The 144,179-nt window shown below is 44.6% G+C and overlaps 1 protein-coding gene across 3 annotated transcripts; it reads right to left on the reverse strand.

Moving 5' to 3' along the window:
* Positions 1-10,773: 10,773 nt before the first annotated feature.
* On the reverse strand, positions 10,774-115,167 carry cobll1 (cordon-bleu WH2 repeat protein like 1). Of its 3 annotated transcripts, none has more exons than XM_033024178.1 (13): positions 114,593-115,167; positions 40,404-40,592; positions 39,520-39,724; positions 38,621-38,849; positions 36,008-36,049; positions 34,998-35,089; positions 33,641-33,883; positions 29,762-29,900; positions 24,470-24,547; positions 23,247-23,475; positions 21,723-21,802; positions 19,714-21,278; positions 10,774-12,206 (listed from the first exon to the last, which is right to left on the reverse strand). In XM_033024178.1, exons 1-13 carry the CDS (start codon positions 114,637-114,639, stop codon positions 11,979-11,981), a joined length of 3,366 nt encoding a protein of 1,121 aa, XP_032880069.1. In that variant the 5' UTR covers positions 114,640-115,167; the 3' UTR covers positions 10,774-11,978. The 3 variants fall into 3 exon arrangements, with proteins under 3 accessions (XP_032880069.1, XP_032880070.1, XP_032880068.1); XM_033024179.1 differs by lacking the exon at positions 114,593-115,167 and adding an exon at positions 59,269-59,332; XM_033024177.1 differs by lacking the exon at positions 114,593-115,167 and adding an exon at positions 45,679-45,800 and having other exon boundaries at positions 29,762-29,905; positions 33,646-33,883.
* Between the last annotated feature and the right edge of the window lie 29,012 nt (positions 115,168-144,179).

Consider the following 144,179-nt stretch of genomic DNA (forward strand, 5'->3'; position numbering starts at 1 on the left):
GCGGACTTGGTGGGCCGAAGGGCCTGTATCCTCACTGTCCCTCTAAATTCTAAAATAAAGTAAAACTGTGTTTCAAGCTAAATGTCCTTTAATGCAGCAAAGCACTTCTTTATGTGACACCAATCAACATTTGCACATCAACTTACTTGTTAAATGTCACTTCTGACATCATGCAGGAATCCGAGACCTTAGCATAAACTAGGTTAGGGCAGCATAGGGGTGTAATGGTAGAGTTGCTGCCTTAACATGCCAGAAACCCGGGTTCGATCCTGACCTTGTGTGCCATCTGTATGGGTCTCCCTGTGACTGCGTGGGTTTTCTCAAAGGTGAACGGGCGAGGAGAAAGACGTCGGTTCGTTGAACCATCTAGACGTCCAAGGTGGGCAACAGCTGGAGGCCCTGCAGCAGCCTGGGGTTCGCCTGCAGAAATAAAGAAAATAGGTGGAGTAGGCCATTCAATATGATCATGGTTGATCATTCAAAATCAGTACCTCCTTCTTGCTATTTCCCCCATCCCTTGATTCCGGTAGCACTAAGAGCTAAATCTAACTCTCTCTTGAAATCTAACTCTCCTAGAGCACGGACTGGACTTTGAAAATGGCGCCAAAAACTGTCTCCTCTTGCATGCGGTCTCAGCGGCCACTCTGTACACTTTGCTAATCGGGGATTGTGCTTCAGTATGGCAATACTTTACTGAACTGTATGCAAATAAAGAATTTCACTGTGAGTTTGCACATGTGGCAATATAGCACCATTAACCATTCTAGCTGTCTTCCCCGCTACTACAATCAGAAGGACCGCGACACGGAACGTCACCTGTCCATGTTCTCCAGTGATGCAGCCTGGCTCGCTGAGTTACTCCAGCACTTTGAGTATTGCTCAAGTTTCCAGCATCTGCAGTTCCTTGTGTATTTAGTTCTTTTCTATTCTTCCACACAAGGTAATGCTCCATCTAGTGGCTCAGTTTGAGAAGCGGCAACATTCTCACATTAAAATTCATCATCTCAAATAGGTTCAGCTCCCTATGTGGGGAATAAAGCTGATCTCCAAAACCAATTTCCATGTGACTCCATTACACATTTATAAGTTGAATATTACACATTTTGACACTGCAGCTAACTATAGAGGTTGACAAAACATTTTGAAAGTTAAATAATTAACTTTTTAAACCATGTTGGCAGGATCTGCAGATGCTAGTTTAAACCAATGATAGACACAAAATGCTGGAGTAACTCAGCGGGACTGGCAGCATCTCTGGAGAGAAGGAATGAATGACGTTTTGGGTTGAGACCCTTCTTCAGTCTGAAGAAGGGTCTCGTCCCGAAACGTCACCCATTCCTTCTCTCCAGAGATGCTGCCTGTCCCGCTGAGTTACTCCAGCATTTTGTGTCTAACATTGTCAAACTAATTGCTCAAGGGCAGCACAGTGACACAGCAGTAGAGTTGCTGACTTACAGCACCAGAGACCGGGGTTCGATCCTGACTATGGGCGCTGTCTGAATGGAATTTGTACGTTCTCCCTGTGACCGCATGGGTTTTCTCTGGGTCCTCCCACACTCCAACGATGTGCAGGTTTGTAGGTTAATTGGCTTCTGTAAATTGTAAATTGTCCCCAATGTGTAGCATAGAGCTAGGTGATCACTGGTCGGCATGCAATTTGTGGGCTGAAGGGCCTGTTCCCATGCTGTAATTCTAAAATAAAGTTCAAGAATCAAGAGTGTTTAATTGTCATATGGCCTGGCAACAGAACAATGAAGTTCTTACTTGCAGCAGCTTAACAGGCCCATTAGCACTAACACATAGATAAATGTACAATAATCAATGATATAATAAATTAATAAATAGTAATACCAGGTAATCAGACCATAATAGTGCAAAACCGAAGTCCTTAGTGCAACCAAAACAAAGCCCGGCGTAGGGTTGCTAAGGTAGGGCTCGTTATAAGGCCATAAGACATAGGAGCAGAATTAGGCCATTCGGTTCATCGAGTCGACTCCGCCATTCGATCATGGCTGATCTATATTTCCCTCTCAACCCATTCTCCTCCTATTCCACCCATAACCTTTGATGCCCTTACTAATCAAAAACCTATCAATCTCCGCTTTAAAAATACCAATTGACTTGGACTCCACTGCCGTCTGTGACAATGAAGTCTACAGATTCATCGCCCTCTGGCTAAAGAAATTCCTCCATGTATGACACATATCAACTGCTTTAGCAAGGATCTGCGCTCACTACAATTATACGGATCAATAGGGGATAAACACAAAGTGCTAGAGTAACTCAGCGGCTCAGGCAGCATCTCTGGAGAAAAGGAATAGACGACATTTCGGGTTAAAACCCTTCTTCAAACTCAGAGTTGGGGAAGGAAAACTAGAGGTATAGAAACATAGAAAATAGGTGCAGGAGTAGGCCATTTGGCCCTTCGAGCCAGCACCGCCATTCAATATGATCATGGCTGGTCATCCAAAATTAGTACCCCGTTCCTGCTTTCTTCCCATATCGCTTGATTCTGTTAGCCCTAAGAGATAAATCTAACTCTCTCTTGAATATATCACCGCATGAATACATCACCACATGGGAAAAGGTTCAGAACAAATCAGAGCCAGCACCAATGACCAAGGAAAGGTGGAGCCCACAATGGTCCATTGTTGGCTGTGGAAGAGATGATAATGAAAGGATATATGGATGCTGACTACAAAGGGATATATGGATATATATAACAACAGGTGATGTGATCTCTGTGTCCCTACTCTGTGCTTGATTCTTGGGCAATAAGAATTATGAGAGTTTTAGATAGGGTAGACAATTAAAATTGGATTATAATTTTTCCGAGAACATTTTAAAACACAAATAAGGGGCAAAATATTGAACATGGTCATAGAGTCACACAGCATGGAAACAGGCCCTTCGGCCCTACTTGTCCATACAAGATGCCCCATCTACACTAGTCCTACTTGTCTGCGTTTGCTACCTTTCTCTCTATCCTACCCATGTACCTGTCCAAATGTATTGTAAATGCTGTAATTGTACCTGCGTCAACTACTTCCTCTGGCAGCTCGTTCCATATAACTACCATTCTCATTGTAAAAAAGTTGCTCCTATCTCTCCTTATAGCTCAGGCCCAGGCAACATCCTTGTAAATATTCTGTGCTCTGCTTCCTAAAGCAGGGTGACCAAAACCAATCACAATACTCCAAATGCGGCTTCACCAACATCTTGTACAACAGTCACCAATACATAGACCGGCTGTTATACCCACAACTTCTTCTAAATACTTTCATATATTTACATGATTTCATTTATAATCACATGCCAAGCCTTAAGTAGTTTCACAAGAACATCCTACCCCAAGGCAAAACAACGACAATTTTCTTAAAACTTGAAAACCTGACAAAATACAGCTGTCTGTACAGTATGAGGGGCTTGAACAGAATTGTCCTCCATTCATCTACCCATTTGCCTCACAAAAATGCCGAGTTAATTTTTTCCATATCTCAAATTTCTGGGTAATAACTTGTGAATTCATTGGAGATCCTCAGTCTTCATTGGAGACCTTCGAACTTTTCTTTAATTGAATTCACTGGACTTTAACTTGCACTAAAGGTACTCCCTTTAACCTGTATCTGTACGCTGTGGACTGCTTAATTTTAATCATGTATAGTCTTTTCACTGATTGAATAGTACATGACAAAAAAGCTTTTCACTGTACCTTGGTACAAGTGACAATAATAAATCATGCAAGGGTGAATTTCAGTGAATTTCAAGTCGGAATGTGGTCCTGATCTTCCCACCTACCTCATGTGGACATTTTACTTTTTCTCTGGAACTGTTATGCTAAAATGCTAAAAAAAACAACTATATTCTGCACTTTGGTATCTTTCTCTTCACTCTACTTGTTGTACATGAGTTTGGCTTGGTTGTACTCAAGTATAGTTATATCGGATTTGATCAGATAGCATGCAAACAAAAGCTTTTCACTGTACCTCAGCACACGTGGCAATAATAACCCAAACCCCAAAGCAGGGAAGGCTGCCTCTATTTACCTGTTTATGAATTTAGTTCAGATACAAAATATAAAAGGCCACGTGCAAACTTTAAAAGCGTTATTGTACTCATCATAGTTCTGGACAAAAAACACTTTTCAAGCATTCAGGGGCAACTAGATAGCTCAAGGAAAGGATTTGAATGGATAGAGCCACGGTTTCTGCTTCTTCTTGTTAGCCCCTACATTGACAATGAAAATCGCAATGTTATACAAATAGTGTCAACAAGTAGTGTCAACAAATAGATACAGAAATGGTCAAGCAGACCCGAAAGTCATTATCCTCAAAAATTCCTACTTTAATATTCTGAAGAAGGATCCTGACCCAGAACATTGCCTGTCCATTCCCTCCGGAGATGCTGTAGACTCGTTGAGTTCCACCGGCACTTTGTGTTTGCTCAAGATGCCAGCACCTCCAGTTCCTTGTGACTCTACTTTGTTAAGCTTTTCCTTGGTGGTCCTTTAATGTTGGAGACTTCACTTCAACCTGATTTTCTGAGAACATTTCTTACACTGGACTTTATCTTGCACCAAGCGTTAATCCCCTTATCCTGTATCTGTAAACTGTGAATGGCCCGACAGTATTCATGTTGTATTTTCTCTGATTGGATAGCACGTAATAAAAAGCTTTCCACTGTACCTCAGTACACGTGACAATAATAAACTAAACGTGGAGTAGGGCTGGTAGGAGAATTAACAGGGGTCTGGGCTTCCACGCCCTCCTCGCCCGGGGCACAAAGGTGGGCGGGCGAGGAGAGGGACGTCGGTTCGCTGGACGATCCACGCTTCCAAGGAAGGTGACGGCTGGAGGCCCTAGAGCAGCCTGGGGCTCGCCTGGATCGGGAGCTGCTCATAAGACCTAGAGTGCGGACTAGACTTTTGAAAATTGTGCCAAAACCTGGCGCCTCAGCATTCAGTCTCAGTGGACTATTTCTGTACTTTTGCTAATCGGGGATGTGCTTAGGTTTGACAATACTGTACTAGACTGTGTGTAAGAAAATAATTTTATTGTGCATTTGCGCTTGTGCAAATAAAAGGACATTGAACCATTAATCTCAGTACAATCCTGGTGAAAAATGCAACAGTTCCAAGCTTTGGACACTAGAGGGCTCTGGAGGTCATGTCTGACAATTAGACCAGACTTTTTTAGGCTTTAGAGACACAGCATGGATACAGGCCCTTCGGACCACCCAGTCCGCATAGTCCAACAATCACCCCAATATTAGCCCTATCCTACACGTTGGGGACAATTTACAATTTCTAGAAGCCAATTAACCTACAAGCCTGTACAATAGACAATAGGTGCAGGAATAGGCCATTCGGCCCTTCGAGTCAGCACCGCCATTCACTGTGATTATGGCTGATCATCCCTAATCAGTTCCCCGTTCCTGCCTTCTCCCCAATATCCCCTGACTCTACTATCTTTTAGAGCCCTATCTAGGTCTCTCTTGAAAGTATCCAAAGAACCGCCTTCTACAACCCTCTGAGACAGAGAATTCCACACTCACAATTCTCTGTGTGAAGAAGTGTTTCTTCGTCTCCGTTCTAAATGGCTTACTCCTTATTCTTAAACTGTGGCCCCTGGTTCTGGACTCCCCCAACATCGGGAACATGTTTCCTGCCTCTAGCATGTCCAAACCCTTAATAATCTTATATGTTTCAATATGATAGCCTCTCATCCTTCAAAACTCCAGAATACAAGCCCAGCTGCTCCATTCTCTCAGCATATGACAGTCCCGCCATCCCGGGAATTTACCTTGTAAACCTACGCTGCACTCCCTCAATAGCAAGAATGTCCTTCCTCAAATTAGGGGACCAAAACTGCACTCAATACTCCAGGTGTGGTCTCACTAGGGCTCTATACAACTGTAGAAGGACCTCTTTGCTCCTATACTCAACTCCTCTTGGTATGAAGGCCAACATGCCATTCGCTTTCTTCACTGCCTGCTGTACCTGCATGCTTACTTTCATTGAATTATGAACAAGGATCTCCAGATCCCGTTGTACTTCCCCTTTTGCCAACTTGACACCATTTAGATAATAATCTGCCTTCCTGTTTTTGCTACCAAAGTGGATAACCTCACATTTATCCACATTAAACTGCATCTGCCATGCATCTGCCCACTCACCCAACCTGTCCAAGTCACCCTGCATTCTCATAGCATCCTCCTCAGTTCGCACCGCCACCCAGTATTGTGTCATCTGCAAATTTGCTAATGTTACTTTGAATCCCTTCATTTTTTCAATTCAATTCAATTCATCTTTAATGTCATTGCACAAATACAAGTATGGGACAACGAAATGCAGTTTAGCGTCAGTCCGTAGTAATAGTGCAATATAGAAATAAAAATACAGAATAAGCAAACAATGTGGACGGAGAGACTGGAGAAATCTATCGGCGGGACTCCGAGTTCAGCAATGTGATAGTGTTGTTGTAGAAGCTGTTCCTCATCCTACTCGTACGAGACCTGAGGCTCCTGTACCGCCTCCCTGATGGGAGGAGGGCAAACAGTCCATGGTTGGGGTGGGAGGGGTCTTTGATGATCTTCCCGGCCCGTCTCAGACACCGTTTTCGGTGGAGGGCATCCATGGCAGGGAGCGGGGCACCGATGATGTACTGAGCGGTTTTCACCACCCGTTGTAGTGTCTTCCTGTCCGCTATGGTGCAACTGCTGTACCATACCGTGAAGCAGGTGATCAGGATGCTTTCGGTGGTACAGCGGTAAAAGTTGGTCAGGATCTGGGGGGACAGGTGAGCTTTCTTGAGCCTCCTCAGGAAGTAGAGGCGCTGCTGCGCCTTTTTGAACAGCTTGGAGGTGTTGAGGGACCAGGACAGATCCTCCGAGATGTGTACCCCGAGGAATTTGTAGTTGGAGACGCGCTCCACCTCAGTCCCGTTTATATGGATGGGGGTATGTCTGCCCCCTCTGATCTTCCTGAAGTCAACAATAATTTCCTTCGTCTTCTTGGAGTTGAGGACGAGGTTATTGTTGGCACACCAGGTTGTCAGGTGCTGGACCTCCTCTCTGTAGGCTGACTCATCGTTGTCACTGATCAGTCCTACCACCGTGGTGTCGTCGGCAAAATTAATGATGGCGTTGGAGCCATTCTTAGGGATGCAGTCATGGGTGAAGAGGGAGTAGAGGAGAGGGCTGAGCACACAGCCCTGTGGCACGCCGGTGTTCAGTGTTATAGTGGAGGAGGTGAGGTTGTTGACCCTAACAGACTGTGGTCTGTTGGTGAGGAAATCCAGTGTCCAATTGCAGAGGGAGGTGGAGATGCCAAGTCCGCTGAGTTTGGTGATCAAGCTGGCGGGGATGAGTGTTAAAGGCGGAGCTGAAATCAATGAACAGCATCCTGATGTAGGTGTTATTGCTGTCCAGGTGGGTCAGGGCAGAGTGTAGGGCCACCGATATGGCGTCCTCTGTAGACCTGTTGGTCCGGTAGGCAAACTGATGGGGGTCCAGTGTGGGGGGGAGGCTGGCTTTGAGGTGAGCCAAGATCAGCCGCTCAAAGCACTTTGCAATGACAGGGGTGAGTGCCACTGGGCGGAAATCGTTGAGACTCCCTGTAGCTGATTGTTTGGGCACTGGCACAATGGTTGATGTCTTGAGGCAAGTGGGGACAACACCCTGGGCCAGTGACAGATTGAAAATGTCAGTGAAGACCAGGGATAGTTGTCCAGCACGTGCCCTGAGCACCCGCCCGGGGATGCCAACGGGGCCGGCAGCTTTGTGCTCATTCACCTTGCTCAGTGCATCTTGTACAGCAGAGGTGGAGAGACTGAGGGGTTGTTCATTCGGGAAGATGTGGCCTCATCTATATTCCCCTCCGCCACCATAGATGAGGCTCGCACCAGGGTCTCATCCATACCCCGCAACACTGCTCTCTCTCCCCATCCCCGCACTCGTAACATGGGCAGAGTCCCCCTAGTCCTCACCTTTCACCCCACCAGCCGGCAAATACAACAAATAATCCTCCGCCATTTCCGCCACCTCCAACGTGACCCCACCACTCGCCACATCTTCCCATCTCCCCCTATGTCTGCCTTCCGCAAAGACCGCTCCCTCCGCAACTCCCTTGTCAATTCTTCCCTTCCCTCTCGTACCACCCCCTCCCCGGGCACTTTCTGTTGCAACCGCAAGAAATGCAACACCTGTCCCTTCACCTCCCCCCTCGACTCCATTCAAGGATCCAAGCAGTCGTTCCAGGTGCGAAAAAGTTTCACCTGTATCTCCTCCAACCTCATCTACTGCATCCACTGCTCTAGATGTCAGCTGATTTACATCGGGGAGACTATGCGGAGGTTGGGCGATCGTTTCGCCGAACACCTCCGCTCAGTCCGCAATAACCTACCTGAACTCCCAGTGGCTCAGCACTTCAACTCCCCCTCCCATTCCCAATCCGACCTCTCTGTCCTGGGTCTCCTCCAGAGTGAGCAACACCGGAAATTGGAGGAACAGCACCTCATATTCCGCCTGGCTTGCTTGCGTCCGGATGGCATGAACGTTGAATTCTCCCAGTTTTGCTAGCCCTTGCTGTCTCCTCCCCTTCCTTAACCCTCGAGCTGTCTCCTCCCATCCCCCCGCCCTCGGGCTCCTCCTCCTCCCTTTTTCCTTCCTTCTCCCCCCCACCCCCCATCAGTCTGAAGAAGGGTTTCGGCCCGAAACGTCGCCTATTTCCTTCGCTCCATAGATGCTGCTGCACTCGCTGAGTTTCTCCAGCATTTTTGTGTACTTTCTGAGGTGTATGAGTTGATGTCCACTTGGGAGTTAAAGGTGGCCTGGGTGGCAAACAGACTCCAGTCTGTTTGCTGAAACAGTTCCTGTAAAACAGAGACAGCCCCCTCAGGCCAAACCTTCACTGTCCTCACGGTAGGTTTCACACGTTTGATCAGAGGTGTGTATTTGGGGAGCAGGAACAGAGAGAGGTGGTCAGACTGTCCAAGGTGGGGGAGGGGGAGGGCTTTGTAGGCTTCAGTAATATTAGTATATACTAAGTCCAGAATATTGTTTCCTCTGGTTGGGCAGGAAACATGCTGATGGAACCTGGGGAGTAGTTTTAAGGTTGGAGTGGTTGAAATCACTCGCAACAATAAATGCCCCCTCTGGGTGATTTCATCTAAATCATTGTATATTGTAAATGGCTGTGGTCCCAGCACCGAGACTTGTGGTACCCCACTAGTCACTGCCTGCCATTCTGAAAGGGACCTGTTAATCCCTACTCTTTGTTTCCTCTCTGCCAACCAATTTTCTATCCATGTCAGCACTGTACCCCCAATACCATGTGCCCTAATTTTGCCCACTAATCCGGTGGGAAGGCGGCCGTTCCTGGCACCCCAAGCCGCTGGGGGTTCTCCCGACGCCGGAGTACCATCACCCGGTGAGAACATCGGGCGCCGTGGCGGCAACTGTGGAGGCCTCAATAGGCCCGACTATGGGTGGACAAGAGGATGGGGACTGGACTTTGTGCCTTCCCCCACAGTGGGAATCACTGTGGGGGGATGTTTTGATGTTGAATTTCTTTATGAATACTGTGTTGTATTTTTATTAGTGTGCTGCAAGGACATCAGAATTTCCCCTGAATAAGGGGATTAATAAAGTAATCAATCAATAATCTCCTATGTGTGACCTTATCAAATGCTTTCTGAAAGTCCAGGTGCACTACATCCACTGGCTCTCCCTTGCCCAGTTTCCTAGTTACATCCTCAAAAGATTCCAGAAGATTAGTCAAGCATGATTTCCCCTTCGTAAATCCCCTAGAAATTTTTAAAAAATTAAATGATTGATCACATATGTGGTATAGAATAATGGAGTTTGAAACACAGTAACTTTTAGGAGATATTGTTAACATAAATTTATTGTTGACTAGTATTTAAGTATAAACTGGAAGTCATGTTGCAGCTCTACGGGACTGGCAAGGCTGCATTTGGAGTATTGTGTGCAGTTCTGGTCGCCCCATTATAGGAAGGATGTGGTGGCTTTGGAGAGGGTGCAGAGGTTTACCTGAATACTGCCAGGATTAGAGGGTTTCGGCTACAGGGAGAGGTTGGACAAACTTGGATAGTTTTCCTCCGTTGTAGACAAAAATGCTGGAGAAACTCAGCGGGTGCAGCAGCATCTATGGAGCGAAGGAAATAGGCAACGTTTAGGGCTGAAACCCTTCTTCAGACTCGCCTGAGGTTGAGGGGAGACCTGACTGAAGTATATAAAATAATGACAGTCATAGATAGAGTCGACAGTCAGAATCTTTTTTCCCCGAGGGTGGGACTACCAACGAATAGAGGGTAAGGCTTTAAGGTGAGTTTAAAGGAGATGTACAGGGCAACTTTGTTACACAGAGAGTGGTGGGAGACTGGAACGCACTGCTGTGGTGGTGGTGGGGTGGAGACAGATTCAATAGATGCATTTTGGATGCTTTTAAATAGGCACATGGACATGCATGAAATGGAGGGATCTAGATCACATGCAGGCAGAGGAGATGAGCTTATCTTGGCATTATGTTTGGCTCGGATATCGCGTGCCTTTCCTGTGCGGACCATTCTATAATGTAAAATAAATACAGGCCCGCCAACGATTTTCCCGGCACCATTGGTTCTAGAGCCTTGCTAGATTATCCGCAGATTTCAAGTGTGATCTAGTAATTTTGTCCGGATTAAAGGAGGTGCCAGATCACTGGTTGTCGGAAAAATCGCTGGTGGATCTGTATGTAAAAAAATAGAATTCAAATTTTTAAAGTTTCAAATATGTTTTATATATTCTTAGTGTACAGAAAATGGAAACATTGTAAATATCAGGACTTTATGGAGTTGTTAATTTTAAATACAAAGGTAAATCAGAGCATTTATACATATAAAAATTGGAAATCTGCAAGTGGATATCGACAGTGTTTTTACTCTTAACATAAATATTCTGCAACTTTTGAAAATCAGCAAAATTAAACTACACCATACATTAGAATTCCTTTCTCCCCCAAAATAATTGCTTGACAAAGTTTGAATGAAACTTTGAATACATATACAACAAACCATTCCAACAAGTGATTAAGAGACGATTTTGAGCTATTTCATAAGCCTTCATATTAGAAGCTAAACAAGAAGTATTTACCTGAACCAATATTCCTTTAACCAATTCATCAACTTTTGGTCATTAAAGATGGAAAAAAAGTATCATCCTTGGCATTACATACAAAATGGAGATAACAGCTGAGTTAAAGAAAAAGTTGTTTTTATCCAGACAAAATTTTCACCATTTATATATTTTCTGTGTAACACATTTCTTGATTTGGCTTTGAGATTCCAGTGAAACACATCAATGCTTTACCTCGACAGAGACAGAGACAGAAAAATTAATTGGCTTCCAATTTAGAGGCAACAGTTTTGGGAACCAAGGCTGGCCTGAAAATATACATTGTGCAAACGCAACATTGCTGAATGTTCATCAGAGAAATCAAAATATTTCATGGCTTTTATTTTACAGTACATATGAGAAAAAGTTGGAAATCACATTCTAAACTAGCTAAGCTTGAAGATAATTCTGATTTAAAAAACATGGCAGTTATATCTTCAATTGAATTTAAAACATTATCGTCCTTGTTACAATAACGCGTTCACGATTACTGCAGCTGTGCATGCACAGCATAAAGATTTTGCGCAGAAGTGTAAATTCTCATCTGAAAGTGTGAACGAGAGTTTTAAGTGCGTACAACTTTCACACAGGGCGTACAATATTTGTATCCTCATAATTACTTGATGCACCACATCCATTCAATACCGAGACACAACCTCACCTAATCCAGTGAAATGCCTTTTGTAGTGCAAGAGAGAAGATACTGGTGACCTGTGAGCTTAACGATCACTCCTCAAATTTCAAAGTTGAATTTGGATATGTATCGAAATGCCAAGTCAAATTTAGTAAAGGGTTAGTGCACGTGATTAGATGGTGGTGAATGTTTGCGCTTTTCGAAGTCCAGCAGCCCCGTCTCCCGAGAGAATCGCATCCAGTACTGCTTGATGAACCTCTCCCGGGTTGCTGATCGGAGAAGGTAAAGGAGGCTTTGGGATTCCCGATGGAGATGGCACCTGTGGACGGAATGGTTTTGGAAGCGTTGCTGGCACTGGGCGGTGACAATCCCCTTTTATGTCCTTTTCAGCAAGGCTTACCTGTAAAAGATTACAAGACAATAGCAATTGATGAAAAAAAACTCCTCTTTTCTTAAAGTATGGGAAGTGACTTCAGATTTTACTTTTTCCCATCCTCTCCCCTCTCCCATCAGGTAAGAGGTACAGAAGTGTGAAAACGCACACCTCAAGATTCAGCAGCAGTTTCTTCCCAGCTGATATTGGGCAACTGAACCATCCTCTCACCAACTAGAGAGCTGTCCTGAGCTCGCATATACCTCATTGGAAACATTTGAACTATCTTTAATATTATATCTTGCACTTAATGTTATACCTCTCAACCTTTAGCTGACCACGGCGCATGGTTTGATTGTATTCATATATTGCTTTTTCTTTGTCAAGGTAGCACGCACCAAAATCTTTTCACCGAACCTCCCCAAGACCGCTCCCTGTGACCCTATGGGTTTTCTCTGGGTGCTCCGGTTTCCCCCACATCCCCAAAACATGGCTTTGTAGGTTAATTGGCTTCTGTGAACTGTAAATTAGCTCTAGTGTGTATGGTAGTGTTAGTGTACGGGGTGATCATTGGTCGGCATGGACTCGGTGGGCCGAAGGGCCTGTATCGCTAAAGTAAAGTCCAAATAAAAGAGTTATTTAAGAAAGAGTTGTTTAAGAAAGGATCTCGACCCGAAACGTCGCCCGTTCCTTCTCTCCATAGATGCTGCCTCACCCGCTGAGTTTCTCCAGCATTTTATGTCTACCTCCAAATAAAAGAGTTGTTGCCTTTACTATCTGCAATGGCTCTCAATGAGGCAAGTATATATTTTTGTTTATTTCTGAGTTCTGTTGGTGTTCAAAAAAAATATCTACACTTTTTTTTCCAAGCTGTCAAAGAAGCTCCAAGACTCCAAAACAAAGATTTTGACACCATGGCCTTTTCTGACAAAATTATTGAATTAAAAATATATATATTACTTTGTACATTTGACAGCTCTGGGCCTGTACAACTCGGAGGGTAGAAGGACGAGGGGGATCTCATTGAAACTCACAGAATAATGAATGGCCTGGATAGAGTGGATGCGAAGAAGATGTTTCCACTAGTGGGAGAGTCCAGGACCAGAGGGCACAGCCTCAGAATAAAAGGACGTAGAAGGATTAAAAGGAGATGGGGAGGAATTTATTTAGCCAGAAATTGGTGAATCTGTAGAATTTATTGCCACAGAGGACAGTGGAGGCCAAGTTATTGCGTAGTTTTAACGCGGAGATTGATAAATTCTTGATTAATATGGGTGTCAAAGGTGTGGGGGGAAGGCAGGAGAATGGAGTTGAGAGGAATAGAAAGATCAGCCACGATTGAATGACAGAACAGTCTTGTGGACTGAATGACCTAATTCTGCTCCAATACCTTATGGTCAATTAAATAATAAACCTAAACTTGCAGGACATTTGCCATAACATCACCCTATTACTAATGTCCTATTATCTTTATGCTTGATAACATCTCTCGACCACACTTCTTAGTTTAATCCAAGCCTTTAATCTTTTTCTGCTTCTGAACCTTTCCCAACCCTTCTCATTCCACCACCATATTTAAAAGGTCCAATAATTACCCTATTTAGTTTGATTTGCCAGAACACTACTACTTCATACAGAGTCAGTCCCATTGCAACTTGCTCCTGTCTCCAGATATCATGCCATAGTCTCAAGCATCAAAATACCATCTTCTAACATTTCTCTTCCACACATGCATTCAACTTTCCAGGTTGGCCATCTGGACAACAATTAGTGCTCAGATTAAGATTATTCCCTTTGATGTTTGGCATGTTGAATTTGCAGTCCAGCTCTTCCCACTCTCTCAGCAGAACCAATGTCACTGGTGCTCACATGGACTATGATGCAGGTTTAGGCTTATTATTGTCACGTACCACAGGACAATGAAAAGCTTTGTTTTGCATACTATCCAATCCGATCAGATAGCACCATACATAAATACAATCGACTCAATCTCAAGTACAATAGATAGGATGCACCTTTAGAAAGGAGGAATTTCTTTAGCCAGAGGGTGGTGAATCTGTGGAATTAATTGTTCCCAGATGGTGGTGGAGGCCAAGGCATTGACTATTTTTAAGGCAGATATTGACAGATACTTGATTAGTAAAGAGCCTGTCCCATGTCGATTTTTTTCAGCGACTGCCGGCATCATGAGGGAAAGATAGATCAGCATTGATTGAATGGAGGAATGGATTTGATGGGCCGAATGGCCTACTTCCGTTCCCATGACTTATGATTTAGAGAGCAAAGGGGAAGATACAGAGTGCAGAATATAGTTCTCAGCATTGTAGCGCATCAGTTCCATAGACAAAGTCTACTGTCCGCAATGGGGTAGAGGTGAATCGGACAGTACCCTAGTTTATGGAAGGACCGTTCAGAAACCTGATAACAGAGGGGAAGAAGCTGTTACTGAGATGGCTTGATGAGTCTTCACATTTAAATCCTTCTGCGACTGTGAGACGATTTCCCTCGGCAGGGGATTTGGTAGACAACCAATTCATTGAAAATCATGGTCGCAATATTGGGGTGGCACAGTGGCGCAGCAGTAGAGTTGCTGCCTTACAGCGCCAGAGACCCAGGTTTGATCCTGACCATGGGTGCTGTCTGTACACTCTCCCTGTGACAGCGTGGGTTTTCTCCGGGTGCTCCAGTTTCCTCCCACACTCCAGAGATGAACAGATTTGTAGTTAATTGTACACTGTCCCGAGTGTATAAGATAGAGTTAGTATACAGGGTGACCACTTGTCGGCCGGGACTCGGTGGGCCAAAGGGCCTGTTACCGCACAGTACCTCTAAAGTCTGAAGTCCAAACGGCACAGAACTTTATCTAAGCCTCTGACTGCACTGTTCCTTATTACTAACTCTTATATTTTTGCATCTTCCAGAAGAATGGCAAGGCCACATTTATAGTATTGTGCTCAGTTTTGGCCACCATGATATAGGAAAAACGTTGTCAAGCTGGAAAGGGTGCAGAGAAGATATACAACGATATTGCCAGGATTCAAGAGCCTGAGCTATAGGGAGAGGTTGAGCAGGCTAGGACTCTATTCCTTGGAGCGCAGGAGGATGAAGGGTGATCTGAAAGAGGTGTACAAAATCATGAGAGGAATAAATCCAGTCTTTTGCCCTGGGTAGGGGAATCAAGATCCAGAGGACATGGGTTTACAGTGAGAGGGGAAGAATGTAATAGGAACCTGAGGGGTAACTTTTTTTACACAATGAGTGGTTGATGTATGGAATGAGCTGCCAGAGGAGGTGGTTGAGGCAGGTACGATCACAACGTTTAAAATACATATGGACAGGTACATGGATCGGATAAGTTTAGAGTGATATGGGCCAAACGCAGGTAGTTGGGACCCGTGCAGATGGGGCATGTTGGTCCGCTCTACAACTCTCTGTGAGAATGAACACCCTTAAATTGTATCATTTTGTTCCTCCTTATCGTTATCTCATCCATACATTTGGCAAAAAAATCTCAAGAGCTTTAAACAAATGCAATAGCCAAATTTATTCTTGGGGTCCCTTGTCCTGTTTACCGAAGCCCTGCAAAGCTGCATCAAGACTTCCTGACTCTTATAATCAATGCGTCGACCTATGAGGGCAAGCATACCATATGCTTTTATACCACTCTATCTACTTGTGTTGCTATCTAGCTGGATGTACCTCAAGATCCCTCTGTTCATCAGGTCACAGATATAAATTAGATATTTAGATTAGTTTAGAGATACAGAGTGGAACCAGGCCCATATCCATCATTTTGTTCCTCCATATCTTTACCTCATCCATACATGTGGCAAAAAATCTCATGTGAGCTTTAAACAAATGCAATGGCGAAAGTTCTTCTTGAAACCTCACCCACACACTAGTTCATTCCTACACTCTAGGGACAATTTACAGAAGCCAATTAACCTCAAAACCTGCACGTCTTTGGGATGTTTGAGGAAACCAGAGAAAACCCACGCGGTCACGGGGAGAACGTACAAACTCCGTACAGAGAGCATCCCAGGTCAGGATCGAACCCAGGTTTATGGTGTTGTAAGGCAGCAACTCTATCGCTGCGCCACCGTGCTGCCTCGTACATGGGCCATATGTGAACTGATGGCCAGAGGGATTATACAGGGCATCCAGGTTCCTTTCCAAAACTGGCAGCAACATGCTGCAGCCCACTGATCAATGCCAGAGCAGCAAAGAAAGTGATTCTTGGTGTTGTGAGTTTGGAGCCAAGAGGAACTCTCTCTGCCAAACCCTTCCCCTCTAGGGGTCAACATCGATGTGCTGAGAGCTTCTTATGGGGAGGGGGGGGGGGGGCAGATGCTCCATGATATACAGCTTCCTCCGGGGCTGGCAAACTCATATCTCATGGGTCTGCCATCAACGTCGCTAGGCATGGGAGTCACTTGGATAATGGTCAAATTTAATCAAGATCCTGATTAGAGAACCAAGCATTTTAGGTCAGTTATGCTTTGAAACGTTCAAGTAAAAACTGGCAGACCGTGGAGAAAAAATCTCTGGGAAATGGACCAAGAAAGTTACTAGCAATTTCACATCTGTTAAATTCTGCCAGGGGAAGGAATTAGCACATGGTTCGGTTCAGAATACTTTTGCGTATATTCTTACGGCAGGATTAGTACAGGGCCCTAGTGAGACCACACCTGGAGTATTGTGTGCAGTTTTGGTCTCCAAATTTCAGGAAGGACATTCTTGCTATTGAGGGAGTGCAGCATAGGTTTGGAAGGTTAATTCCCAGGATGGCGGGACTGTCAGATGTTGATAGAATGGAGCAGCTGGGCTTGTACACTCTGGAATTTAGAAGGATGAGAGGGTATCTTATTGAAACATATTAGATTACTAAGGGTTTGGACACTCTAGAGGCAGGAAACGTATTCCCGATGTTGGGGGAGTCCAGAACCAGGAGCCACAGTTTAAGAATAAGGGGTAAGCCATTTGGACCGGAGATTAAGAAACACTTTTTCTCACAGAGGGTTGTGAGTCTGTGGAATTCTCTGCCTCAGAGGGCGGTGGAGGTCAATTCTCTGGATACTTTCACGAGAGAGCCAGATAGGGCTCTTAAAAATAGCGGAATCAGGGGATATGGGGAGAAGGCAGGGGATGATCAGCCATGATCACATTGAATGGCAGTGCTGGCTCGAAGGGCCGAATGACATACTCCTGTACCTTTTGTCTTTTGTCTCTGGTCTATCTGATTTAGTACAGCTGCTACCTGGGAAATAATGGTTTGTATACAACCTGACTAAATATTTCAGCAAAACACAAAGTGCTGGAGGAACTCAGCGGGTCAGGCAACATCTGTGGAGGGAATGGACAGGTGACGTTTCAAATCTGCACCCTTTAGTTTAGTTTAGAGATACAGCAGGTAAACAGCCCTCTGACCATCGATCACCGATTCACACTATTTCTATGTTATCCCACTTTCACATCCACTCCCTACACATTACGGGCAATTTACAGATGGCCAATTAACCTACAAACCATCACATATCTTTGGGTTGTGTGAGGAAACCGGAGCACCCAGAGGAAATCCACGTGGTCGCGGGGAGAACGTAAAAACTCCACACAGAGAGCAGCCGAGGTCAGAATCGAACCCGGGTCTCTGGCGCTGCGAGGCATCAGCTCTACCAGTTGTACCACTGTGTTGTCCATTCTTCAGGCTGATGTGATGGAGTTGGAAAAGTGAGGTGGGGGTGGGACAAAGCCTGGCGAGTGGTAGGTGGATACAGGTGAGGGGGGTAATTCGGAGATGGGTGGAGTAAGTGACAGAAGTTGGCGGTGAAAAGGAGACAAAGAAGTGTCAGATAAGGAGAGAAGAGGAGGAGTGAAATATAAAACCAGAGGGAGGGATATGGGCGGAAGGGGTCAGGCGGAGGAGAAAGAGGGGAAATGGGGGACTCAGGAATGGGAGTCGAGTGTACAATGGAGAGGAAAGAAGGGTCCCGACCTGAAACATCACCTTTCCATTCCCTCCACAGATCCTTCCACTGAGTTCCTCCAGCACTTTGAGTTTTGCACTTTGAGATCCCAGTATCTGCAGTTCCTTGTGTCTCCGAGTAAATATTTCCCTTCCTTCATATGATATATCAGTGTATATAGTATAACACGAGAAATGTCACGGAGGGATTTTTTTTTTTGTTTTAAGTCGTGTTACATGTTTACCCAAATTTCTGATAAGGTCAAAATATCGGATTCAAATTAAATTCTCCAGACAGACGAACAACAATTATACTTGAAAATAACGAATTAAGTACAACACAATGACTAGGACTTGCATTTGGAATTTTAATTGTATGTCTCACAAGGAACTGCAGATGTTGGTTTACACGAAGATAGACTCAAAATCCTAGAGTAACTCAGCGGGTCAGGCAGCATCTCTGGAGAGAAGGAATAGTTGACGTTTCGGCTCGAGACCCTTCATCAGACTCAAATTATGTGTGTTAATTTGCAAGGAAAAAATAGAAACTCCTGAAATGACATTTGTGTATCAAGTTTACTACTCTGAAACAACCACTATTAAGTAATCCTGTGCAAAACACAAAGTGCTGGAGGAACTCAACGTCAGGCAGCATGGAAACAGGCCCCTCTACCAACTTGCCAATGCCAACCAAGGTGCCCCATCTACACTAGTCCCACCTGCCTGCATTTGGTCCATATCCCTTGAAACATTTCCTATCCATGTACCTGTTTAAATGTCTTTACAATGCTGTTACAGTACCTGCATCAATTACTTCCTCTGGCAGCTCGTTCCATACACCCACCAGCCTCAGTGTGAAAAAATTGTCCTTCGGGGCCCTATTAAATCCCCCTCCCTTACCTTAAACCTATTCCCTCTGTTTTTTTGATTCCCTTACTCTGGGCAAAAGACTGCGTTCACCCTAACTATCCCCTCGTGATTTTATACATCTCCATAAGATCACTTCATAAAGTCCTAACTCTCCCTTTAGCTCAGGCCCTCAAATCCACGCAACATCTTCATGAACCTTCCCTTCCTCTCCAGCTTACAGTCATCCTTCCTATAGCCGGCTGACCAAAACTGAACATAATACTCCAACATCACTAACATCTTGTCCAACTGCAACACAACATCCCAACTTCTATACTCAATATTCTGATTGATGAAGGCTGATGTAACAAAAGCATTCATGTCCATCCTATCTACTTGTGGCACCACTTTCAGGAACTATGTGCTTGCACTCCTAGAGCCCTATGTTCCACAACACTCCTTAGGATCCTTCATTCACTGTCCAAGTCCTGCCCTGGTTTGACTTCGATGGAAGGAATAGACAGACAATGGAACCTTTCTTCAGTGTCTTCCGACCCGAAACATTATTGTCAGCCTTAAGAAGGGTTCCACCCAAAACATGGTCTGTCCATTCAGTCCACAGATGCTGCCTGACCCACTGACGTCCTCCAGCTTTGCGCTTTGCTCAAGATTCCAGCATCTGCAGTTCCTTGTGTCTTCAACTAGTGATCCTTGCTGAGTTACCTGATTTGGTATGTTGCTGTTGTTGGACTCCTGAGGAACTGTAGAAGCTTGATGCAATTCTTTGTTTCCAAAGTCTGTGGGAGAAGACTGGCTTGACGAGTTGGCTTCAAGGTGCTTCGGTTTAATCGAACACGGTGCATTTGCTTGAGTTTTCCTGACCGCCGAGGACACGGCTCGAGCAAAGGGCGACGGGGAGGTAGGAGTGTACGTTTTGGAAGCAGCAGTAGTTCGAAGAGTTGCTGGGTTGAGTCGTATGGATGGCTTCTTTGCTACTTTGGGAGGCTGGGGAGGTCGGGATGCTGAAGTCCCACCAGCTTTGGACAACTCTCTTTGGACCTTCTCTTCAGTTGCACCAGCGAATTCCGGTGGTGGAGGGATTATGATCTCCCCATCGATGGTTTTTGTCAGGCTAAAATCCTGAGAGGACACTCCATTTTCTTCCTGTGCTCCATCCAAGCTGGACTGAGAAGGTAAACTGGAACTTCTGGCGAGCGCAGATGTAACGTACTGACCCGGGGTTCTCTTATGGAGCTGGAGGAAGACAGATCCAGGCCTCATTTTCTTCTCTGAAGTACTCTGTGATCTTTTGGTAACTGTTTCCCTGAGAGGTTCAGACTCATTGTCAACAACCGACTTAGAAACCGTTGATTCAGTGCCAGGGGAAGGGGTTGCAGAGTCGATGGGGACGGTTCTCAACACGTTACCCTGAGCTTCTTGTCGAATGTCCGTCACCTCCTGTGCAAGAGGCGCCAGCGATCCAGAGTGGTTTGACGACTGTTTTGTAATATCAGACTCTGGGACATTATCGTGGGCAGGAGTTTGTTGATCCACTCTTTCAACTTCTGGCATGGGTCCGAATGAACTATTTTCCAATGATTTTGGAGGGACAATTTTATAGGTGGTCATTCCAATCTTTGGTATATAGTCTCTTGTAATTTCATTAGATGGCTTGGGTTTGGGCTCAGATTCAGACCTGTAGATCATTGGAGTCTTTGTTGGACTTTTTGGCATTACAACTGTATCATCAGTCAACTGCGCCTCAGAGCGAGGTAACGTTGAAGGCTCGGTAACTCGCTCGTTAGCAACGTGCAAGTTTTCCTTGTCAGAGAGGTTGTGTGCGGTTGGCTCTGTAGACGTGGCGGTTGAGACAGACACACGGTTGTGCTGCTGAGAAGACCGAGGCACTCTGAAATTATTGCTTCCTGAGTCGCCCGTGTTTTCAGCAACGTTTTTCACACTTTGCCCATGTGACGGGCTAACAGTATTATTTACGGTCTTGGTACCAGGAGCAGGCTGGAAGTCCAGTGTTTTGTTAACTTCTTCGGATCTAACCTCTGCAACCTTCACCTCATTTACCTCCGTTGTCTCAGACCTCACTTGCTGGTCTTGGAAGGCTACATTGGTCGACTGAAAACCTTCAAATCTTTCCGTAGAATCTTTCGGCAGAAGACTTGTTGCTGCGTCTCCTGTTCCGCCATTACCCGATGGAATCAACCCTGATGTTTCTTCGGAACTTCTCCGATGTACTTCCTCACTTACATTTTCTGCAATTGGTTGCTCATCGACTGAAACGGAAACAATAAAATCTATTTACTTGCACAATAAAATACTTCCAGAAATATTAACGATTCATGTGCAACGTACAAGGTGATGAGTGATGAGTACTATCTGCACACTGCAGGCATGTATTGTCTTTCCGCTGACTGGTTAGCACGCAACTAAAGCTTTTCACTGTACCTACTAAACTAAACTTAAAATAAAGTTGTGTAGAAAGGAACTGCAGATGCTGATTTATACTGTAGATAGACACAAAGTGCAGGTGTAACTCAGCAGGTCAGGCAGCATCTCTGGAGAAAAAGGATGGATGACATTTCGGGTTAGGATCCTTCTTCAGACTGAAAGTAGAGGGGAGAGAAATGGTCCTAGCCTGCCCAACCTCGTGCTAATTCTACACAAGTAGGAATTTGAAAGTGTACAGTTCCAGATTCCCTGGTTTACGAGGCACTTACCAGAGCTGTTACCCAGTGAAAGATCTTTATCCTCATGCTCCACAGCGATTTGACTGGAGTTTTGTTCAGCTCCACCTCCCCTGAAGATACACAAACAAATTGGGAACATAAAGTATAAATATAGGCTTATCCCGGTTGCTTGAGATCTGTTAATATACCAATTATTTTGCTGAATACTTGAACAATTTCAAACAAAACAATAGTGAGAGGGACAAGGTCAAAAAGCAAAACACCATGGTGATCTGAGTGTACAGCGCAGAAACAGGCCCTTCGGCCCACCTTGCCCATGCTGACCAAGTTAGCTGGTCCCATATTCCTACAATTGTCGTAATTGTATCCGCGTAATCCAGGCAAGTCTCATCCCGGTCACTCCCTCTTCTCCCCTCTCCTATCAGGCAAGAGGTACAGAAGTGTGAACACACACACCTCCAGATTCAGGGACAGTTTCTTCCCAGCTGTTATCAGGCAAGTGAACCATCCATCAACAACCAGATAGCGGTCCTAACCTCCCATCCACCTCGTTGGAGACCTAACTATCATTAATTGAACTTTATTTTGCACTAAATGTTGGACCCTACCTGTGCACTGTGGATGGCTTGACTGTAATCATGTATAGTCTTTGCTTTGACTGGATAGCATGCAAACAAAGTATTTCACCTACCTCGGTACACGTGACATTAATGAACTAAACTTCTAGAGCTTCCTCTGACAGCTCGTTTCAGATATGGACTACCCTCTGATTTTGGCTTGATTGTATTTATGTACAGTATTATTCGATTTGATTCGACACCATGTAAAAGTAAGCTTTCCATTCTACGCCGATAGTAAAACTGAACCTAAGCCTAAAGGGCCTGTCCCACCAGCATGCGATTGCATGCGTCTAGCGCGAGCAAATGGAAGCGGTGCTCGCACTGAGTATGCGCTAAGTACGCGGTAAGTACGCGCAAAGTTCGCACGTGACATAATTTACGTCAAACTGATCAATCAACTGGGCAGGAGCCGGGCCGACTGAATTTGGACGTCGCACGGCGTCGGGCGGTGACGTCATCGCGCAACGCCACGCGCTAGGTGTACGCCGTCAAGACGCTGCGTATGACGTCAAGACGCTGCGTACGACGTCGAGATGCTGCATACGCCCGTCGAGACGTTGCGTTCAGCCTCAATGCGGCTGCGGGCCGACAGGCCGTTGACACGCGGGATTTTCAAACAGTGCAAGATTTTTGGAGCCCCGCACAACTCCATACGCCTCCGTCGATCGAAGTGGGACTGGCCCCGCGCGGCCGTATGCCTCAAGCGACCACGTTTGGTCGCGCTAGAGGCATGCAATCGCATGCCGGTGGGACAGGCCCTTAAAGACCTTGTACAGGTGTGGAAGTGGGGGAAATATTGAGCATAATGACTGGAGGTTGACTGTGGAGCTGCACACAAGTGGACAGAGCACTGTGGCCTTCGGAGAGAGTAGATGGTTAAACAGATTTGCAGGAATCAACGAGGCCACATAAACCTGTCTCCATTAGTTCTCACCTGCTGTCCAATTTAATCTCAGTGTCTATATTGGCTATTGTAGATACATCAGAAAGATTCACGTGGTCAGATGCTGATATCCGTGCACGTTTTGATGGTTGACCTTCGGTTCGATGAGGGTTTGGTGTCTCCTCCTTCTGAACATGGCCATCTCCTGCACCAACGTCTGGAGCCCTCGACTCTTCCATTTCCACAATCTCCTCAAGGTTACTTTCAGATCCAATGCCAGCTGGACACAGAGAAACCAGGGCCATGTATCAGCATCAACACTAATGAACCAAATGTCCCAACAGTCATTTCTCAAAGTGGAAACAACCGAACGTGCACCTTTCTGATTTGAATTTTGGAATTTGTTCTCCCCGTTCTTGTACGTTCTCCCCGTGACCACATGGGTTTTCTCCGGGTGCTCCTGTTTACTCCCACACTCCAAAGAGGTACAGGTTTGTAGGTTAATTGACTTTGGTAAAAATCGTAAATTGTCCCTAGTGTGTAGGGTAGTGCTGGATCACTGATCGACGAGGATCGGTGGGCCGAAGGGCCAGTTTCCGCACTGTGTCTCTAAACCACACTAAACTAAATGACATTTGGAAAAATGAATGCGCAAGGTCTTTTTGACCACGGGAGGGGAATCAAGAACCAGAGGACAAAGGTTGGAGGTGAGAGGGGAAAGCTTTAATAGGAACCTGAGGGGCAACATTTTCACACACAAGGTACGAGGTGTATACCACTAGTTTTGTTTGGGCCTGCTAGAAGATGTGAACTAACTCTGAAATTAATTTTGTTGGCATGTGAAATGTATCCATGGTCAGAAAGTCTATAGCTCACTAAAAGTGACGGCATGAGTTGACAGGGTGGTTTGTATGTTCTCCCTGCAGCTTCCTGGGTTTTCTCTGGGTGCTCCGGTTTCCTCCCACATTTTAAAGACGTACAGGTTTGTAGGTTAATTGGCTTCTATTTGCTTCTAAATTACCCCTAGTGTGCAGGATGCGAAACTGGAATAACATGGAACTATTGTACGGGGTGACCGCTGGTCAGCGTGGACCCTGTTTCCACATTGCATCTCTAAAAAAAGGATTGATTGAACTTGAAATTGATTTAAATGATTAAAACCTAACTAAAACTACATTTTGAAAATGGGTACGTTGCTCAGAATCCCAAGGAACCCGAACACGGCTAGTTCTTGGTGAAGAGTGTACGTTGCCAATAAATTAGAAGCCTTTTACCTTGATCGCTGGATGAAATTTTAGCAGCAAAAGCCTTATCTTCAGTGTCAGGCGTTGGACAGGATCCCAGATCAGAATCTGTCAAAGAAATAAGTGACATTTTGGTTCAGACTGGAATTTAATTTATTTAATCACGTAATTACTTAATTTAATTATTTAATTGCTTAATTAATTAAGGAACAATACCATAATTGAAATCTTAACACAAATCATTCAACCAGAACAGTGTACAGTTTACGTCAGTTAACTAGATTCAGGAAAGCAGCCAACATAATCTTTTTCACTCTGTTTGTTCTCTCTTCTCCCCACTCCCATTCGTAGAACATACAGAAGCGCGCACCACCAGACTCAGGAACAGCTTCTGCCCCTCTGTTATCAGACGACTGAACGGCCCACCCATAAGCTATGGCTTAGTCCCAATTTGCCAACCGACCTCATTGCAACTCTTGCACTTTTTCCTCTGTAACTGCAACATATAATGCTGCAACACTATCCTGCACTCTCTATACCTTGTTGCAAATTCCTAATCAAAACTAGCCCTTCCTCACTGATTGAGGAGGGGGAGAAAGCGAAACTATGTTCTCCAGAGATGCTGCCTGACCCGCTGAGCTACACCAGCACTTTGTGTCTTTTTTTGTAAACCAGCACCTGCAGTTCCTTGTTGCTGTGGTATATTCTCTGAGTTCACCTGGTGGGCCCCGATGTGTAGGGAAAAGCTGATAATCCGGACCCAGCTCGTCCCCCGAAGTCCGGAGACTGGAGAGGAGGGAGCCGGCACCGGCGGACGCGAGGAGCGAGGCCGGTAGGAGAGGAGAGGGAACCGGGGTGTGGCCTGACCCCATCATGGTCAGCTGTGGGAGGCGACCCTGGGGACAAAGGTGGACGGGTGAGGAGAGGGACAGACGTTGGTTCGCTGAACAATCCAGATGTGCAAGGAAGGCGACGACTGGAGGCCCTACGGCAGCCTAGGGCTTGCCTGGATTGGGCACGCTGATCGGGACTGGTCTGTGAAAATTGCACAAAAACCTGGCACCTCTTGCATGCGGGCTCAGTGGACTGTTTCTGTACACATTGCTAATCGGGGATTGTACTTGGGTATAGCAATACTTCACTGAACTGGAGGCAAAAAAGGAATAAGAACTGGAGACAATAAAGCACCATTTACCAAAATGACGATATCGTTTTTATGTCACGCTGGAAATTCAAATCACAATTTAGACTTCAGAGATACAAGGCGGAAACTGGCCCTTTGGCCCACCGGGTCCACGCTGCCCAGCGATCACCCCATACACTAGCACTATCCTACGCACTAGGGACAATTAACAATTTTACCAAGGCCAAATAACCTACAAACTCGGATGTCTTTGGAGTGTGGGAAGAAACCGAAGCACCGGGAGAAAACCCACGCAGTCACAGGGAAAACGTATAAACTCCATACAGACAGCACCCGTAGTCAGGATCGAGCCCGGGTCTCTGACGCTGTGAGGCACTGCACAGAATGGTTCGACTTAACAAATCACCTGCTCTTCTCTCTCTGTCCCCTTTCATTTGTCCTGTGTATTTTGAACCAGTACAGTGGACTGAGGCAGGAGATTTCTGCCAAGTCCTTGCAGGTATCCTAACTGCCAGCAGGTGGCGCAATCTTGGAATTACAACACAAGGAAATCTGTATACAGGTTCACCACTGATTTCTAGCAACTGATGTTTAAGAAGGAACTGCAGATGCTGGAAAAATCGAAGGTAGATAAATTGAGAGCCATTGCAGATAGTAAAGGCAACAACTCTTCTATTTGGAGGTAAACATAAAATGCTGGAGAAACTCAGCGGGTGAGGCAGCATCCATGGAGCGAAGGAATAGGTGACTTTTGGCTCGACTAGATGCTGCCTCACCCGCTGAGTTTCTTCAGCATTTTTATCTACCTTCAAGCAACTGATGGTCTGGCACCTCCTTTAATCTGGTCAAAATTACAAGAGTGCACTTGAAATCATCCCCCCCCCCCCACCCCCCACGTAAATCCCCCAAAAATGTGGCGCCTAGTCCAGTTGAGGTGGCCGTTCTGCGACCAATCGGTGGGTCAAATTTTCCCCCTGCAGCCGGGGCTTTGGAACTCTGGCCCGGCCGGAGCTGGCAGATCTGTTCCCAAAGCCGACTTCGGAGGCCGACTTTGCGTGCCGGTATCTCGGCCCCTCGGCGGCCTAGGCAGACCGTTCCGGTATCATTGGACTCCTCTTGGAGACCGTGACCTGGTCCGGCAAAACAGATCATCCAGAAAGGCTCGGGAACCAAGGGTGCCGGAAAATCGGTGGTGGACTTTATTACAAAGCGGGATTTAAGGCAAGTCTTTTCACGGGACTACTAGCATTTATTAACTGTGTGCCTTTCGCACCTTTAGAAACCGAGACATTCACGTCACAGGTAGCGGCTATTTAAAGAACAGGGACTATCATTAAAGAAAGGACACAAAGTGCTGCAGTAACTCAGCAGGTCAGGCAGCATCTCTGGAGAATATGGATCAGTGATGTTTTGGATCGGAAGCCTGAAACCTGAGAGAGCGGAGGGGTAGGGTATCTCCTCAGGGACTAATGTTTGGGGGGGGGGGGGGGTAGAGAGAGCTGGAAGATATGCGGGGCAGAATATCTATTATATTTGAGTTTGACGATTCTATTTATGTATGGTATTATCTGATCTGTTTGGATTGCATGCAAAGCTAAGCTTTTCACTGTATCTCTGTACATGTGACTGTGGCGGCACCTAGTGGTGGCTTGGGGAAGTGCGAACCCTCGTTATTGGCCTGCGCCATCACGTGATCACGGGTGTGTTTTCGCTGTCTTTTCTCTTCAGTCGACAGCGCTCCACTCGAGTAGCAGGAGCTATTATACAGTTGGCTGACCCAGCACGTGATTCTCGAGTACTCGAACTTGTTTGTTGTTTCACAATAAAAATCATTTTACTCAACCTGCCTGTCTGGCCAAATGACCATAATAAATCTAAACAGGGCAAAAATAAAACAGGGCAGCATAATGGCACAGCTGGTAGAGCAGCTGCCTCACAGTGCCAGAGACCTGGTTTCAATCCTGCCTACGGGTGCAGTATGTGTGTGGAGTTTTCACATTCTCCCTGTGACCAAGTGGGTTTCCTCTGGGTGCTCTGGTTTCCTCCCCATTCCAAAGATATGCAAGTTTGTAGTTTAATTGGCCTCTGTAAATTGCCCTTTGTGTGTAGGGAGTGGATGAGAAAGTCAGGTAACATAGAATGGGAGAAAGGGTGATCGATGATCAGTGTGGACTTGGTGGCCGAAGGGCCTGTTTCAATGCTGTATCTCTAAACTAAAGCAGTACTTTTTTTAGTACTTATATACAACCTCTGTACTCTCATGTGTTATTCTCAACTAATCCAGTGTCTCATACATCTTCTAACATGCCAACCTCTCCTGCTATCTTCTGGGATGTGAAAGTAACCTCCCTTCCATTGACTCCACCTACACTTTACGCTGCCTCGGCAAGGTCACCAGCATAATCAGGGACCAGTCTCACCCCAGTCACTCCCCCCATTCAATCAGGCAAGAGGTACAGAAATATGAAAACGCACACCTCCAGATTCATGGACAGTTTCTTCCCAGCTGTAACCATCCTATCAACTGAAACTGAGCCATCCTATCAACAACTAGAGAGCGGCCCTGAGCTACTTTCTACCTCATTAGAGACCCTCCGACTATCTTTAATCGGACTTTACTGGACTTTATCTTGCATTAAACGTAATTCCTTTTATTCTGTATTTGTGCACTGTGGCCAGCTCGATTGTAATGATGTATATATAGTCTTTCCGCTGACTGGATAGCACACAACAACTGTATCCCGGTACATATGACGATAAACTAAACCAAATTAAACATGTATCATAAGGTCCTTGTTCCCTTACGTTCCCATTCTTAAGGTCAGCGTGCAAAAGATAAATCCCTGTTTGTTAATAATCAGAAGCACGTGACAAGACAGATGGCCAAGCACGACTGAGTTCAAACTGTTGACTTTGACCTAAAGATGAGTTCCATGTTGAAGCATATTTCTGAATACAGATAAAATAACTGCACGTATAATTTACCATTAAGTGGTTCCCATGGCAATTTCCCACAATCACGTCACAATCTATCATTGGTTGACATAAAGTAGGTGTTGCTGCTCACTGATCCAGACCCCACCTCCCCCCCCTGAGTCAAATTCTAACCTCCCTGTGTGTGATTTGCATCTTCCCCCTTTGTGACCGCGTGGATTTTCCTCCTACATGCCAAAGATACTCTGGTCAATGTCACAATTAAGGGTGATGCCAGAGACCCAGGTTTGATCCTGACGACGGGTGCCATCTTTGCAGAGTTTCTACGTTCTCCCGGCGACCGTGTGGGGTTTCCCCAGGTGCTCCGGTTTCCTCCCTCATCCCAAAAAATGAGTAGGTTTGTAGGTTAATTGGCTTCTGTAATTTGTCCCTATTGTGTTGAGTAGAACTGCTGTACAGGTGTTCGCTGGTCGGCACAGACGATGGACGGGCGAGGGGAGGGACGTGGCGTCCAAGCAAGGCGACGCCTGGAGGCCCTCAACATCCTGGGACTTGCCTGGAACAGCCTGGGACTGCCTGGAACAGCCTGGGACTGCCTGGAACATGCCTGGAACAGCCTGGGACTTGCCTGCAACAGCCTGGGACTGCCTGGAACATGCCTGCAACATCCTGGGACTTGCCTGGAACAGCCTGGGACTACCTGGGACTGGCTGGAACATGCCTGGAACAGCCTGGGACTTGCCTGCAACAGTCTGGGACTTGCCTGCAACATAAGAACTAGAGCGGGGACTTTGAAAATGGCGCCAAAACATGGCGCGTCGTGCATGCGGGTTCTGTAGACTATTTCTGTACACTTGATAATCGGAGATCGAGCGTATGCCAGTACTCTACTGGACAATTTGTAAGATTAAGAATTTCACCACACATAAAGTCAGAAAACGTGGAAACAGGCCCTTCGGCCCAACTTGCCCACACCGACAAACATGTCCCATCTACGAAGATGTCCCCATCTGGACCATATCCCTCTAAACCTGTCATATCCATGTACTTGCCTATACGTTTCTTAAAGGTCGCAATAGTTCTGCCTCAATCACTTCGTCTGGCAGCTCGTTCCATGCACCCACCACCCTCTGTGTGGAAAAGTTACCCCTCACATTCCTATTGTGCAGGTCATGCGACAATAAATGCTCCATTGATAATAAACCGATCTGAATCAGAGCCACAGAATAAAGACAATGATAAACCTTTGTCCTGGTCAGGAGCCCTCTGGACGTCTGCAGCTTTACCGGGAGGAAGAGGTGCCTTTCGTTTCTTCTTCATGGAAGAGGCAGCGTCATCGTGCGGGAGAGACCCTGCCCTGGGTCTGCCTGGTCCCGCCCCGCTCTGAAGCAGATTAAAAGAAGACAAGATTCACATCAGGAATGAGAGGCATCGTGTAAAATCTTCACTAGCACGAGAGACTAAAGCAAAGATGTAGAAACAAGGAACTGCAGGTGTCGGTTTACAAAAATAAGACACAAGAGTGCTGGAGAAACTCAGCGGATCATGCGGGATCTCTGGAGAACATGGACAAGTCCAGAGTAAGACAAAGTCTATTTTCTGTAAAGAAATAAACCAATATTAGGAGTATGTCAGCGCTTGACACACTGGAGCGGAGAACAGTACAGCCCCTTCGGCCCACAATGTCCATGCTAAACATGATGCCAAACTAATCTCTGCCTCCACGTGATCCATATCCCTCCAATGCCTGCATATCCATGTGCCTGTCCAACTGCCTCTTAGATGCCAATATTGTAACTGCCTCCAACACCTCCCCAGTCAACGTGTTGCGAGCACCAAGCATCCTGTGTAAACAATGTGCCACACACATCTCCTTTAAACGTTGCCACTTTCACCGTAAAGCTATGCCCTTTAGTCTATGACATATCCACCCTGGGAAAAAGGTGTGGCACAGTGGCACAGCAGTAGACCTGCTGCTTTACAGTGCCCCTGCTTGATCCTGACTACAGGTGCTGTCTGGATGGAGTTTGCACGTTGTCGCCTGTGAACAGATGGGTTTCGTCCAGGTGCTCAGGTTCCTCCCACTCAAGTTCCTCCCTCCTACTGGAGGAACAGATGTACAGATTCGTAGGTAAGTTTGGGAAATTTTAAATTGTCCCTAGCGTGTATGATCGTGCTAGTGTACGGGGTGGTCGCGGACTTGGTGGGCCGAACGGCCTGTTTCCTCGTGGTAGCTCTAAACTAAACCAAACATACGATGATGAGTGTCTAACGGCACTGGGCCTGTGTTCACTGGAGTTTAGAAGGATGATGGGGAACCTCATTGAAACTTACTGAATAATGAAAGGCTTGGATAGAGTGGATGTGGAGAGGATGTTTCCACTAGTGGGAGAGTCTAGGACCAGAGGTCATAGCCTCAGAACTAAAGGAAGTTCCTTTAGGAAGGAGATGAGGAGGAATTTCTTTAGTCAGAGGGTGGGGGATCTGTAAACTCTTTGTCACAGAAGGCTGTGGAGGTCAAGTCAATGGATATTTTTATGGCAGATAGATAGATTCTTGATTAATACAGGTGTTAGAGGTTATGGGGAGACGGCAGGGGAATGGGGTTAGGACGGAGAGGTAGAGCAGCCATGATTGAATGGCAGAGTAGACTTGATGGGCCGAATGGCCCAATTCTGCTCCTATAATTTATGACCTTATGACCAAATTAAAAAGGTTCTGACTGTCTACCCTATCTACGCCTCTCATAATTTTAGATACTTCTATCAGGTCTCTCTCCTCAATGCTCCAGAGAAAACAATCCAAGTCTGCCCAATGAAGGCACAAGAATGCTGCAGCAATCCTGAGCAAAAAACAAAGTGCTATCAGTAAGTAATGGCATTATAGTGAATGGCCGCACAATAACACAGACATAGATTGACCCACATGTTAAAAAGACTTCAAGTATAAAAATGCAGAGGCTGGAAATGTTGGAATGATTCTGCAAGTCACACAGCTGTGACCTGACCTGCTGAGTATTTCCAGCATTTCCTCTTTCAGCTATGTTGTGTTCACATTAGCTTAACTGGTATCTTAGAACATAGAACAGAACAGTACAGGAACGGGCCCTTCAGCCACAATGTCCATGCCGAACATGATGCTGAGTTTAATTGTTCTTCTCTGCCTGCACATGATCCACATCCCCCCCCCCCCCCCCCCATTCCCTGTGTAGGAAAGAACTGCAGATGCTGGTTTAAATCGAAGGTAGATACAAAATGCTGGAGCAACTGACCGGGTCAAGCAGCATCTCTGGAGAGAAGGAATGGGTGATGTTTCGGGTCGAGACCCTTCCTCAGACTGAAGACACGAAACGTCACCCATTCCTTCTCTCCAGAGATGCTGCCTGACCCGGTCAGTTGCTCCAGCATTTTGTGTCTACCCCCCATTCCCTGCATACCCATGTGCCTATCTAAAAGCCGCTTAAACGCCACTATCGCAGCTGCCTCCACCACCACCCCTGGCATCGCGTACCAGGCCCCACCACTCTCTCTAAAGAAAACTTATCACACACATCTACTTTAAACTTTCCCCCCTCTCACCTTATGGTTACACCCTCTACTATTGGATGTTTCCACCGTGGGGAGAAGGTTGTGACTGACTACCTTTTCACCCCGACATTCTCTTCTCTGCACCCACATCATTGACCCTACAGTCTTTTTTTGTATGGCTACACTCTGATCAAAATGACATCAAGATTGGCCATAACATCCCTACATCCAAGTCCAATCCTCCAGAGACAGACACAAGCGTTTCATGTGTTTTTTTTATTCTCCTTGCTAGCCAGAGTCATGGAGTCATTCAGTGTGAAAACAGGTCCTTCGCCAACTTGCCCACACCGACCAACATGTCCCATCTACACTAGTCCCACCTGCCTGCATTTGGCCCATATCCCTCTAAACTTGCCCTATCCATGTACCGGTCTGAATGTTTCTTAAACGTTGCGATAATCCCTGCCTCAACTACCTCCTCCGGTACCTCGTTCCATACATCCACCACCCCTTGTGTAAAAAAAGTTACCCCACCCCCCATACTCTCACCTTAAACCTCTTAAACCTATGTCCTCTGGTTCTTGATTCCCCTACTCTGGGCAAGAGACTCTGTGTGTTTACCCGACCTATTCCCCTCATGATGATTTACACTGAGTGGTGCAAAAATTGCTAATGGTTTATTTGTGGTACAACTTATGTCTGTGCTTTGATCTCTGATGAAGGTTCCCAACATGAAACACCATTTGTCCATTTCCCTCCACAAATAAAGAGTCATCCTCATACAGCGTGGAAATGGGCCCTTGGGCCAATCTTGAACCGACCAGCATGCCATCTACACTGGTCCCACCTGCCACATTTGGCCCGTGTCCTATCCAACCCAGGAAAATCGCCATAATGTAATTGAGAATCATTATGTTCAGGTTAAAAACTCTACACCTATAACCACTCGGACTTGAAATGGCAACAAATCTGGTGCCTCTGTATACTGTCCAAGTGTACGACTACAATACACTTGTACTGTATCTGAGATGCTTATCTAAGATGCACCCAAGTGCTTATGAATAGTGATACTTGGACTGAACTGTATACAAATTCCACTGTGCCTCAGTAGATGTGACAATAAACTACAGGTCCACCACTGATTTTCCAGCAACTGGTGGTCTGGCATCTCCTTTAATTCAGACAAAATTACGAGCACATTTGAAATCCCCCACTGGAAGTCCCCCCGAAAATGTGGAGCCCAGGCCGGGTGAGTCGGCCGATCCCAACCTCATCGGGACATCCGTGGCCGATCAGCAGGGGCAATTTGCCAACTGCGGCCGGGGCTGTGGAACTCCGGCCTGGCCAGAGCCGGCAGGTCCGTTCCCATGGCCGACTTCAGAGGGCCACTTTGCGAGCCGGTGTCTCGGCCCCCCAGCAGCCTAGGTGGACTGTTCCGGTATAGTTGGACTACTCTTGGAGGCCGTGGCCTTTGTTGGTCCGGCAAAAGAGATCATCCAGAAAGGCTCTGGAAGCAAGGGTGATGGGAAATTGGCGGCAGACCTGTACCATTGTATCATTGAACCATTGTACCATTGAACCATCTCAGTCACAAACCTGTGCAGACTCATTCGGAGCGACGTCGGAGAAGACACAAGAGACGGGCCGCACTGCTGCTTGCTGACTCGCTTCCTTCTGCGGACTCTGCGGAAGGTGCGGGGGTGGCGCGGGAGCCTGACGTTTCTTCGGCAGGTCCGAGGGTAAGGTGTTGGATTCATATGTTGGACAGTAGGCACTGGAGCTGCTCATGCCCAGCGGTCTCTGGGGGCTGATTAACGGCGTCGCTGGGGCACTTGTTGGCTAAAAATACATTGGAAAAATGAAACTCACCGTCTAACATTGCCACGTCCATTCAAATGTAATCACAGGTCTAGTCCAGGTCGAGTCTACTACGCCATTTAGTCAAGGCTGATCTATCTTCCCCTTACAACCCCATTCTCCTGCCTTCTCTCCGTAACCTCTCCGACACCCTTACTAAACAAGAACCTGATCTTTTATTTATTGTTCTATATCTCTCCACACCACCATCTGTATATATCTCGTTTCCCTTATCCCTAAGCAGTCGGAAGAAGGGTCTCGACCCAAAATGTCACCCATTCCTTCTCTCCAGAGATGCTGCCTGTCGTGCTGAGTTACTCCAGCATTTTGTGTTTATCTTCGGTTTAAACCAGCATCTGCAGTTCCCTCCTGCACAAGAACCTGATAATCTCTGCTTTAACAATACCAAATGACAGCCATCTGTGGCATAGAGTCTTTCCTATCCATGAACCATCTACACTAGTCCCACCTCCCCACGGAGGGACCATATCTCTCCAAACCCTTTCCTATCCATAAATCTGTCAAAGTGTATTTTAAATATTGGTATAGTGCCTGCCTCAACTACCACCTTCAGCAGCTCGTTCCATGTGTGAAAAAGGTTACCCCTCAGATTCCTTATCTTTAGAGATCCAGCATGGAAATAGGCCCTTGGGCCCACCGAGTCCACGCCGACCATCGATCACCCGTTCACACTAGTTCTATGTTTTCCCATTTTCTCATCCACTCCCTACACTTTAGGGGCAATTTACAGAGGACCAATTAACCTATAAACCCGCACGTCTTTGGGATGTGAGAGGAAACCGGAACACCCGCAGGAAACCCACGTGGTCACAGGGAGACGTGCAAACTCCACATAGATAGCACCCCAAGGTCAGGATCGAATCCGGAGCTCTGACTCTGTGAGGCAGCGGCTCTACCCGCTCCACCAGCACTTGTACAGGACGGCATCTTTTTGCTCTTAAACAAACGTGCAATTAAGCACAATTATTTAAACAGATAATTTCACAAGTGCAGAGAACTGATGAAGCAGTTCAGACTAACTACACTGCCAGCTTTAGCAGATGTAATACAATTAACGTTCATATAAAATGCTTACTTTTTCCCGTTTTTTCTTACTCAGTCGAAAAATGTTGAAGAATCCTTTGTTTTCCTTATCCAGATTTAAATTCCCTGAAGCATGCGCCTGGTCTGAAACACAATAAGTTGGAAATGAAGTTGAACATTGACTGCATCTTTCACATCGTTGGGTCCATTTTCTAAGGAGTCTTTTCATTCATGAGCATTCTCCACATTTTAAATCAAACAAGTATTTCAAAAAGACTGAAAGCTTAAGACGATGGAGAAGAAAGGTTCAGAAAGATATTGCTAGGAGTTTAGAGGGATATGGGCCAAACCCGGACAGGTGAGACCAGCTCAGCTGGGGCATCTTGGTCAACATGGACGAGTTGGGCTGAAGGGCTTGTTTCCACGCTGTATGGCTTCATGATTCTGTGGATAGAAAATGCTTAGAAAGATATGGATAGGAAAAGTTTAGAAGGATATGTGCCAAATGTAGGCAAATGGGACCAGCTATTGGTCGGCATGGATGACTTGGGCCGAAGAGCCAGCTTTTGTATTATATAACTCTATGGATAGGAAAGGTTTAGAAAGATATGGATAGGAGAAGGTTAGAGGGATATCGGCCAAATGGGAGCAGCTTAGATTGGATGCGGTATGTTGTTTAGCATGGACAGGTTTGGCCGAAGTGTCTAAATCCATGCAACATGACTCTATGAGATGGAATACACAAAAATGGAATACAGTTACACTGAAGATAAACCTAACTTAAATAGGACCCTCACATATTGTCTAATTTTACAGTTGATTTTCCTGATTTCAGAGACAGATGCACAAATGCTAAAAGCTGGAGTGTGAGAAAAGGGGGAATGTGGGGGCAGGGGAAAATAGGACAAACTAAAGATGTAGAAAGAGAAAAAACTAAATAGAGGTACTAGTATGAAATACTCATACATAAGGCACAAATTCATACTAAAGAAAATCCAAAAACCAGAGCAAAATATATGATCTGCACTATTTTATAGATCAAATTTCCAAAATGTTATTTACCTTGTTGGATGGATTCACCTGGAATATCATGCTGGAAAAATCCTAAAAAAAATAAATTGGAAGGCACGATTTTAACTATCCAGGTTTTATCATAGAATGTAGAAGACCGTGCCAGGGCTGCGTCCATTCCCGACAACAGGCCTGGCTCGCTGCCGTGGTAACGAGAACCAACCCGGAGAGGTTTCCGCCAATCCCCGGCCTCTGTTCACCTCGTGGACCGGAGAGGAGGGAGTGGGACCGCTGGCCGGTTAGCCTCAGCAAGGCCAGCAGCATAATCAAGGACGAGTCGCACCCTGGCCAATTCCTCTTCTCCCCTCTCCCGTCAGGCAAAAGGTATAGAAGTGTGAAAACGCACACCAACAGATTCAGGGAATTTTTTCCCTGCTGTTATCAGACAACAGAACCATCTTACTGCAACCAGAGAGCAGTCCTGAACTATTATTTACCTCATTGATGACCCTCAGACCATCTTTGACCGAACTTGACCTGTATCTTTGACCGGACTTGATCTTTGACCTGTATCCCAACCGCAGGTCTGGCCTACCCACTGCAGAACCGAGAACTCGCCCGGAGAGGGAAGAGCCAGCAAGCCCGACCCTTACTCACTCCGTGGATCGGGAATTGATGAGGTCATGTGGGTCCTCATTAAAACATACAGAATAAACATAAAAAATAGGTGCAGGAGTAGGCCATTCAGGCGTTACCGCCATTCAATATGATCATGGCTGATCATCCAGAATCAGTAACCTTTTCCTGCTTTCTCCCCATATCCTTTGATTCCTTGAGCCCCAAGAGCTATATCTAACTTGTTCTTGAATACATCCAGTGAATTGGCCTCCACTGCCCTCTGTGGTAGAGAATTCCACCGTTTCACAACTCTGGGTGAAAAGGTTTTCCTCATCTCAGTCCTAAAAGGCCTACCCCTTATTCTTAAACTGTGACCCCTGGTTCTGGACTTCCCCCAACATCAGCAACATGGGAAATATTTTTCCTGCAGAATAATGAAAGGTTTGGATAGAGTGGATATGGCGAGGATGTGTCCTCTAGGGGAGAGTCTAGGACCAGAGGTCATAGCCTCAGAATTAAAGGAAGTTCCTTTAGGAAGGAGATGAGGAGGAATTTCTTTAGTCAGGGGGTGGTGAATCTGTGGAATTCTATGCCACAGAAGGCTGTGGAGGCAAAGTCAGTGGATATATTTAAGGCAAAGATAGATAGATTTTTGATTAGTGCGGGTGTCATAGGTTATAAGCGGGAGTTAGGAGAATGGGCTTAGGAGGGAGAGATAGATCAGCCATGATTGAATGGAGGAGTAGACTTGATGGGCCAAATGGTCTAATTCTACTATCACATGATATTAATTGGAAGGGGGTGGAGGGAGATAATAATAATCGAACATTATTGTCAAATCATAATTTAGCATTCTCTTTCACAGCATACAGTTTTCTCTATTTCAGGGGGGAAAGGCGGTTATTTGTCAGGTAGGTGGAGCAAGTTACAAAGGCCAGAGATGAAAGGACAAAAAGGTGCGATATAGGGAGAAGAGGTGTGAAATGTGAAGACGAGGATGGATTATGGGTGGAATGGAATGGGGAGGGGAAAAGGGAGGATGATAGGGGGAGCAAGATTGTGGGAGAAATGGGTGTCTATCTAAATGGGATACAAGGAAGAGGGGAGGAATAAAAAGGGGGTTGTTTGCTTGTTTGTTACCTGAAGCTAGAAAATTCAATCTTCATGCCACTGGTTGTGTTAGTAAAGCCCCAGTCCCACTTACGTGTCCTTGGCACGCAAATTACACGACCTCGTGGTCGCATTGAGCCGCGACGGTCTTGCGAAGGTCGGGCGCGATTACATGCGTATGCACAGCCGTCTGGAGCATGTGACGTAATTTGAAGATGGACACAAAGCTGGAGCAACTCAGCGGGATCGACAGCATCTCTGGAGAGAAGCAATGGGTGACGTTTCGTGTCGAGACTCTTCTTCAGTCTGAAAAGTAGGATCTTGACCCGAAACATCACCCATTGCTTCTCTCCAGAGATGCTGCCAGTCCCGCTCAGTTACTCCTGCATTTTGTGTCTATCTTCAATTTTCTTGGCCCTGCTCTGGGAGTAGAAGTGGGGGTGGATCCAGACCGCAACGGCCGTGAGCCCCAGGCTGAGTTCGGCGATCGTTTGCTTGCTTCTGCTGCTGTTGAAGGTGAGACGTTGCGTCGCGCCAGGGTCTTGGGCCTGTCCCACTTTGTCCGTCAGTTCCGCGACATGCCGTTGGCGCGCAAAGATTTCGTTCACTACAAATATTTCGGAGCCCCGCGCGATGTCGCGCACAACTACATACCCCTCCTCGCTTCTCAATGGGACCGGCCCCGCGCGGCCATACGATGCCCGTACGCCTCAACGCGACCACGAGGTCGTGTAATTTGCGTGTCAAGGACACGTAAGTGGGACAGGCCCTTAAGTTATTATTGTGTTAGTAAGGTTTCCTCTAGGAGGCCCAGGACCGAAAGGTCAGCGTAGGAATGGGCAGGGGAGTTAAAATGGTTGGCAACCGGAAGTTCCAGAAAATCGTACACGATGAGGTGATCGTACGTTTCTTCGCTGGCCACAGCCAGGTACATACCTCCGCTGGTATCCACCGCACACACCTCTCGCAAACCCAGCTCGTTAAGAGACTTTGTCAAATCAAATGGTTCCAGATATTCAAAGTCTTTGACGAGAATCGTGCTGCCTGGATCAAATTCACACTTATTGCTGATCACTGGAATCAGTTCTTGAAGAGGAACGAGGGGACTAACGCGGACAATGGTTTTCTGCGTTTTCTTGTAGTTTACCACCACACGCACTGTTTGCTGAAAGAATAACAAGAAGTTCAGAATATACAAGGGATTGCCTGAAAGAAGTGGCTGAAATAATGAGGCTTTTGGATGGGCACATGGCCATGCAGGGGATGTAGATCACGTACAGGCAGATAAGAGATGGTCTCGTCATCATGTTCGCCACAGACATTGTGGGCTGAAGGGCCTGTTATTGTGTTATGTATAAAAGACATTTGGACAGATGCATGGATAGAAATGTTTAGAGGGATATGGGCCAAATGCAGGATGGTGGGACTAGATGGAGCACTTGGTCAGCATGAGTATGTTGGGGCTTCGGACCTAGTTCCATGCTGCATGACTCTACGTTCTATGAATACCAGATATTTAACTAATTTTGAGGGATAGGACACAAGACAAGAATGTACCGACAACAGAACAATTAAACTCGTACTTGCAACAGTATAACAGGCCCATAAACGCAACACACACAGATTATGTATAATAAACTCAAATTCAATAAATTAATAACCAAATGTAGATATGAACCAAATGCGGGCAATGGGACAAGCTGAGATAGGCCGTTTTGGTTGGCATGGATGTCGGGCCTAAGGACCCGTTTCCCTGAAGTATGACTCTAAATAGCTTTACTTTTTGTTAAAATTATGACAGGCATGAATTTTACATGGTAACTGGTCCAACTAACCTCAGGCACCACTGATGGGGGCTTCTTTTTCTCATCCACATTTTTCTCCTTTAGAATAACTTTCTCTACTTCCAAGGTCCCAATCAGGGTGTTGGGTTTGAAGCGGATTTGGTTTTTCCCTCCTCCTACCAGATCGAGAGTATGGCTCGACGGATTCAAACGATACTTGCCACAGAGAAAAACCAACAAATCCATCATGGGTTTACTAGAAAAAAACAAAACGGTGTTTTATAGGTTAATAAATCATTGTTATAAATAAACCACAAAACAAAAGATGAAACAGCCGATTGTACAAGTGTAATTGCATCTGATGATTGGATTTACCAGATTACAGGATGATTATCAATATAGAGACACAAGATACTGCAGATGTTTGGAATCTTGGAGCAAAATACAAAGTGTTGGAGCAGACAATGGAAGTATAGTCCAAAGAAACGAAACGTCACCTATCCATGTTATCCAGAGATGCTGTCTGGCCCGCTGAGTTACTCCAGCACTTTTGTGTCTCTCTTTGTTTCAGAAAGTGCCAGGGTAAGCAGTAGTTTAGTTCAGTTTAGAGATACAGCGTGGAAACAGGCCCTTTGACCCACTGAGTCCGCACCGACTAGCAATCCCAGCACATTAACATTATCCTACACCCACTAGGGACAATTTACACATACACCAAGCCAATTAACCTAAAAACATGTACGTCTTTGGAGTATGGGAGGAAACTGAAGAACTCGGAGAAAACCCACGCAGTCATCGGGAGAATGTGCAAACTCCGTAGAGACAGCACCCATAGTCGGAATCAAACCTGGGTCTCCAGCGCTGTAAGGCAGCAACTCTACCGCTGCGCCACCGTTCCGCCATGCAAAGTGGCCGAGAGGTACAAAGACTCTCACCTTCCATCAACACTGGTGGAATGCTCCGAGCCTCCGGGGAGGACAACGTTCAACTCAACATGGGCATTGAGGGCAGGGTCCTTCTGCTCCATGGTGAGACGTTCACCTTCTTGGTTCTTTGCTACTGACGCGCTGACACCATGACTGGAGAGTGTGGGTGGCGCTGGGGCCTTGGCTTTGGACCTCTTACTGTTGGTGAAAAAGAGAATACACATCAGTGATACTGCCCTCTGCAAAAAGAATTCCTTAAAAATAACCTTCAGCTCTTTGATGAACTCTTGGTCAAGTTTACTGTTCAGGTCTAAAAGCCCATGGGTGTTCATTATATTTTGGAACCTAGCTATTAAAAACATCCACCATTCAACCCAACCCCCCCCCCTTCACCTGTGTTTACCTATTACCTAACTGGATTTGTCCTGCCCCCTCCTCTCTTCCAGCTTCCTCCTCCCCCTTTAGTATCAGGCTGAAGAAAGATCCCAACTCAAAACATCACCCATCCATGTTCTCCAGAGATGCTGCCTGACCTGCTGAGTACATCCAGCACTTGGTGTCTTCTTTTGCAAACCAACATCTGCCGTTCTTTTTTTTCTATATTCTACATTCTGCTTCATTGTCTTTTTAGTTTCGAGGTACATCGTGAAAAGAGGAGCACAGAGACTGTGCCGATCAATAATCACCCATATACTCCTTCAATCCCACACACCAGGGACAATTTACAGTGGGTCAATTAGCCTACAAGCCTGCACATCCCTGGGATGTGGGAGGACACCGAAGAACCCGGAGAAAACCTGCGCAGTCACAGGGAGAACATACAAACTCCACACACAGACAGCATCAGAGGTGAGGATCAAACCCGGGTCTCTGGCACTGTAAGGCAGCAATGCCAGTGTGCTGTTTACACTGGATCAGCATAGAGCAACCGCAATTAATCCATTTATTTAATAAATAAACTATAAATAAATATAAATTTGCAAAAAAAGAAAATCACCATAGCTTTTATTCAAGTACAGAATTGGCGAGTGGTCCGACATATATTGTCAGTGCCTTCATTTAACACTATAATTAAACAGATAAGAGGTTCATGGAAGTGGGAGGTGAAATATTATTCTAAATAACTGCAGCAGCTCCAGTGGTGACACAGAGAACAAACTTGAGTCAAGGAACTCTTACACAGACATATTTTTCAGCAAGAAAATAAAATCGCAAAATTCGCATTTGGGTTACATGTGGTTCACCTACCGGTGGCAAGCTCTTCTTAAATGATGAAGTGAGCATTATTTTTTTTGCCAGGGTAGATGGCACAGGCTTAAGGGGAGAATAAAGAGATTTAGGAGGGACCACAGGAGCAACTTATTCACTCTGAGGGTAGTGCTTATCTGGAACGAGCTTTTTTTTTTAAATTTCAAAATAGACTTGATTCAGGTAATAAACATATACAACACGTGAACCGTGCGAAAAATCCATCCTACATTTTCGGAGGCTATACAAATTGTTCAATCCTCCCACATCTCAAAGACCTGCGGGTTTGTAGGTTAATTGGCCCTCTGTAAATTGACCCTGGTGTGTAGGGAGTGGGTGAGAAAGTGGGATAACATGGAACTAGTGTGAACGGATGATCGATGGTCGGCCTGGACTCAGTGGGCCGAAGGGCCTGTTTCCATGTTGTATCTCTAAACTAATGTGCAGTTCCCTCTCTTGGTCCTGGGAACAATGCCTACATTAAAATAGATTAATTTTCCTGGCAGTAGAGCTAAACAATAGAATTGACAATGACCTTTGAGTACATTGCCAGCCTGTGTACCACTTGCTCTCCTCGTAATGAATCATTGCAACACAATTTCCCTCGCTCCCAGGGCTCCCGTAATGTTCTCAGGAATTGGGCTCACTCTGCAGAAGGCGTCACACAGCTGCACCAGAATCCCTCCCACGTAGACTTTAGAGATACAGCGCGGAAACAGGCTTTTCGGCCCACCGAGTCAACGCTAACCAGCGATCACCCCGTACACTAACACTATCACACACTCCTCGTCTACACTACTGTACTGCCTATTATGCCTCCTGGCATGTAGAGCAGCAACGAAGATCATCCACTTCTGTCTGTTCTGGGCTAGCTTCTGGACACTACCCCAGGTCAGGTCCACTGTTTTCCTTTTCCCTTCCGGTGTCCAGTGCAGGGCTATTCTTGGGATGCTGTCTGGTTCCTAGCATCTGTCGATAGCCCTGGAAGTCCATCGCACCCAGTAGTGTTGATTCCTTCAGTTGCTGTTTCCGTAACATATTTGTTTTACGAGACAGGGTTGTTAACCCTGTGCTCAACCCCCAACCTGGAGGACCAGTGGATTGCTCTTTGTCTCGCCTCTACCCTTCGACCTCTCTAGCATGGGAGACCCTAACAGGAGACGAATCTCCCGCTGGCATAGCTCTAGGGGTCACTGAGACACATAAGCTCCCCGACCACGACAATGTTGCAATCCAACGGGTAGTATCCTACACACTAGTGGCAATTTACAAATTACAATGAACCTACAAACTTGTATGTCTTTGCAGTGTGGGAGGAAACCAAAGCACTCAGAGAAAACCCACGCGGTCACAGAGAAAACCTGCAAACTCCACACAACAGCTCTACCCTTCAAAGAAGTGGCCGAATCCAGACTGAAGGTGTGGATAATGATGGGAACCAGACGCAAACACTTGGCTTACCCTGACCCGGGCAATGGGACAACCAGAGGCCAGCCAAGGACCAGCAGTCCTTGCATCATTCCATCAGAGGCTCATATGGAATGCCCCCGGCACAAATCCCACAGCAGTCAACATGCCCTTTGCTGTCCTAATCCACTCAAAGCCTTTCAGGAACAAAATGGATTCCAGAACAAAATGGTCATTGGTAGAACTGCTGCCTCACAGCGCCAGAGACCAGGGTTTGAAGTGTCATCACCAGAACTTCTCAACACATCCTAAAGGTTTGCTCAACTGTATCCACCCAACACTACCCAGGCTTTGTCCTGCCCTTCGTCTCTTCCAGCTTTCTCTCCCCTCCCCACAATCAGTCTGAAGAAGGATCCCGACCGGAAACATTACCTATCCATGTTCTCCAGAGATGCTGCCTGACCCACTGAGTTACTCTTTGTCTTTTTTTGTAAAGCCAGCATCTGCAGTTCCGTGTGTCTTCAGATATATTCAGATTAGTTTAGTGTAGAGATACAGTATGCACCCTTCAGCCCACCAAGTCCACGCCGACCACCAACCACCCTTTCGTACTAGGATCTATGTTATCCCACACATCGTATACATTGGGGGTAATTTACAGAGGCTTTGGGATGTGGGAGGAAACCGGTGGTCACAGTGAGAAGGTGCCAACTCCACATAGACAGCACCTGAGGTCAGGATCGAACCCGAGCCTCTGGCGCCATGAGGCAGCAGCTCTACCAGCTGCGCCACTGCGTTTAATACAGCTTTGTCAATGCAGTTGCCTTTCCAGCTTCCTGCAGCTCCTTATCTTTCACGAACTGTTCAGTTCCAGGTATATTCGGCACCTAACATTGTCCTTTTGCGAGCAAAGGTTTGTGTGTGTGCCACAACAACATATTCCCAGGTGGTTCTTTGTGCAGCTTACCTTCCTTATTTAGTAACCGGAGTAGACCAGGTGAGATCGGAATAATCGGATAATCAAAGCCGGCTGGAAAGGATCTTAAAAAGGATTTGCCAGAGATAGGTAGGCATGGTTTCAACAAACCCATGGATTCAGCCAAGTGAACTGTCCTCTCATCAGCTAGAGTGTGGTCCTGACCTCCCACCCACCTCACTGGAGAGCTTTGATCTATCTTTCATTGCACTTTGCTTTGCACTAAGTGTTGTGCTCCTTATCCTGTAACTGTACACAGTGGACGGCTTGGTTGCAATCACTGTATAGTCTTTTGTTTGACTTGGCAGCACATGAACAAAAGCTTTTCACTGTACCTCGGCACATGTAACAAGACTAAACTAAACTGGATGCCTACTCACTGTGATCCTGGCCTCCAAACCTGCTACAGCCAAAATATGCCTCACTCCCTTTCACATGGAGGGTGGCAGGTATGTGGAACGAGCTGCCACAGGAAGCAGTTGAGGCAGGTACCATAACAGCATTTAAAAGACATTGGAACATGTACATGGATGGGAAAGGTTTAGAGGGACATGGGCCAAATACGAGCATGTGGGACCAGTGCAGAAGGGGCATCTTGGTTGGAATGGATAAGTTGGGCTCAATGCCCTGTTTCTGTGTTGCACGACTCTATAGATGGGCGACCTTTTAGGTCGAGACCCTTCTTCACATTGATCAGTCAGAAAGGTTCCACCCAAAACGTCACTGAATGACTCTATGACTATGAGTCTATGTCTCTATGACTGTATGAGTCTATGCCTCTATGACTGTATGAGTCTATGCCTCTATGCCTCTATGCTTCATCCACAAATTAAACCCCATGTTTATTGTAAAACAATGTATGGTGCACTGTTGGCAAATCTGAAACCCCCTCCAAATGCCTGGATTAGGGGGTATTAGTTATAAGGAGAAATTGGACAGACTTGGGTTGTTTTCTCTGGAACGTTGGAGGTTGCGGAGAGACTTGATAGAAGTTTATAAAATTATGAGAGGCATAGAACCTTTTCTCTAGGGTGGAAATGTCAGGAACTAGAGGACTTAGCTTTAAGGTGAGAGGGATAAACATTAAAGAAGATGTGCGGGGGAAGTTTTGTTTTGTTCTGTTTTCTTTGACCCAAAGTCTTAGGCCGCGGCTAGGGCCTGGGTCGGTGCTACAGAGGCGTCCGGAGAGGACTCGGTAGCGACAGTGGAGGGGTCGGTGTGGCGGCTGATGATGGCGCCAACCGATGGACGAGGCCTGACACGTGGAGTGTGGACGTCACTGCCAAGGGAAGGAACAAAGGAGGAACCGGCGTGGGGGGGGAAGATTTGTAACTTTGTAAGCGCCCTTTATGGGTGACCATTCGCAGACCTTGGTAAGGCATGAAAGCAAAGAATCGCACTGTGATTTGTCACATGTGACAATAAAGTATTCAATTCAATTCAATTCTAAAGCTGCATTACGACTTCCTGACTCTACTACTGAATGGCCAGAACAATGAAAACAAGCATACTTTCTTTACCTCTCTATCGACTTTCAGAAATGTGGTTACCTGGTATTACTGAATATTAATTTATTGTACTGTTGATTATTTATTTGTGTGTTATTTTGTTAATGGGCCTGTAAAGATGCAGTAAGTAGGATTTTCACTATACTTCGGTACATGTGATAACAAAGAACTATTGAGCTTCGAGGTGGAAGGGTTGACACAATGTACATTGTAGAGACCTCTGCTTGTATTTGCTGGGAGTTCACTCCACATCCAATAACCTTGGGCCAAACGGGACTAGTTTAGATGGGACATCTTGGTTGACATGGACAAGTTGGGCCGAAGAGCCCGTTTCCATGCTGTATGACTTTATCTCATCCCACTCAATACTGCACTCGACCCAACAACACGACTGAGTGAGGGGATCTTACTTGCATCAGCTTAACAGGCCCCTAAACACAACACACATAGGTAATACATAATAAACAATTCAAAAAATATGAAAATAGCTGAGGCTAATGTGCAGTTTTCAAGAACTTTAGTTTAGTTAAGCTTATTGTCATGTGCACTGAGTGAAAAGCGTGCGAATCAGTGAGCGGAAAGACAACACATGATACCATTCGAGCCGCCCACAGTGTGCAGATGCGTGATAAAAGGAATAATGTTTAGTGCAAGATAAAGTTAAGTAAAGTCCGATTAAAGATAGTCCGAGGACTTCCAATGAGGTAGATAGTAGCTCAGGACTGCTCTCTAGTTATTGATAGGCTGATATCAGCCTGATGGTTGTTGGGAAGAAGCTGTTCCTGAACCAGGTGGTCATGGTTTTCAGGCTCCTGTGCCTTCTTCCCGACGATAAAAGGCACATCGCTTCAATGGTTACAGGAAATGCTACTGAAAATTAGGCACGGTAAGTTGCAATCTCAACCTTTGCACCAGGATAGCAATATAGAAAATTCCACAGAACTTCAAACAAACAAACCCCACATCCAATCAGTGAGGAAAGCTAAAATCAGTATTATTTTCATATCTATTAAAGTATTATCTTTTGCCTTGCCAGATGTTATCAAATGGTCTACAAGCCACCCTTTGATGCACAATTGGTATTATTAGTGTTGCAAGGCAAGGCATGCCTTCCATCACAAGAACAAGAACTCAAATTGCACTGCACCTTAATTGGTACATGTGACAATAAATTGACCTTGAAACACCCTCTCTTTCCTTGAAGCCATGTTTAGACTTTAAAGATACAGCACGGAAACTATCCCTTCGGCACACAGAGTTTGCGCCTACCAGCGATCACCCCATACACTAGCATTATCGTACACGTTAGGGACAATTTACAACACACCGAAGTCCATTAGCCTACAAACCTGTACGTCTTTAGAGTGTGGAAGGAAACTGGACCACCCAGGAAAAAATCCATGCAGTCACAAGGAGAACATAAAAAACTCCATAATGACAGCACCCGTAGTTAGGATTGAACCCGGGACTCTGGCGTTGTGAGGCAGCAAATCTACTGCTCACCACTGTGCTGCCCCTTGTGGGAATCATCACTGCATTTTTACAGCACTCAGATTGCTTTAACCTTTATACAAAGCAGAAGGTAATTCTTTTGTAAGAGTTTAGAAATACAACATGGAAATAGGCCCTTTGGCCCACTGAGTCAATACCAACCATCAATCACTAGTTCTATGTTATCCCAGTTTGCATCCCACACTAGGGGCAATTTACAGAAGCCAATCAACCTACAATCCTGCACGTCTTTGGAATAATTAGCAAATAAACACAGAGGTATCTCCGCACAGAGGAAGATGATCTACACTTCACGCTGCCCCGGCAAGGCATCATGGCCATCAATGACAAGTCTCATCCCAGTCACTTCCTCATCTCCCCTCTCCCATCAGGCAAGAGGTACAGAAGAGGTAAAATACACACCTCCAGATTCAGGAACAGTTTTTTTCCAGCTCTTATCAGACGACTGAACCATCCTATCACCGGCTGTTTCTGTACTGCACTGTTTTATGTTCTTATTGAGTGTTTTGCCAACTACCTGGCATTATCAAGTTATGATTACTTGTAATATTACTTTTTTTTAAATATATCCTTTGAGTTGGCCATGTGATTTCAAAGTATTGCCAGTGTGAGGCATCTGGAATGTAGGCACGGAAACAGTGTGATTATTCATATTCATAACCATAACTGAAGACTATTATATGCATGTCAAAACAAAGAGAGCATTATGTACTCCCATACATACTGGGCATTGCAACCTCTGCGAATAGCATGAGTTAAACCAAGAAATATTACTCCAGCACATGGCAATGTCTTAGTCATGACATTGGATTGTTCCTTTCTGGAAAGACATTGTTTGAAACTCCCATATGCACATGCAATCACAACATAATTCCACTGGGCATCGGAACAGCTAATATTCAGAGCTCTAAAAAGTCGCAAGGTCATTTCTTATACAAATTGTTAGAACCAGTACGCAAGGACAGGAAAGGAGGAATTTCCCACATACTTTTTATTCATTTGTTGACTTTACCACTGGGAATGCTTGTTATAATTAGCGATGTTATGAATGTTCCCATCTATGCAGCAGTCCCTTTGGCCCAGTTTGTCCATGCCAACCAAAATGCCCCATCTAGGTTAGTAGCATTTGCCTGTGTTTGCCTCAACAGCACAGAAAAAGGCCCTTCTGCCCAACTTGCCCATGTCAACCAGGATGTCTCATCTACATTAGCCTCATCCACCCACTGTTGATCCATATCTTTCAAAATCTTTCCAATCCATGTACCTGTCCAGTGTCTTTGTTATAGTACCTGCCTCAACTACCTGCTGATGAAGGAGTCCAACGGTACCGGAACGGTGCACCTAGGCTGCCGAGGGGCCGAGAACGCAACCCACCAAGTTGGCCTCGGAAGTCAGCTATGGGAACGAATCTTCCAGCTCTGGCCGGGCCACAGTTCCAGATCACCTGCCTCAGGGTGGCAAATTCAACCCACCGATCGGCCATGGAAGTCTCAATGAGGTCGAGATTGGCCGCCCTCACCCAGACTAGGCGTCATATTTTTGGGGGGGCTTCCGGGGGTGATTTCAAGTGCCCTCTCCTAATATTGTCCCGATTAGAGGAGGTGCCAAACCACCAGTTCCCAGAAAACCAGTGGTACATCTGTACACGGATGTGTGCGTGCGAGGAAGGTAAGCAGTTGAACGAACAAGTCAGTGTGCCATTCAGCACCTCCACATCTGAGCATTTCTAAAGTTTGAGTTTAGTTTATGGTCCTGTGTTCCGATGTACACCTTTTGTTGCGTGCTAACCACTCAGTGGAAAGACAATACATGATTAGCATTAAGCCACCCACTGTAACAGATACATGATATAGGGAATAACGTGAAGTAGATGGTAGGTCAGGATGGGAGGTTCTCTAGTAGTTGGCAGGGTAGTCCAGTTGCCTGATACAGCTGAGAAGAAACTGTCCCTTATACCTGTCCTTACAGCTTACACAAGTATTTTTAAGTTATCCTATTTTGCATGGAAAACAAAGATTCTGGAATTACAATTTTACACCCTTTTCCCTAAGAGGGAAAATAATAGCCCATTACAGAACGCCAAACGGCAATCAATTCAACTCCGAACATTGTCGTGACAAATCTCCCTCTCATGGAAGCAGATCAATGAAGTATTAAAAATAGAATATAACACAATCAGCATTCATCCTCGACTTCCTTGACTTCTGCAATCTTAATTTTTTGGACCAGAAGGTAGAGTATAGAACAGTACAGGGGAGGTAGGTCGTTGAGGCAGGAACTATTGTAATGTTTAAGAGGTATTTGGACAAGTACATGGATAGGATAGATTTAGCGGGATATGGGCCAAACGCAGGCAGATGGGATTAGTGTAGGTTGGGCATGTTGGTCAGTATGGGCAAGTTGGGCCAAAGAACTGTATGACACGATGACAGTAACAGGCACTCTGGCCCATATAGTTTGTCCCAAACGCAATGCCAAAGTAAAATCTCATCTGCCGACACCTGATCCATATCCCTCCATTCCCTGCATATCCATGTGTCTACCTAAAAGCCTCTTAAACATCACTATTGTATCTGCCTCCATCACCACCCCTGGCAGAGCGTTTCAGGCTATTCTTTATGTGAAAAAAACTTGCCCCGCACCTCTCCGATAAAATTTGCCCCTGGGATAAATGGACTCCATGCATTTACCCTATCAATCCCCCTCATGGTTTTATACACCTCTATAATATCACCCTCAACCTCCTGCACTCCAAGGAAAAGAATCCTAGCCTGCCCAACCTCTCCCGATTGCTCAGGCCCTCGAGTCCTCGCAATATCCCTGTAAATCTTCTCTGCATCTTTCCTGTTTGTACTGCAACAGGTCCCAAAGCACAAGTCGTGGGTTTTTTTCTCCGATGCCTTTCTCGGCCTCTGGATTCCTTGAAGTGCCTAATGTCAGAACCTTGTCAGGAACAGGCACAGCGGCACAGCGGTGGACTTGCTGTCCCACAGCGCCAGAGACCCAGGTTCAATCTTGATCTCAGGTGCTGTCCGTACGGAGTTACTACGTTCTTCCCGTGTCCACGTGGGTCTTCCCCGGGTGCTCCGGTTTCCTCCCACACTCCAAAAACATACGGGTTTGTGGATTAATTGGATCTGGTAAAGCTTGTAAATTGTCCCTCGTGTGTAGGGTAGTGCTAGTGTACAGGGATCACTGGTTGGCGATTAACGCCTCCCTATAAATTGTTTTTTCTGCAGACAGGAAATGTCATTAGTTACAAAATACCAACAGCTTCAATAATTAAAGGGTAAAAATTATTAATGGCATTACACCCATTTAAAGCTTCTGAATCTTTCTGTCCTTTCTATTGTTTCTTTCAAGATACAGCATGGAAACCGGCCCTTTAGCCTCACAAGTCCACACCGACCTTCAATCACCCATTCACACTAGTTCTATGTGATCCAACGTTCTCATCTACTCCCTACACACTAGGTGCAATTTACAGAGCGCCAATTAACCTACAAACCCACAAGTCTTTGGGATGTGGGAGGACCTGGAGAAAACCCACACAGTCACCCTCAATTTCTAGCAACTGATGCAAATTGTCCTGTAGCACCAGAACTAATTAAGCATGGCTTTGCACTGAATTTTGCTTGTGTGATTATGAAGTCGTAATGAACTAAAATCAACAATGCACATCGACTTTATCAAACTTTGAGGAGTTAAAAGAAAAAGCTCTGAAATGTTGTTAGTGTTTCACAATGCAACAAATTAACCTCCTTTTCAACTGGGGCCAATTGGCAACAGACCGATTGATACAGTGAGCTGTGCAGGCTTACACATCAATAACTGGATCAACGACTTTCATACCAAGTCAGGACATGTCCCGCAGTGGGAACATTGCTTGTTCATGCCATTAATCTGGAACAAGTCAAACTTAAATCTTAGTTAAAGTCGGCCATTGTCTAATAACAAAGGGAGTATTATAAATTAATCGAGAGTGATCCGATGGAGATGAACAAAATCATGACCTTTCTTTCTGTCTCAGTTGGTCTGCCTAGGCCTATGGGATCTCCTGGTTGCTAACCATTTTACCTCCCCTTCCCATTCCCACACTGACCTTTCTGTCCTGGGCCTCCTCCACTGTCAGAGTGAGGCCACACACAAGCTGGAGGAACAGCACCTCAAATCCCACTTGGTTGGCTTACAACCTAACGGTATAAACATTGAATTCTCCAAATGTAATAAAACGGAACTGCAGATGCTGGTTGAAACCAAAGATAGACACAAAGTGCAGACTGAAAACATGGACAGGCAACATTTCAGATCGGGACCTTTCTTCAGACGGATTGTTGGGAGGGGTGAGGGGTATTTAGTTTCTACAGAAATTCATTCAAACATTCATTATTACTCAGCTTGAAGCAGCTGGATTGCCAAAGCTGGTGGGAAGACCAGTAGCAACATGTCAAATCCCACAAGCATTTATAAATAGTGTACAGATCTGAGGCAGATGGAGAACTTCCGTGGACTGCTTCTGCCATGTATACTGTTTATTGTGTGTTCAACGTCACTTGAGAAAATAACAAGTTTAAATTAAAACTTAAAACAAAACTGTTCATGAATTCAACATGATATATTTTAAATAGCACCAATTCACAGTAGTCTGTGAAATATATGTAATAGATTTTGTACTTTAAACTGCACCCATGTCCATACCCCTCCATTCTCTGTATATCCATGCACCTATCTATGCTGTAGCATCACTTCCTGACTCTTATACTCAATGCCCAGACCAATGAAAGTAACCATATCATCTGCCTTCTTCACCACACTCTGTCTACTTGTGTTACCACTTTCAGGGAGTTATGGACTTGGACCCCAAGATCCGTCTCTGTACATTAATGCTGTTATGGGTGTAGGGTGGATGTAGATACAACAGTGGCATATCAGAGGGATTTTAACCCACTTAAAAGCCCCTGTTGTATCTGCCTCCACCATCACCCCTGGCAGCACATTCCAGCTACCTACCATCCACTGCGTTAAAAAAAAAACGACTTGTTTTGGTGCTGCACAGCTCTGCAACTCTATTCCATCAATGAATTTAGACGTGAAAGTTTCAAAAAATGACGGTGTGGTAGGTCAGAAGATTGTGAGGGAGTACGTCGTTAGCTTGTGGGGGGAGGGTTCAGTGAGGTAGTGGCCATGGGCAAGCGGCTGTTTCTGAACCTGGTGAAACAGAACAGCTTCTTCCCCTCTGTTGTTGGATTTGTGAATGGCCTTCCATAAGCTTGGGTACAGTCTGATTCACCTCTACCCCATTGACGTCATTGGACTAGTGTGTAGGGAGTGGATGAGAAAGTGGGATAACATTTTAACTGGGATTACTTCCAATTTAATTCCAAGATGGCGCCCAACCCAGGCGACTCTTTGTGTGCTGGTCATAAAAGTGGATCAGCAATGATGCATTATAATTCAATTCAATTCAATTCAATTCAACTTTAATGTCATTGCACAAATACTGAGTATGGGTACAACGAAATGCAGTTTTGCGTCAGTCCGTAGTAGTGCAATATAGAAATTAAAAAAAAAAAAGAGGATACAGAATAATAAAAAATACAGAATAATTAACAATGGGGACGGAGGGACCGGAGGAATCTATCGGCGGGACTCCGAGTTCAGCAATGCGACGGTATGATTGTAGAAGCCGATTGATAACCGCTCCACTCTTTTAAATCTCTACTCCTGCTGCAACATTTCTTATTTTAACCATTCTATTCATGTTATTCCCTCTATCACGTATCTGAATGCTGTGAATGGCTTGACTGTAATCATGTATAGTCTTTCTGCTGACTGGATGGCATGCAACAAAAGCTTTTCACTGTACCTCGGTACACGTAACAATAAATAAACTAAACTAAATTCAACAGCCTGTGAACATCAGTTAGCCAGTTCAGAAGCTCTATGTTTACATGTTTCTACGCAGACAGTCTGGACACCCTGACTCCGATGTAAGAGAATATCTGCACTTCCCACAAAATATGGCTGATTGTGTTATCCTGTTCATTCTTACTACAGTTGCATACTCAGCAACCACACCCCCCCACCCTTCTCTACCCTGAGCCCCACCTAGACACAGCCAGTTCTCCCACTATCTCCGCCCACCCCCCCCTTCCACCCTCTGTCCCCTTCCACCGATATCCCTCCCTCCGGCTTTACATTTCACTCCTCCTCTCCTTATCTGACACCCATTTGTCTACTTTTCACCTCCAGCCTTTGTCCACTTATTCCACCCATCTGCCAATCACCCTTCCCCCTCACCTGTATCCACCTATCCCTTGTGTAGGAAGAATCTGTAGATACTGGTTTATTCTGAAGATAGATACAAAAAGCTCAGTGGGTCAGGCAGCATCTCTGGAGAAAACGAACGGGTGACGTTTTGCGTCGGAACCCTTGTTCAGACTGGTGGACTGAAGAAGGGTTCCGACCCTATTCTTTTTCTCCAGAGGTGCTGCCTGACCCACTGAGTTACTCCAGCATTTTGTGACTATCCACCTATCACTTGCCAGGCTTTGTCCCGCCCCCACCTCTCTTTTCCAGCTTTCAGAGTACTGGAGTAACTCAGCGGGTCAGGCAGCATCTCTGGAAAACATGGATAGGTGACATTTTGGGTCGGGACCTTTCTTCAGACACACACTCACTCTCTCTCTCTCCCCCTCTCTCTATCTCGCTCAACTAATCATTAGTTAGAATATTTCATCTGCCACCCCCTTGCATCTCATCTGTTTATTTATAGTTTTAAATAAAGGCAGTGGAAATTTATGCTGGAGCATTCGGATATTCTGGACTTCATTGAGAACAAAGAAAGCTTTTGTTTTGAATAAAAGCCACGGTGATATTTTTCTTTCAAACTTCATAATTATAGATTATTTATTAAATTATTTATTAAATAAACCGATCAATGGCAGCTTGCTTTGTGCTGATCCAGTGAAAAGGACGGAATGAAGTAGCGTGTGGAATATAGAAACAAAGAGCCGCTGATGCTGGTTTACAAAAAAAGACAAAATGCTTGAGTAACTCAGCGGGGCAGGCAGCATCTCTGGAGAACATGGCTAGGTGACGTTTTGGGTCAGGACCCTTCTTCAGACACTCTCGCTCTCTCTCACATCTAAATATCAGCCCTTTTCTCCCAGTACTTCCCCTACTTGCAACATTGTGCTTGCGTGTCACGGACTCTTTAGCCGAAGACGTTGACAGGAACTTCGGAGAAAAACATCCTCTTGTTTTACACCCTCATAATGGATCTTTCACCTTCATGTAAATTAATGCTATGTTTTGCCTATTGATATGTGAGACTGAAAATTAATTTACATTTGATGCAATAGTTGATTTGCAGTCCTCGAGTCCTGGCAACATCCTCGTAAATCATCTGGACTAAAACACAAAACATAAAGTGGGAAAGGTTTTCACTTGAGAAATGTCTTCGCTATGTTCAAAAAATAAAACACAATTATCACACTGATTGCCTGCAAGTATAAACGTCACCTTCAGTGTAGCCATGGAGTCAGAGTCAGACAGCGTGGAAACAGGTCCTTCGGCCCAACTTGCCCACATCAACCAATGTGCCCCATCTACACTAGTCCCACCTGCCTGCATTTGGTCCATATCCCTCTAAACCTATCCATTTCATGTATTTGTGCAAAAGTTCTTTAAACATTGTGATAGTACCTGCCTCAACAACCTCCTCTGGCAGCTCGTTCCATACACCCACCACCCTTTGAGTGAAAACCCATTTGTACATACCTCGTTTATATGTAACGTCAATAGTTTGTGCCCATGACATTTTCAAATGCTTAAAGGATACAAATGCGGACAACCAAGTAAATGACATTAACTGCCACAAGCAAGACATGACATGGTCCTTCAAACATGTTTTAATCACATATTGATTAGCTTTAGCATGTAGTATGCACATCATGCAGTAGCAGATCAGCTACAATAACTATGTAGAAACAAGGTGCTGCAGATGCTGGTTTACACAAAAGGGCATAAAAGTGCTAGAATAACTCAGCGGGTCAAGCAGCACCTCTGGAGAACAAGGATGGGTGACGTTTCGGGTCGGGATTCTTCTTCAGACTCAAGGAAGAAACTTATTCAAATTCGGACTCAGATCTGAAGAAGGGTGCCGACCTGAAATGTCACCTCTCCATGTCTTCCAGAGATGCTGCCTGACCTGCTGAGATTCAGTAACTAAATATAAATGGTACCTTCTTTTGTTATACGTATACAAATAGCGGCACAGTGGCGCAGCGGTAGTGTTGCTGCCTCACAGCGCCAAAGACCCGGGTTCGACCCTGATTATGGGTGCTGCGCCTGTATGGAGTTTGCACGTTCTCCCTGTGACCACGTGGGTTTTCTCCAAGTGCTCCGGTTTCGTCACACACTCCAAAGACATACAGGTTTGTAGGTTAATTGGCTTTGGTCAAATTGTATAATGTCCCTAGTGTATAGGACAGTGCTAGTGTACGGGACGATCACTGGATAAGGCAGACTCAATGGGCTAAAGGGCCTGTTTCCGTGCTTTATCTAAAGTCGAAAGTTTAACGTATGCAATGTCAGGATTAGTCTTACAGCAATCAGACAGTGACTAAACACAAATGTACTTTTTTTAATTAAACATACAAGTTAGTTTAGTTTAGTTTAGAGATGCAACATGGAAGTCGATCACCAGTTGGCACTAGTTCCATGTTATCCCACTTTCTCATCCATTCTCTACACACTAGGGGAAATTTACAGAGGGCAATTAACTTACAAACCCGCACATCTTTGAGATGTGGGAGGAAACCGGAGACCACCCGGAAGAAACCCACGGGGTCACAGGGAGTACATGCAAACTCTATACAGCCAGCACCCATAGTCAGGATTGAATCCGGCTCTTTGGCGCTGCGAGGCAGAAACTCTACCGCTGCTCCACTGTGCCGCCGATCTCTTGAAAACTGTTGGATGAATTAGCTTAATGAGTATATCTTTGGGACGTGGGAGGGAACAGGAGCACCTGGAGGAAACTCAGGTTATGCCAGGATTAGTCATACAGCAATCAAGTAGTTACTAAATGCAAATTTACTGCAAAAAGGAACTGCAAATGCACAAAAGGACACAAAGTGCTGGAGTAACTCAACGGGTCAGGCAGCATCTCTGGAGAACATGGACACGTGACGTTTTGGGTGGAGACCCTTCTTCAGATTCAAGAAAGTTTGGAAGTCTGAAGAAACGTCACCCATCCATGTTCTCCAGACATGCTGCCTGACCTGCTGAGTTACTCCAGCACTTTTAAAAGCAGATATGTTTTTTATTAAATATATGTTTGTTATATCAGGATTAGTCATATAGCAATCAGATACAGTAACAAAATACAAATGTGTTTTTTTAATAAGTGCATGTAAGATGGTTATCACCATTGTTGAAAAACCAACATCCTGTAATTAAGTCAGAAGGGTCCCGACCAGGAACATCACCTATCCACGTTCTCCAGAGATGCTGCCTGACCCGCTGTTACTCCAGCACTTTGTGTCCTTTTGTGTAAACTTGTATCTGCAGTTCCTTATCTCCATTAATTAACACTGGCCATTTATTTCTCGTTTTATTCACTCTTACAATACTTTAATAATCTGCTAATTTTGCACATAGGCAAAGATATTAAGCTAAAAATAGCATTATGACTATCAATACTCGCTCATGTTAAAGATACTTTTATTTGTAAACCAGCAACTGCAGAACATTGTTTCTACCCTGTAATTAGTTTAGTTTACTTTTGTTTAGTTTAGAGATAGAGTGTGGAAACAGGCCCTATAGCCCACCTAGTCTGCACCGACCAGCGATCACCCCGTAAGCTAGAACTGCCCTACACACTAGGGACAATTTACAATTAACCTACAAACTTGTACGTCTTTGGAGTCTGGGGGTAAACAGGAGCACCCGGAGAAAACCCACGTTGCCAATGAGAGAACGTACAAACTCCGTACAGGAAACTTGTCCCGCACATCTCCTTTAAACCTTGCCCCTCTCATTGGGATATTATCTCCAGCACCTTCAAGGTCAGCTGTAGGAGGTGCCCCCCCCCGGGGCACAGGGGCGGTCGGGCGAGGAGAGGGACGTCGGGTCACGGGCCTGCAGGCTTCCTGGATCACGGGCATTCTGGGACTTCCAACATGTGATCAGGACTTTGGACTGTGTGTGTTTTCTGCTTTTTTTTAAATTATGAACGGCGCCAAATTGTGACGACTGCGTTTGTGGTCGTGCAAAATAATTTCACTCTGCTGTGCATACGTGACAATAAAGAACCATTGAACCATTAATGCCTTCTAGTATTTGATATTTCTATCCTGGGATAAAGGTTCTGACTGTCTACCCTATCCATGCCTCTCATGCTGAAGCAGCAGCCAGGCTCAGGGTTGAACCTGTGTCTCTGACCTCGTGAGGCAGCAGCTCTAACAGTTGCGTTACTGTGGCGCCCAATAATACTGTTCTGGTTCGGTTTAGTTTAGAGATACAGTGTGGAAACAGCCACTTTGGACCACCGAGTCCATGCTGACCAGCGATCCCAGCACATTAACACTATCCTACACACACACTAGGGACAATTTACAAATTTACCAAAGCCAATTAGCCTACAAACCTGTTTGCCTTTGGAGTGTGGGAGGAAACTGGAGCACACGAAGAAAACCCATGCAGGTCAGGAGGAGAACGTACAAACTCTGTACAGACAACACACGTAGTCAGGATCGAACCATGGTCTCTAGCGCTGTAAGGCGGCAACTCTACTGCTGCACCACCGTGCCGCCCTGTTCTGCAGTTATAGTATATTTCCTGTCTCTATATATAGTTCATGTCTGCGTGAACAACACGGGCCAGGTGTGCCATCTGGTTTCAACAATAACCAAAATGGAGAAACAACACACTTCAATGCATATCTTTCATGTAATCTTTCACTAACTACGACCCTTCCTTCCTAATCAGTGCAGCTTACGACCAAACCAGTCCAACAGTTTCAATCTCAATGCTTTTTACCTTAACCGCACATCATACTTGCCTGTTAAACGGCAGCACGACAAACAGACTCTGTGTCTCAGTAGGGAACCAGCAAGTCTCAAAGCTGTCCTGTCAGAACAGTCCCACAGTCTTGGGGGAATCCAGCAATCTCAAAAATGCAAATACATCGCTGAACAGAGACATCACCCAGCACGGTCACACCCAAATTGACTTAAAATAAAGTGAGCTGGCTTGAAAAGATAACAATATCTATGATTCACTTGGCCGTAAGAATTCGACTAAATTTCTTAAAAGCTCACCATAGTGGTTGAGATAAAGGGAATAGCACTGCAGAATGATTTATAAATCTGCACAATGCTGAGAGATCAATTAACGGCAGGTCTAAAGACCAACTTCAAGCGACAATAATTAATTTCAGGCCATCTGCAACCTTAAAAACATTTTTGAAAAAGTTTCTCGTTATTTGCACATTTAAAATCTTTCTCAGTCATATTTAGCAATCCAACTGTTCTAACTCTGCCTTCACCACCTCTGCTCTGCCCAACCCGCCCACAGCAACTCACCAAAGGAAGTTTAAATAAATACATACAGATAGTTCAGATTCTTTATAGAAAACTTTCTTTGTGTGAAAGCTTTCACACAAGGCAAGACGGAATTACTACACTGACAATGTCAAGAAGGTTTAATTGTCATATGTACCGGCAACGGAACAATGAAATTCTTACATGCAGCAGCTTAACAGACACGTAAACACAATACTCACAGATAAATATACAATATTTTTTCAAATTTAATAAGTGCAAAAACCAAAGTCCTGCGCACAATCAAAGACAGTCTTGTGAAGTTAATAGTTACTGAGGTTACTGTTGTGCAGTGTTCAAGAGCATGATGGCTGTTGGGAAGAAGCTATTTTTGATCCTGGAGGTCACGGTTTTCAGGCTCCTGCACCTTCTTCCTGATGGTAGCAGCGAGATGAGAGGGCGGCCAGGGTAATGTATACTACAATTAGTGACTGGAGAAGCTACGATTATATATCGATGTTTGCTTAATAAATGTACCAGCTAGCTTAAAGTTATTGATGCACATAGAAGAAAATTCAGTTTTATCTTTGTTTTAAAACGTTTTAACATTCTGAAGTAACAATCTTAATTAGCAAGTTGCCCTTATAAAGAAACCAAGTGTTAGTAATGTTTACCTTTGAGCTTCTTTACTTTTAAACCAGAACCTCCTTTGTTAAAGCTTTGAGTCTGTCTCGGTGCACAGCGGCAAAGAGGAAATGATTACAGAGCCGCCAGTCCAGCTGACACATTGTGTAAACTCCTCCCTCATCAAGATGTCACGCTGACAACAGTACTTCCTTCTCGTTGGACATCCACTTTTTTAAAAAAAGTTTAGTTTAGGGATACAGCACGGAAACAGGCCCTTCGGACCACCGAGTCTGCGCCGACCCGCGATCACCACGCAACAACACTATCCTACACACTAGGGACAACTTTCAATTCTTATTTACAAAGCCAATTTTACTAAACCAATTAGCCTACAAACTAGCACGCCATTGGAGTGTGGGAGGAAACTAGAGCACCCGGAGAAAACCCATTGATTCCATCAACACTTCATGCTGCCTCTGGAAAGCAGCCAACATAATCAAAGTCAAAGACTTGTCCCACCCCGGTCATTCCTTCTTTTCTTCCGGCAGAAGATACAGATGCTTGAAAGCATCTCAGACTCAGGATCAGCTTCTTCCCCCCTGTTATCAGGCTTCTGAGTAGTCCCTTCCATAAGCTAGGGCACTGTCCGATTCACCTCTACCCCAATGCGGACATTGGACTTTGTCTATGAGCCGATGAGTTACAATGCTGAGAACTATATTCTGCACTCTGTTTCTTCCCCTTTGCTCTACCTATTGTACTTGAGCTTGACTTGATTGTATTTATGTACAGTATAATCTGATCAGATTGGATAGCATGCAGAACAAAACTTTTCACTGTACCTCAGTACATGTAACAATAATAAACTTAGACCTAAACTTAAACCATATCTTGGAGGAAGGAAAACTGCAAATACACAAAATATACCCAAAGTGTTGGAGTTACTCAACATCTCTGGAAAAAAGGAATAAGTGACGGTTCGGGTCTTTGAAAAGGTTAGATGCTCTTAAATATATAATAATAATAATAATAAATTTTATATTTAATGGGCGCCTTTCATACAAAATCTCAAGGACACCTTACATAATAACATATAATCGGAATATAACAAGTAATAAAGACATCACAGAGACACAAATTAAAAACAGGATTCAATCCAAAAACAGAAAATCAAAAACAGTGTGAAGAGGGAGCAGCGGCAACCAATTCGCGCCAGCGTCCACTCTCTCTTCACGGCAGCCATCTTGGACACAGACCTACAGGACTACAATTAGACAAAAAAATCATCCCCCCACAGTGGATAGCACTGTGGAGTAAGGCACAATGTCCAGTCCCCACCCCATGTTCACCCCAAAGTCATGCCTATTGAGGCCACCGCAATTGCCTCTACGGAGGCCCGATGTTCCTGGCCGTTCTCACCGGATGGTCTTGCCCCGGCGTCGGGAGAGTCCTTTTGGCGGCTGGGCCACTTGGAACGGCCGCTTCCTGGTTGGAGCCCGCGGCTGCCGAAGCCGACAAGGCCGCGCCGGTTTGGAGCGCCCAGGCTCCCGTTGGTAAAGTTGGTAAAGCTCCAGCGCGTCGCTCCAGCGCGGCGACCCAGGCAAGGGATCGCCCGCTCCACTCCGCTCCGCTCCAGCGCTCCAATGCTGTGCCGCCGCCGAGGCCGAGGTGCTGGGCGGTTCCCGCCAGGAAACGGCGCTCCAAGCCCGCAGGTAGGCCACGAGGACGGGTCAACGGGCAGCCCGGAGAAAAGGCTGCCACACCGACCAGGTAGGGACCTAGAAATTCAGTTAATACCTACCCCCCACATTAAAAAGACCATATCCCCTACAAACAAAAAACAGGACTCACTAAAAACTATTAAAAAAACGGATTTAAAACGGACGGCTGCTGGCTAGCAGCCGTTCACCAAGATGGCTCCTCCTCCTCAGGAGGAGGAGCCATCTTTTATATATATTTTATAGGAGGATATATTTTATATATTTTATATATTTTATATATATTTTATATATAAAATATATATTTTATAGGAGGATATATTTTATATATAAAATATATATAATGGAATCCTGGACCAGGTTGTACAGGGCTCTGGTAAGACCACATCTGGAGTATTGTGTACAGTTTTGGTCTCCTAATTTGAGGAAGGACATCCTTGTGATTGAGGCAGTGCAGCGTAGGTTCACGAGATTGATCCCTGGGATGGCGGAACTGTCATATGAGGAAAGATTGAAAAGACTAGGCTTGTATTCACTGGAGTTTAGAAGGATGAGGGGATATCTTATAGGAACATATAAAATTATAAAAGGACTGGACGGGCTAGATGCAGGAAAAATGTTCCCAATGTTGGGCGAATCCAGAACCAGGGGCCACAGTCCTAGAATAAAGGGGAGGCCATTTAAGACTGAGGTGAGAAAAAACGTTTTCACCCAGAGTTGTGAATTTATGGAATTCCCTGCAGTGGAGGCCAAATTACTGGATGGATTTAAGAGAGAGTTAGATACAGCTCTGGGGGCTAGTGGAACCAAGGGATATGGGGAGAAGGCAGGCACGGGTTATTGATTGGGGACGATCAGCCATGATCACAATGAATGGCGGTGCTGGCTCGAAGGGCTGAATGGCCTCCTCCTGCACCTATTTTCTATGTTTCTAAAGCTTATATTTTGACTCAAGCAGGCCTTTTTCAGTGGATTGATAAGAGAGAGGGACAAGCCCGGGCTTGCCTCAGGTTGCTGTGAATTGAGACAATGACCGATGCCTTTGAAATGCGTCTACCAATTGGTCTACCAAAGGACGACAGATGGCACAATGGGCTAAGTGTTCGGCTGGCAACCGGAAGGTAGCTGGTTCGAATCCCGCTTGGAGTGCATACTGTCGTTGTGTCATTGGGCAAGACACTTCACCCATCTTTGCCTGTGTGTGTGGATGTAATTATGTGAAGCACTTTGGGGTCAATGCAAGTTGACTAAAAATGTGCTATCTAAATAAAAGAAAAAAAAATGAAAGAGAGAAGCCCAGACTTGTCTCCGTGATGTATAATAAGACAATGACCGATGCCTTTGAAATGTCTTGTCTTGAAAGTACCAACTGATAAGATGCTTTTGAAATGTGTCTACTAATTGACAAGAGACAAGCTCAGACGCATCCTGTGGTAATGTGTATTGACTGTATCTCTGACCATGACTAACATCTTTGGAATGTGACCAAGTGACAAAAACACAGTATAAAATATCATGCAATTCTTTGTTCATTGAAGTGGTGACACGAGGAAAGTCAAGTGTCTGTGTTGCTTACTTGACTGGAGTATCCTCGTCACTTCCATCGGCCGATGATCAGTAAAGTTTGAGTTGGTCTACCTAACGTTTTTGTGAGTTGTCTGTTTATTACGAAGTAAACCTTATCAGCTTCAGACAAATAGTTTAAATCCACCTTGACCTCTCACAGTTTATAGTTTAGTTTTGTTTAGAGATACAGCAGAGAAACAGGCCCTTCGACGCACCGAGTCCACGCCGACCAGTGATTCCCGCACATTAACACCATCCTACATACTAGGAACTATTTTTTTTTACATTTACCAAGCCAATTAACCTACAAACCTGTACGACTTTGGAGTGTGGGATGAAACCGAAGATCTCGGAGAAAATCCAGGCGGTCACGGGGAGAACGTACAAACTCCGTACAGACAGCACCCGTAGTCAAGATCGAACCCGTGTCTCCGGCGCTGCAAGCGCTGTAAGGCAGCAACTCTACTGCTGCGCCACCATGGCGCCCTAAAAGCAAATGGGAGCAAAAGCAAAAAGCTGCTTGACCCGCAGTTATTCCAGCATCTTCTTAAACCTTATCCAATGGGCACATGACCGAAATATTCACGCCTTGTTTCCTGATGAGTAAATCAACAGAAAGAAACAGAAACTAAGTGCACGTGAACAAACAGAGTCGGCATGGTATATTAGGCAGGTGAACCATGCAGCATTTGAGAGGCTGAGATCAAAGTGCAGGACTCGTAACCCAATATTCACAGGTATTTTGGAGAAAATGGGAAGTAGAAAGAAAAGGGAGTGGGGGAAGGAGCACTGTTGATCAAAGAACCTGTTGTAGTGTTGAGGATGGATGATGTATTTGGGGGATCAAACTGAATTTATTTAATTAGAATTAATGAAAGGTCGTAGAGCTATTAATCTCTCTCGTATAAACAGTAGACTAGAGGAACAGAGAACAAAAGTAGTTGTAAGTAGTAGAAATTAGAACAGAGGAGGTAGTTGAGACAGGTGCAACAACATTTAAAAGACAGATACGTGGATAGGAAAGGTAGACGGACAGTTTACAGGTTTAGAGAGATATGGGCCAAACACAAGCAAATGGGATAAGATAAGATGAAGTGTCTTGGTCGGCAAGGTCGAGTTGGGATGAAGGGCCAGTTTCTGCGCTGTATGACTATGACTAAGTATATTATCACTCTGAGAAAAGAATGTGACCTTTCGGGTCCAGACCTTCTCAAGGAGGAATTTCTTTAGCCAGAGGGTGGTGAACATGTGGAATTCATTGCCATAGACAGCTGTGGGGGCCAAGTCAATGGATATTTTTAAAGCAGAGATTGATAGGTTCCTGATTAGTAAGATTGTCAAAGGTATACAAACTTAAAGCACACGGCATTGGAGGTTCAGTATTGATGTGGATAGAGAACTGGCTGGCAAACAGGAAGCAAAGAGTAGGAGTAAACGGGTCCTTTTCACAATGGCAGGCAGTGACTAGTGGGGTACCGCAAGGCTCAGTGCTGGGACCCCAGCTATTTACAATTTATATTAATGATCTGGATGAGGGAATTGAAGGCAACATCTCCAAGTTTGCGGATGACACTAAGCTGGGGGGCAGTGTTAGATGTGAGGAGGATGCTAGGAGACTGCAAGGTGACTTGGATAGGCTGGGTGAGTGGGCAAATGTTTGGCAGATGCAGTATAATGTGGATAAATGTGAGGTTATCCACTTTGGTGGCAAAAACAGGAAAGCAGACTATTATCTAAATGGTGGCCGATTAGGAAAAGGGGAGATGCAGCGAGACCTGGGTGTCATGGTACACCAGTCATTGAAAGTAGGCATGCAGGTGCAGCAGGCAGTGAAGAAAGCGAATGGTATGTTAGCTTTCATAGCAAAAGGATTTGAGTATAGGAGCAGGGAGGTTCTACTGCAGTTGTACAGGGTCTTGGTGAGACCACACCTGGAGTATTGCGTACAGTTTTGGTCTCCAAATCTGAGGAAGGACATTATAGCCATAGAGGGAGTGCAGAGAAGGTTCACCAGACTGATTCCTGGGATGTCAGGACTTTCATATGAAGAAAGACTGGATAGACTTGGCTTATACTCGCTAGAATTTAGGAGATTGAGAGGGGATCTTATAGAAACGTACAAAATTCTTATGGGGTTGGACAGGCTAGATGCAGGAAGATTGTTCCCGATGTTGGGGAAGTCCAGGACAAGGGGTCACAGCTTAAGGATAAGGGGGAAATCCTTTAGGACCGAGATGAGAAGAAACTTTTTCACACAGAGAGTGGTGAATCTCTGGAACTCTCTGCCACAGAGGGTAGTTGAGGCCAGTTCATTGGCTATATTTAAGAGGGAGTTAGATGTGGCCCTTGTGGCTAAAGGGATCAGGGGGTATGGAGAGAAGGCAGGTACGGGATACTGAGTTGGATGATCAGCCATGATCATATTGAATGGCGGTGCAGGCTCGAAGGGCCGAATGGCCTACTCCTGCACCTATTTTCTATGTATCTATGTATCTATGTTACGGGGAGAGGCAAGGGAATGGGGTTGAGAGGGTCAGATAGATCAGCCATGAATGAATGGTGGAGTTGACTCAATGAGCTGAATGGCCTAATTCTGTTCCTATATCTTCTGGTCGTATGGACCTGAAACGTCTGTGATCCATGTCCTCCAGAGACACTGTGTGACCCGCCGAGTTACTCCAACTCTTTGTGTTCTGCACAAGATTGCAGCGTCTGGAGTTCCTTGTTCCCTTGTCCCCTTCATGGCAGGTCTTAAGGCTTGATGAGGCTGGATCTGGAAGTGTTTGCGGATGGGAGTGTGTGGTCTCAATGTTGTAGAGACAGGGATTGTGAGACTAGTGCTCCCACACCACTGGGGCAACAAATCAATCCTAAAACACACCTGAAACAAGGTGACTCTTGTGAACTGCCTCAGTGTGGTCTCCCGTCTCACCTCTTATAATTAGTATGATTGTGCCTCATTTAGTTTAGAGATACAGTGAAAGTAGGCCCTTCGGCCCAATGAATCTGTGCAGATCAGCAATCACACATACACTCGTTCTATCCTACACACTAGGGGCAATTTACAGAAACCAAATAACCTACAAACCAGCACACCTTTGGAGTCTGGGAGGAAACCAGAACACCCTGAGAACCCGGAGAAAACCCACGCGGTCACGGGGAGAACGTGCAAACTCAACAGAGACAGCACTGGCAGTCAGGATCGAACCCGGGTCTCTGGCGCAGTGGGGCAGGTACTGTTGCACCACCGTGCCACGCTGTACTAATATATCAGATTGTCACTGAACTGTATGAAAAAAACTTTCGCTGTACTTGGGTACACATGACATTAAAGTCCCATTGAACCATATTCGCATTATTAATTTACATTCTTTCCTCCTCCGATGTATAATTACATAAGACCGTTATGTTCACACACAATATCCCTACAAACAGAACCCCATGTTGTTAAGCATTGTGTGAATGATCTAGCCGAGCAGCGAACACACATCTCCTACTCGGTTACAGTCTATAACTGTGACGAGATCACATGGAAAGAATGCTTAATGCCACAAGTTACATTGAAAACACAAGGAACTGCAGATGTCGGAATTTATTTCCCCAGACATATTATTTCATTCATACTACATCTAACATCTAATCATTGTCTGTGGAACTGGTGCGCTACAATGCTGAGAACTGTATTCCGCACTCTGTATCTTCCCCTTTGCTCTACACTTCACGCTGCCTCGACAAGGCCACCAGCGTAATCAAGGACCAGTCTCACCCCGGTCATTCCTTCTTCTCCCCTCTCCACTCAGGTAAGAAATACAGAAGTGTGAAAACGCAGATTCAGGGACAGTTTCTTCCCAGCTGTTATCAGGTAACTGAACCGTCCTCTCACCATCTAGAGAGCGGTCCTGACCTCCCATCTATCTTATTGGAGACCTTTGGACTATCTTTAATCGGAGAGAAGGAATGGGTGACGTTTCGAAACGTCACCCATTCCTTCTCTCCAGAGATGCTGCCTGTCCCGCTGAGTTACTCCAGCATTTAATGTCTACCTTCGATCTAAACCAGCATCTGCAGTTCTTTCCTGCACTATCTTTAATCGGACTTTACCTTGCACTAAACATTATACCCTTTATCCTGTACCTGTACACTGTGGATGGCTTAATTGTAATCTTTTTTAGTCATTTCTCGCACCAATAAGCATTTCACTGTACCTCGGTATATGTGATAACAACAAATTAAACTAAACTGGTGTGCTGGAGGAATGTATTTATGCATAGTATTGTCTGTTCCATTTGGATAGCATGCAAAACAAAAGTTCTTCACTGTACAGGTGCACAACCTTTTATCCGGAGTTCCGGAAACCGAAAAACTCCGAAAACCGGCCATTTTTTCCAGGATGTCGTCTGCACACCAAAGCTCGCGTTTGGCGCCAAACTTGACCCGAAACGACCCACGGTCAACTCAGGTCTGTACCAAAGATCTTATAGCGGAGCTTCGCTATAAGATCTTTGGTCTGTACTACTGTAGCGGCTGCCTCCTCCCCAGAGACCGGGGAGACACTTAAACATCTGTAAATCATTGCTTAAATGTTAGTTTGGAGGGCTTTTATGTGAAGGGGGGGGGGGGGGTGAAGGGGAAACTTTAATTCTTAGTCCCCTACCTGGTCGGAGAGGCAGGGAGCGGGCAATGCCTTACCGGGTCGCCGTGCAGTAAGCTCCGGAGCGCTGTGGCCGCCAACTCCCAGCTGGGGCTACGGGCGTCCGGCCGTGGGCCGCGCTGGATTTGGAGCGCCGCGCAGCCAGGGGTAGAGTTGCCGGGGTCGGAGCTCCAACCGGCGCCGCCCGCGGCCGGACGCCCGCAGCCCCCAGCTCCGCGATGTTGTGTGTCGGCGGCCACAGCGCTCCGGAGCTTACCGCACGGCGACCCGGTAAGGCATTGCCCGCTCCCCGCTGGTATCCCAGCGCTGCGACGCCGCCGATTCCCAACATTCGCGGAGCTGGGGCTGCGGGCGTCCGGCCGCGGGCCGCGCTGGATTTGGAGCGCCGCGCAGCCAGCGGTAGAGTTGCCGGGGTCGGAGCTCCAACCGGCGCCGCCCGCGGCCGGACGCCCGCAGCCCCCAGCTCCGCGATGTTTTGAGTCGGCGGCCACAGCGCTCCGGAGCTTACTGCACGGCGACCCGGTAAGGCATTGCCCGCTCCCCGCCTCTCCGACCAGGTAGGGGACTAAGAATTAAAGTTTCCCCCTTCACATAAAATCCCTCCAAAATAACTGACTAACATTTAAGCAATGATTTACAATGATTCCCCGGTCTCCGGGGAGGAGGCAGCCGCTCCAGACTTTTCAAGCTGCCCGCGCTACCTACCTAATCTACGCTAAAAATCTTCCATTCGGAAATCCGAAAAATTCCGAAATCCGACAAGTGTCTGGTCCCAAGGCTTTCGGATAAAAGGTTGTGCACCTGTATCTTGGTACACGTGACAATAATAAATCTAAACCTTAACCAGGAACTCTCTATCCAACAACGTTGCGTGTGTACCTTCAACAGGAAAACCACCATGACACAAGGTAATAAGCCACCATGACCTTCTGCATTGTAGTCAGGGGAGGGCGTTCAGTACTGCCTACAAGCTTCAAAAGTAAATTATCCTTTCTAAACAAAGTGAAGTCTCATTCCTCCAGGATAATGATTGCTGGCCATTTATTTCCCCACGGTTTCAAACACTCTAGTCAATATGCCTTTATTTCTCCCCAGTTTAGCGCACTTTCTGGTTTAGTTTCAGCATGATAGATTCTGTATGAGCGCCGGAGGCTGAGGGGCAGTGAAAAAAAGATGCCATTAAGCTGGAAAGTATGCAGAGAAGATTTACAAGGGTATTTCCAAGACTCGAGGAACTGGTCTATAGGGAGAGGTTGGGTAGGCTAGGACTTTATTCCTTGGAGGGCAGGAGGATGAGGGGCGATCTTACAGAGGTGTATTAAATCACAAGGGGGATAGATGAGGTGAATGCACTGTCTTTTTCCCAGGGTAGGGGACGCTGTTTGAGTCTTTAAAAAATGTCTCACACACAGAGAGCAAACTGCTATGCAGTGACTAGTCAATGTCAAGGTGCATTTTTTCCTCTTGTTAAAGTTGCTGGTCCCCATTCTCCAGTTCCGACCCGAAACATCACCTACCCATGTTCGCCAGAGATGCTGCCGGACCCGCTGAGTTTCTACAGCACTTTGCGTCTATTTTTTTGATAAACCTGCTGCAGTTCCTTGTGTCCACCTGTAGTTGCAATTATTTATCCTGGAAGGCGATGCTATGTATTTAATTGTCATATGTACGGAGGCCAAAATAATGAAATTCATATTTGCTGCAGCTTAACAGGACCATCATCACAATAACACACAAACCAACACATAATAATCAATAACAACAGAGACACTCAGTATACCATACAGAACATGGTAAACTGTGGAATATTTAGCTTAGTTTTGCGATAGAGCATGCAAACAGGCTCAACGACCCACCGAGTTCACACTGACCATCGATCACCCGTTCACACTAGTAGTTCTATGTTATCCCACATTCTCATCCACTCTCTACAAACCCGCACATCTGGGATGTGGGAGGAAACCGGAGCACACGAAGAAAGCCCACGCGGCCACAGAGAGAACGTGCAAACACCACACAGACAACACCCGAGGCCAGGATCGAACCCGGTTGTCTGGCACTGTGAGGCAGCGACTCTACCAGCTGCGCCACTGGGCCGCCCCTGAATCATACTGGATAAGCATAAAGGTACAGGATGGCACTTTGACAGCCCATAAACTCTGCTTTGCCTCTGCAATATAAAACGCCAGGGGGGATCAGTAATAATGGCATAGAATTTGCATTGTGGATACTTATTATACAAAGTCTGACCAAAGTGGAGAACATGATGTCCTGACACCCATAAAACATGCCATTACGTGAGTAATGAGCAAGTAAATAATGTCAATCAATTGATTAAGTTACTTAGAGAGGCATCCAGCACGGAAACAGATCCTTCGACCCAACTTGCTCATACCGACCTAACAGTTGGACGCTATCCAACAGATCTTTGTGGCAGCACTTAGTTGTCCACTGAAGGTCATAAGGTATAGAAACATAGAAACATAGAAAATAGGTGCAGGAGTAGGCCATTCGGCCCTTCGAGCCTGCACCGCCATTCAATATGATCATGGCTGATCATCCAACTCAGTATCCCGTACCTGCCTTCTCTCCATACCCCCTGATCCCCTTAGCCACAAGGGCCACATCTAACTCCCTCTTAAATATAACCAATGAACTGGCCTCAACTACCTTCTGTGGCAGAGAATTCCAGAGGTTCACCACTCTCTGTGTGAAAAATGTTTTTCTCATCTCGGTCCTAAAAGACTTCCCCCTTATCCTTAAACTGTGACCCCTTGTTCTGGACTTCCCCAACATCGGGAACAATCTTCCTGCATCTAGCCTGTCCACCCCCTTAAGAATTTTGTACGTTTCTATAAGATCCCCCCTCAATCTTCTAAATTCTAGCGAGTACAAGCCGAGTCTATCCAGTCTTTCTTCATATGTAAGTCCTGACATCCCAGGAATCAGTCTGGTGAACCTTCTCTGTACTCCCTCTATGGCAAGAATGTCTTTCCTCAGGAAAGTAGGAGTAGAATTAGGCCATTCGGCCCATCAAGTCTACTCTGCCATTCTATCATGGCTGATCTATCTCCAAACCTCATTCTCTTGCCTTCTCCTCATAACCTCTGACACTGCTACGGCAACCACTGAAGTAGGAAGCATCATGAGGAATCATAGAATATAATCACCATAGGATATCTGGCCCAATACATCCTCACTAACTTTTAATGCTTCTTCCAAAAGCACAATTAATCAAATGCAGGCTCAATGAACGGCAGGTTATTGTTTGTGAAAAGAAGACAAAGTGCTGGAGTAACTCAGCGGGATGGGCAGTATTTCTGGAGAACACGGATGGGCGATGTTTCGGGACGGGACTCTTCTTCAGACTCGTATTACTCTAATGGAATAGCTATCAATAGTCAAGGCTTAAAGAAGGTTGTGAGTAAATTTATACATTTATGTCATACCTACTTCTTTTCCAAAAAAACACAATGCAACAAACAAATCTCACAATAAGGAAAAGCCTGCAATTTCAATTAAAGAGGTCACCCGCGAATTAAAACAACAAACTAATCTGGAGTAACAAAGACGCCTTTGACCAATAAGGTCAAGTAATCCACCAGTACTATCTTCATTACTTAAGAGTCATACTGCACGGAAACGACCCTTCGGCCCAACTCGTTCATGCTGACCCAGATGCTGGTCCCATTTGCCCACATTTTTGTTCCATATCCCTCCAAACCTTTCCTAGCCACATACAATGTTAGAGCTAAATTTACTTTTCATACCCTGACTGAGAAACACATGATTAAGGACAGTGGGATCAGAATGGAGAATATTGATTAGTCTAGAATTACAGCGTGGAACAGCCCTTTAGCCCACCGAGTCCACATCAACCAACAATCACCCATACACTATTTATATCCTACACACTAGGGATCATTTACAGGATCCAATTAACCTACAAAGCTGCTTGTCTTTCGAATGTAGGAGGAAACTGGAACACCCGGAGGAAACCCACGCGGTCACAGGGAGAACGTGCAAACTCCACACAGACAGCACCCCTAGTCGGGATCGAACCTGGATCTCTGACGCTGTAAGGCAGCAGCTCTACCACTGCGCACTAATTATACAATAGCTCTGAATATTTTTAAACAAAAGCTATAAAAGATGCAATGAACCTCATCTTTCTTGCAGGCACCTCTACCTATCATTTCACCTAGTCCAAAGTGCAACAGCTTGTTTTCCCTTTGAAAGTTTGGTTTAACCTGGTCATGAACACTAGCTTCCTCTTCCGCATGAAACAGCAATGCTTAAAAAACAAAGGAACATTTTGTGCTTTCCTTACATTGTGCTCCGTTCCAGTGTATACCTGTTATTCTAGTTCCCATTGCAAAATATATAATGGCAAATAAAATATATAATGGCACAATAGTAGAGCTGGTGCCTCAGCCTGGTGCCTTCAATTCTGGCCTCAAGTGCTGTCTGTGTGTGGAATTTGTATCTTCTCCCTATGACTGAATGGGTTTCCTCAGCGTGCTCCGGTTTCCTCCCACACTCCATAGACGTACGGGTTTGAAGGTTAATTGGCTTCTGTAAATCGTAAATCGTTCCTAATGTGTAGGATAGTGCTAATGTACGGGGTGATTGCTGGCTGGCGCAAACTCGATGGGCCGAAGGGCCTGTTTTCACACTTTATCTCCAAAGTAAAAGTAAAAGTAAGAAGGGTTAGAGGGATATGGGCCAAATTGGAGTAGCTTTGATGGGGCATCTTGATCAGCATGGAAGAGTTGGTCCAAAGCACCTTTTTAGTTTATATTTGTTTAGTTTAAAGATACAGCATGGTAATGGGCCCTTCCTATGCCGACCATCGATCACTTGTTTACACCAGTTCTATGTTATCCCACTTTTACATCCACTACCTGCACACTTGGAATAATTTAGAGGCCAATTAAGCTCCAAACCCGTAGGCCTTTGGGATGTGGGAGGAAAGCGTAGCACCCAGAGGGAACCCATGCGGTCAGAGGGAGAACTTGCAAACGTGGAGAGGGACATTGGTTTGCGGGCTAATCAGGTTGAAGGGGTCGGAGTGAGGCCCTGCATGAGCCCGGGGATTTCCTGTATCGGGAACAGCTCCCAAACAAGAGGGTGGACCGGACTTTGGACTTGTGGAATTGGCGCCAAAATATGGCAGCACCTGCATGTGTAAAGGTGCAAAAATAATTTCACGGGGCAGTTGCACCCGTGACAAATAAAGCTTCACTGAACCATCATTGAACTCCGCACAGATAGCACCCAAGGTCAGGATCAAACCCAGATTTCTAGCATCGTGAAGCAGTGGCTCTACTAGCTGCACCTATGTGCCGCTAAAGTGTATTTTCCTGGGCTGTATGATCCTATGACTCCAAAAGAAAAATAATGTGAAATGCTGAAAACTGCAGTAGTATGGTTCCCATCCATGGCTCTGAAATGCTATTTCCTGATAAGCATGTCCAGGCTCCACAAGAGGACAGTATGACCCACATGATCTTCTGGAGACCTGCCCGACTGCAGAACAAAGTAACGCTCTTTCCTCAAAATCAGATTTGCTATTTAAAAACGCAATGCAAAGAATGACTTCCCTGTTCAGACTTTAACCTTTCATCGCCAACTACATATCCTTTGCTTATGAAAGCACTCTGTTTTAATAAGCAACATTGCTGTGTGTGTGTGTACATGACCCAACATCACATGTTACACTGAAAAAAGTTGTGTCTCACACGAACTATAAACACAATGAACTGAAACCCCGGGGTTGATTGCTGCTTGGATTGGCTGGGGTGCACTGTGAGAAATAGCAAATAATTCTACCAAGTTGTGAATGCTGAAAAAAGTATGTTGACCATGTTTAGTTGTGCATGTTGAGTGTCCTTTCTATGAACTGTTAAAAATTCTGTTCTCAAGGAGTTTGACCAAAACTGTTTAATCTCCTGAGGAGAAGCCCTCCACAATTTTGGTCACAGAATTAAACGCCGTGGCCTGGTTATTTTAAAGCCATTGTTTCTCATGATCTTCAAGATCATGAGGGGAATGGAAAGTGAATGCACAGAGTCCTTTACTCAGAGTATGTGTATAATCTAAAACAAGAGGACATACAGAAGCAAAGAAGTGCAGATGCAGTGTTAATACACGAAAGGATGCAAAGCGCTGGAGTAACTCAGCGGGTCAGGCAGCATCTCTGGATGCTACTCCAACACTGGGTCCTTTTTTACAAACGGACATACGTTTAAGGTGAGGTGTCCAAGATTTGATAGGAACCTGAGGGGCAACAGTTTTAACTCAGAGGGTGGTGGGTGTATGGAATGAGCTGCCACAGGAGATAGTTGAACCGGGTCCTATAACAACATTTAAAGACATTTGAACAGGTGCATGATAGGAAAGATTTAGAGGGATATGGGTCAAATGCAGGCAAACAAGACTAGCTTAGATGGGGCATTTGAAGAAGGGTCCCGCACCAAATCGTCATCTACCTATTTTCTCCACAGATGTTGCCTAACTCGCTGACTTACTCCAGTGCTTTGTGTCTCTTTTTTGTAAACCAGCATCTGCAGTTCCGTGTGTCTACATTAGTCATAGAGCTGTTTTATAAAAGAACACCTTCCTAGCCTATCCAACCTCTCCCTAAAACTCAAGCCCAGGCAACGTCCAGGTGAATACAAGTACAAACATTATGACAGGTAGAGACCGGGTAGACAGTCAGCATTTTTCCCAGGGTGAAAATGTCAAGAAAAGAGGGCAGAGCTTTAAGGTAAGAAGTGCAAAGTTTTAAGATGTGCAGGACATTTTTTTTTACGCACAGATGGTGGTGGGTGCCTGAAACACGCTGCCACATGTGGTGGTGTAGGCAGATACGCTAAGAAGTCAATTAACCTACAAACCTGCACGTCTTTGAAATGTGCAAGGACATTTTTCTCATTCATGTACCTGTCGAAATGTCTTCCCACACCATCCTCTTAGCCACTTATGTCACCCCTGTTAACACTGACACCATGCACTACAATTTTGGCTTAATTCTCGAATGCTGCACATTGCAAGATGTCCTTTCAATGACTTTCCCTATAACCAACAGAATTATCCGCATTAACCTTGACTGTACAACTTGCCTTTAACAGCATGGTGGCGCAGTGGTAGAGTTGCTGCCTCACAGCACCAGAGACCCGGATTCGATCCCGACCTCAGGTGCTGTCTGTACGGAGTTTGTACATTCTCCCTGTAACCGCACGGGTTTTCTCCGGGTGCTCCGGTTTCCTCTCACATCCCAAAGACATGCGGGGTTTATAGGTTTATTGGCTTCTGTAAATTGTCCCTAGCGTGAAGGACAAAGCTAGACTGCGGGTGATCATTGGTTGGCGCAGTCTCAGTGGGCCGAAGGGCCTGTTTCCAATGACAGACACAAAAAGCTGGAGTAACTCGGCAGGTCAGGCAACATCTTTGTAGAAAAGGAATAAGCAATGTTTCGTGTCCTTCTTCTGAAGAAGGGTTCCAACCCAAAGCGTCACCTATTCCTTTTCTCCTGAGATATAAACCAGCATCTGCAGTTTCTTTCGACACGTTTCCCAACAATGTTTACTCTTTTCAAATTTTTCGGCAGGGATGTAATATTTGCGCACCTCTAATATCTGCATAAGAAGGACTAAAATGCTGCAGTGTTTTTCTTGCCTTTATTGTTTACTTTAAGTAGTACATACTTGCATTAAAATATGTTTAGGCGTCTTCTTAATCAAGAATCTTGCTATACCACCTACAGTGCTATGCACGATACACTTACCCTTCAAAAGGTTTAGTATAAATAAAGCTTATCACTTGAACGATCTTTCAAACAAAACAGGTTTTAATATGTGAAAAGGTGACCTATTTAATCAGAGTCTGCATTGAATCATCTGATCCCAACTGGTGATGTAAGATCTTGAGCAAAACTCAGTGCTGGAGAAACTCAGAGGGTCAGGCAGAGTCTGTGGAGGGAATGGACAGACGTTTTGAGTCGGGTCATTTCTTCAGACTGATGGAGGAGGGGTGAGAAAGCTGAAAGGAGAGGTGGAGGTGGGACAATCCATTCCCTCTACAGATGAGAGCATAAGAGGTGGCACAGTGTTATCGTGGTAGAGTTACTGCGTTACAACGCCAGACCCTAGTTTAATCCTGACTACAGGTGCTGTCTTTACGGTGTTTATACCTTCTCCCTATGACCACGTGGGTTTTCTCCGGGTGCTCCGGTTTCTTCCCACACTCCAAAGACATACAGGTTTGTAGGTTAATTGTCTTCTGTAAATTGTAAATTGTCCATAGTGTGTAGGATAGTGTAGGGTGATCGCTGGTCAGTGTGGACTCAGTGGGCCAGAGCTCCTGTTTCTGCGCTGTCATTCTAAAGTCTAAAGTAAAGTTCTCAGCCGTCAAATTAAATTACTCCAAGGGGAGTTTTATCTTCAGTTTGTTTCAGCTTGCTGCTGTAAATGTATTCATAGTGTGAATTGATTTTTTTTTTAAATGCTCTGCAAATACCTCTTATGTAGCAGTGAGGATTATTTGTTATTGACAAATTTGAAGGGTCATGGTGAGATTTGGGGCAGGGAATTAACTTCCAAAGTCTCAGGAACAGCTTTCTCCCCTCTGTTTTTAGGTTTCTGAAGGGGCCTTCCATAAGTTAGGATACTGTCCGATTCACCTCTATCTCATTGCAGACATTGGACTTTGTCGATGAACTAATGCACTACAATGCTGAGAACTATATTCTGCCCTCTGTATCTTCTGCTTTGCTCCACCTCTTGTACTTGAGTTTGAACTGATTGTATGTACGTATGGCATTATCCGTTTACTAGCATGCAAACTCAAAGTTTTTCACTGTACCTTGATACATGTAACAAAAATAAGTCTAACCCCTCTGGTTCTAGATTCCCCTACTCCTGCCATTGTCAGATAGTTCAGTGTGGTAACGAGGTTAATTCCCGGGATGACGGGACTGTCATATGTTGAAAGAATGGAGCGACTGGGCTTGTATACACTGGAATTTAAACGGATGAGAGGGGATCTTATTAAAACATATAAGATTATTAAGGGATTGGACACGATAGAGGCAGGAAACATGTTCCCGATGATGGGGGAGTCCAGAACCAGGTGCCACAGTAAGAATAAGGAGTAGGCCATTTAGAATGGAGATGAGGAAAAGCTTTTTCACCCAGAGAGTTGTGAATCTGTGGAATTCTCTGCCTCAGAAGGCAGTGGAGGCTGATTCTCTGGATGCTTTCAAGAGAGAGTTAGATAGAGCTCTTAAATATAGCGGAGTCAGGGAATATGGGGAAAAGGCAGGAATGGGGTATTGATTGTGGATGATCAGTCATGGTCACAATGAATGGCAGTGCTGGCTCGAAGGGCCGAATGGCCTACTCCTGTACCTATTGTCTATTGTCACTTCCCTGCTGTTGACGAACCTAAGGATTTACATTGATTTAATGGATGTGACTATAATCACCTCACCAAAGCTGCCCCTCCGGCTCTGGAAACAATTGGGGTGGAATTTTACAGGGATTTGCATGCCGCATCTATATATGTTTGGGCCTGTTCCGCTGCACAAACAGACAGCTCTCTCACTGTGAATGTACAATGTAAACAGCAGTGAGAACAAGTCAGCTTTGAGGCTTGGAGGACAAGTCATTCACTCTGCCTCACAAGTCGTAAAAACTGGATATTACACAATTTGTGTCTCAAGATTATGTCCTGAATGTACGTAGAATCATACAGCATGGAAACAGGCCCTTCGGCCCAACTCGTCCATGCTGACCAGGATGCCCCATCTAAGCTAGTCCCATTTGCCGTGTTTAGCCCATATCCCTCTAAACCTTTCCTAAACATGTACCTGTCCAATGGTCTTCTAAATGCTGTTATAGTATCTGCCTCAACTACCCCCTCTGACAGCTCGTTCCATATACCCACCACCCTCCGTTGAAAAAGTTGCCCTCAGGTTCCTATTAATTCCTTCCCCTCAGCTTAAACTTTTTCCTCTGGTTCTTGGTCCCCCTACCCTGCGTAAAAGACTCTGTGCATTCAACCTATCTATTCCCCTCATGATTTTATTCACCTCCAAAACATCACCACTCATCCTCTTGCCCTCCATTTCTCCATTCCTCCACTTCATTTCCTTCCTCAGCTTTCTCTTAACCCCAGATACTTCAACTGTGGCAAGGATAGATAATCAGACTGCATAGTGCTTTGGACTATATATTTACATTGTACTGTAGGTACTGCACCTTAAAATATGACCAACGAACTTTCTACTCCTGGGATACACAAGGAACTGCAGATGCTGGAATGCTGAAGGAGTTCTTATGACTGGATCTGATGAAGAAGGGTCCCAACTCGAAACTTTGTCTGTCCATTCCTTCCAAGTGTAGCCTGGACTGATGAGTTCCTCCAGCTCTTTGCATTTTCCTCTCCTGCTTTTCGTTCCTGAATTACTTTACTTCTACATTAACTATCCAACTATGGATCAGCAGAAAATCCCCCAATATCAGTTTTCTATTGGCCTTGCACAATCCCTCTAAATCACTGCCCCATAGTTTCTGCATTAGTTTAGTTTAGTTTAGAGATACAGCGGGAATTAGGCCCACTGAGTCCGCTCAGACCAGCGATCACCCCGCACACTAGCACTATCCTACACACACACACACACACACACACACACACACACACACACGGGAAATTTGCAGAAAGCCAATTAACCTACAAAACCGCACCTCTTTGGAATGTGCTAAGAAACCGGATCACCCGCAGAAAACCCACGTGATCACAGGGAGAACGTACAAATTCCGTACAGACAGCCCCCTTAGTCAGGATCGAACCCGAGCCCCTGGCACTGTGAGGCGGCAACTCTAAACTACACCGCATCAGTTCACAATCTGAATCAATTAACCTCTGTCCCACTTAGGCAACTTTACTTTAGGCAAGGCAACTTTATTTATATAGCACATTTCATACACGAGGCAGACTCAAAGTGCTTCACATAAAAACATACAATACAATAAATGAAATAATAAAATGAAATAAAATAGAAGAACTAAAAGAAAAGAAAAGCAAAATTAAAAATGCATTATAAAAAGTGCAAAAGTTAAAAGTGCAATGTAGTTAAGATTTAGCTGAAAGCTAAAGTAAAGATAAAAGTTTTCAGTCTTGTTTTAAAAGTGGTCAAAGTTGAGGCAAGTCTTAAATCTTCAGGAAGTTTATTCCAGCTATTTGTTGCATAGTAACTAAATCCTGCTTTCCCATGTTTTGTATTTACTCTGGGAATCACTAGCAGATTGGTTTCAGAAGATCTTAACGGTCTATAAGGCTTATATAGTGGAAGCATGTCAGTGATATACTTTGGCCCTAAACCATGTAGTGATTTATAGGTGAGCAGCAGGATTTTAAAATCAATTCTCTGACATACAGGGAGCCAATGTAAGGATTTAAGAATTGGTGTAATATGCTCAAATTTTTTGGTCTTTGTTAGAACTCTAGCAACAGCGTTCTGAACAAGCTGTAGCTGCCTGACAGTTTTTTTTTGGAAGACCTGCAAGGAGACCGTTACAATAATCTAGCCTACTATTAATAAAGGCATGTACAAGTTTTTCTAAGTCTTGAGCTGACATGAGTCCTCTTAATCTTGCTATGTTTTTGAGATGATAGGCGGCCGATTTTGTTACTGATTTGATGTGACTGTCGAAATTTAAATCTGAATCCATAATGACCCCAAGATTTCTGGCTTTGTTTGAAGTTTTCAGGGACAGAGAGTGAAGGTGTTGGGTTACTTTAAGCCTTTCTTTTTTAGCACCAAAAACAATTATCTCCGTTTTGTCCTTATTTAGTTGGAGAAAATTTTGGCACATCCAGTCTTTGACTTGCTCAATGCACTGGCACAACAGATCTATGGGGCGATAGTCATTTGGTGATAGCGCTACATAGATTTGAGTGTCATCGGCATAGCAGTGGTGGTCAATATTATTATTTCGCATGATGTGGGAGCATGTAGATGTTGAATAAAGAGGGCCCTAAGATCGAACCTTGCGGTACTCCACACGTCACGTTGGTTGGTTCTGATACAGTCGCCAATGGAAACAAAATAGTTCCTATCTTGTAAATATGACCTGAACCAACTTAAGACTGTGCCTGAGAGCCCCACCCATTTTTCCAACCTGTCCAAAAGTATTGAGTGATCAACAGTGTCGAATGCAGCACTGAGGTCTAATAGCATTAATATTGAAACTTTGCCAGAGTCTGTGTTAAGACGGATGTCGTTTACAACTTTAATAAGAGCGGTCTCGGTGCTATGAAGAGGTCGAAATCCTGACTGGAAGTTGTCGTAGCAGCCAGTTGAAGCCAGGAAGTGATTAAGTTGCTGGAGGACAACTTTCTCAATGATTTTACTTATGAAAGATAGGTTTGATATTGGTCTATAGTTGTTAATAATAGAGGCATCTAGGCTCCGCTTTTTTAAAAGAGGTTTAATAACTGCAGTTTTCAAGGCTTTTGGGAAATTGCCTGATTGAAGAGAGCTGTTAACTATTTGCAGTATGTCTATTGCTAGGCAGTCAAAAACATTCTTAAAGAAGTTGACTTAGGTGACTTTTTAGGCGACTGCAGGAGACTATGCGGTCGCCACATGTTCGCGGGTGGTTGCCGGGGAGTCGCCTTCATGGATGTGAGGAGTTCCTGCATTCCGGGAACTAGTCGTGGCCTCATTATGGTCGCCGCAAATTTTTCAACATGTTGAAAAATTAGCGGCGACTAGAATGAAGCCGCCATGGAGAGTAGCGAGAATTCTCGTGCTGTAGGTGGGTCGCCAGGAGGTCGAAGGTTCTCTTAGGTTGTAGCCGGTGCTGACCGGTGAATTTCATTGGCTCATTGGGAAAATAAACGTAAGCAGTAGTTTTCAGAACCAAGGATAATCGACCGGTAATGTTAAATGTCCGCCGAGCTTCACAACCGTGTATCTCTGGCTTCTTAAAAGTTGTCTCCACTCCTTCTTCCCCCCCCTCTCTCTGAAAGGACTTACCCTACACTGTGCTTCAGACGTCTTAATTACCGCGTCAACCTTCCTGTTGTTGGCGGTACCACCTTGGCCTTGCACCGTGTGAATTTCACTCAGCCAGTGCTCCCCCCAGCATAACGGACTGGTGAAGGGGGGTGTGTGTGTCTGTGCGTGTCTGCGCCTGTGTGTGTCACTCTGACAGTCGCCGTTCCAGTTGCTGGTTTTTCAGGCGACTGCAGGCAACTTGACAGTCACCAGCAGTCGCCTGAAAAATCGCCTGTGGGACAGGCCCATGAAGCTGAAAAATAATTCATTAAAAAAAATCAAACCCAACATCAAGGATAGGATTATTTATTGAGCAAACCACAATGTGAACAAAGAGCAGTACATAACAAGAATGGGCCCTTCGCCCACAATGTCTGCGTCGAACATGATGCCAAGGCCACCTAACAGCGTGCGCATGATACATATCTCTCCATTCCCTGCATATCCATGTGCTTTTTCAAAAGCCACTTTAAACACCACTATCATATCTGCCTCCACCACCACCTCCGGCAGCACGTTCCAGACACTCACCACCATCTGTGCAAAAAGGTTGCCCTTCATATCTCCTATAAACTCTGCCCCTCTCAACGTAAACGTATGCTGGAGGAACTCCACGGGTGGGCCAGCATCGGTGGAGGGAATGGACTGGCAACATTTCCGATGCAATCATAGAGTTGAAGCAAAGAACTGCAGATGCTGATTTACGCAAAAAGACACAAAGTGCTGGAGTAACTCAGCAGGTCAGGCCGCATCACTGGAGAACACGGATAGGTGCCGTTTCGAGTACAGCAGAAGGGTCCAGACCCGAAACATCCCCTCTCCATGTTCTCCAGTGATGCTGTCTGACCCGCTGAGTTACTCCAGCACCTTGGAATTATGTTTTTGGCCCGTGAAGTCAAACCTAAAATTCAATTACATTGCAAAACATTAACAAAGCTTTTATTTTTGATCAGCAGAGGGAGCAGATAGCTTAAACCAAGGGACTTGTTCTTCCTGTCTTATGATACAGTTTATGGCGTTGCAAGATTTCAAATGAACAGCAGATTAGTTTCTGATACGATTAAGTGTTGATGAGATACAATGTGACTCTGTTTACCCGTCTGAATAGCCAAATACACAAATTCTTATAAATAGATTTTGAGCAAGAGAGCAATAGATGTTTAGTTTCCACCCCCCTCCCCCTACTCCAACCCGTCTTAAGAAGGGTCCTGACCCGAAACGTCGCCTGTCCATTCCTCCACGGATGCAATCTGACTCGCCGAGTTCTTCCAGCACTTGGTGTTTTGCAGATTTCTACCCTTTATTACAATCCTGCTTCACAAATTTATCAAAATTTCCACGGATATAGAACTACATTTTCTATAGCCGAGCGTATGGAAGGACCATTCAGAAGCCTGATAACCAAGGGGAAGAAGCAGTTCCTGAATCTGGTGGTGCGCACTTCAAGGTTTCTATTGAATCAGCAACATGGGGGGGATAGGAAATGAAGGGAAACAAGTGTAAGAAGCAGAAAACAAAGACAGTCTGTTACCAGAAGAAAAAGAACACATCACAGTTTATTACTACGAGTAAGGGAATAAAAAAAATAGAGGACATGGGTTTAAGGCGAGAGGGGCAATTTTTTAAACAAACCTAACGGGCTACTTTTTCACAAAGACGATGGTTGCTATATGGAACGAGTTGCCAGAGCAGGTAGTTGAGGCAGGTACTATAACAATGTTTAAAAGACACTTGGACAGGTACATGGATAGGAAAGGTTTAGAGGGGTATGGGTTAAACGTGGGGGGGGGTGGGACGAGCATAGATGGGCATGTGGGTCTGCATGGACAAGTTTGATGGTCTGCATGGACAAGGCCTATTTCCATACTTTTTAGTTTTTAAAATTTTAGCTGTAGTGATACAGTGTGGAAACAGGCCCTTCGGCCCAACGAGTCCATGCCGACCATCTATCACCCCTATACACCAGCACTATACTACACATTAGGGACAATTTATAATTTTATCGAAGCCAATTAACCTACAAGCCTGCACGTCTTTGGAGATGGGAGGAAACCGGAGCACCTGGAGAAAACCCACGCACTCACATGGAGAAGGTACTAACTCTGTACAGACAGCACCCATGGTCAGCATCGAGCCCAGGTCTCTGGCGCTGTAAGGCAGCAGGTCTACCACTACACCACCGTAGTGCCCTGTTAAAATTTCTTGCTTATGCAATGCTTAAAATGCACATATTGCACCATTCAACTGATGATCAGTAACTTCAGCCCCTTACCAACCCTATGCAAAAAATGGGAGATGCTTAGATAAAAATGCTTATCATTTTGTCCTTATCTTTCATGAACTTTGTTTCCTGTTAAATATTAATGCATTTATCTTCAGTTGATAGAAGTTTCACTGTTTGACCGAGAATAAACAGTTAACTATTAACAAGTTGGTCTTAACCTTCGCTGTGTAAAGTATTTTAACTCTGGGGTAAGTAAGTCCAAGAGAATATTCACCCACTGTACAATGAATCAAAGATATTCGAATTACTGGGCACACAGCTACAGGAAGGATGTGTTACGTTGGAAAGGGTGCAGAAGCGATTCACCAGGTTTTTATAGAGTCATAGAGAGATACAGTGTGGAAACAGGCTGTTCCGCCCAACTTGCCCACACCCGCCAACATGTCCCAGCTACACTAGTTCCACCTGCCCCGCGCTTGGTCCATAGCCTTCCAAACCTGTCCTATCCATGTACCTGTCTAACTGTTTCTTAAATGTTGGGATAGTCCCCGGCTCAACTACCTCCTCTGGTAGCTTGTTCCCTACACCGACCATCCTTTGTGTGAAGAAATTACCCCTGAGATTCCTATTAAATCTTTTCCCCTTCACCTTAAATGTATGTCCTCTGGTGCTCGATTCATCTACTCTGGGCAAAAGGCTCTGTGCATCTACCCACTTGGGTTTGCAGGATTGAGTTATACGGAGAGGTTGGATAGGCTAGGACTTTTTTCTTTGGAGCGTAGGAGGCTGAGGGGTGATCTTATTGAGGTGTATAAGATCATGATTGGCATGGATACATTGAACACTTAGTCTTTCTCCCAGGGTAGTGGATTCTACAACTCGAGGGCATAGGACATGTTTAGAAGGATATGGGCCAAATGCAGGCAGGTGGGACTAGGGTAGATGGGACACGCTGGTCGGTGTGAGCAAGTTGGGGCAAAGGGCCTATTTCCACACTCTATGATTCTATGGTTAAGGTGAGAAGGAAGAGAGTTAAGAGGGGGCAACTTTTTCACCCAGAGGGTAGTCGGTATCTGGAACGAGCTGCCAGAGGAAGCTATAGAAACAGATACAATTATGGTTTTGAAAAGACATTTGGCCAGAGAAATGGGCAGGAAGGGTTTAGAGGGTTGTGGGACAAATGCAGCCAAATGGAACTAGCCCAGTTAGCCAACCTGCATAAAGGAGGTGGGCCAAAGGGCCTGTTTCCATGCTGTACAGCTCTGTGACTCGGCTGAACATGGGTGCAGCCAGCCCTGGGAGATTTCCTGGCATCAGCTCTAAGCTGAGCATATTCACAGCAGAAGGCCAGGAAGGAAATAAGCTCCAGTTCGTGTGCAGTCCTGCCGCAGGCAGAGGCAAGCTTCCATTTTAATTACAACCCTGCTTTAGACTTGAGATACAGTGTGGAAACAGGCATTTCGGCCAAATAAGTCTGCACCAACCAGCGATCATCCCACACACAAACACTATCCTACACACAAGGGACATTTTACAATTTTACAGAAACCAAGTAACCTACATACCTGTACGTCTTTGGAATGTGGGAGGAAACCAGAGCACCAGGAAAAATCCCATGCGGTCACAGGGAGAGCATACAAACTTCGTATAGGCCCAGGTTCAATCCTGACTATGTGTGCTGTCTGTACGGAGTTTGTACGCTCTCCCTGTGACTGCATGGGTTTTTCTCCGGGTGCTCCCACATCCCAAAGACGTGCAGGTTTGTAGGTTAATTGGCTTCTGTAAACTGTGTAGGACTGAACTAGTGTACGGGGTGGTCGCTGGTTGGCGCTAACTCAGTGGGCAAAAGGGCCTATTTTCATGCTGTGTCTCCAGAACTAATACTAAATATGGTGCTACAAACTTGAATCTGACAGATGTCTTCACAGGTGCTATGGCAACAGTTAGTTCAATCAGAGTCTTACGGCAGTTTGCACGCCAGGAAATAAAGAGTTAGAAATATGTCCAGAATCAGGTTGGTGAGGACCAAAACAATTGTACGTTTACGAAACTTTGGTTATTACCTGGAACGTCATCTGGCCATGTTCTCCAAAGATGCTGCCTCGCCTGTGGAGGTACTCCAGGACTTGGTGTCCTTTTGTGTATTATCCAGCATCTGCAGGTCTTCGTCTCTACATTTCTGGTGCCGACGTTTAACTTTTGTACACCATGTCTTGCCAATGTTGATTTCATACCCTAGTCACAGAGCTGTACAGCATGTAAACAGGCCCTTTGGCCCCCACCTTGTCCATACTGACCAAGTTGGCATACTGGGCTAGTCCCATAGCCCTCCAAACCCTTCCTATCCTCATATATCAATCCAAATTTCATAGAGTTATAGATCGTGGAAACAGGTCCTTTGGCCAAACTTCCCCACACCGACCAACATGTCCCATCTACAGTCATCACACCTGCCTGCGTTTGGCCCATATCCCTCTAAACCCTTCATATCCATGTACCTACCTAAATGTTTCTTATATGTTGTGATATCACCTGCCTCAACTACCTCCTTCAGCAGCTTGTTCCATAAACATACCACTCTGTGTGAAAAGGTCACCCCTCAGGTTCCTATTAAATCTTTCCCCCCTGGTTTTCGATTCCCCTACTCTGAGCAACTCTGCATTTACTCGATCTATTCCTCTCATCATCTTGTCCACTTCTATAAGATCACCCCACATCCTCCTGCACTCCAAGGAATAGAGTCCTAGCCTGCTCAACCTCTCCCTGTAACTCAGGCCCTCGAGGCCTACCAACATCCTGCGAAATCTTCTCTGAGCCCTTTCCAGCTTGTCCTTTGCAATGAATGCCTGGTGAATTTCCGGTGACCTGTTTGTCGGTTTGTGATGAACGAGGCTGGACAGTGGGACATGGGTTCATTTTCAAGGTTACTCCGAGCTCGTCCAACCAGTTCTTCTACTTATTTATTCCAAGCTAAATCTGAACACTGCCTGGCAGCACTTCACTCAACGTTCTTGGTGGGGAGTAAATCTCACCAGGGACTAACTTTACTGAACGTTTTTCCTTCCAATATTTAATATGTAAAAGAATATGTGTGTGTTTATGATTGTGTTTATAGTTTGTTTGGTTGTTTGTCTGTTTGTCTTTTTGCACAAGGTCCGCAAGCATTGCCACTTTTCATTTCACTGCACATCTCGCATGTGTATGTGACGAATAAACTTGACTTGACTTGAGTGTGGGAGGGTGAAATAAAAACAAATTGCAATGCTTCAATCGCTGCATATTCAGCATCTTTCGATCTAGGATTTTGTATGATCAGATACGAGGTCTGCAAGTCGTAACACTTGTGACTAGGGATCAACATCGTCACCTTTATCCAAGTGGGAACAAACACTCTGCATGCATTCAACTCACATTGAAGTCATAAGTTCATGTCCATAAGTGATAGGAGCAGAATTAGGCCATTTAGCCCATCGAGTCCACTCCGCCATTCAATCATGACTGCTCTATCTTTCCCTCTCAACCCCATTCTCCTACCTATTCCCTATAACCTTTGACACCCTAGATAGACGTAAAATGCTGGAGTAACTCAGCGGGACAGACAGCATCTCTAGATAGAAGGAATAGGTGACGTTTCAGGTCGAGACCCTTCTTCAGACTGAGAGTCAAGGGAGAGGGAGACACAGAGATATAGAAGTATAAGGTGTGAAAAGGAGACATCAAAGAAGATGGATATCAAAGAAAATGTAGAATAGATTATTGTTAGCTAGGAGAAGTTAATAACGAAGCATACAGAGATAAAATGTAATCAGGGGAACAGTCAGACTGGTTGGAGAACTGGGAAGGGGAAGGGATGGAAAGGGAGAGGGAAATCAAGGGTTACTTAAAGTTGGAGAAGTCAATGTTCATACCACTGGGGTGTAAGTTACCCAAGCGAAATATAAGGTGCTGTTCCTCCAATTTGTGCTGGGCCTCACTCTTGACAGTGGAGGAGGCTCAGACAGAAAGGACAATATGGGAATGGGAGGGGGAGTTAAAGTGTTTAACAACCGGGAGATCAGGTAGGTTTATGCAGACGAAGCAGAGGAGTTCAGCGAAACAACTGCCGAGCCTGCGAATGGTCCTGCCGATATATACGAGTCCACACCTCGAACAGCGGAGACAGTGGAGGAGGTTGGAGGAGGTGCACGTGAACCTCTGCCTCACCTGAAAGGACTGTCGAGGTCCTCGGACAGAGTCGCTGGCGGAGGTATAGGGATAGGTGTTGCATCTTCTGCGGTTGCAGGGGAAGGTACGAGTTAACCTGACAGTTGCGGAGGGAACAGTCTCTCCGGAAAGCGGAAAGTGGTGGAGATGGGAAGCTGTGGCTAGTGGTGGGATCCCGTTGGAGGTGGCAAAAATGTCAGAGGATGAAGTGTTGTTTGCGACGGCTGATGGAATGAAAGGCGAGATCTTTGGGCGGCATGGTGATGCCCTCTTGCATTTCATATATCCATCCTGGGAAAAAGGTTCTGACTGTCTCACCTATGGTTCAATGGTTCTTTATTATCACATGTACCAAGAGAAATTCTTTTTACATAGGTACAATTATCACATGTACCAAGGGAAATTATTTTTACAATGCAAGATTAAGTACAAATTGTATAGAAACAGCCCACTGAGACCATATGCAAGAGTCACCAGGTTTTGGTTGCATTTCGCAGTCCCATAAAAGCCTGTTGCAGCCGTCGCTCCATCCGGTCGTCCCGCGATCTGTTGTCCCTCTACTCACCCGGCCACCTTCAGCCATCGTGCCTCGGGCACGCCTCCTGCAGCCAACCTTGAGGGCTCGGAAGGCAAGACCCCCGGTTCGTCTCACCGGCCCTTCGTCCAGCGTCAGCCGCCGTCATCGACTCCCTCCGCCCTCCTGACACATAATCAGTACGTGGTATCTCCCCCAGTTTGTGGTTCTTCTGCCTGTCTCCACTTCCCTGTACAGATACATCAGTGCTGAGGCCGATAAACGTTAACAGCCTGCTCCTGATTTCCCAGTGTGAAGCGACCCAACGCTCCATCTGAAGATGGGTCCCGACCCGAAACATCACCCATCCTTCTTCTCCAGAGTTGTATCTCTTTCCGGTCTAAACCAGCATCTGCAGTTCCTTTCTACACACTTCAGTAACTTCTGTTCCCCCTGACGACAGTCCTGTTCCCCTTGACAAATCTCCATCCTCTCCGCATGGGTAAATGGAGGAAGGAGAGCGGGCAGAGAGGGTGGCGATTTCAATCTCAATTCCAGACTACAGCACACCAGCTATGCTAACTAGTCCATGCTCCATTGTTCCCAGCTCATTGCTTTTAGTTTTTAGATTTAGTGAACAGCGTGGAATCAGGCCCTACAGCCCACCGAGTCCGCACTGACCATCGGTTCACACAAGTTCTTTGTTAATCCACTTTCCCATCCACTACCGACAAACTAGGGGTAAATTACAGAGGGCCAATTAACCTACAAACCCGCACGTCTCTATAGGATGTGGGAAGAAATCGGAGTACCCCGAGGAAACCCACGTAGTCACAGGGAGAATGTACAAACTCCACACAGACTGTATTCAAGGTCAGGTTCAAACCCAGGTCTCTGGTGCTGTGAGGCAGCAACTCTACTGCTGCGCAAATGGGCTTGGTATTCAAATTACACTGATCCTATTACATCAAAAAGTAAAAGATAAATGAGGCAGGAGTCAAGAGCATTTAACTGTCATACGTTCTGCAAACAGAACAATTCAATTCTTACCTGCTGCAGCTTAACAGGCCTGTAAGCACAATAACACACAGATAATATATAATAATCAATAATACAATAAATCAATAACTAATACAAAAATATTATTTTTTGCATTATTTTGGTTTTATTTTATTTATTGAACTTTTTTTTTGTTTGTTTATCTATTGACGATTGTGTTTACAGGCCTGTTGTGCTGCTGCAAGTAAAGGGCCTGTCCCACTCTGCAATTTTTTTCGGTGACTGCGAGCATCAGTGACTGACATCCGTAAAACCGTCAAATTGTACGACATACACGCTGGCGTGCGCTGTCCTGCGGGTGAGGGTTAGGGCTAGGGACCACAGGTGGGCTGTAAAATAATCTTCCTTCAATCCATGGATTTTAAACATTAATATATTAAATGTAATACAATAAAATCAATTGTGCAAATGAAAGGATGTCTGAGTCGTTCAGTTTTATTTACAGATGTATTGGTCCGCTTCCAGATCCAATCACCATCTCTAACTTTTCACAAGGATGGATTCAGTGAGTGTAGACTGAACTCCCCTCTCCCCTCCACCCCCCATCTTCCCCCCTCCCTCCTTCTCCACCCCCCCTCCCACCCTTCTTCCCTCCGCTCTCCCCCCCTTCTTCCCTTTCCCCCTCTTCCTCCCACTCCACTCCCCCCCCCTCCCCTCACATCCCTTTCTCCCCCTCTTCTCCCATTCTCCAAACACCTCCCCCTCCCACCAATTTCCCCGACGCCACCCATTTGTGGACCCAGCCTGCGACCAGCGATCCCCTGCACACTATCCCACACATGCTAAGAACAATTTATACAAACCTGTGCGCCTTTGGAGTGCGGAAGGAAACCTTAACCCTAGCCCTAGTCCTAACCCTAGCCCTCGCCCTAACCCTAGCCCTAGGTTGATAGGCTTGGTAGAAGTATAAATTGACCCTAGCATGTGTGGGATAGTGTGGGGGGGAAGGCCGCTGGGCGGTGCGGACTCGGTGGGCCGAAGGGCACTGTATCTCTGAACTAAATGTGACACATGGGCCCCAGGGGTTGGACTCGAACCCCCAATCTTCTGCCTGCTCCTCATGGGAACTAAACTGTTGGTCACGAGTTGTCCCAGAGGCAGATCTCTCTTCCAATGGTCTCTCCAAACCCGCAGAAGCAGCGGGCTTTTCAACTGGGTACAGGCAATATTGTCAATGGACCAGTGCCACCCACCTGCTCCGGCCACTGAGTCTAAATACCCACCGCCCATTTTGAAGCAAGGCGAGGGGGCGGGGGGGGGGGTGTTGTACCCAAAGTATGCAATTATCCCATAGTCAATGTTACTAAAACAGATGATGTGGCCTTTGTGCAGTACTATTAGTGGGATCTAGCGGTCACAGGCCGGGTGCACAAATGGGGAGTGTCGGGGAAAGTGGGGGGGGGGGGGGGGGGGGGGTGAGAGAATGGGAGAAGGAAGGGAGAGGGGGGAAAGGGGATGTGATGGGGAGTGGAGAAGGGGGAGAAGAGTGGAGCTGGGAGAAGGGAGGAAGAGGGGGGGAAAGGAAGAAGGGGGAGGGGTGGGAAGAAGGGGAGGGGAGAACGGTAGGGGAGGGAGTGGTGAAGGAGGGATGGGGGAAGAGGGGGGTGGAAGGGAGAGGGGAGTTCAGTCTACACTCACTGAATCCATCCCTGTGAAAAGTTAATAGACGAATCTAGAAGCGGACCGAAACATCTGTAAATAAAACTGAATGACTCCGACAATTTTTCATTCGCACAATTGATTTTATTGTATTAATTTTAATATATTAATGTTTAAAATCCATGCTTTGAAGGAAGAATATTTTACAGCCCATCTGTGGTCCCTAACCCTAACCGGGCATCACCCGCAGGACAGCGTACGTGTGACAGGGCGCACAACACGATGAGACACCCAGATGTCTCACCCAGCGGCAACAGGGAGACACCGCACACCACTACATGCGTCACCACGCGTCACGACCCAACCACGACGCGACAACCTCTTTTCAGGCTGTCGCCGAAAATGTCGCCCAAATGGGACAGGCCCTTAAGAATTTAATTGTTCCCTTTTTGGTACATATGACAATTAAACAAAGATGTTGATTCTCTTGTCCATTGAAGGTCCGTAGTGCAACAAAAGACAGTGAGACATGCTCCACGCACACTAAACCCCCTCCATTCAGTCTCTCAGACGATTCTTTCAACGCTGAGAACATATTTTTGCACTCTGTATCTACCCGTTTGCTCCACCCATTTGCTGCACACTTTACGCTGCCTCGGCAAGGCCACCAACATAATCAAGGACCAGTCTCACCCCAGTCACTCCCTCCTCCCCTCAGAAGTGTGAAAACGCATACCTCCAGATTCAGGGACAGTTTCTTCCCAGCTGTTATCAGGCAACTGAAGCGTCCCCTCATCAACTAGAGAACGGTGCTGACCTCCCATCTACCTCATTGGAGACCCTCAGACTATCTTTAAGTGGACTTTATCTTGCACTAAACATTCCCTTTATCATATATCTGTACACTGTGGATGGTTTAGTTGTAATCATGTACTGTCTTTTATCTGACTGGTTAGCACACAACAAAAGGCTTTTCACTGTACCTCGATACACATGACAATAAACTAAACTGAACAAGGAACTGTAGATGCTGGTTTACAAAACCAGCAGGACACAAAGTGCTGTAGTAACTCAGCGGGTTAGGCAGCATCTCCGGAGAACATGGGATAGGGCAATGTTTCTGGTCTGAAGAAGGGTCCCGACCTGAAACGTCGTCTATCCACGTTCTCCAGAGATGCTGCCTGACCCGCTGAGTTACTGCGGCATTTTGTGTCTTTATTAAACTCTAAACAAATGTCTTCTTTTTTTGTACACTCTTATTCCTTTTAGAATTTTACATGTAAAATACGTACAATATTGTGTGTGTGTTGGAATCTATGTGCCAGTGACGCTGCAGCAAGCAAGATTTTCATTGGACCTGTTCCCCTCTGTACTTGTTCCCGCTACAATAAACCTAAACTCAAACTTAACGCTCAACATTACTATCAACCAAAGTTATTTTCTGGAAAGTTTCAGAGAGCAAAACAACTGTGTGGTTGTGTCCGGACAACCAGCGCACTGTGAAAGCACACGCCATGATAGATGAGTCATGGGAGAGTGAAAGGGTGAATACCATACAGGTCAAGAATTGAAGGCCAAATAAAGATCTCAAAGCCAACAGAGATCTACTCATTCCTGTTGCTCTGTGTAGTCCATTCAGAATAAGCATTGCTGGAACCGCGCCTTCACAGGGAGAACGTGCAAACTCCACACAGACAGACAGCATCCGAGGTCGGGATTGAACCCTTGTCTCTGGCACTGTGAGGCAGCGGTTTGCACTATCCGTGACATTTTAAAGTCACTGGGTCGTACAGCATGGAAACAGGCCCTTCGGCCCAACTTCACTTGTAGATCAAATCATATGATGGTTTCTAATGGTCAGTGAATTCTGCACAGCATTAATGTTAAAGGAGAAACGGCTGTCAAAATTGAACAGGATGATCGTTAAAAGAACGGAAGGCTATACAAGAAGTGAAACAAAGAACTGCAGATGCTGGAATCTTGAGCAAATCACAAAGTGCTGGAGGAACTCAGCAGGTCAGGCAGCATCTGTGGAGGGAGATGAACAGACGATGTTTTGGGTTGGGACCCTTCTTTAGATACAAGTAGTTGAGGTCATAGCGCCAAAGACCGGGTTCAAATCTGACCTCGGGTGCTGTCTGTGTGTGTAGTTTGTATGTTCTCTCTGTGACCACGTGGGTTTCCTCCGGGTGTTCTGGTTTCCTCCCACATCCCAAGGGCGTGCTGGTTTGTATGTTAATTGGCCTTCTGTAAATTTCCCCTAGTGTGCAGGGAGTGGATGAGAAAGTTGCATAGAAACATAGAAAATAGGTGCAGGAGTAGGCCATTCGGCCCTTCGAGCCTGCACCACCATTCAATATGATCATGGCTGATCATCCAACTCAGTATCCTGTACCTGCCTTCTCTCCATACCCCCTGATCCCTTTAGCCACAAGGGCCACATCTAACTCCCTCTTAAATATAGCCAATGAACTGGCCTCAACTACATTCTGTGGCAGAGAGGTAGTTGAGGCCAGTGTGAACGGGTGATCAATGGTCGGCTTGGACTCAGTGGGCAAAGAATTCCTTTTACATCTCGAATGGTACCTCACCGTAATCATGCACATGGCAATTAACTTAGAATGTAGAAATAAGGAGCTGCAGGTGCTGGTTTACCAAGGAAAGACACAGAGTGCTGGAGTAACTCAGCGGGTCAGGCAGCATCCCTAGGGAACATGGACAGGTGATGTTTCGGGTCTGGAACCTTCGTCAGACAATAAGCTTGACTTGAGTTGGAAGAACATTTTGTTGTGGAAATAAATTCTGTAATTAGACAAATCATTTTCAACATGTACACACTATGCAATATTAATAACATGGAAAAAGCAGATACATTTGTAACTGCAGTTGCCCTTGTTCTTCTGAAAATGTTTATTTCAAATATTTTAGGAGAACTTGTGTCTGAGTTCCACCATGTAGTTATTGCTCTAACTACCATGACCTAGTTATTCAAAGTGTATGTAGCCATTCGTGTGATATTGTCTTGCCCCTAAACACACATTCTGACCTATTTCTTTTGGAATAAACAATTTACATTTCCTGGAATTCTGTCACAATCTTTAGCCTAGTTCTTCAACATTCCTCCTTCCTTGCAGGTGAATAATATACATACTTAGAAAAGTAGTCAAAAGACCAAAGAATCAGAGGCATGAATCACGCAGCACGTTAGCATGCCCTTCGGCCCACCAAGTCCGTGCCAACCATCAACAGCCTATCCCCCCCCCCCCCCCCAATCCTACGTGAATACAATTATGTATTCTCTCCAACCCCTCATCAACTCCTCCAGATGCTACCACTGACCCCTATAATAGAGGCAATTGACAGTGGACAATTAACCTACCAAATCAAATTCCTTTGGAGACACAAGTATGTGTAGATGCTGGAATTACGTGAAACACAAAGTACTGGAGGATCTTGGCAGGAGAGGAGGAGGAGAACTTCTTCAAAGTTGGCACACTTTGAGGAGATTTCACATTGGAGCAGTGATATGCTGACACGAGGAACTGCAGATGCTGGGACGTTGCATAAAACGCAAAGTGCTGGAGTAACTCAAGGACCCAACCAGAAACGTCACGTGACCAGTCCTTTCACAGATGCTGCCTGACCCACTGAATTACTCCCACACTTAGCGTTTTACACAAGACTTTGGGACATGGGAAGAAACCGGAGCTCCCAGAGGAAACCCACATGGTCACAGCGAAAACGTACAAACTTCACACAGACAGGACCCGAGGACAGGAACGAACCAGAGTCTTTGACACTGTGGGCAGTAGTTCTACGATCTGTGCCACTGTAGAATCAAACAGCATGGAAACAGGCTTCTGTCTTCATGTGTAGGAAGGGACTGCAGATGCTGGTTTAAATCGAAGATAGACACAAAATACTGGAGTAGGTCAGTGGGTCAGGCAGCATCTCTGGAGAGAAGGAATGGGTGATGTTTCAGGTCGAGACCCTTCTTCAGACTGCACTCTGTCTTTTCATCTCCAGCATTTGTCCTCCATCTGCCTATGTACCACTCCTTCACCAATATCCACCTATTGTCTGCCAGGAAAGGATGCAAAGTGCTGGATTACTCATTGGGTCACGCAACATCTCTGGAGAACATGGAAAGGTGACATTTCCAAACGGCGTAAATGTCACCATCCTTTTCTCCACAGATGCTGCCTGACCCACTAGGTTATCCAGCACTTTGTGTCTATCTTTGGTATTAACCAGAGAGAAACACAGCCCAGGAAGACCGGGTGACCTGGCATGCGGAATCTCAAGGGCAAGGTTGGGCAGGCAGCAGGAAGCGTGTGTGGGGTTGGGTAGGGCGAGGACAGGCAGTATGGGGCAAGCAGCCAGCAAAGGAGAAGGTGAGTAACTCAATGCGGTCACCAATGCAACAGGTAGGGCAACTGATAACAACACAAGGTGGAAGAGGTGGATAACAGCTCAAGACAAAATTGTTGTAATAAGAAAGTGGACATGTTTGAGTGGCACAGTGGCACAACAGTAGGGCTGTGTATTTTCCAGGACATTTTGGGCAGTTCATGCCACGCACCTGCCCAATGCCAGCCACCCAAAAGATGCTGTTATGGGAAGAGATCACTGGTTGGACAGAGCAAGACTCTTATGCCCCTGTCCCACTTAGGAAACCTGAACAGAAACCTCTGGAGACTTTGCGCCCCACCTAAGGTTTCCGTGCGGTTCCCGGAGGTTTTTGTCAGTCTCCCTACCTGCTTCCACTGCCTGCAACCTCCGGCAACCACCTGCAACCTCCGGGAACCGCACGGAAACCTTGGGTGGGGGCGCAAAGTCTCCAGAGGTTTCCGTTCAGGTTTCCTAAGTGGGACAGGGGCTTTAGAGTCATACAGCGTGGAAACAGGCCCCTCGGCCCAACTTAATCACAGCAACCAACATGCCCCATCTACATCAGTCCCACCTGCCCACGTTTGTCCTGCTAAACGGTTCCTAGCCTTTTACTATTCCAAATTGGTTTTTTTAAACTTTAGAGATACAGCTTGGAAAAAGTCCCTCGGCCCACCACGTCCGCGCCGACCAACGATCACCCCGTACACTAGTACTATTCTACACACTAGGGACAATTTACAATTTACAGAAGCCAATGAACCTATAAACCTGTACATCTTTGGGATGTAGGAGGAAACCAGAGCACCTGTGGAAAACCCACACGGTCACGAGAGAGAACAGACTTTTTTGTAAACCAGCATCTGCAGTTCCTTGTGTCCACATATTAACAATGAAAAAAACTGGACTCTTGCTTATAGTTTTAGCAAAACCATTTGGAACAGAGATCGCTTAATAGTAGATAAAGTGCATTCAAACTCCATTGCGAATTCAACATTTTGGTATGTAGTAATTATGCATAGCGATTAAATTATGAATGATGAATTGAACAAGCAGAGAAGCATTTTAATAGCTTGTGATGTCCAACTTTTATTCTATGGTTTCTTGCTTCAATTTTGAGAAAACTACTTTTCTTTAATGTGGAATTTTAAACCATCCTACAGTGTTATTAGGGCATTCAATTTTAGCCCGAAATATTTAGAAATCCTAATGCAATCTACGCTTTATTCTCCTTTGAAAAAATAAATTAATTAATTCAACCCAAAGTAGAAATTTATTACTCGTGGAATACTAGTTATGAGATAATTTGATCGACAGCCAGACTATAACATATACACAATCATTCTAAAACTAGACACGGAAGTACAATATCTCCCCTATGTTGATTGCTCACCCTTAATTGGGAATAAAACATTTAATTACATTATTAGGTCATGATGTTTAAGTAAATCTTTTAAATGGTAGAGTTGACAGTTCAAAGGTAATTTTTCTTGACACAGATGAATCAGACTGTAGCACAGGATGGTCTGTGCAGGTCTTGTAACATCAGTGAGTAAAAGTAACACAATTACCACCAGAATATAACTTTTCAAATCAGCCTAAAATGCACATGTCACAAGTTGCTATGAAATCCTTTCTGATCTTTTATGATATTTAACCATTTTCCTTTAGGTCTTTAGAACATAGTACAGCACGGGAACAGGCCCTTCGGTCCACAATGTCTGTACTGAACATGATGAAAATTCAAACTAATTTCCTCCAATCCTTTTATCTCACACCTTCTACCTTATCATCTCTGGCATTTGCCCACCCACCCATCTGTCAAAACCTCCCTCATCTGTATCCAGCTACCACTCACCAGGCTGTGTCCTGCCACCCCCACAATCTGTCTGGAGAAGGGTCCCAATCCGAAACGTCACCTATCCATGTTCTCCAGAGATGCTGCCTGATTTGCTGAGTTACTCCTGCGGTCTTTATAAACCGGCATCTGCAGGTCTTTGTTTCTAAAATAATCACTCCTATCCACACAATCAATATCCCCCCCTCCCATTCCTTGTCTAAAAGCCTCTTTAATACCACGATAGTATCTGTCTCCACCACCACCCCTGCATAAAAATTGCCCCACACATCTTCTATACTTAACTAAGTCTCTCATCTTGTCCTCTTCTAGTTTGCATTGTATTTAAATTTGCACAAAAACGGCACCCGATAGCGCTACTATATTTCGCCACCTTACTCACCGTTTTCCGATGCTACAAGTGCACCAAGTTCTGTTCCTATCGGTGGAATATTACAAAATTTATGAAGGTTTAACAATTGTAAGATCGGCAGATTGGTCTTCTCTCCTGTCATCACCGGGACGGTGACGCCCATTCCGGCACTCGCTGTCAATCGCCGGGGCAAGGAGAATAAAGCCCCGGAGGCCGAGCTGAGTTCGTGAGCCGCTCCGAGTCGCGAAGCCAGTGAGCCCGAAGCCATCCCGAAGCAAATGAACCCGAAGCGGGAGTCCGGAGTGCGGGGAGCCCGGAGGCGGCCAGGTGTGCGGGGAGCCCGGAGGCGGCCAGGAGTGCGGGGAGCCCGGAGGCAGCCCAGAGTGCAGGGAGCCCGGAGGCAGCCCAGAGTGCAGAGCGGCCCGGAGCTAGGCCAACTGCTGCAACCTCGAATTCCTAAGGAAGTGAGGAGTGAGAGTGGGGGGGGATTGAGGGAGCCGGGTGCTGGCGGGGCCAGGCGCTGGTGGGGCACACCAACCCCGCCCACACACCCCCATGGATGGAGTGGGTGCGTGGAGGGGAAATGGCAAGGGGAAGAGTGCGGGGGGGGGGGGTGTGAGGGGGGATCAGGAGCTTCACAACGGGAACCCATCAGCCGCGTCTGCGCAGTTGGGGGCTATGGGTGAGTGGTGGAATATTGCATGGGGGACCAGGCCTCCCGTGTGAGAATAGGACCCAAAGGGTCCCACTTAGTCTAGTCTCCTTTAAACGTTGCCCCTCTCACCTTAAAGCTATGCCCTCTAGTCTGACATTTCCACTTTGGGGAAAAGTTGTGTTACAAGCTCAGTGTAATAATAAAGCTGGCACTAAATGAAACATGGTTTGCCATTATGTTTGCTATTTGTACAGGTACATGGATTGTAAAGGTTTAGAGGGATATGGCCCAGAAGTGGGGAGGTGGGGCTAGTGTAGGTTGGGCCAAAGGGCATGTTTCCATGCTGTATAGCTCTAAGACGAAAATTTCCATTGAATTTGCATTATATGTGATGATTTTATCTTTTTCGCGCCAATGATTTTAGCTGTATGTTTCACCTGACTTAGTTCAGAAGGGCTGCACAGTGGCGCAGCGGTAGAGTTGCTGCCTTACAAAGACAGAGACCCGCGTTCAATTCTGTTCTCGGGTGCTGCATGTACTGGGGTTGTACGTTCTCCCTGTGACCGTGTGGCATTTCTCCGAGTGCTCCGGTTTCCTCCCACACTACAAAGACCTACAGAGTTTGAAGGTTATTTGGCTTCTGTAAATTGTAAATTGTCCCTGGAGGGTAGGACAGTGCTACTATACGGGGTGATTGCTGGTCGGCGCGGACTCAGTGGGCGCTATATCTCTAAAGTCACCATTCAGAAGTGACAGTTTGACAAATTTTCTTTGAGGTTTTTATGTCAGGACTCTTTGAAAAACATTTCCAAAAAAAAAAAAAGCAACTTGTGACTTGGTAATTATGCAAACAACCCAGAGCCAACATGCCATGTTGTGTTAAGCAAAATATTTCAAGTCATGTTTAATTTTAATGTTATACAACTACAGTCAGGAGCAATATAAATCCAACACAGAACTGAAAATGTTGGAAAATAAATTTAAACCTGACAATATAATGAAATGCATAGAGTGGATGTGGAAAGGATGTTTCCACTGGTGGGAGAGTCTAGGACCAGAGGTCATAGCCTCAGAATTAAAAGACAGTCTTTTAGAAAGGAGGTGAGGATGAATTTCTTTAGTCAGAGGGTAGTTAATCTGTGGAACCCATTGCCACAGAGGGCTGTGGAGACCAAATCAGTGTATATTTTCAAGGCTGAGATAGACAAATTCTTGATTGAAACGGGTGTCAAGAGTCCATCTAAGCTAATCCCATTTCCCGCATTTAGCCTATACCCTTCTAAATTTTTCCTATCCATACACTGTCTAAATTTATTTTAAATATTGTTATGTTGCTTGCCTTAACTACCTCCTCTGGTAGCTTGTTCCATATATCAACTACCCTCTGCGTGAAAAATTTGTCCCTCAGGTTCCTATACATTTTCCCCTCTCACCTTAAACCTCGGTCCTCTGGTTCTAGATTCTCCCACCCTCGGTAAGAGTCTGTGCACTCACCCTATTTAATCCCCTCATGATGTTACTCCTCCCATAAGATCACCTCTAATCCTCCTGCGCTCCTAGGAGTAAAGTCCTAGCCTGCCGAACCTCTCCCTATAGCTCATGCCCTCGAGTGCCCTACAGTACATTGTAGTTCATCTCAACAGTACATCTGAACGGAGGCCGGCTTAACAAGTCAGACACACATATACATACACATGTATGTATGTATATACATACCCATATATATAATTATACATAAACATACATCACACACACACACACACACATACACGCCACACATATCTCTTGCACATTTTGTTTAGCCAGAGTTTTAAAACCGATTAACATTAATTATTAAAGTCAGGAATGGAAAACTAAACCATGTTTTTAAAAGTTTATTTCAGTTTTACCATCCTGCTCCGATGCTGAAACAATGACTAATACTCATGGAATTGAGTGCAAATGTTGGGACGTTATGCCACGATAGTACAAGACGTTGGTGAGGCCGCACTCAGAGTATTGCATAGAATACTCTCAATCTTTGCATTTCAGTTTTCGTAATAAACTGAAAATTGTGTTCACAGCAGTCCGCAAATATTTCCTTGGTTACCACTGGCAGACTGCATTAGTCAGAGCGACATGTGACAGGCTTCAGTGGTCACAAGTCTTGGCTTCCAGCCTGTTCCGCCTCCTCTTTAACAACTAGATCTTTTCCCAGCCAGAACCGTCTAACGACACAACTCTACAAACATGAGCAACCATTAGTTAGACGGAACACAAGGATGACGGAGCATTTTTATTTCAAGGATGCCGTCTTTCTGGAACCGCTCGTAGTGTGCGAGTGCACTGTTTAATGTTCAACTACACTTCCAAAGTTGCTGAAATGAATTTAGAACGTTACACGCTCCTCCCAGACACCCTATGTTTGCCGTTTCTCTGGAAAATATTAGCACACAAATACTTGAGCTTCCACAAGTCTTTTTATTTATATTTGGTGGTTGCCCTTGCTCCTGTGGCCGTAACTAGACGTTGGATTTGATGTATATTATTGACCGAAGAAAAATAAATTGCAGGTAGAAACTTGCAAGCAAATGACTGGAACCTGCCTGGCAAAGCTGAAACTACAGAGGTTACCCAGACTTAAATATGACGCAAGTTTGCAAGTCTGTGCCAGCGGGTGCAACAAAACCATAAACCATATCAAGCCAGTAAGTACAGTCACATGCTGGAAAAACTAAGCAACGCTTATAAACCCAATATATTCAGACTTCTCAGAAAAACAAGTCTGCAGAGAACTGACCACAATTAATGCCAAGGGATGTATGTTTGATTGCAAACATAGAGCCATATAGCATGGAAACAGGCCAATCGGCCCAACTTGCCCATGCCAACCAAGATGCCCCATCTACACGAGTCACGAGTTCCGCCTACCTGCGTTTGGCCCATATCCCTCTACACATTTTCTATCCATATTTCAGTCCAAATGCTTCTTAAACATTGCCATAATACCTGCCTCAACTACCTCCTCTGGCAGCTCGTTACCCCTCAGGTTCCTATTAAATCTTCCCTCCTCACCTTAAATCTATGCCCTCTGGTTGTTGATTCCGCTACCCAGGGTAAAACATTTCTGGAAGAGCACGCAGAGAGTCACCACATTCTGGCCATCTTGCAACTGCCAAGTCAGAAGTCCCTGAAAACCTCAATCATGTCTTAACGAGATACGCGACTTCTCATTTTTAAACAGTAAATCTCCTGTTACAAACCACAGAAACAGCACTAATTACAACCAGGAAACAATGTGTTATTTAAAGAACAGCCTATTATAGAAGTGAAAAAAAGACAAATTTTAAAAACGTTATCACTAACTGTTGAATCTGACTCCTGTACTGCATAACACAACAGGAACAAGCCCTTCGGCCCACAACGTCCATGCTAAACATAATGCCATGACCATCTCTATCCACCCACACATGATCCATATCCCTCCTTCCGTGCATATCCATGTGTCTATCCAAAAATGTCTCTTATTCGTCACTATCATAGCTGTCTCCACCACCACAGGCAACACGTTCCAGGCACTCACCGCCTTCTCTGTTAAAAAAACGTTTCTTCCTCCTGTAAACTTTGCCCCTCTCACCTTAAAGCTATGCCCTCTAGTCTTTGACATTTCCACCCTGGGGAAAAAGGTTCAGACTGTCTACCTTATCTATGCCTTCATTAATTTAATGTACTTCTATCACGTCTCCCCGCAACCACCGACTCTCTCTTTGCAGTGTGCTGAGCCCCCTCCTCTACTCCCTCTTCACCTATGACTGCACACCTGTACATGGTACTAACACCATCATCAAGTATGCAGATGATACAACGGTGATTGGCCTCATCAGCAACAACGATGAGTCGGCCTACAGGGAGGAGGTCCAGCACTTAGCAGCATGGTGCGCTGACAACAACCTGGCCCTTAACTCCAAGAAGACCAAGGAGCTCATTGTAGACTTCAGGAAGTCCAGGGGCGGCACGCACACCCCCATCCACATTAACGGGACGGAGGTGGAACGTGTTTCTAGCTTCAGGTTCCTGGGAGTCAACATCTCCGATGACCTCTCTTGGACCCACAATACCTCAACTCTGATCAAGAAGGCTCACCAGCGTCTCTTCTTCCTGAGGAGACTGAAGAAGGTCCATCTGTCTCCTCAGATCCTGGTGAACTTCTACCGCTGCACCATCGAGAGCATCCTTACCAACTGCATCACAGTATGGTATGGCAACTGCTCTGTCTCCGACCGGAAGGCATTGCAGAGGGTGGTGAAAATTGCCCAACGCATCACCGGTTCCTCGCTCCCCTCCATTGAGTCTGTCCAAAGCAAGCGTTATCTGCGGAGGGCGCTCAGCATCGCCAAGGACTGCTCTCACCCCAACCATGGACTGTTTACCCTCCTACCATCCGGGAGGCGCTACAGGTCTCTCCGTTGCCGAACCAGCAGGTCCAGGAACAGCTTCTTCCCGGCAGCTGTCACTCTACTCAACAACGTACCTCGGTGACTGCCAATCACCCCCCCCCCCCCCGGACACTTATTATCACTTATTATTATTTATTTAAATCATTTGCTATGTCGCTCTTCCAGGGAGATGCTAAATGCATTTCGTTGTCTCTGTATTGTACACTGACAATGACAATTAAAATTGAATCTGAATCTGAATCTGAATCTTGCTTTAAATACCGTGCGATGTCTCACATCACATTCCACGTCGTTGGGGTATAATTTGGGCACAGAAAGAATGAGATGGCTCCAATGAAACGTCGCAAAGCCCAGACTGAAACCAGCATCTGCAGTTCCGTGCATCTCCTCTGAAGAATTTCATCAGCTGACTCTGAATTAAGGCTGTATTTCAGCTAATTACTACGGCTGCCTAAAGCAAAACTATTTCAAGGTGACCTCCTACCTGTAGATCATTTGTTATAAGAAACAAATATTTGTTTCATGGGCATGCATGGAATGGAGGAATGTCAATCACGTGCAGGCAGAGGAGATTAATTAACCTTGGCATCATGTTCAGCACGAACTCTGTCGCCGAAGGGCCAGTTCCTGTGCTGTAATGTTTTATTTATTTGATTGTCATTATAAGTCAGACCCGATATTAAAGCACAATTTCTAGAGTCATAGTGGGAAGAATTTCTATTTATTTGATTAAGTAGATAAGTTCATAAGTTGCAGGAGTAGAATTAGGCCATTTGGCCCATCAAGTCTATGCCATTCAATCATGGCTGATCTATCTTTCCCTCTTAACCCCTTTCTCCTGCCTTCTCCCTGTAACCTCTGACACCCGTACTAATCAAGAATCTATCAATCTCCACCTTAAAAAAAATCCATTGGAATCCACAGCCTTCTGTGGCAATGAATTCCACAAGTCATAAGTCAGACCAAATATTAAAGCAGAATTTCTAGAAGAATCATTGTGGGCCAAAAGGCTTGTTCCCGTGCTGTACTGTCCTATTTATCTCATGAATTTCTAGAAGAATCTGAATTTCTAGAAGAATCCTTCGCTCTGTTAAGATAGCACTTATTGCAAAGGCCCTCATTTGTCATACACATATGCACTGGCCAGCACCAACTGTTGCAGTGAGAATGAGGGTTCTGTCCTCAATCTGAGTGTTTAGACAGCGAGGTTTACCATCATTTAAACAAGAATCCCTCGTTAGATGAGACAGCAGGTTTAGCACGCTGCTTCCCCGCTGGTTATTGCTCCTGCCTTTGACAGCTCCCCACTGTCACTGGTTCTGCTTCAACTCTTCTCAGCCCTTGCACATCAAGAAGGATTTTGAAAGTTTCTAACTGTATGTGCTCTCCACCCCCATACCCGCCCACACGCACACACACGCAGACACAGACACATACTCACACAATGAGTAGGAAAGAACTGCAGATGCTGGTTTAAATCAAAGATAGACACAAAATGCTGGAGTAACTCTGCGGGACAGATATGTGCACATACTACGGGACAGGTATGTGCACACACACTCACTCACAAACACAGACACTCGTGTACACACGCACACACACACACACACGCACACACCTTCCTCAGCACCATCTCGTTCACTTTACTGCAAACAATGGCTTTTTCCTTCTACTGGTTTCATTGAAACAATGTTCTCTGATCTACAGTTAGGCCAGGAGTTGGTGAGCTTAGAGGGCGAGAGTTTGCCAGATTGTTTCTTGTTGCAAGTACAACTAACGAACAAAGTATTTGTGTGTTCTTTGGGCGGTTACAACACGCCATCAATAAGTACCATGAAAGAGACGCTCCTACGGTTCTGCCACCCACCTGTGCACTTTATAATTTACTCTTTTTGATTTGCTGTCAATTTAATCTAGGAACAAAGAGGGATAGACATTTTATCAAATTGCTTGGCCTATACTTGCATTCAGCAGATGGTGAGTGCATTGCAGAATTGGAGACACAAGGAACTGCAGGTACTGGAATCTTGAGCAAAACACAAAGTGCTTTTGACTTTACGCTTTAGATTATCATTGTATAAGTACTAGAAGCAAACCAATTGCAGACTTTAGACTTTACTTCAGACTTTAGAGATACAGCACGGAAACAGGCCCTTTGGCCCACCGAGTCCATGCCGACCACTATCCTACACACTGAAGATAATTTACAATTTGACTGAGGCCAATTAACCTATAAAGCTACCCACATGTCTTTGGAGTGTGGGAGAAAACCGGAGCACCCGGAGAAAACCACACGATCAAGGGGAGAACGTAAAAACTCCGCACAGACAGCACCCGTATTCAGGATTGAACTCGGGTCTCTGGGGCTTTAAGGCAGCGACTGTACCGCTGCACCACTGTGATGAAACTCAGCGGTCAGGCAGCATCTGTGGAGGGAATGGACAGACGACGAGTTGGGTTGGGTCCCTACAATGACCTGGTACAGCGTGTCTTTGAAAAGTGATTGAAAAACCGACAATGCACACTACCAGCGAGAATTAATTTCCTTGACTTTACACAAGACAGCCTCACTATTTTACATACAATAATGCAGCAAACCAAGCAGCAGGTCCTGGACAATGTTTTGGCTTTGGCCGACAAGGAACCGTAGAGGCTGGGATCGTGCATGGAACACAAAGTGCTGGAGGAACTCAGCGGGTCAGTCAGTATTTCTGGAGCACATGGAAACCCCTTTCCCTTATCAACACCATTTTTCTCTAAGTCTCCTTGTCTCTCTTCTGTCACCATTTTGGCTCCTTTTCAACTCTGGCCTTTGTCCACCCATCTGCCAGTCACTGCCCCCCCTCCCCCCACACTTGTATCCGCCTATCACTTGCAAAGATTTTTCCTGCCCACACCTCTCTCTTCCAACCTTCTCCACCCCTACTCCATCAGTCTATAGAAGGGTCCAGACCTGATACATCATCTGTCCATTCCCTCCACAGATGCTGCTTGACCCGCTGAGTTCCTCAAGCAGCATTCACACTTGCAAATAACCACGCAAAGTCCAAAACTAGAGCCTTGTCAAACTACTTGGCAATATCCAATGACAGCACTATCTTCTGAACCTCCACTATCAGCATCATGGGATCACCATTAAATTGGAACACAACTGAACATGTCTTATGAGCATTGGAGCTAAATTAGTTGAATTTAGATTATTGTCACATGTACCGAAGTACAGTGAAAAGCTTTTGTTGCGTGCTTTCCAGGCAGTGGAAAGAATACACATGATTACTATGGAGCCATCCACAGCGTACAGTTGCATGATAAAGGGAATAACATTTCGTACAAGATAAAGTTCAGTCCGATTAAAGTTAATCCAAGGGTCTCCAATGAGGTGGATGGGAGGGCAGGACCACCTCTAGCTGGTGATAGGATGGTTCAGTTGCCTGATAACAGCTGGGAAGAAACTGTCCCTGAATCACACTTCTGTAATTCTTGCCTGATGGGAGAGGGGAGAAGAGGGGGTGACCGGGGTGAGACTGGTCCTTGATTATGTTGGTGGCCTTGTCGAGGCAGCGTGAAGTGTAGATGGAGTCAATGGAAGGAAAGTGGTTTATGTGTAGGAAGGAACTGCAAATGTTTGTTTACATCAAAGAGAGACACAAAATACTGGAGTAACTCAGGCAGCATCTCTGGAGAGAAGGAATGGGTATCGTTTCAGTTCGAGACCCTGCTTCAGACTGAGAGTCAGGGCAGAGGGAAATTATAGATGTGGAAGGGATCAAAGAGCATGTAAGGTGTGAGAAGGACATATCAAAGCAGAAGGTGATCAAGGAAATGTACAATGGTTCATTGTTGAATGAGGGAAAGGTGACATTGAGCCATACAATCTAAAATTAATCAGGACAGGGAAACTGGTCGGAGTACTAGAGTGGGGGAGGGCAGAGAGAGAGGGAATGCAAGGGTTACCTGAAGTTAGAGAAATCAAAACTCATACAGCTGTGCTGTAAGCTGCCCGAGCGAAATATGATGTGCAGTTCCTCCAATTTGCACTGGGCCTCACTGACAATGGAGGAGGCCCAGGACAGAAAGGTCAGTGTGGGAATGGAAAGGAACCGGGAGATCGCATAGGCCCAGGCAGACTGAGCAAAGGTGTTCAGCGGAACGATCGCCCAGTCTGTGGCAGGCCGGATGAAGCAGGGAGTGACTCATATCCTGGTTCATCCATGCAAGTCAACAGTGTGATGGAATACTCTCCTGGAGTCTGGATCAGACCAGCTCCAAATAGAAGCTCAAACTACCCATTTGATTAACACTCCGCCACAACTAAGAGTCTAGAGTGTTTATGTCATTGGAGCAGAATTAGGCCAAAGGGCAATCGTGTCTCCTCCACCATTCAATTATGGCAGATCTGTCATTAATTGTCACATACCAATAATCGAACAATGAAATTCCTATTCGCCGCAGCTTTACAAGCCCGTAAACACAATAACACACAAATAAATATATAATAATAAAACATACAATTAATTAATAACCGTGATACTAGGCGACCATGATAATGCAAAAAACGAAGTCCGTAATGCAACCAAAGACACAGTCCATGGACGATCACAATTGCTCAGCTTAGTGTTGTGCAGTGTTCCAGCTTGCTGGGAAGAAGCTGTTCCTGAACCTGGAGGTCGGGGTTTTCAGGCTCCTGTACCTTCTTCCCGATGGTAGCAGCGAGATAAGAGCGTGGCCAGGGGGGGTGTGGGTCCTGGGAAGAACAGCTTCTACCCAACAATAATCAGGCTCTTGAACACTGCACAACCATTACCGCAATGTATGACAATAATCTACTGATCTAAATGCAAAATAAAGAACCATTGAACAACTAGGATTTTCAATGGATCTTGTTTTTAATTGCACTACTGAATTCGGTTTTACACCATTGCAGTTTGGTTAACTAGTATTACTGATCATTAAAGCATCCGCAGGAAATCCAGGCTGTCACAGGGAGAACATAATGCTCTGTACAGATAACACCTGTAGTCAGCATCAAACCCAGGTCTCTGGCCCAGTAAGGCAATAACTCTACCGCTGTGCCACCGTGCCAGCCTGCAGCTGCAGCAAATAAGAATTGTTCTGGTACATATGGCAAATAAACGCTCATGACTGCTGATGATCAATCATAGTGTTATCACGAGTAACAAGGAATCGACAATAAATGTTTACAAAATTAGTAACACCCGATCCCTGCAAATAAATTATCGTACGCTGCAGTCTTTATCTCTACAAACTTCCTGCTTGCGTCACCTTTCCATCATAATCTCTACGAAACAGGTTTCTCAAGGTAATAAAGGACCGGAGGGCCACGTGGCCGGACACAAGCAGCAGAGGGCCGTGGCCTGTTGGGTGAGCAGCTAGGCCGGCCGACGATCATCCCCCGAGGACCGGAGAGAAGGATGGAGGGAGCCAGCGACGGTGGACGAGAGAGCAAAGGCCGGGAAGAGAGCGAACCGGAGTCTTACCTCCCTTCCGCACCCTCGCGGTTGGCTGCGGTCGGCAGGCACTCTGGGAGCACGAAGGCTGAAGGTGATCGGGCGAGGGGAGGGACGTCGGATCGATGGACGATCCGGACGGAGGCAACGGCTGCAGGCCCTGCAGCAGCCTGGGGCTCACCTGGATCGGGTACCACTCCAGGAGACCGAGCACACAGGACTGGACAGGACTGAAAAATGGCGCAGAAAACCTAGCGACTTGCATGCGGTCTCAGTGGACTATTGCTGTACACTTTGTACTAATCAAGCAACTGAACCATCCTGGAGAGAGCAGTCCTCAACCACTATCAGACTATCTTTGATCGGGCTTTACTGGCTTTACCTTGCACTAAACGTTATTCCTTTATCATGTACCTGTATCAGAGCCATAGGTGGCTGCTATTTGTATACATCGGGTATGCAAGTAAAGAATTTCACTGTGCCTAATCACATGTGAAAATAGTAAAGTATTCCTACATTGTGAATGGCTCGATTATAAACATGTATTGTCTTTGATAATTTCCGGCTCTGATACTCACACTAGTTCTATTTAGCTGGCTGGCTGATTATCAGGAAACAAAAGCTTTTCACTGTACCTCAGTACACGCGACAATAAACTAAGATGAAACTAATCAAGGATTGTGCTTAGGTATGGCAATACTTTACTCAAATGTATGCAAAAAATGAATTTCACTGGAGGCATGTACATGTGACAGTAAATAAACATTTAAGCATTGACTTCATTAACTTGTTGGCAAATCCTTGACATGCAAACCATTCTCCAAGAAAATATTTCCAGCTCTTTAATTCCTATCGGCCAGTAATCCGGTTAAACTTGACTGGTGACGACTAAATCATTTGCCTTCAGAGGCTCCAATAAAATTCGACAATACTTGGTAGAATTCAAACAAATCAACTGCATCTTCCTGCACAAAGGTGCACCTATAAATTCACCATCAGGCAAGTTACAGGTCCACCACCGATTTTCCGGCACCCTTGGATCCATATCCTTGCCGTATTATCCGTTTTGTCGGATCAACAGAGGTCACGGCCTGAAGGGATCCAATCAATATACCTGCCCACAAAGATTACCGTGGAAGTCGGTTATTGGACGGGCCAGAGTATCAGAGCCGGAAAATTCAACCCACCCATTGGCTGCCAAAGTCCCGATGAGGTCGGCATCAACCCCCTCACCCAGCCTAGGCGCCACATTTTCTGGGGGACTTCCTTAGGGGGTGGGGGGGATGGTGAATTTCATGCACACGCTCGTAATTTTTTCCGGATTAAAATAAGTGGTGGACCACCAGTTGTTGGAAAATAAGTGGTGGACCACCAGTTGTTGGAAAATCAGTGGTTTTTGCCTTTATAGTTTGGATAGGATAACAGAACAATCCTGATCCTGTATATTATGCCATTTGGATTTCATGGATTTCAACTGCTTTTCCACGTCTTAAACTGTGTGAATTGAACTGAAATGAAAGATATGGCATGGAAACGGGCCCTTTGGCCCTCTGAGCCCATGCTGACCATCGATCACCGTTCACACTAGTTCTATGTTATCCCACTTTCTTATCCACACCCCACAAACTCGGGTTAATTTACAGAGGGCCAATTAACCTACAAACCTGCACGTCTTTAGGATGTAGGAGAAAACTGGCCCGCCCCACAGGAAACACATGCGGTCACGGGGAGAATGTGCAAACTCCTCACAGAAAGCATCCGAGGTCAGGATCGAACCCGGGACCCTGACGCTGTGAGGCAGCGGCTCTAGCAGCGACACCACTGTGCCGCTCCTGGTGTGCTGGTCCTTTAATGACTTTAGTGTCGGCTCATGCATTCTATTTTAACTCTGCCATCAAAAGACTGGTTTCCTTTTAATGTTCTTCTAACAAGATAATCTGCAGGATTTTTTGATATTCCACATCTGCCAGCCAGCTGTTGAACAGCTGGAATTCTTACAGGCTACCTCCAATTTGGAAACACCAAAACATTTTCATATGGAAATATCAAATATAAAGTATATTTCACAAGTATAAAGCATTAAATGCAGATCTTTGGGTAAGAACAGGTCCAGTAAAAATCATAGTGTGCAGGAAAGAACTGCAGATGCTAGTTTATACCAAGAATAGAGTGCTGGAGTAACTCAGTGAGTCAGGCAGCATCTCAGAGAACATCACCCTTCCATTGCCTCAGAAGTGCTGCCAAACCTGCTCCAGTACCTTGTGTCTATCTTCAGTAAAAATCACATTGAATTGGCATTCACCTCAAATTTCCAGTCAAATGCACCTTTTGCTAAAGTAGTCACTGTTAAAATGAATTACTTTAGCAATTTTAAACTGGAGAAGTGCAGAATATCGTGTTCAGTTTTGGTCACCCTGCTGTTGGTAGGATGCCATTAAGCTTGAAACAGTGCAAAGAAGATTTACGAGGGTTTGCCAGAACTCGAGGGCCTTGGTTCTAGGGAGCGGTTGGGCAGGCTAGGACTTGAGCGCAGGAGGCTGAGGGGTGATCTTATAGAGGTGTGTAAAATCATGCGGGGAATAGATAGGGTGAATGAAAAGCATTTTACACAGAGTGGGGGAATCATGAATCAAAGGACATAGGTTTAAGGTGAGAAAGTAAAGATTTAATAGGAACCCAAAGGGCAACCTTTTCACTCTGAGGGTAGTGGGTATATGGGCCCATAGACCAAGCTGCCGAAGGAGGTAGTTGAGGCATGTACCATAACAACATTTAAAAGACATTTGGACAGGTACACGGATTCGAAAGGTTCAGAGGGATATGGGCCAAATGCAGACAAATGCCACAGTTAAATTTGCCATCACTGTTGAAGCCCATGGAATAAATAGGACTGTATCGACAGGGATTTAAATAGGCTAAGTAAACTGGAACATCAGAGGTTGAGGGGAGACCTGATTGAACTTTGTAAAATTATGAGGGACAGTCAGAAGCTTTTAACCAGGATGTAAATGGAAATACCAGAGGGCATTGCTTTAAGGTGAGAAGGGCAAAGATTAAAGGAGATGTGCGGAACACCCACCATACACAGAAGGTGGTGAATGCTTGGAACGCACTGCCAGGGGTGGTGGTAAAGGCAGATATGATAGTGGTATTTAAGAGGCTTTTAGGTAGGCACACAGATATGCAGGGAATGGAGGGATATGGATCATGTGCAGCAGAGGAGATTCGTTTGTAGGCCAAAGGAAAAAACAAAATTACAAAATGGTGGCCATTCAGCCCATCGGGTGTATGCTAGGTGAACATCAGTGCAAGCAGTGGTCATTTAGTCCAATGTCACGAGCATTTTTCCCTTTGGTTATTTATCCACTTCCTTTTTAATGATCTGTGCACACAATGCCTGCTCTGTCTGTTCTTTCTTTAGTCTTGTGCCCTGAGTTTATGTTGCTTCCTCTTTACTGCACCACAAACCGTATCACGGACCCTGGCCTTTTTTCTGCAACTGATACGCTACAACAATGTAACACTATATTCCGCACTCTGGTATTTTTCTCTTCACGCTACCTGCTGTGTATGGCTTGATTGTACTCATGGATTTCATTGCGAGAGGATTTTAGTTTTGGCGCAAGGAGGTCCTACAGCAGTTGTACAGGGCCCTGGTGAGACTGCACCTAGTGTATAGTCTGCAATTTTGGTCTCCTAATTTGAGGGAGTGCAGCGTAGGTTCACCAGGTAATTCCCGGTGTGTAGAAAAGACCTGCAGATGGTGGTTTAAATCGAAGGTAGACACAAAATGCGGGAAATAACTCAGCGGGACAGGCAGCATCCCTGGAGAGAAGGAATGGGTGACGTTCCGGAGGGAGAAGAAGGGTCTCGGGTCGGGAAGAAGGATCTCGACCTGAAACATCACCCATTTCTTCTCTCCAGAGATGCTGCCTGTCCCGCTGAGTTAGTCCAGGTTAATTCCCGGGATGGCGGGACTGACATATGATGAAAGAATGGGTCGACTGGACTTGAATTCGCTGGAATTTAGAAGGATGAGAGGGAATCTTATAGAAACGTATAAAATTCTTAAAGGATTGGAAAGGGTAGATGCAGGAAAAATGTTCCTGATGTTGGGGGAGTCCAGAACCAGGGGTCACAGTTTAAGAATAAGGGGTATGCCATTTATGACAGAGATGAGGAAAAACATTTTCATCCAGAGAGTTGTGAATCTGTGGAATTCTCTGCTACAGAAAGCAGCAGAGGCCAATTCACTGAATGTTTAAGAGAGACTTAGGGCAAAGGGAAGTGATGTGGGGACAAAGCCAGAATGGGGTACTGATTTTGGATGATCAGCCATGATCATATTGAATGGCAGTGCTGGCTCAAAGGACCGAATGGCCTACTCCTGCACCTAATTTCTACGGTGCTTTTTTTCTCTGTATAGTTCATAAGTTGATTAGTAGCAGAATTGAGCCATTCAGCCCATAAACTCTACTCCGCCATTTCAATCATGGCTGATCTATCTTTCCCCTTTCTCCTGACTCCCCCCCCCATAACTCGACACCCTTACTAATCAAGAATCTGTCAATCTCCGCCATAAAAAATATCCATTGACTTGGCCTCCACAGCCACCTGTGGCAATTAATTCCAGATTCACCGCAGTTGAACGAAATAAATTTCTCCTCATCACCTTTCTAAAATGTACATCCTCTTATTCTGAGGCTATGGCATCTGGCCCTAAACTATCCCACAAATGGATAACAAACTCTCCATATCTACTCTATCCTGGCCCTCCACTATTCGGTAAGTTTCAATGCAGTATGATCTGGCTGAATAGAACACAAACAAAACCTCGGTACACATGACAGTCATGGTCTGGACACAGCCCAGACCATCACACAAACCAACCTCCCTTCCATCGACTCCATCTACACTTCACACCGCCTCGGCAAGGCCACAAAGATAGTCAAGGACCAGTCTCACCCGGTCACTCCCTCTTCTCCCTTCTCCCCTCTCCCATCAGGCAAGAGGCACAGAAGTGTGAAAACACACACCGCCAGATTCAAGGACAGTTTCTTCCAAGCTGTTATCCGGCAACTGAACCATCCTTTCATCAGCTAGAGAGCAGTCATGACTTCCCATCTACCTCATTGGAGACCCTCAGACTATCTTTAATCAGACTTTTATCTTGCACTAAACATTATTCCCTTTATCCAGTATCTGTACACTATGGATGGCTTGATGGTAATCATGTATCTTTCCGCTGACTGGATAGCACACAACAAAAAGCTTTTCACTGTACCTTGGTACACGTGATAATAAACTAAACATAAACCAATACAGACACCAAACTGTAATACTTGGCATTTTTCAACATAAATAAACTTTCGTCCCATTTGCTTCCATTCCTCCTGCCTGCCGAGATGCCTTCGTGGTTTATGACTAACCTTCCCACCAAGCACTGCGTTTCCACGTTTATGTCATCTCAAAATTTGCAATTTATGCCAAGCACACTCAAGTCTAAGTCATCAATGTTTATATAAAGAGAGGGAGTGGTTGAGCACACCTCCCTCTGGTCTAAAAACAGCTGATCATATCACCTGCCTTTTCCTTTTCATTTAGCCAGTGTTAAATCCAAGTTGCTTCAGTCCCTTTTATTCCACGGAACCCATTCTTGATGACAAATCTACCCATGGCATTTTATCAAGAGACACAAGGAACTGCAGGTGCTGGTGTACAAAAAATATTGGAGATCAGGGAAAATGTCAAAAAGAGGAAAGGACAAAAGAGAAGAAAAAAGTATTTTCAGGTGCTCCGGTTTCCTCCCACACGTAAAGGACCCACAGGTTTATAGGCTTCTGTAAATTGCAAATTGTCCCTTATGTATAGGATAGCCCTAGTGTACAGGGAGATCATAGGTCAGCACGGACTTGGTGGGCCAAAGGGCTTGTTTCCACACGGTATCCCGAAAGTCTAAAGTAAACTATTTAAAGTAAATAAAGCAAGTCGAGCTATAAATTCTCTTTTATAATCAGCCTTAGGTTTTCAGGCAGGTTTTGCAAACTGTGGCATGGATCTTTGATCTTTGCACTACATTTGTTTCTGAACAATTTTATCCCACCAGGTTACTCTTCTATTAAAAGACCTGTAGTTTTATATCATTCACAAATTTAGACATTCAAAAGCCTTTGACAACCACTGAAGTACCTTTACAGCACAGTCATTACAATATAATGTGATATGCGAGTAACCTTGTCATACTTTTTCTAAAGTTCTGATCTCAACCCACTTCCAAGGTTACGAGTATTTTATAACTATGTGGCTTCTGTTTTGTAGTTTTTAAATCGTCCATTATTAAGATCATTATTAATTTGGAAAGAGTGCAGTAGAGGTTCACTATATGTTACCTGGGATTTGTGTGTTTGAGTTATCGGGAGAGATTGGATAGGCTGGGCTTTCTTTGAAGCGTAGGAGGCCGAGGGGTGACCTTACTGAGGTGTGTAAGATCATGAGGGGCATGGTAATGTGAACACTTAGTCTTCTTAGTCTCAGGGTAGAGGATTCTAAAACTAGAGAGCGCAGGCCTAAGTCCGTATCTGGAACGAGCTGCCAGGGGAAGCTACAAAAGCGGCTGCAATTACAGCTTTTAAAAAACATTTGAACAGATATGGGGATAGCAATGGTTTAGAGGGATTTGGGCCAAATGGGACTAGCCCAGTATGCCGACTTGGTCGGCACGGACAAGGTGGGCCAAAAGGCCTGTTTCGACCTCTATGACTCTACATTTCACTTATGCGTGTGGAATCTAATCACACCTCCAATATATTTTCACAATTCTACAAATTTGGCTACAGATTCAGAAACAGTTTCCACCCAGATGTTATCAAACAACTGAACCACCCTAACACCAACTAGAGAGCGGTTCTGACCAAAGATCCGCTATAGGATCTTTGGTTCTGACCTCCCATCTACCTCATTGGAGACCCTCAGACTATCTTTAATCAGATGTTATCTTGCACTACATATTATTCCCTTTATCCTGTATCTGTACACTGTGGACGGCTTGATTGTAATCGTGTATTGTCTTTTTAATGACTGGATAGCAGGCAACAAAAAAAGCTTTTCACTGTACCTCAGTGCACATGTATCGAGGTACAGTGAAAAACTTTTCGTTGTATGCTATCCAGTCCGCGGAAAGACAATACATGATTACAATCAAGCCGTCCACAGTGTACAGATACAGGATAAAAGGAATAACGTTTAGTGCAAGATAAAGTCCAGTAAAGTCCGATTAAAATAATCCGAGGGTTTCCAAAGATGTAGATGAGAGGTTAGGACTGCTCACTAGTTGTTGGTGGGATGGTGCAGTTGCTTAATGCACCGCAAACATTTTATTTTACAACCGTGGTCATTGTATAGCACATTCTAACACAGGCTAGCGTTGCAATCTCTAGTTTGCAACATGCATTGATTGGCCTGGGCTGTGGGAGAGTGCGAGAGGGGCCACGAAACAATGAACAGACTGCGGGCGCACTGTTAGCTCCACACTAAACGTCCAATGCACACAAAAAGAACATCTCGTTTAAACTGTAAGGATGCTGGATAAGTGGGGAGTGTTAAACCGGACTTACCCAGGGGGAAGGGGCACAGTTCCAGAGCCAGCTCTGTGAACTTCCATCGCTCTCAGCAGCAATTCCACAACTCGTCGTCAGCAGAATGGATTCTCCCTCTTATTCACGACTGCAAACGGAAACACGGCGAGGAAGGGCACCATTCGGGGCTAGGAGGCTTCGGACGCTTGCAATTGTAAAGTGACTGGTGTTAGCGGTGGCAGAGTGTGCTGTGTGTGTCCTACAGGCACCTTGGATGAATTCTAGCCAGCCCCAGATCTCTCCCACTTCCGCACTCCGCACAAACTCCTCTCAACCGCCCCCTGCAAACATTTTCAAGCCATAACATGTGCAAGGAGTCAGACTTTCCAAACTGCCCTCTCGTTCCTCACCACTGCTTAGCACTCTGCCTGTATCCCTGACTTGCTGGACGGCCCAAGAAGCGAGTGTCAGTGACTGTACAAAGCCAGCCTGCCTGCAAACCACCGCAGCAACACAGAGCACTTGCATACATTTCTTTATTACTCCCTTTACTTTCCTGCTTCAAGTTCCTGCCAGGATATTGCGTTTTCCAATTCCTACCGCTAGGATCACAAACTGCCTCTGCCACTCTCCGCCTCCACCTGCACTTACACCCAAAGATCTCTATGATCTTTGCTTACACCCACCCCCTCTTGCCGTTGTCAGGATAAAATGCACAAGAAAGCACACAGAGAGGTATTTTTTTTTCAATTTAAATGATCTCCACCGACAGCTCACAATCTGTTTCCCGAAACGCTCAGCTTGCATCCGATTTAAATCTCAACGCAAAGTTTTAAAATAACCAACTTTTCAAATTGTGAAGTCATTTGCGCCCAGAGGCATCGGTAGTGACAACAGAAAACTGGCCCAACCAGACAAGGTTTTGATAAACACATTGTACCCCAGCTTTTGTTTATTCAGACACATTTTTCTGCACAAAGATCAAATATTGACACTGGTTTAGTTTAGTTTATTATTGCCACATGTACCGAGGTACAGTGAAAATCTCTTTTGTTGCCTGCTATCCAGTCAAAGAAAGGGGTGGCACAGTGGCGCAGCAGTGGAGTTGCTGCTTTACAGCGCCAGACACCCAGGTTCAATTCTGACTACGGGTGCTGTCTGTACAGAGTTTGCACGTTTTCCCTGTGACCACGTGGGTTTTCTCACCACGTGGGTTTTCTCTGGGTGCTCCGGTTTCCTCGCACATTCCAAGGACTGAGGAGAGATGTCGAACCAAAACGATCACCTATCCATGTCCGCCAGAGATGCTGCCTGACCCACTCAGTTACTCCAGCGCTTTGTGTCTTGTTTTGTAAACCATCGTCTGCCGTTCCTTGTTTCAACATTAAACAAAACACCCTTGCTACTTTCGGCCCGAAACGTTGCCTATTTCCTTCGCTCCATAGATGCTGCTGCACCCGCTGAGTTTCTCCAGCATTTTTGCGTATCCTTGCTACTCACGTGGCCCCCTGGGGTGATATCCCTACCCGTGTGAGGGGCGTCTCCACCACACCCTACCTCCCAATGTCCAATGGTGTAAGGACCCTAGACCCTCAGAGCCTTGAATAAATAAATGATACTTTATTATCACATGTGACACGTCACAGTGATATTCATTGTTTTGCATACCACACACAACATATGCAAAGAATCACCACGTATAGGGCACTGTCAAAGTTACAGTGTAGTCCCAATGGCCCCCCTTTGTTCTCTTGGTGGAACCCCCACACAGGATCCCTCTTTGTTTTCAGGCCTCCCTCCCCCCCCTCCCCTCCCACACTGGGTCCCTCTGTCCTCAGTGGCCCCCTCCACACCGGGTCTCACTGTTCTCGGTTGCATCTCTGGAGAACACGGACAGGTGATGTTTCGGGCTGGGACCCTTCTCCAGACAGAGTCTGAATCTCGAGAAGTTTGATACACGCTGCATCTCGAAACTAAATTAATCTAAGCTAAACTCGGATAAAGTGAGAATTTTGTTTAATTTAACTCCAGTGAAAATGCTTGTTTTTTCTTTTAAATCCTTGTTTACCAGCAGGGTGAAAAATGCAGGGAAGACCAGGGGTATTGCTCAGTAAAAAGTTGGGGACGCTTTTCTGTTTTACTGTAATGATGCAAAGACGTCCTTGCTTTCAAACACCCTTGAAATAACTCTGCAAGCCTTCTTAACGGGGCCGCTCCTATCAGAAGAATGTGCCAGAGATCACCTGATACATCTCTAACATTTCTCCTTTCAGAGCCAGCCAGTTCTGCAAATAGACCAGAAAATCGATTAGTTGGGCTTATTCTTCCAAAACTAATGCATAGTAACTAGTGTTAGATATTAATCAATGTGCGTCTATTACACAAAAGTGCTTTGATGTTCCTGTGCAGCAAGATTTTTTCCATTTGCTATCATTGACATAAAGAGTCCTACAGCAAGTAAACAGTCCCTTTAGCCCAACTTGACAATGCCGGCTAAGATTCCCATGTATTCTACATCTCCAGCGTATGGATGGGAAGTTGTTGGGAAAGCAGAGAGGATGTTTGGGTGAATGAGGAGTGGACCAGGGTGAGGATCTATTGAACACAGAGTCTGGGAAGGGGGTGAGAGGATTTGTTTGGTGTCATAGAGTCATACAGTGTGGAAACAGGCCCTTCAGCCCAACACTTCCATGCTGCCAATGATGTCCATTCTATACTAGACCTACCCCCCCCCCCCCCCCCCCCCCCCCCCCCACACACACACACACACACATTTGGCCTATCCATATACCTTGCAAATGTCTTTTAAATGTCGTTATTGTACCTGCCTCGACTATCTCCTCCGGCGTGGACTCTGTGGGTCAATGGGCCTATTTCCATGCTGTATCTCTAAACTAAAGTAAACAAAATAATGGTTTACATGCAAAAGTGACCCTGAAATGCTGTAAATTCCAGTGGTGATATAAACCATTCATCTTTTTGCTGTAAATCAGACCTTAATGCTTTGTTTACAGCTTTTCAGCTGCCTCTGCCGGCTTTAACTTATTGCAACAAAATATGCGGCTGTTGCAAAACATCAGCTGCTGATGATTATTTATTCAGACTTTACTTTAGACTTTAGAGATACAGCATGGAAACAGGCCCTTCAGCCAACCGAGTCTGCGCTGACCAGCGATCACCCCCTGCACTAGCACTATCCTGAATACCAGGGATAATTTACAATTTTACAGAAGCCAATTAAACCTACAAACCTGCACATCTTCAGAATGTGGGAGGAAACACGAGCACCCGGAGAAAAGCCATGCGGTCACGGGGAGAATGTATAAACTCCGAATAGACTGCACCCGTAGTCAGGATCAAACCCGGGTCTCTGGCGCTGTAAGACAGCAACTCTACCACTACATTCCTTGTATTGTGGAATGTTTAGAGTTACTACCCTTATCTGCTGGAAAACGAACCTGTCTGTTGCTATCGAAGCCATTAATATTTTAATTGTGGCAGGAATATATATTTGTTTATCGGGTTTAATATTGTCTTTAATTAAGGTTTTATTTTGGAGGAAATTCTTAGAATTATTTTTGATCAAAGAATAGAATTGTCAATAATCAAAAAGCTTAAGGATCTCCTAGACACAAGGAACTGTAGATGCTGGTTTACCAAAAAAGACACTAAGTGCGGGAGTAACTCAGCAGGTCAGGCAGCATTGTTTTCATAGCAAAAGGATTTGAGTATAGGAGCAGGGAGGTTCTACTGCAGTTGTACATGGTCTTGGTGAGATCACACCTGGAGTATTGCGTACAGTTTTGGTCTCCTAATCTGAGAAAATACATTCTTGCCATAGAGGGAGTACAGAGAAGGTTCACCAGACTAATTCCTGGGATGTCAGGACTTTCATATGAAGAAAGACTGGATAGACTCGGCTTGTACTCGCTAGAATTTAGAAGATTGAGGGGGGATCTTATAGAAACTTACAAAATTCTTAAGGGTAGATGCAGGAAGATTGTTCCCGATGTTGGGGAAGTCCAGAACAAGGGGTCACAGTTTAAGGATAAGGGGGAAATCTTTTAGGACCGAGATGAGAAAACATTTTTCACGCAGAGAGTGGTGAATCTCTGGAATTCTCTGCCACAGAAGGTAGTTGAGGCCAGTTCATTGGCTATATTTAAGAGGGAGTTAGATGTGGCCCTTGTGGCTAAAGGGATCAGGGGGTATGGAGAGAAGGCAGGTACAGGATACTGAGTTGGATGATCAGCCATGATCATATTGAATGGCGGTGCAGGCTCGGAGGGCCGAATGGCCTACTCCTGCACCTATTTTCTATGTTTCTATGTTTCTATGTTTTCCTGCTCCCTTCTCTCTTCCAGCTTTGTGCCCCCCACCCACCACCACAATCAGTCTGAAGAATGGTCCTGACCCAAAACATCACCTATCCATGGTCTCCAGAGAGGTTGGCTGACCCGCTGTGTTACTCCAGCATTTTATGTATTTGTTTGTGTACACAGGCATCTGCAGTTCCTTGTGTCTAGAACAGAGTCATAAAGCTGTACAGCTCAATGGAAGAACTCAACAGGCCAGGCAGCATCTTGGGAGAACATAGAAAAGCAGGGAGTAGACATAATCTGTGTTTTGAATTGAATTCTGTCTTTACTTTGTGTACTAGTCATGTCTCTACTATTTATTTCATTCCCCTTACATGTTTTTCCTCTACCTGCTAAATTTTTGTAAGGTGTCCTTGAGACTCTTGAAAGGCGCCCATAAATAAAATTTATTATTATTATTATAAGGAACTGCGGATGCTGGTTTTCAAAAAATGACACAAAGTGCTGGCAGTGGGTCAGGCATCATCTCTGGAGAACATGGATAGGTGTTTCTGGTCGAGACTGATTCACAAAATATCCCCTCAAGTCCGAAGAAGGGTCCAAACCCCAAAACCACTGAATTACTCCAGCACTTTGTGTCTTTTTTTTATAGAACACCAGGCCCTTCGGCCCACAATGTCCGTACTAAACATAATACCAAGTTAAACTTATTTCAACAGCCTGAATGTGATCCATATCCCTCCATTCCCAGCATATCCATGCACCTATCCAAAATACTATTAGACACCATTATCGCATTGGGTAGAATAGTTGGTGGAGCAGTGAGATTAAGGACTGCTCAATTTATTGGGACCACTGAAGCTGAACAAACCATCACAGATTTGTATTTTGTTTCCATTCTCTTATCATTTCTATTGCACATTCTTGTACGTCAGTAAATAATAAACAAAACTAAAATCTTGACTTAAAAACTGAACAAATATAGAGATGATGCATGACTTAACCATGTCCAAATAGAATGTAGTGCAGCACAGCATCAGGCATTTTGGCCCATAATGTCTGTGCCGAACATGATGCCAAGACCAACTCTAATGTACCTGCACATAATCCATATCCTTCCATTCCCCGCCCCACAGTCATGTTCCGATCCAAAAGTCCTTTAAATGCCACCATCGTATTTGCCTCCTCCACCACCAGCATTGAACAAAATAATTTAATTAATGTTTTGTTTCCATATGTTGTTATCGAGCTAAAGTCAGGAGAGATATAAATCGAATATTGAAATGCAGAAAGTTGAAAAGTAAAATTGTTGTTAATAAATTAGAGAGTTATACAGCATGGAAAGAGGGCCCTCAGCCAAGATTGTCCATGCCAATCAAGATGCTCCATCTATGTCATATTTGCCCACATTTGACATCTATTCTTCTAAACCTTTCCTATTCATTCACCTGTTCAAATGTTTTTTAAATGCTGTTATTGTACATATTCAACTACCTCCTCTGGCAGCTCGTTCCATACACCCACAACCCTCTGAGTGAAAAAGTTGTGCCTCAGATTACTATTACATTTTTCCTCTCTCATCTTAAAACTGTGCTCTGGGTAAAAGACAGTGCATTCACCCTATCTATTCCCCTCATAATTTCATACACCTCTATAAGATCACCCCTCAGCCTCCTGCACTCCTAGGAATAAAGCTCTAGCCTGCCCAACCTTTCCCTGGATCTTGGGCCTTCAAGTCCAGGCAACATCCTTGTTTATCTTCTCTGCACCCTTTCCAGCTGAATGGCATCTTTCCTATAGCAGGGTGACCAAAACTGAACACTATACTCCAAGTGTGGCCTCACCAATGTCTTGTACAACTGTTACATAATGTCCTAACATCTATACTTACTGATGAAGGCCAACATGCCAAATCACTTAATCGCATTATTGCCTTATTACCGAGAGAACAAACAAGCACAATGTTCAGCTAATATTTAAGATTTTTACAGAACACCAAATATCTGGAATTTGGGCAAAAGATCTTGTATCTATGCACTGTAGATGGTTCGATTGTAATCATGTATTGTCCACTGGTTAGCAGGCAACAAAAGCTTTTCACTGTACCCCAGTACACGTGAAAATAAATTAAAGTCACTCAAACAAGATTAGACAGTGGACAAAAGAATGGTGCCTGGGTTAGAGACACAGAGTGGAAACAAGCCCTTCGGCCCACTGAGTCCACACCGACCAGCGATCACCCCGTAAACTAGCACTATCCTAAACACATAGGGATAATTTACAGTTTTACCAAAGCCAATTAACCTACAAACCTGTATGTCTTTGGGATGTGAGAGGAAACCGGAGCACCCGGAGAAAGCCCACACGGTCACAGGGAGAACATACAAACTCCATACAGACAGCACCCATAGTTAGGATCGAACCCTGGTCTCTGGCGCTGTAAGGCAGCAACTCTACCGCTGCGCCATTGTGCCACCCTGCAGTCCTTGGTTATGCAGAGAATGGAGGGATATGGATCATGTGCCGGCAGAGGAGATTAGTTTAATTTGGCATCATGTTCAGCACAGAAATTGTGGGTCGATGGGCCTGTTCCTGTGCTGTACTATCTTCTAAGTTGAATTATTTTGAACAAATACGTTAACTGTTTCTCTCTCCTTTAATGCTGCACTGTCTTTCTCCAACTTCATGTTACAATGCTGAATTGTCTTTTGTATATCAAAAAATAAATTAAAAAATACATAAATTTGAAATAGGTGAAGGGTGTAAAATTAAGCAGTTTATGGGTGGAGTACGTCAGAAATGAGCAGCTCTGAAACAACATTTCCATCCACTCAGTGACTCGTTTTAATGGCAGTGGTGAATACGTCAAAAACACAGTCAGAACAACTTTGAGATTTCAACATTGAACTTTGCATGTGTAGAAATCCCAATGATTCTTAGTTACATGATATCATGACAGTTTCACCATCACCGTAGGAAGCATACTCTTGGGTTGCCTCACAGCTTGGTTTGCGAACAACTCTGCCAAAGACTGCAAGAAATTGCATGGAGTTGTAGATGTAGCCCAGTCCACGAGATAGACCAGACTCCCCACAATCGACTCCATCTACACTTCACGCTGCCTCAGGAAAGCAGCCAACATAATCAAACACTTGTTCCAACCCCATCATTACTTCTTCTCCCTGCTCCTGTCCACCAGACGCAGGAACTGCTTCTTCTCCTCTGTTATTAGACTTCAGAATGATCCTTCCATTAGCTACGATTAGCTAGGGTTCTGTCCGATTCACCTCTACCCCATTGCAGATATTGGACTTTGTCTGTGGACAGTGCTACAATGCTGAGAACTATATGCTGCTCTCTGTATCTTTTTCTTTGCTCTATTTTTTATATTTGTATTTGGATTGATTGCATTAATGTATAGTATTATAGTACTGTCTGAAGAAGGGTCCTAACCCGAAACATCACATATTCCTTTTCTCCAGAGATGCTTCCTGATCCGCATAGCTACTCCAGCATTTTGTGTCTATCTTTGGTATAAACCAGCAACTGCAGTTCCCTTTTATTACATCATAGTATTATTTCATCTACTTGGTTAGCACACAAACTAAAGCTTTTCACTGCACCTTGGTAGATGTGACAATAATAAACCTAAACCTAAACCATTCCATCCACAGAGTCGGGCCAATTATTCAATATATGCCTGACTTGCTGAGGTACTCCAGCATATTGTGTCTATATTCAATATATAAACTTGGTTTATAAAGTTGAATGGCAGATCTATTGACCATGCTCGAAATCTTGATCAAACGATAATGTTTACACAATATTTTATTTATAAAACCCATCTTGAACATTGATACAAACAATGCAGTGATCAAGAATTTAAACTAAAGGACTAAAGGATTGTGTGATCAACTGCCTCCCTCTGTTGGTGATAAGGAAAGAGGTGAAGAAAAAATTCAATTTGTTTCTCTTTAATAAATAACGTGTTTGCAATCCCTAGGATAAACAATAGAAGCTGCGAAAATAATATGATGTGTGGAAACAACAAGAAACTATTTCATAGGCACTCGAGGGGCAATTGTTTCAATTGGTGGGTGGTGGGTGAATGGAACGAGGTGCCAGAGGAGATAGTTGAGGCAGGTACAATTACAACATTTAGTTTAGTTTAGTTTAATTTTAGTTTGGAGATACAGCATGGAAACAGTCACCGAGTCCACGCCGACCATCGATCACCCATTCACACTAGTTCTATATTACCTCACTTGCTCATCCACTCCCTACAATTATGAGCAACTTACAGAGTCCGATTAACCTACAAACCCGCATGTCTTTGTGATGTGGGAGGAAACCGGAGCACCCGTAGAAAACCCAGATAGTCACAGGGGGACATGCAAACTGCACACAGACTGTACCTGAGGTCAGGATGGAACCCCGGTCTCTGGGGCAGTGAGGCAGAAGCTCTACCCCCTGTGTTCCCCAATAAGTCACTTGGACAGATACATGGGGATAGGAAAGGTTTAGGGGGATATGGGCTACGGTGCTGGGAAATGGGACTAGCTTAGATGGAGCATTTTGGTCAGCATGGACGAGTTGGGACAAAGGGCCTGTTTCTGTGTTGCATGATACTATGACGTTAAATAAAAGCACACCATACATTTATTTTTAAAATGCTGTTGAACATGTCCTCATATTTGCATTTCCGCCGAGATATATGCAAAGGTTTCATTTTCATTTGTTTATCCTGACAAGAAAAGTTACATAGAAGTTTAATGTAAAATGCAGACTTTCACAACTGCTATTAATTGTCAGAGTTGTCTGCAGATTCTCCTGAGAAAGTCACCCAATAAAGCTACGGAAAGGCCTAATGAACTACCATGGCCTAAAAATAAATCAGGCGAGAATGAAATGCTCGGAGAAGGAAAAAGAGGTGCAGCGCCCAGGCCTCGAACCTGGTGAGATGCAGGAGGAGCCCGGCCAGGACTCACCTCACAGAGCCCAGTCCCTCCACGCACTAGAATCTCCCAACCTCTGCAGAGTGGTTATTAAGATGGCTGATCCGTGGGCGGTTGCTGCTGGGACGCAAGTCGGGGCCTGATCAACCCCGGCTGGGTCGCCTGGGCGAGGGTGTCTGACGTTGTGAGATCAGAAACATTCGATGACCCCAGGTCACATCACTGAGGATGCGTCCCAGCGCATCTAGAAGATATATATTTTTCACGTGTGTGACTTAGAAAAAACCTTTGTGGATTAACAGTTAAATCTATGTAGAAGTTGTACGTCTGCAAGATCTGTACAGGTAGGTTTCTGCATTAGGTTTGTGTTCAGTTTTATTATTGTCACATGTACCGAGGTATAGTGAAAAGGTTTGTTTTGCACGCTCCCTTCTTGAAGAGTGGAGTCACATTTCTGCTCTTTCTGTTTATTTCATAATCGTTCCAGGAAACATACTGCCCTTTTGTTCAGCATGGTCATTATCAATCTAAACTTCCAGTAATCTTGTGCAAAAGAAAAATCCTTTAAAGCATAACATACACAAAGGGGAAACTAATAGGACTTTCACTAGCGATCCTATTCCCAGTAAAATTTGAGCTACATTGTTTAACCCTTGATGTATGACAAGGGAATCATGTTAAGCTATTGCTTCAGGTCAAAGTAACGTAACATTTCTTACATCTCTTGTCTTTGTTACAAAGGGAGGAGTTGTACAATAGGAACTAAATCAGTGAGTAAATTTCAGTGTAGGAAGGAACTGCAGATGCTGGTTTACACCGAAAATAGACACTAAATGCCAAAGTAACTCAGCGGTTCAGGCAGCATTTGCATTTCACTCAAATTAAAGAGGGAGAAACATATTGCAAATTTTCTTTTGGATAGCATGTTTGCTGGGTTGACTAATAGATGAATTTTGGAGTTTTATTATTTTCTATAAAATATTTTATAATTTGTTTGTAATTCAGATAATATCTGTTAGTGGGAACGGCTTCTGGTAATCTGGACACGTTTTATCTAGGAGTGAAACCAAAGCTGAATGTGTAAATGTCAGAACTAGCGACTCAACGTCCTGCATTGTTAATGCTATTCAGAAAATGCAAAGATGGAAAAGACTACTGAGCCTTCTGAAAAGTTATTGTGATCGTCAGGCTCATAAACTTGAACAGATTAACATTTCTCATCCTCCCACTCAATGGAGTCACTGACATCTAACATTTTACATTCTTAATCACCCTTGCATAGTTTAAATTAGTGACTGTTCCCTGGAGCTTTGCCTTCACCCACTCTGCTGGGGCTCCTAGCAAGACAGTAAACAGTGTCTCCACCCACCTCTTAGATCATAGAACATGGGACATAGTTCATAGATCATAGTTCATAGACCATAGAACTTAGGACAAATATCATAGATTATGGAACATAGAACATAGATCAATCATAGATCATAGAATATAAGACATAGATCATAGATTTGAGACCATAGATCATAGATCATAGAACATAGAACATAGAACAGAACATGGAACATAGATAATAGAACATAGAACAGAACATAGAACATAGAACATAGAACATAGATCATAGAACATAGAACAGAACATAGAACAGAACATAGAACATAGATCATAGATCATAGAACATAGATCATAGATCATAGAACATAGATCAATCATAGATCACAGATCATAAGACATGGAACATAGATCATAGAACATAGATCATAGAACATAGAACATAGATCATAGAACAGAACATAGAACATAGATCATAGATCATAGAACATAGAACAGAACATAGATCATAGAACATCGAACATGTATCAGACTGTAGATAATTGATGATAGAACATAGGACACAGTATATAATACTAGAGAAGATACATCGGCCACAACCGCTGTGCTGAACATGATGCCAAGACCAATCCTTCCCTGCCTACACATAATCAATAATCCCTCCATTCCTTGCAGAATAGCAATGTTTGCTACAATATATTAAACATTTATAATACCAGTCATGTATAGAAAATGTACAAACACAATACAGGATATTAAGGAGAATGGAATTTCCATTCAAATGTTGCATTTGCCGCCACCACCACCCCTGGCAGCACGGTCCAGGCACCCACCACCCTCTGTAAAAAATAACTCTCTCCACACATCTCCTTTAAACTTTCCCCTCTCACCTTAAAGCTATGTCCACTAAAATGTGACATTTCCATCCTGAAAAAAATAGGTTCTGACTGTCTACCCTATCTATGCCTCTCATAATTTTATATATTTCTACCAGGTCTCCCCATAACCATCGACGTTCCAGAGAAAACAATCCAAGTCTGTTCAAACTCTCCCTGCAGCTAATGCCCTCTAATGTGTCAGGGGTTATGGGAGAAGGCAGGAAAATGGGTTTAACAGGGAAAGATAGATCAGCCATGATTGAATGGCAGAATAGACTTGATGGACCGAATGGCCTAATTCTGCTGCTGGAACTTATGAACATGAACTCAACAGCAGATCTCTGCAGAGTGATTACAAGCCAACCACTGACTTGCTGTTCATGGCGTGACACATGGCCTTGCAGAGTCATGTTCACTAACAGCAACATTTGCAACAATATCTTAAACTTTTATAATACCTGTCAAGTACAGTAATCTCCAAACACTCTACAGGACATTAAGGAGCATGGGATGTCCAAGCATTGGGAGATTCTAGGAAAGGTTTAGATGGATATGGGCCAAATGCAGGCAAATATGACTAGTTAGGATGTGCAGCTTGGTTGGCATGGATGCGTTGGGCCGAAGAATCTGTTTCCGAGCTGTATAACTCTAAAACAACAACTTTTAGTGAAAAGGAATAACATGCTTTTAGTGAAAAGGAACACGAAAAAATGATTGATATTATAATATAGAAACATAGACACAGAAAATAGGTGCAGGAGTAGGTCATTTGGCTCTTCGAGCTAGCACCTCCATTCAATATGATCATGGCTGATCATCCAAAATCAGAAGCCCGTTTCTGCTTTCACCCCATATCCATTGATTCCATTAACCATAAGAGCTAAATCTAACTCTCTCTAATGAATTATTTCAACCTTACCGACCAAAATAATTCTTGCCAAAGAAAAACACCCAACAAGAACGAGCTGGGCTTTTCAGCTAATAAAACTGGTCTCTTTAAAATCACAATTCCTCTTTGCAATGATTGAAACAATGACTGCAGTCAATAAATTAGCAGTAATGACTCAACGGAAGGATTTGCGGCTGGGACTCTGGCCATTTTACCTTGCCCATAAACTTGCAATTCTTAATTAAAAACTTTGGTTAAATGGAGCTTGTTGAATCATACTAACACAACCTTACAGAAGACTTTGTCAACACAATGTACAGTATGAGTCTATTTCCCCAAATCACCAGGCCCAGTAGAATTACTTCCCATTGTGCTACACTCATTGACAATATATTCAACAATGACATTGAAAACAAAACAGTAAGTGGATTATTAATTAACGATATAAGTGACCACTTGTCAGTTTTCATAGTTTATGATTACATCCACAGGAACAACAAACCATACAAACTAACAGAATATAGACGAGTGAGATCGGAGGACGCTATCAAGGCACTAAAAAAGGACTTACTGGCACAAAACTGGGACATAATATACCAAAAAAGAGACATTGACAGTGCTTATGAAACATTTATTACTATGTTTAAGTCACTATATGATAAAAACTGTCCAATCAAAGAATATAACAGAAAACCAATAGATACTAAATGTCCATGGATTACAAAGGGATTACAAAATGCTTGCAAAAAAAAAAAAGTACTATACAGAGATTTCATAAGGCAGAGAACTAAAGATTCAGAAAATAAATATAAAAATTACAAAAATAAGTTCTTATATTATAAGAACAAGCAAGAAAGATTATTATAAGAAAATATTAGATGATAACAAAAACAACATAAAAAGAATATGGAGTATACTTAATAATATTATCAGAAATGGCCCGGGGAAAACAAACTACCCGAAGTATTTTATTGATAAGGACAATGAAAATTATAATATGGAGGATGTAGCTAATAGCTTTAATAATTTTTTTGTAAATGTTGGACCAGACCTTGCTAAACAAATCCCTGATCCAGGGACATCTGGAGAAACTCCTGAGAATTTATTGGAGAGAAATCCCTGCTCTATGTTTCTTATGGCAGTAGATGAAAAAGAACTGTTGGACATTGTTAAAACATATAAAAACAAAATGTCTACTGATTTGAACGCGTTAGTTAAGATGGTCATTGAGGGGATTTCCAACCCTCTAACATTCATCTGTAATTTATCTTTCCAAACCAGTACTTTTCCAATCAAAATGAAAATAGCAAAAGTCATACCGATATACAAAACTGGGAACAAGCATCATTTTACAAACTACAGACCTGTTTCTTTACTCCCTTAATTCTCCAAAATACTAGAAAAAATGTTCAACAATAGACTAGACATATTTGTAGAAAAGCATAAACTAATCACTGAAAGTCAATATGGATTTAGATCAAACAGATCAACATCACTTGCAATAATAGAATCAATTGAAGATATCACAAACGCTATTGATAATAAACTATATGCAGCTGGGATATTTATTGATATAAAGAAAGCATTTGATACGATCAATCATGATATTTTATTAAAAAAATTAGAAAGGTATGGCATCAGAGGTCTAGTACTGGATTGGATAAAAAGCTATTTAAGTAACAGGCAACAGTTTGTGAAGCTGGGCAGCTACAGTTCTACATGCTTGGACATTGCTTGTGGTGTCCCCCAGGGGTCAGTGTTGGGTCCAAAACTATTCGCCATGTATATAAACGACATTTGTAATGTGTCCAATGCCTTGAGGCTGGTCTTGTTTGCAGACGACACAAATATTTTTTGTTCTGGGGAGAATTTAAAACAACTACTGGATAAAATAACAAAAGAAATGGGCAAACTGAAAACATGGTTTGACAGGAACAAAATATCATTAAACTTGAGCAAAACCAAAATAATTTTATTTGGTAATTGCAGAACAAATACACAAGCAAATATAAAGATAAATGAGGTTGAAATTGAACGAGTTCATGAAAATAAATTTCTTGGGGTTATAATGGATGATAGAATCAGCTGGAAATCACACATTAAACATGTACAATCCAAACTGTCAAAAAGCATTTCTGTATTACACAAAGTTAAGCAGGTTCTGGATCACAAATCACTCCGCATTCTCTACTGTTCACTAATCTTACCCTATTTAAATTACTGTGCAGAAGTCTGGGGCAATAACTATAAAAGTTCGCTACATTCATTAACTATTCTGCTAAAAAGAGCAATACGTATTATTCACAATGTCAGGTATCTGGATCACACTAATCCATTATTCTTACAGTCAAAATTATTAAAATTAGCAGATTTGGTTGCATTTAAAACAGCACAGATAATGTTTAGGGCCAAAAATAAAAACTTACCTGGAAATATACAAAAATTATTCAATGAGCGAGTGGGGGGTTATAATTTAAGAAGAATATTTAATTTTAAGGTACAAAGAGTCCGCATGACCAGAAAAACTTTTTGTATTTCGGTCTGTGGAGTAGGATTGTGGAACAGTTTGAATGTGGAGTTAAAGCAATGTCCAAACATGAACCAGTTCAAAATGACATACAAAAAACTTTTTTACACAAGGTACAGGGATGAAGGGGATGGTTGACAAACAGGGGTTAGTGTTTATTTATTATTTTATTTATTATTTATTTATGTTTTTTGGTTACTTCATACATATTACTTGTAAGTGTATATCAGTTGTATGTATATATATGTTTGTATGCATCTATAAAAATTGTCTGGGGTATTATTATTAATTAATTAATTATTAAATATGGAAGAAGGGTTTAGGGAGAAGGGGTGAGATTAAATAAGTTATTCTTCTTCTCACTCCTTTTCGAGCTTGTAAAGAAAAAGTGTTGGACATTTAAATTTTGCTTTATGCTTTTCATTGCTTTGCAAATATTGCCTGGAATGTCCAATTGTTTGACTATTTCGATTTTGTTGTTGTTATTTATTCCTATTTATGTCTTTACTTGTTCGGAACAAATAAACAAATAAATACTCAAAAGCAAGGCAATAAAACGATTTTTAAAATCTACTTTATATAGAAAAATATGTAGTTTAGTTTCGTTTAGAGATACAGCGTGGCAACAGGCCCATCAGCTCACCGAGTCTGTGCCGACCCCCGGTCACCCATTCACCTTTAGTTTTATCCTACACACTAGGGATAATTTACAGAAGCCAATCAACCTACAAACCTGTACATCTTTGGAGTGTGGGAGGAAACCAGAGCACCCGGAGAAAATCCACGCGGTCACAGGGAAAGCGTACAAACTCGGTAGAGACATTACCCATAGTTAGGATCGAACCCAGGTCTCTGGCTCTGTGAGATAGCAACACTACCGCTGCGCCACTGTGCCGCATCATCTACCTCTGTCAGCTCGTTCCCTATAAACTCTTAACCAAATAATACAGTAACTCCAGAGCTTTTAACAGACACAGAAAGGCACACCATAAAGCAAAGAATTCTGGTGCTGTAAGGCAGCAACTCTACTGCTGCACCCTTATGCCACCCTTAAATTATTGACATATTTTTAAAATTTTCTTTTTAATTTAGTTCCACATTACCATTTTGCCTCCTCATAAAATGTTGTTATGTCAAAATTAAATTTTTTCTGCTTTGTTTAGAATTAGATCATTAAAATATCAACACATTTTCTTCAATCTATTTTTAATTTAGTTCCACATAATCATTTTGCCTCCTCATCAAATAGTGTTGTAACTTTAGAACTGTCCTGACTGAATTTCAGCAGAACACAGAACACATGAGCAGATAGTTTAGGGGCAGTTGATGGTTTGTTCTCTCTTTCAATGGGTTTTTCCAAATTTATCACTTTGTGTGAAAATTTGGTCGAATAGATTGTCTTCTCAGTGCATTTCCCCTGATCATTTTTCTTTCTTTTCTTACTTCCTCCCAATGGGCAACTATACATTACAGTACAGATATTTGCGATTATTTGAAGAAGTATGCTGTAGTTTATATTGGAAATATTTAAGTAAGGACTGTCAATGACTTCAAGACATGAATTTAATTATGTTGATCATGGAGTCATGGAGATGTACAGCACAGAAACAAGCCTTTCAGCCACCTTGTCCATACTATCCAAGCTGGGACACTGGGCTAGTCCCATTTGCCTACGTTTGCCCCATATCCATCTTAATCCTTCCTGTCCATATATTTGTCCAAATGTCTTTTAAAAGTCACTAGACAAAGTGAGACCCTTTGCGTCCCAGTCACTACGGGAGTGGGGGAGGAAGGAAGGTCACTTCGGGAGGTATGTGGTGGGTGGGGGGGAGAGGAGTGGGGGGGGGAGGAAGGTCACTACGGGAGGTATGTGGTGGGTGGGGGGGAGGGGAGTGGGGGGGGGAGGAAGGTCACTACGGGAGGTATGTGGTGGGGGGGAGGGGAGTGGGGGATGAAGGAAGGTGTGTATGTAGGCGGGAGGGGTTTGCGAGGGGGAGGAGGGATGTGGGGGGTGGGTGGGGGGGAGGAGGGGTGTGTGGGTGGGGTGTGGGAGGAGGGAGGATGTGGGAGGGGGAGGGGGTGGTTTAGGGAGGGGTGTGTGTGGGTGGGGGTGTGTGGAGGGTTGGGGTGTGTGTGTGGGCAGGGGGGTTGAGGTTTTTGGGCAGGGGGGGTTGTGGGCATAGGGGAGGGGTTGTGGGCAGGGGCTGTTGTGGAGGAGGGGATTGTGGGTGGGGGAGGTGTGTGGGGGGGACGGGGAGGTTGTGTGGGGGGTTGTGGGCGAGAGGGGGGGTTGTGGGCGAGAGAGGGGGGTTTGGAGAAGAGGGGGGTTTTGGGGGAGAGGGGTGTGTAGGCGGGGGGGGGGGTTGTGGGGAGGGAGGGGTGTCCGTAGGTGTTCGTGGATGTCTCTTAGCAGCTCGTACGAGTAAAAAGTACCAATTTTTTTCGTCACGAGTATTTTTTTACTCGTGGACATTTTTCAGTGTTGAAAAAAGTCACGAGTTTACCGGATTTCCCGAGTACCTACCGTTACTCGTACGAGCCGCTACGCGATATCAACGAACTGCTACGGACCCGCTACGGACATTCTCCGAGTTAAAATCAGGGGAAACCTCGGGAGAACTCTTGAATTACCTCGTACAGTGGGACAGGCCCTTAAGGTGGTGGCTCAACAACACATCATGTGAATCTCAGGAGTACAAGAAGCAACCTCAACTGAATTAACAGTTGCTTTAAACATTCTGCAGCGATGATGTTCAAAGGATAATTCACTCCATAATTGCAGGGAACCCACATGTTGCAGATGGCGGTAGTCAATTTAAATGACAGCACCACCGGATAATTTGAAGGTAAAAAAATAGGCTTCCTGTCCACCTAAAGAAAAACAAACGTCCTTGCAGACACTGTCTGGATCTACAGAAGATGTGATTAAGTGATAGGGACCCGTGCTCCCTTTTAACATCGAGTTCAGGGGAGTTACCAGTCAGAAGATTAAAGGCTTCACTACTAACAGGATGGCGTTACTTAGTCATAAGTCAGAGCTGTCCAGCACAGAAACAGGTCCTTCGGCCCACCTTGTCCATGCCGATCAAATTGGCATAATGACCTAATGCTATTGGCCTGCCTTTGATCCAATTCCTGTAATATCCCTGTAATTAGCTGTCTTTTAAAATCTTCATTAAAATCTTATGATCATTTCATAATCTTCAGTATTACAAATCAGGACTTTTTTTCTTAATATCTGTAAATTATGACCGTTCTTTCATTTGCTGCTTTTTGTAAAAAAAATAGCTCCCTCTGTTGATTTAAGCTGGGATTCGGTTTTGGTCATTCTTTCTTCTCCCAATCCAATCTGGCAGAATGTACAGAAACTTGAAAGTGCGCAGACTCAGGAACAGCTTCTGTATCTGTTATCAGGCTTGTGAATGGTCCTTCCATAAGCTAGGGTACTGTCGAATTCACCTCTACCCAGTAGCGGACTGGCCAGGGTGTCAGCTTGCCCGATGGCAAGTGGGCCCCTGATGAAGTGATAGCAAGTGATGGCAAGTGGGCCCCCTTTGTCTCCTGGCAACCAATATTTTTAGACCCAGTCCGCCACTGCCTCTACCCCATTGCGGACATTGGACTTTGTACGATGGAACTGATGCGCTATAATACTGAGAATTATATTCTGCATTTTGTTCTTCCCTTTTGCCCTATGTATTGTACTTGAGTTTGACTTGATTGTATTTATGTATATTATTATCTGACCTAAGGGAGACACAAAATGTTGGAGCAACTCAGCGGGGCAGGCAGCATCTCTGGACAGAAGGAATGGGTGACGTTTCGGGTCGAGACCCTTCTTTAGTCTGAATTCTGAATTCTACCTTCGATTTAAACCAGCATCTGCAGTTCTTTCCTACACATTATTATCTGATCTGTGGATAGGAGACAATCATTGTATGTTGGTATGCATGGCAATAATAAATCTGTACACTGTGGACGGCTCAATTGTAATCATGTATTGTCTTTCTGCTGACTGGTTAGCATGCAACAAAAACTTTTCACTATACCTCCGTACATGTGACAATAAACTAAACTAAACTAAACTTAAACTTAATCAACAGAGAATTTGTTTTTAACCTCATGTATTTTTTCAAGTATACCACTTGCATTCAGTAGATGGCAGAGTAATATTAAACTGGACAAAAGTGCTGGAGAAACTCAGCGGGTGAGGCAGCTTCTATGGAGCGAAGGAAATAGGCAACGTTTCGGCCCAAAACGTTGCCTATTTCCTTCGCTCCATAGATGCTGCCTCACCCGCTGAGTTTCTCCAGCACTTTTGTCTACCTTCGATTTTCCAGCATCTGCAGTTCCTTCTTGAACAAAATATTAAACTGGATCCCATTTTGGGGTTTAACTATTTAACTTCTTCAATAAACGCAGATGTCGAAAAAACAAAAATAGCTATTACTGGTACCATTTTTAAGATAATAAAATTTTGGCGACTTGTTTTCAGTTTTAGACATAGTTATAGTTTATTATTGTGACGTATACCGAGCTACATGTTATCCAGTTAAAAAAAAGACTATCCATGAATACAATCAAGCCATCTACAGTGCACAGATATAAGATAATGCGAATAACATTTAGTGCAAGATACAATATTGAGGTCAAATAAAGTCCAACAAAGATAGTTCTAAGGTCTCCAATGAGGTAGTTGGGAGAGAGACATAAATGCTGGAGTAACTCAGTGGGTTAGGCAGCATTCCTGGATAAAAGGAATAGGTGACATTTCGGGTTGAGACCCTTCTTCAGACTCTGATGAAGGGCCTTGACCCAAAACGTCACCTGTCTCTTTTCTCCAGAGATGCTGCCTAACCCGCTGAGTTATTCCAGCATTTTGTATCTATCTTCGGTGTAACCCAGCATCTGCAGTTCCTTCCTACACAGAACTGCTCTCTAGCTGATGAGAGGACGGTTTAGTTGCCTGATAACTGCTGGGAAGAAACTGTCCTGAATCTAGAGGAATGTATTTTCACACTTCTGTACCTCTTGCCTGATGGGAGAGGAGAGAAAAGCAAGTGACCAGGGTGAGGCAGGTCCTTGATTATGATGGTGGCCTTGCCGAGGCAGGGTGAAATGTAGATGGAGTCAATAGAAGGGAGGTTGGTTTGTGTGATGTGCTGGGCTACGTCCACAACCCTGTGCAATTTCTTGCAATTATTTGACAGCTCAGCAATTTGCTGTTGTCCACCAACTTTAAGTGGGAATAAAACTAAAAGTTTTCATTAGATGCTCATTAGAAAAGTTTTCAGCAAAATTATTCATTAGATGTATGTAAAAGATGATCCAAAAAAGGAAGATATCAGAAGGGATATTGAAGGAGAGGCAGGCAATGATGTGTGGAAACTCAGGATGTAATGTAAGTTCATCAATACCTGGTCAGCATGGAAAGGGTCAGAAGACTTGGGTGGGGAAGCAGTGGGAAGGAGTTACTTAGTGATAGAACATTGCTGATGCAGCAATTATACGTAAGGGTCGAGGCCCAGGCTACAAGTCAAGAGTTAATTGTCATATATAGCGGAACAATGAAATTCCTATTTGCTGCCGCTCTATAGGCACCTAAACATCACAGCACACAACTAAATATACAATAATCAATAACTGAGGGCAGCACAGTGAGTGATGAAGCTGTTAGAGTTGCTGCCTTACAGTTCCAGAGACCCGGGTTCGATCCAGAATACGGGTGCTGTCTGTACAGAGTTCATACATTCTCCCTGTGACCATGTGGGGTTTCTCTGGATGCTCCAGTTTCCTCCGAAGATGTCCAGATTTGTAGGTTAATTGGCTTTGGTAAAATTGTAAATTGTCCCTCGCGTGTAGCATAGCGCTTGTGTATGGGGCGATTGCTGGTCAGAGTGGGATCGGTGGGCTGAAGGAAAGTCATAAATTTCCTCCTTGAACATTCCTACCTTCTGTCTGATCATGTTGTTTTTAATGTACCTACAAATGCTCTGGGATTTTCTCTCATCCAATTTACCAATGACATTGAATGGGTCCTTTTGGCCCTTCTAATTGCCTACTTGAGTTCTATCCTCGTTGCTTTATATTTAGTTTAGTTTAGTTTAGTTTAGAAATACAGCACGGAAACAGACCCTTCAGCCCACCGAGTACACGTCATCCAGCGTTCCATGTGCACTAGCACTATCCTACACACTACGGACAATTGACCAACAAACCTGCATGTCTTTGGAGCGTGGAAGGAAACCGGAGCAAGAAGAAAACTCACGCAGTCACCGGGAGAACATGCAAACTCCACACAGTCAGCACCCATAGTTCCTAAAGCTTTCATATGTTTCCTTTTTATTGTTGACAAAATTTACAACCTCTTTGGTCACCCACGCTCCCGGACCTCGTCCTGACTGGAACATGTCAGTCCTGAGCTGTAATCTGTGGGTCTTTAAATAACTCCCACATGTCAGCTGTGGGCTTGCTCCATAACAACTGAATAATGGAAGCATCGTGCAAACGTTTCAGACCACTGGGTGGTGCTGCTGTTGGTAACATTGAGAATTCTGTTAACCATTTGAGACTTGAAGTTTTCAGCAAAGTGTTACAGCTGTAGCTAATTTAATGTGGTAATCCTCACCACATTATATTATTTCACACACATTGAAACCCCTTGCTTTAAAATAACTGGTTTGAGGAGGCAAGAAACAATTATAATAAATAACATGAGATTAAACAGAAACCCATTTAACCAGCATTCATATCCTTATAGCGTGGACACAAGCCCTTCAGCACAACTCGTCCATGCTGACCAATATGCCCCATCTAAGCTAGTCCCACCTGCCTGCATTTGGCCCATATCCCTCTAAACCTTTCCTGTCCGTGTACCTGTCCAAGTGTCTTCTAGTCCAGATGTTCCAATAAAACACCAAAAGATTTGTTCAGACCTGCCGCCGGAGCTTAAGAACTGTTTAAGAAACTGCTTAAGAAATTAAGACACAGCTGCAGCGGATTTATGAAGGTCCTTTCCGGGTGTTGCGCCCTGGCGTCACGTGTTTTCTGTTGGATGTCAGGGGCAGAGAGGAGATCGATTTGGTCGCTCGCCTCAAGCCCACCCACCTGGATGTCGATAGCCCGGTGGTGGTGGCTCAACCTCGGCGTAGAGGTCGTCCGCTGGTCGTTCCAGTTGCATCTGTTGTGCCTGACTCCCCTACACCTGTTGTGCCTGACTCCCCTACACCTGTTGTGCCTGACTCCCCTACACCTGTTGTGCCTGTCTCCCCTACACCTTTAACGTTTGCTGGCTCTGTTCCGCCAGTCCCACTTGTACCGTCCGTCATGCCCCTCGTTTCCACTCGGTCCGGTTGCCTCATCTGGCCTCCCGCTCGGTTCCGTACCTCTGGTTCTGGGGGGGGGGGGGTGTCCTGCAGCGGCACCTTCATATTGCCTGTGGCAATACGAACCCTCGCTATTGGCTGGTGCCGTCACGTGATCGCGGGTGTGTTTTCGTGTGTTTTTGTATCGTGAGTTATTCAAGCTCCACCCGTGTAGAAGGAGCTTTCTGATATTTGGCTGACCCAGAACCCGGTTGAGTTATACACTTTGTTTGCCATTTCAAATAAAGAATTCTATTTTATTCAATGGACTCGTCTCGCCAAACTATCTGATTTCAGTTGACGTTGGTTTCAAAGACAAGTTCCTGGAGAAGTACAAGGCACATCTCTGCCAGGAGTAGCTTGGTCACGAGGAGTTTGTGAACCTGATGGCTTCGGCAGTGATGACTGTTGCTGGTAATCACTTACCCTGGCAATATTTTGTCTCAGACCTTTTAGCCCACTTTGTCACGACATGATCACAGTTTTAATCATCACTTGTTAAATAAGTCAGCACCAGATGAGAGCATGCTTTCATGTTTGTCTGTAAGCCCCTGAATATTTTAACTGCATGTAAGTGTAACTGCTATATAAAACTGTGCAAAGTGCCCACACCATATTATTCTCACTGAATACTGCTCATCAGCTGTTTGCCATGGTTTCATTTGAAGAACGTCACTGCCAATAATGGCATGGAAACTGCTGATCTCCTGGTTTGATTTTTCTTCCTGGGCCACTGATAATTCTATTTACATTAACCAAAGGAGGAGCATACAGCCCTGAGTACCAGTGATAGAATGAGGCATATGTTGTGATATCATCACTCTGAGTGTCTGCCTTTATTGTAAAGTGAATAACTTGTTTCAAAAGTAATGTTAAAAATCTTAAAGCCATTGAAGACATCAGTACTCCCTGAAAATAGCAGCACAGTAGAAGAAGGGATATGCCATTGGGCTATAAGCTACCAGATCGGGATATGAGGCGCTGTTCCCACAGTTTGTGTGTGGCAGGGAGGAGGCCCATGACAGAAGGGTCAGTGTGGGAATGGAAAGTTAAAATGGTTAGCAACCGGGATATCCAGCAGGCCTTGGTGGAGCGAAGGAAAAGGAAAAGGCCGCATTTGGAGTGCAATTCTGGTTGCCCCAATACAGGAAGGATGTGGAGGTTTTACAAAGGATGTGGAGGTATTTACCAGAATGATGCCTGGATTAGAGGGTATTTAGCTACAGGGAGAGGTTGTGCAGATTTGTATAGATTGTTTTCTCTAGAACGCCAGAGGTTGAATGAAGACCTGATAGAAGTATATAAAATTATGAGAGGCATAGATCGGATAGTCAGAATCCTCTTCCCTGAATGGAAATATCAAACACAAGAGGGCATATCTTTAAGGTGAAAGGGGCGAAGTTTAAAGGAGATGTGCGGGGCAGTTATTTTACACAGAAGATAGTAAGTGGCTGAAATGCGCTGCCAGGGTTGGTGGTGGTGGAGGAGGATACGATAGTGATGTTTAACCGATTTTAGATAGGCACGTGGATTTGCAAGGAATGGAGGGACATGGATTGTGTGCAGGCAGATAAGAGTTAGTCTTGGCATCATGGTCAGCACTGAAAAAGAAAATTTGAAAAAAGATTCACGATCCTAGGTCTGAAGAAGGGTCTCAACCTTAATCGTCACCTTTCCTTTTTCTCCTGAGATGCTGCCTGACCCGCTGAGTTACTCCAGCATTTTGTGTCTATCTTTAGTATAAACCAGCATCTGCAGTTCATTTTTGCTACATTTAAAGCATCCTGTTTTCTGGTACAAAATCTTACTTGATTGAGAATTCATGATGGACTTTAAAAGGTGCATTCCTTTACCTGAGCTTCCAGTGTTCAATGCTGTATCTATAGAGAATGTAGAAACAAGGAAATGCAGGTGCTAATTTATTCCAAAGATAGACACAAAGTGCTGGAGTAACTCAATGGGTCAGGGAGCATATCTGGAAAAGAAGGATGGGCGACATTTTGGATCGGGACCTTTCTTCTGGCTGAAATTAGGGAATGGGGAAGGGGGGGGGGGTGAATAGTTGGAGGCGAGAAAAGACCAGGACCAATCAAGGCTGGCCGTAAATTGGTCTTCAAAGGATCGGTGGATGTGGAACAACTTCTTACCAGGTTTAGAGACCATTGAAAAATTAGTTTTCTTCTCAACGCCTGGCCAGATCATGTTCACAGGTTTATATAAACAAGGAACTGCAGATGCTGGAATCTTGAACACCAAGTGCTGGAGGAACTCAGCGGGCCAGGCCGCATCTGTGGAGGAAATGGACGGGTGACATTTTGGATTGGGACCCTAAAGAAGGAAAGAAGAAATGCTAAAGCTACTGGTAATAATTTAAAGCAATTAATGACGTTAATTTCCTCCTTTTAGTCATAGAATCCTAGGGCCATAGGGCCATACAGCGCAGAAACAGGCCATGCAGCCCAACTTGCCCACTACGCCCAACATGCCCTATCTACATTAGTCCCACCTGCCCATGCTTGGCCCATATCCCTCTAAAGCTTTCCTATCCATGTACCTGTCCAAATGTTTCTTAAATGTTGTGATAGTACCTGCCTCAACTACCTCCTCCAGCAGCTCGTTCCAGATGCCTACCACCCTTTGTGTAAAAAAATCACCCTTCAGGTACTTATTAAATCTTCCGCCCTCTCACCTTAAATCTATGGTCCTCGAAATCCCCTGGGCAAAAGACTCATGTGCATTTATCCTATCTATTCCCCTCATATACACCTCTATAAGATCACCCCTCATCCTCCTGCGCTCCAAGGAATAAAAGTCTTAGCCTGCTCAACCTCTCCCTATAGCTCAGGCCCTCGGGTCTGGGCAACATCCTCATAAATCTTTTACATCTGAACATAGACAACCAGAAACAGTAAGACTTTCAAAGTTAATGACATAAACAGTGGTATGGAATATGCTTCATAAATCATAACAGATAAAAAAGGGAGTGATTTCAAGACTGTAATCTCATCCCGGGATTCTGTTGACATGCGTAAACTTATCAAGTGAACCCCTTGATTAGATCACAATTGTAATCGCACTCCCTGGTGTCTGTTATTATATATATTTACTGTAACATTACATTTGCAATATTGTGCCAGATTATTGCATTGTTATGAAACTGCAATTAACAAATCATTCTCATTGATGAATAATGCTCTCTAAAGTGGAAAATGACCAGATTTGGATTTAAAATTGCATTGAATTGATCTGTGAATTATTTCAAGATTACGTGTAGAATCAGGGCAATCAGGATCTCGGAATGCAGGTACATAGTTCGTTGAAAGTGTCACAAAGCCTTTTAGCATGTTGGCTTTCATCAGTCAGCGTGTTGTATAGATGTTAGGAGGTCGAGTTGCAGTTATGACAGGCATGGATGAGGCCACATTTGCAGTGTTGTGTTCAGTTCTGGGCACCCTGCTCCAGGAAGGATGCCATTAAGCTGGAAAGGGTGCAGAGAAGATTTACAAGAATGTTGCCAAGACTCGATGGGTCTGAGCTATAGGGAGAGGTTGGGCAGACTTTATTCCTTGAAGCGCAGGAGGATCAAGGGTGATCTTTTGGAAGTCTATAAGATCATGATGAGATTAGATACAGAGTATTTTACTCTAAATTGGGGAATCAAAATCTTAGATTTAAGTTGGGGGGGGAATTTAATAGGAACCTGAGGGGCAACGTTTTCACATGAAGGGTGATCGGTATATGGAACGAGTTGCCAGAGGAAGTAGTTGTGGCAGGTACTATCACAACATATAAAGTCATTTGGACAGGTACATGGATAAGGTTGGTTTGGAGAGATATGGTCCAAACACAGGTAGATGGGACTTGTGTAGATGGGGCAACTTGAACGATGGCGACTCTTGTGCACTGTCCCAATGTAATTTACTATTTTTACGTTCTTGTACATAAGTATGAAGGTGCTGTGTATAATAATATTTTTACTGAACTGCATGAGAAAATGGAATGTCCCTGCTCCTAGGTACATGTGATAATAAAGGACAATTGATGCGTACTTCTTAATAAATTCAGAGAAATTCCGACTGGCAGGATGGCCGCTTAGATTCCCCAAAGACAAATTTTGTTTCATCTTAGCCCCAACATAATTCTAGGATAAATATACATCCCAGGAGATGTTCACTTAAATTGTCTGATAAATGTCATTGAAAAGATCAACCTGACTTGTTTCAGTCCAATCGTTTAATTATAAAGTGTTTAAGAAAGGTGGGAGAGAGAAAACAGGGAATTATAGACCAATTAGCCTGACATCGGTGGTGGGGAAAGTGCTGGAGTCAATCATAAAAGATGAAATAGCGGCACATTTGGAAAGCAGTAACAGGATCGGTCCAAGTCAACGGATTTACGAAGGGGAAATCATGCTTGACAAATCTTCTGGAATTTTTTGAAGATGTAACTAGGAAAATGGACAAGGGAGAGCCAGTGGATGTAGTGTACCTGGACTTTCAGAAAGCATTTGATAAGGTCCTACATAGGAGATTAGTGGGCTAAATTAGAGCACATGGTATTGGGGGTAGGGTACTGACGGACAGAAAATTGGTTGGCGGACAAGCAACAAAAAGTAGGGATTAACGGGTCCCTTTCAGAATGGCAGGCAGTGACTAGTGGGGTACCGCAAGGCTCGGTGCTGGGACCGCAGCTATTTACAATATACATCAATGATTCAGATGAAGGGATTCAAACTAACATTAGCAAATTTGCAGAATACACAAAGATGGGGTGGCAGTGTGAACTGTGAGGAGGAGGCTATGAGGATGCAGGGTGACTTGGACAGGTTGGGTGAGTGCGCGGATGCATGGCAGATGCAGTTTAATGTGGATAAATGTGAGGTTATCCACTTTGGTGGCATAAACAGGAAGGCAGATTATTATCTGAATGGTGCCACGTTGGGAAAAGGGGAAGTACGAAGACATCTGGGTGTCCTTGTTCATCACTCACTGAAAGTAAGCATGCAGGTACAGCAGGCAGTAAAGAAAGCTAATGGCATGTTGGCCTTCATAACAAGAGAAGTTGAGAAAAGGAGCAAAGAGGTCCTTCTGAACTTGTACAGGGCCCTAGTGAGACCACACCTGGAGTATTGTGTGCAGTTTTGGTCTCCAAATTTGAGGAAGGACATTCTTGCGATTGAGGGACTGCTGTGTAGGTTCACGAGGTTAATTCCTGGGATGGTGGGACTGTCATATATTGATAGAATGGAGTGGTTGGGCTTGTATACACTGTAATTTAGAAGGATGAGAGGATATCTTATTGAAACATATAAGATTATTAAGGGCTTGAACTCGCTAGTGGCAGGAAACATGTTCCTGATGTTGGGGGAGTCCAGAACCAGGGGCCACAGTTCAAGAATAAGGGGTTAGGCATTTAGAATGGAAATGAGGAAAAACTTTTTCACCCAAAGAGTTGTGAACCTATGGAATTCTCTGCCTCAGAAGGCAGTGGAGGCCAATTCTCTGGATGCTTTCAAGAGAGCGTTAGACCCCTTTAAGATAGCGAAGTCAGGGGATATGGTGAGAAGGCAGGAACGGGGTACTGAATGTGGAAGACCAGCCATGATCACAGTGAATGGTGGTGCTGGCCCGAATGGCCGACTCCCGCATCTATTGTCTATTGTAAATGTGAGTGCAATTGCTGTTGAGAATATATGATATTGTATAATTTAAAAGATGACTAAATTTGATTTATATGTTTTTCCCTAATATAGCTTTGTGTTACCGACACTTAGAACTTTTGACATTTTTCAAATGCAAAGATTGTATAGTGAAGATACTGTAACATTAATTTCAAATTTGGGAACTAAAACATCTTGATAAGGTAATGAGAAGATTAAGAATATTTATCAGTTTTTGGACTGTATTGACTTGCTTTGGCATGTGCAGGTGTTGTAAATATCTACATTCCCTTTTCTAAATGTTAGAAAGTGGGTACTACCAAGAGGAGAGTTATGTTGGATTATTAGAAAGATGACAATGCAAATATTTATATTTGGTCATCAATACGCACAAGAATTGTCTCTTGTATATAATTTTACACGTTGGTAGTTTTCCTGATTTATAACTTAAAAGTTGCACAAAGTTGAGAGAAACTGCTTATCAATATAGTTAATTTTGTATTTGTGGAATTGTACAATAAGCAAGCCAAAAATGAATGGTGTGCAGTTCTTATCTGCAAATGTTATTGTAAACAAGGCTGCAAACATCGAAAGTATTGAGAATGTTAATAGTTTAATAACATCCAATGCCTTAAAGCTTTGGTCAATTTTCTTTCAGCATATTGTCATCTAGTCATTTGAAATTAAGTTGATTCATATTTTAATCACTAATAAGCAGCACCAATGTATTGTTACTCTGTCTACAAATGATGGCATTGTCTGCTGTGTTTTTCCCTCAAATGCAAATTACAGAATAAACATTTTGTTTAGAAGTGCTGTTTTATAATTTATTCAGATGTATTACCCTTGTATAGGAAATATGCTCTTGAAATTACCTTGTATTCCTTAATATTTGATTTTGATTGTGAATTGTCTTTTTAGGGGAAAGCATGTCTCTTCCCCCCCTACTCCCAACCCCATCTACACTCATAATCAAGCTACATGCACCTGCTGTGTATACATTTCTAGACTCTTGCCTATCAGAAGAAAAAATATTTGTGAAAACGTTTTTCAACTTTCTCTCCAATGCATATTTGATCAGAAGACCTAACTATTGTGATGGGGCCAAGATCCTGGGACCATTGTAGCAAAGTGCTATTCAGCACTGTTCTATTCACACCAGCAAGAGCCTGAAGCCATGACCTGAAACACCTTAAATGTCAAAACTGGTTTACAAGACAATCATCACGATTGAGAACTAAAAAATATGTCCATATTCTTGAAGGGTGTTAACTCAATATTTGGAGCATGCATTTGGTTGACTGCTTTGCCTTTTGGGGGTGGCATTAAGGTTAAGGTGATTAAGGTTGTGCGTACATTTTTCCCCTAAAATAATTAATGATGTTATTAGCACGTGCCTTTAGACAGTCCAAATATGTGTCATTCTTTGCGTTTATCAGATTATCCATTCTTTCTGTTCTCCACATGTAAATCCTCTTATTTCCCTAATCATGGTTTCTGTCTTTCTTGCTGCATGTAATTAACAGAAATAAATGCCAAATAATAAGATTTGGGTGCTGTCGAGGTGCTATGTAGTGTGATTTAAGTATTGTCCATGAGCCCCATTTTGGAAATACTTAGCCCAGATATATGCCATATACATATATTGCATATCGAATGTAGTAACCAGTTTCCGCCATCCTGTTCATAAATATGGAGATTACACA

This window comes from Amblyraja radiata, chromosome 7 (assembly GCF_010909765.2).
Source record: "Amblyraja radiata isolate CabotCenter1 chromosome 7, sAmbRad1.1.pri, whole genome shotgun sequence".
In the NCBI taxonomy this organism is placed as follows: domain Eukaryota; kingdom Metazoa; phylum Chordata; class Chondrichthyes; order Rajiformes; family Rajidae; genus Amblyraja; species Amblyraja radiata.

Coding starts and splice junctions, on each gene's coding strand:
- cobll1 (XM_033024177.1), bottom strand. CDS start 45,785: ATGTGGAGTGAACTCCCAGCAAATACAAGCAGAGGTCTCTACAATGTA. Junction 39,725..40,403: donor TCCACCAGTGTTGATGGAAG/GTGAGAGTCTTT, acceptor GTTTTTTTCTAG/TAAACCCATGATGGATTTGT. Junction 35,090..36,007: donor AGGTGAATCCATCCAACAAG/GTAAATAACATT, acceptor ATTGTGTTTCAG/ACCAGGCGCATGCTTCAGGG.